Genomic DNA, 121,896 nt, shown 5'->3' on the forward strand with positions numbered 1-121,896 from the left:
GTCCTCTAAAATGAGGGAGAGTGGTGATGAAAAAAGTCACAATAGCTGAATAAAAATGAATAGAGAATAGAATCAACCTGATTTAAGTGATTATTGAGATACAAAGATTCAGTGTGGAGATGAGTGAGCCTAAGGAGCCCCCTTATAGTGGAATCTCAGTGTGAAACAGAACAGTAAAGTGTCTTATTATCCCAATGAAGTATTCAATGTCATTATCTTCGACTCCAAGTTAAATCCCAGTCTAGATGCAACATGGCTGAGTTACATTATTACAGCTATGATGGCTCAAGAAGGAATGAATAGTGTCGTTTTCATGGAGGAGTATTGTTAGAGATTTACACATTGTCACATTTACTGGGGCTGAACTTGCTGCTTATGAACTCATGAGTCTCTTTTCTCAGGGCAGCAGTTCTCTACCTTTTTAGCTGAAATTGCCAGTAAAATCTGTTAAAACCACCGCTGTCATACAACAGCGTGCATTTTCTATTTTTGAATTGCAGTGGGTTAACTCACTTTAGTTGCCTTTATCTTTCCTCATGTCCTGTCCTCTCTTTGCTGTCAACTTTTTAATAAAGTCATAATGTCCCACAAAGATATTGGAAAGATATGGGAATAGGGTACAAGCTAATGATGAATGCATATTGCTGTTAAGATACAGAATAAACTCAATGTACCTCCAAACACCTGTATATCAATCAATTAATCAATCAGACTTTATTGATATAGCAATTTCCATAACGTTAAATGTAGCACAAAGTGCTTCACATAATAAAAGCAAGCAAGAACAAGGCATAGCAAAACCAGAAATAAACCACCACACACACACACACACACACACACACACACACACACACACACACACACACACACACACACACACACAAATTTACATTAAAATGAGGACACAATTATATAAACAACTAAAATTATGCAATAAATAGGCTAAATAAACAAAAAGACTAAATGGTTAAAATAGATAAATAAAAGAATATAATATAATAAAACCTATAAATAAAATTTAGCCAAAAGCCAGGCTGAAAAGGGTAGTCTTTAGTTTGCTTTTAAAAATGTTCACACTCACAGCTGCTCTCAGTTCTTCAGGAAGGCCGTTCCACAGGCGTGGACCGTAATAATAAAAAGCTGCTTCACCATGTGTTTTATTTGTAAAAGACCTCTGTCTGAAGACCTTAGAGATCTGGATGGCTCATAAGTTAAAAGCAAATCTGATAAATAAGTAGGACTAAGTGTTATGTCTCGTCAAATTTGTTAATATCTTGTCTTGTGTCATGTGTTAGTCCTTTATGTTTTTAACTGTCATGCACTTCCTGTTTTATTTTGTACTCACCTTTTCCCTCTTGTTTCAGATCCTGACTTCCTCCCTTTGTGTGCCTTCCCTCCGCTGTGATTGTCAACCCCGCCCCTGATTGGTTCATCCTGTGTCCCCTTACCTCATGTTCAAATAGTCCTTGTCTCCCTTGTCTTGTGTCAGTTCGTTTTGTCCTGTCAGCGTCACTGTCATGCAGCCCGAGAAGCCTTGTTTCATTCTGTCCTCCAAGTGAGCGTTTTTTGTTCCCCTTTATCATCCTCCTTGAGAGCGTTTTTTGTTTAATAAATTCCCTTCGAGTTAAGCGTTTGAGTCCTCCTTCCTGTCTGAGGTCGTTACACTAAGACCATTAAAAGCTTTAAAAAACAGTAAAAGAATCTTAAAATCAAAGATATAGTATAGGTCTCCCCTCCTACAGAACTTTTTCATATCTAACTCAAAGAAACATTATCGAGACAGCAAATAGAAAGCCTTTAACTTTATTTTAAATATATGAAATATTAGGGTGTTATTTTTTTCACTATAAAATGCAGTTGTGTGTATTTAATATTGTTAATTTGTTATGTGTTTGGATGGTTTGTTGTGTAATTACTTTAAAATATAGATTCATTTATAAAGATTTTAAGTACAAGGTACCTCCAGGCTGTAATATTGTGTCAACAACTTTCATACAGAATCCGAGGTAGAAGAAATATCATTTACAAGGTTTACACCAATATGAGGAAGATGAAAAAAGGAATTTTTCTGTTTTTACAGAGCCGTCTTCTCATCCAAACTCAATTCTTCCCAATAATGACGAAGTTCATATTATCATGACAGCAGTATCATATTCAACAAATGAGCATCACTCAGCCAGTTCATCGTTGTACTGACGCAAACAGGAGGGGGAGAAAAACAATAATGTTTCCGAGCTCTAAATTGTGTTTGCTGATAGCGCTACTGCTTGGCTGGCTGTTGATGGATATTACTTTCCGTGCTGTTCCCCAGGCCGTTGTGTGAGCAGTGCTTTTTTGAAATGAGCAACTGTGTGATGATGCTTCTCTTAAACTAGTTCAGCATGGCATCATTCATCATCTGCGGCACTGCCAGCGGGGAGCAGCAACATCCCCATGTCTGCCAGTCACAATGGGGTTACAGGAAGAATCGTTGTCTGCAACCTCACAATGCTGCGCTTTGCACTGGGCCACTGAGACAGCACTACTGTACCTTCACATTTCACAACTAAAACAACTGAACCACAGTGGTAGTTATTTTAGAAGCTATTTTAGAAGTACCACCACACTGCATCTATCCTATATTAACACCAAAAGATTTGCCACAGAATTTTCTCTGGAGGCTGGAGAGCAGTGCGACAGCAATGTATCATCTAATGCAGAAACTGGGACTTGCCCGGATCTTGGTTTTTTGGTATACTTATTTTATAGATTTCTGAGTCCATATTGAATTTTGCCCAAGTCTATATAATCAAATGTCAAGCTTTTGCATAATTCTTTTCCCTCATTTACACCTGCTGTCTGTCAATTTGTTAATGCTCCAGTTTCAGACTGTGCTTACTTTGCAGCTCTTTTTCTGCAGTACATCTAAAATGCACACCTGTCAACACTCTCTCTCTCTCTCTCTCTCTCTCTCTCTCTCTCTCTCTCTCTCTCTCTCTCTCTCTCTCTCTCTCTCTCTCTGTGTGTGTGTGTGTGTGTGTGTGTGTGTGTGTGTGTGTGTGTGTGTGTGTGTGTGTGTGTGTGTGTGTGTGTGTGTGTGTGTGTGTGTGTGTGTGTGTGTGTGTGTGTGTGTCTGGGCAGAGGAGATTGTTTGCATAGGGAGTAAACATATAGAAGCTAATTCAAGGCTGACTTTGGATCTGCTGCTTTTGGGAAACATTAGGTTGCATTCAAACCAAATTTTCCAATGTGGGAAAAACAGAAGTCCACCATTTATTCAAATGAGTATAGTGTGTTTAGCTTGTGGGAGCTGAAAAAAATGCATGGCCATAGGGGAAGAAGTTGAACCAGAATCAACTTTTGGCGAAATGCAACCTGTCTTCACGCTGTGGTGGCCAATCATGTAAGCCAGCGATTAGATCCAAAGATGTCCACAAGAAAAAGAACCTTGTTTATCCTGTAACCCTGCCTTGAGGGAGTACAAAGACATTTCTCTTCATTTGATAATTTTAAAAGTAAAACTGGACTTTGTTGTCTTCGCATTTTTCATTGTTTCTCTTCTAAATCAATCATTGATTTGTTTTTGTTTTTAACATTTAGTCTGTAACATAATGCATTTTGTTTGTTGCAAGGAATAAGACTAATTGCTAGCACAGTCATAAGATTCTCTGATTATGGTGTTTAGGCTATAGCTCAGTGTCTTTGGTCATTAGTCAAGTCACAGTTAATCATGATGCTTTAAGTTCTTTCACTAATTGTAATACATGTCTGACTCCACCCTGCTGTGTGTTGGGTGAATTCCTATTTACTCATTCATTGCCTTGTAAGACCAACTTGAGAATTTTTTTTACTGCATTTTTATGGTTTATGGTTTTCATACTGCATACAGTATGAGTGTATTTTTTTGGGCAGTCATTTAACATAAAACAATTCACACTGGCCAGGAACACCTAGTCCCTTCCCACCCTTCATCCTTTCCCCTGCATGGGACATACACATAGACAGTATAAAACATAATGAATATAGCCACAATGACGTCAACCATTGGTTTGTGGACTCCCATTTTGGAGCCTCAAGTTCAGTATTTTGACTATTGCCATCTTGCCATCTTTTTGGAGCCAAATGTGACCATATTTGGACGAGAAGGTTGAGCTGACACTAATGCTAACTGCTTGGCTGGTGCATACGAAAAAAAACATTTCTAGTTTCTGGGTTTGTGTCTGCATTGTGCGGCCCGTGAGTGGCCACTGGGAAATATTGGCTGCATGGTTGAGCGGCTCTTGTGACACATCCATGATTTACAGTCTATGATTAACTGTGATCATGCTAATGCTGATTTTCATTAGAGAAAAACAGGCTTAAATAAAAATGTACTTACCAGACTGATTAGCCAACTGCTTAGAGGATCCTCTAGTACAACCAAATGACAAGACTGGACAAGAACAAGACTTTTTAGGCAACCATAATGTTACAGTTAACTTTCATGCACGCACTAAAATAGTGACAGCCACACGTATAATCCTATTCTAATCTGGGGTTATGATATGTAGCAGCAACTTGTCAATCACAACCTATCCATTCCCTAAAGCATATCCCGCTTTATCGTCAATTTTACTCTAAATGGAACCATAATTTACAGTGAACATCACGCTGCATTGAAGAGGAATTGAAACCAGTGACTGACACCCTAAGCTCACTAGGAAAGTATGAAGTAGGGTCTTTCTCTTATAGACTTCTATCAATCTATCGTACTTCTTTTTTTGCAATCCGTGAAGGTTTAAGGCACTTCCAGCTTCAAGTTTCAGACCCGGAGCTACCTGCTTGGACATAAAGGAGAAACTACAGGGCTTAAAGTAATACATCTAATGATGGGTCAAGAGAGAAACTAAAAAATGGATTAGTCAGTAGTTAGTGGGAAGTTTTTCAAGGCCCCTACTCAATTTTCCCACAAACCAACAATGGAAGGAGCAGCTGCATTTATTGTTACAGCTAATAGTTCATGAAACATAATGTTCAAAGGGGTGTTGAGCCAGTGTTTTAGTTTGGAAGTTTGGGGAGATATCCAGCAAAAACTGCATTTGTATATATTCAGCACCAGTTGTAAATTTCTTTAGATAAAAGCCAACAACATCCTGTCTAAAGGTCTGCATGCAGCACACAGCCACTTAATATTGTTAGCGCACACTTCTCTTCTCCTTCAGATGGCATTGGTCAGCAGGAAACATTTGATCAGAGGGTGTAAGTGGTCTTCAGCATGTCGATCCATTAAACTCATAACGAAAATGTCCTTTTATCAGATGCACAGTAAAAACTATATATCTCAGAATGGAGCAAAGCCATCAGAATCTGCCTGTAAAAACAGTTTTACAGCTAAATTTATGTGAACAGTCTTCTGTGCAGAATGTAATTAATCTTGGTAAAAATGTAGAATACTGTGTTTTGTAAATGAATGTGCTCCAGAGTTTTACTTGCTGTGGATGTGATTTGAATTTTAACTAAGACAACACAAAACTAGTTGTTGAACATTGATTCTTGTGGGCTGATGCAGTCTTAACCCCAGGTCTCAAAGCTTATTTGAAATAAAAATTATAATTGAAATAAAAGTTATTTTCTCATTCACTCTGGGAAAATTCCCCCTCAAAATACACATTAAAAAAATACAAGCAATTAGTTCATATTTTGTAATATTCAGTGTAATTGAAAAAACATACTGCAGAGTCATAGGTTACTCATTTAAAACTTTCATATATTTTTTCATTTAAAACTGTTTTATTTCATATTTCATTTCACTTTACTGCTGCTTCAAATTTGATTACATCCAATCTGAAGTTCAATTGCATATGAGAGCCTGCATGTGACAGTTGTTCTATAAAGGAACAAACACATGTGCTCCATGTCCCCATAAATTACACAGAAAAAAAGGGACTAACGACTTTAATCAGTTGTAATCACCTCTTTGCATCATCAGTCCCAAAGATTATAGGTATAGCATCTTCCAGGAGCAGACATCACCAAGGGCTTCTCAAGTGAACTTCATAAAAAACACTAGTAACACAAAGAGCCATAAAACAACCGCAAACTACACACTCAACCAAACTTGTTCTAAAGCGAGTCTTAGCAAGGGGGTCTTGAGCTGTTTTTTAAAGGTATCCGCAGGTTTTTAGACCAGTGGGAGTGAGCTCCAAAGACTGGAATCTACAACCTCAGAGAGGCGATCAACTTTGATCGTCTTTAGGTCTGGAGAAAGATACACAAAACAAATCTCGGTGACCTGCTGGCAGAATACAGAGCTGTAGTAGCTCAGTGAAGTGAGAGGAAGACAGACCATGTCTCTCAATGATCTTCAAGTGATAACAAGGATGCTGAATTGATTTCTGAATTTGATGAGGCGCCAGTGTAAAGCGGCAATATGTAGGATCAAGTAAACCGAGCTGCAATTGTCCAGGCAGACTATTCGGTAACACTTTGTAATACAGGCCGTGTTTTACAGTGTAGCTTCCTGTTGTTTACCATTTAATTTGCCAAGACTTACAGTGTAACTTCCTTGTATGAATCCATACACATAAAATATGAATGTGCCAGCAACTAGTCTAAAATACTTATCGGTTTCTTCTGGCACTCTAGTGTAAGTAAATTAAACGAGACGAGGAACAAGAAAGTAAAAATTGGAGATTTGGGGTGTAACTTCCCAACATTTACCATGTAAACTTGTGTAACTTCCTCATAAGAATCAGTATATACATGGGTCAATGACGTATAAGGATTTAGAACAACTCAATTGTAGAATAATAAAAACAAGCATGTCTAATGCAGTAGTTCAAACATTCAGAATGTTGTGTACCTGAAGATCCATATTATACATTTGCAATTAAGTGATTTTAGTGGGGGTTTTCAAGATTAATTGGCACTGGCCTTAAAAAAAGTCATGTGGTGCGACCATGATTCATCTTGAAATAAATTAATTTACTTAACACGCTTCACATCTTTTTTTACAAGTTTTCAGTAATATAAAGTGTTTGGAAACAAAGTATTTGCATTTTGTTTTAAAGTTTTTGTAAATGATGATCTTTTATTTAGATAAGATATTTCAAGATGAATCAAGGTCGCACCACATGACTTTTTTTTAAGGCCAGTGCCAATTAATCTTGAAAAACACCCACTAAAATCACTTTTAAATTGTAATATGAATTTTCAGGTACCAGCACTCTGAATGTTTGAACAACTGCATTAGATATGCTTGTCTTTATTATTCTAAAATTGAGTTGTTGAAAATCCTTATACGTCATTGACCCACATATATGGATGAAGTGCAATAAAAACAAATGCTGGTTGCACTAATGCGTTTGCCCTTTGCTCATGGCTGTAGTAACAATCATTTTTTATGCATGTGAGTTTGGCAGGCAAGCTTCACCCACACTCTCGGGATTTATTATGTTTATGTCTTCTGCTTCATTGCATGAATTAGAAATAAGAACAAGTCGAGAAATGAGTCTATACTTCTGAACATTAGTTCCTAGCAGGCATGTTGGTCCAGCACTGCAGCAGTTCATAACAAGCAGGCTAGAGCAGAAGCAAAGCTTACCTCTCTTAAGTGCACAGCTATGGACGGCTAGTACACAGAACCAACAATGTATGTGCTGTTTTCCTGTTTTTACTGAATAATTTCTCAGTAAAAATAAATAATCACAGTAAACACTGTCAAACATTACAGGACCAATGTCCATCTGATGTTACAATAAAGGACCAAAGACTAGCTGTTTGGTTCGGGTACCTTTCATTTTCACAACACCATGCAACATGTCATTAACAACAGTCTGGACCTACATTTTGAACTATGAGAGAACATTAATGAATATAATTAAAAAGAACATGTTTTATTCATAACATACTAACCATATAAACTACTATTATGCAATATAAATATGCTATGTCAATTGTACTATATAAACACAATTTTCAGGAACGTTGTTCTAATGTTGTAAATCACCCCTTTAGCGTTTACCACAAATCCTTTGAGCTCCAACGCAACATATTTTAGGGATGTCCCTTTAGTGTAGGGGGGGCACTAAAGTTTTACCCTTTTGAAGCTATATCCAACTGCAATCACAATTATTCAAGTGTATAGTGAAGTCTCAAAACACGTGCACACACTTGTTACATAACAGCATTCATTACATTTCTCGACTTCTTATTCTAATTCATACAATGAGGCAGAAGACAAGCATAATAAATCCCTAGAGTGTAGGTGAAGCTTGCCTGCCAAACTCACATGCATAAAAAATGATCGTCACAACTGCCATGGGCAAAGGGCAAACGCATTAGATGGACCAGCATTTGCTTTTATTGCACTTCATCCATATATGTATATACTGATTCATACAAAGAAGTTATACTATAAGTTAAAGGGAAATTACATGGCAAATGACAGGAAGTCAGACTCTAAAACGTGGGCTGTTTTATAAATTGTTATCGATTATATTATTTATGAGCATGAATGACCATCTTCATATCAGTTAACTTAGTAATATCCCTCAAATGTGTTATTATTTTGCTGTAATCCATACTAAAGTTCCCTGCTGGTAATAAACATGATATTTTAGAACAGAGAGTAGTACTATAGGCAGTATGAAGGACGTGAGATTGATATTAAGCAGCACGGTAACATACGTATTCTGCTGGACTCCAACAGAGAGGGACCTCTGGCTCTCAACTCTTTGTTTAATCACCTCTCCAAGGGATACATAGCTTCACTGAGCCAGGTTAGCTGCAGGCATGACACATTTGTGTGCGCACACACACACACACACACACACACACACACACACACACAAACACACACACACACACACACACACACAAATGTCGGCAAAAAAACCTTTTGATTTGCACATTTTCCAATACCTATGCAGCCTGAGCGTTCCTGTTCTAAATGTTCTGTGCGCACTTATACAGATAGGATGGTTGAAGTATTTTACTCATACCATAAAATTAACCTAAACACAAATTAATGATTATTTCACCTGGTGATACAACTACAATTACTGGCTTTTCAAACCACCCTTAACAAGTTAAACTCTACCAGATTTTTTTGAAAATGGGTTCAGTTTTAGAAAAAACCTTATCCTCAACTTCCTGAATACAGTGCTATAAAACATTATGGTCTCAAGTAGTAACAAAGGACACTTATTCCATATCTTTGCATCATGCTATGATTCCAGGTACTTAGTTTGGATTTCTACTCATTGCTTCTTGTTTTGTTGTGAAAATGTGTCATTTTGCTGTCCACTTCAAGGTACTCAAAGATGCACCATTCATCTGCTGATGTTGCATTACTTATGGCACTGTTGGATGTTGATAAAAGTCATGAATGAAACACCTGTTATGATGCTCGTGATGCACTCCATATTCCTATTATGTCTGATTTGAATCACAGAGTTTGATTGCACACTTCAGCTCTGAAGATATTGCAGCAGTAAGCGGGATACACTCTATGGCACTTAAATGGCTGCCGATCACTGACTTTTAAACTGCAACTTTCTTTTTTTAAAGGACTGGTGTGTAGGATTTAGTGATATCTAGCAGTGAGGTTGCAACCATGGATGTAAAGAATTAGCCAGATGAAAACACACTGTGCACGCTTTTTGGGCCTCATGTGCCCATAGAGCATGCACACTAGAGACTTCCGCCAGCTGGGATAGCTAACTTCCAGCTAGCTTGAATAGAGGTAAAACAATTTAATCGTGCATTTCCTCTACAATTTCAAAACACATTAAATTGTGATAGTAAAAGAAGTGGTGGGTTGTGACACACACAAAACTGTATCCACAGTGTTACAGCCGATTTTGTGCCAGAAAAATATGCTTTTTCGTCTCTTGTCAGACCCGGAAGTTGTTATTCCCCATTTTGGCAACAATGTCATATTCATTTCAAAGTCTGGTTCTGTTCCCAGGGGGTTGATTGCAGTCAACTGCGAAACTGGCACAAAATGTGAAAGGCCCTCTCCAATGTTTGGTTTGTCCATTCTGGGCTACTGTAGAAACATGGTGTTGCACCATGGTGAGCTCTGTGAAAGAGGACCCATGCCCTTTGTAGATATAAAGAGGTCATTCTAGCGTAATGAAAACACAACAATACTCAATAGATTATTCACTAATTAAAACATACTTAGGAATATTACATATTTGAAGGACCTTTGAAGGAATGGGATTTTGGTATGAAATAAAAACAACTTTGCAAGTTGGTGGGTAATTTAATGTTTGAGTATGTGTGGGCTATCACACAAGGATGTGAATTTTCTGCATTTATCCAGAATTGTGGATTTTCTGACCTGAAAATGTGATTCACATGAATCATGCCGATCTTTTAAAAAGTATGTTTTTTGAGGTTTGGGGTTTGATCTTGAAGCGCTAACAGGTTGGTTAAAGCCAGGAGGATTTGCTAACCTGCTGAACACTAACACTGAAGCAATGTCAGCCGTTAGCCCAAGTTTTTAAATGTAATTCGGCAGTAAATAAGCAGCCATATGTGTATCACTGTGGATGGTGAAGCTGTTGAATGGATTTGTGGAGTGTGTTGTTGCAGCAGTGGCTGTTAGCAGTTAGCTCCATTTGTTAGCTACTGAAATGAAGCAGCAGCATGCACGCAGAGTGAGCAGCCACCAGACTTCACATCTATCGCTCCCAGCAGGACTCCACTTAGATCTTTACTGTCTAGAGAAGGTTTATGGTTTGTTTGCTGTTTGAAAGGCAGGTAGGAGGCTCAGTTATCTGTGAGTGTAGCTGTGTTGTAAGTAAACAGTCTGAACTCAGTGGAGTTTTCTCTGACAGAGCTGAAAGTCTAGCTTTCAAGCTGTTTGATGTCCCAGTGTTAATCACCGATACTGTGAGAGGACACGAGTTTAAAACTCCAGTCCAGACTAACAATGTGGCAGATTTAGACACAATTCAGACTGAGATAAAGTTATTTTTGTGCTTCTAAAGTGAGATTGATAAGTCAGAGTTTACAGTGAATCGATGGGTACACACATAGTTTATGTAGTTGTCTCAAATTACTTATTTATGGTCTCAACATTTGAGATTTTGAGCTTTTCAAATGATGCTCAGTAAGTGTGCGCTCATAAATCATCCTTTAAATCTGTCAAAAGCTCTGCTGGAGGAATGCAAGTTTGTAAATGTGTACGAATTATTTGTAACTAAATTACATATGAATGAAATTTTGTGCACGAATTATATCAGGAAGGAGGTTTCACAAATACTCTTAGTTGAGTAATCAATCAGTTGATTGACAGAAAATTATTTGGCAATTAGTTTGATTATCAAGTTATTTTCCAAGAAGAAATGCCTAAAGTTAGCAAATTTCAAGCCTCTCCAGTTTGTGGATTTCACGCATTTTTCTGTTTTTATATAATAACAGATTATTTGGGTTTTGCACAAAACATATTTTCTTGCTTTTTTATCCTCATGCCTGATCCTATCTACCCATAAATAATCACTTATAATTCATTAATTCTCCATTTTTATAATTCTGAGATAAATCAGCAGTTACATAGATTCAAATGATGTTCAGTGCGTCTTTATGCAACACACAGAGAACTTCTCAACAAAGGAGCAAAACCGAGGTTTGCTTGTATTTCCTTTTCAGTTCTTTGTTGTTTGAAAGTGTAAAATGTTTTTCACTTAATGACTTGCTGCATGTGAACAACGTGTGTTTTGCAGTCCTGTAGAGTATCAATGGGGTTATTATACAATGGGAATTTTTACATTACAGTTATGGTGTCCTTATTGTTTTCCCCTGACACATTCACGCTCATAACCAAACGGTGTGTTACTGTCCTATTACACAAGTTTAAAAATCACTTTGCCACACATTTAAATACATCAAGTCAGCATCATCAGGAAGTAAGTATCAAAAATTCAACTTTCTTGTGTTTCTTGTGTTTTCCTCAACAGCCTTGTTAGAGAAACTGAGTTAGACAGTCTCTACAGGTGGTGAGGCTGTTTGGGGATGATGAGCGATGGTGTGTCTTTGGGCCCATCTTTAATTCAAATGTCTCCCGCTTCTGTGTTGGAGACAAAACAAGAGACTTAAGATACAAGATTGATGCTCAAGTGGGAGGCGTGCACAACCAGTGTGAGTCACACAGCTGAGGCATCATGCAACAAAACATGCAGTAGATTTACAGTTAGTATGTCATGTCGTATCTATTCTAACTGGGCTGTCTGGTTCTGTTGTTTTATTCATAAATTACATCAGATGTTTCCTTTAGATGTGTTTTGATGTAATGAATTATTGCTGAAATATTAACAGGAAATGCAGCTGCAATTATTTTTTTGTAGTAGACTTTGAATATAGAATACACATGGCCGAATAAACCCAATAGAAGGCCATGGGGCAAAAATTAGCTTTGGTCCCCTGTCGATCCCCCCTCCTCTCAATCACTGTGCATCATGTCCCCTTCAAACTACATTCAAATACATGGCAGCTTAATTCAGAGCCCAAGAAATCAACATGTGTTCCTATGCTGGAATACTATGAGTTTGCTGTGTATCAGATACTTTGTTGTCATTTGATTAAAGCAAAATAATTTAAGAATATTTACCATATAAAAACTGATAAACCAAAATAGCATATGTCTTGAGCAGGGCTCCAGACTTTCAACACTGTCCCGAAAAACTATTTTAACAGCCCTGAAGTGAATGTAAACCGTCCCAAAATCAAAATGTTGCTTCTTTACTTTTATAAAGCAATCCGAGTTTGCTTGAGGTCCTCACATCACAAATTCTTTCAGTAATTGTAAATGTTCCCATGGTGAACTGTGCCTGTTCAAAACAGTTTCATATTTATGTAGCTTACTATACTGCCTGCTGCGGGCCCTGTTTTTGCTCCTGATAACCCACACAGTCTGGAAAGATTAGAGCAAGCTGAGTGCACCAATTTCTCCAGCAATCTATCCTGTGTAATTGTAGTAATAATTGTTATTAGTGTCTGTATATTTCTTAGTATTCCCCATTGTTAATTTACTTAGTTGTGAGTCAGTGATTTGTGCCTGACGAAAAATGAAGCTTTGCTCTCTACTGTGTTCACAAGTTAGAGAATGTAATTAATATTTTCCTCATTAATCTGTTATTAATCAAAGTGTTAATTTTTATGACCCAACTCGCCCGATCCGCAGATTAACCACAGCGCCTGCAGATATAACTGCAATCCATCATCACTGCTGTCCACATACAAACTATGTTTAATAAGTGTTACGGCTTAGATTATAAAAAAGACTAAATGTATGATTTAGTAGCTAATACACTCACACACAGCAGGGCAGCAATGTGTTTTGCTTAATCAGCACAACTTATTTGTGAGGTCCTGCTAGCAAGCTGTTTGTGACTGAGGGGATAGATGGACCGGGACCGCAGGAACATTTCAGGTCTTGCACGAGTAGCCAGCCAGTTACAGTTAATATAGCAACAGGATGAGAATACTTTCTCCATTGTAGTCAGTGCTGAGTTCAGTTTGTCATTTGCTAAGTGATATTTTAAAATAAATTTTAAAAATATTATATAGGATCCCATCCATCTCAGGGAAGATCTCTGTTCATCCCAAACACATTTTCTACCGTCCCTGGGGCAACTAGACACCTTTAGTCTGGAGCCCTGGTCTCAAGATTATAGTTTAGGAAACTCTTCCAAATCAGGGCCTCCAGATGAGATAATGATACAGGACCCACCTTAAGCCCTTTATCATTTCAGTTCTTTACTGGTGCATACTCAAAGCTACTAAAGGCTGAAATGTCAGCTACACCACGCACACACACGACCTTGCTGGTGTTACAGGAAGAGGAAGAAAATGTGTTTTCTTGAATTATTAGCTCATGCTCTTAAATTAGAAATTTGTGCTCTTGAATTACTACATTTTTATTATATTTTTTTTGTGCTGTGATCTTGTTAGCAAACTGAGTCTAATATTAACTGTTCTTTTATATCTGTTTGGGTCTCCACCTGCTCCTGAGGGAAATATCTGACTCTTTGAGCTTTTAAATGCTTCACTGTGTTCACCAGCTAACCACTAACTGTTTGTAATGTTGACATGGGATGTCAGACAGAACAAAACAGTGTTTAAAAGGGCAGAATCTAGTTCATTTACATTTCTCTGTCCAAAACAAAACTGCATTAAACCAAACAACTAATTTAGATTCAGGTCGTCCATGACCATTTATTCTTTATTGCATTATTAGTATGATACATAATGATATACTGTATGTTATGTGCATCTAAACGGCCAATTTAACTCAAAAGACTTTTATCTGCTGGAAGCAAGAATTTGCACAGTAAATCTAATGAAACTCCTGTCACTCGATAATGAGATATGCTGTGTGAAAAGTTAACATTTCTCCATCTGCATGTGTGGGCTCATTAGGAGGCCCAACTTTGAAACATGTCTTTGTAAACAGTATACAGTGGGGTTGCATCACCTATTCTGTAATTATTTATACTTTACATTTCTTGCATGCCAAAAAGCAGCACTTCTGGAGCTCTACCTATACAACAATGTATATTTGCATACCATCATCAGGCATCTCTCCTAACTTCACAGTCAAAACAATAGCATTCATTTCGAGGATAGAGAAATGTGTGAAGAGTAGTATGAATGAAGTAAGACTACAGGTGCTTGAATTAGCTGTACGTACCACAGCTCCCTGAGACAGCACACCTCAAAGAATCAAAGGCAAAGGAATCACGTAAGACACACAAATCAGAACAAAAGAGTTTTATCATTTGCCGCCAAACTGCCAGCATCACATCAGGAAATCACATATATTCACATACTGGCAGCCTCCTACGTGCCTTTTAAACTTTTTCAAAGCAAAGCGAGACGATTCCATTTAGAGATTTTGTAGAACAGAAAAAGGAGCAATCTACCATGTCTTCACCACCACGTATCCTCTGTTATTCTATATAACTCATTGCTGCTGCTGTTATCTAATCAGAGACTGGATTAAATAACTACTATGAAATTAACCAGTAATACATGTTCACAGGATTTCTGTTTACAAGCCAAACATGATGGACACAATAAACTGATTTTGTGATGTACAATACTTGGAAGTTTCAGAGGTGAAGCCTGAAAGAGGGAGAATCTGTGAAGTTGTGTCAAAATATGACATTTATATTTGTCCTCTTCATATCAGAAATATTCTGTTAATTGGATAAGTTGTACCTGTAATGGACACAATATACTGTAAAGAAAGCAATTATACAGAGTAATAATATACAGTTTGTTCCTATGTGAAGACAGCTGCCTGCAAGAAAGGCTGAAAATAACCTACAGGCTACATCTGCTGTTAAAGCGTCAAAGTGGGAACGATGTGTTGTATGGTACAGTATGAGTGCTGAAAACACTGACATTTTTAAATGTGTAAATGTCAAGATGGTATGTGTGATTGTGTGCGTGTGCTTCCTGCGGGTGATTTACACCGTCAGTGAGGATACGATGCATAGCTGTTAAAGGTGTGGTTAGGATATAGCCAGTGCTATAGTCAGAAATACCACAGTGTTTGCAAAATGTATATCTACTTCTGTGTGTATCCACCTCTTTTGTTTAGTTAAGCCACTCCATCCACGGCACACTTCCTTATCACATTCCATATGTTAGGATCTGATTATAACGGACAACAATTGCTGCCCCATATTTGGCTCTTTCCATCACAATTTAACGTCTGCCAAACTCATTTACTCCTGGCACCAGCGCTCCACATAGTTGCTTTGGAAAGAAAACTTGTGGTAGTTTTTCTGTTTAGTAAAAGTGAAGTAATTGATGCATTATATGCTAATCAGAAATAACAGTGTTGGTAGGATGATGTGGATGTTCACCCAGTTGGCATACCAAGCAGATGCAGATGAGTGAAAAGCTGTCTGTTTCCTGGGCAGACATTTGATGATGAATGCCAGGCGCAGCTCTGCTGATGGAAACGTCTGCTTCCTGCTCAGCAGACCAGCAAAGACACAGTCAATAGAATATTAAAATCATTATATCTGAGAATGAAAAAAAAGAAATAGAGAGTGTAGGAGGCAGGACGTGGCAGTGCGATAAACAGCTGTGATTGTTCAAAAGGAACCATTTCAGCCGACTGGAATTTCTCAGACGCTACTATGGTCAGCACTGATATTCCCAGTGCAGGTAAAATGTCTCTATTTGTAGTGTACAATGAAGCTTAACTGCTTTGACTGCATGTGCAACAGAAATAGATGATAACTGTGAGTGGCTATCATCCATTTCATTCTATATATACCTAGATAGATATATCACAGTAAATTGCATCACTTTTATTTTTTGCAGATGATTGCTTAAATGGTGAAAGTTAAAATGACTTTTCGCTTGTTTCTCTTTGTATCTATCGCCTATTTTCAACAGGCTGTTCCTAATGAGCATGACTGTACAGTATGAGGAAAAATACAGCAGTGCCACATGATATAGTGGCGATGATTTGGTATCCTGACAGTTGACAGGGAGAGAAAAGATATAAATGGAATAAAACTGAAGTGCAGTATGTTGAATTATTTAGTGCACGAGCTGTAGCAAAGATCTGCTCATTTAGGAAGATTAACAGATGTGGCAAATCACTCTGTTGTCAATCTTTTTTCAGTTTGCAGCTGAAGAATTATGAATAAATGGAGTTTCATATCTCCAACGGGAACTATTCTTTATGAGGGTCCTCTTTTCCTCTCTTCTCTGGACAGGACGTCTAAAAATAACAAAAGGATGCATTTGTTATCCTACAGCACTGGGGGCCATTGTGTTGCATTTTTCTCCCTGGCCTTATCTCACTCATTCAAATTCCGCCCCGACAGCAACCTCTGAATCGGTCTTTTCTTACAGTAGGAAACACATTTGTACAAGTTCTATGTAGAGCTGCAGATAATGAGAAAAATATGGCGCTGCTGGACAGGAGATAAGTGTGACCTACCACACACCAAGAGGCTACCAGCCATCGATTTTGTAGAATAGACAAATATCCTCGCCTCACAATGATGTATCTCTTTACTGTGCATTAAATGTTGTTCTACACTGCTGAGACTCCATTACATTCATGATAAGCTTTTGACTTAGTCCCACCTCACTTCTTATATAGACACTCTTTACAACCTGTCTACCAGAGGCACACAAAGACCCAATGAAGACACTTTCACAGAGACATTATTTTGCCACTAGCCACAGCTTCGCTTCATGGCCACATATACAGCATATTGTCGAGGGAGAATAAGGACCTCACTACCACCTCTTCTCTTCTCGCTCTCTCTTGCTCTTTCTCCCATCCCTCGCTCCATCTTCAAGCTGCTGTTTGGTAAGGAAGCCATGTGCTCAGAGATGCTGTTGTCTTGTTAAATGGTACAACTGAGGAGGAAATGAATAACAGCCAACCTTGATCATCATATGCCTCAGACAAGAAACTGAATCACTGGCAATTACTTGCCTCAAAGGCTATTCTCCTTTTATGCTGCTTTATTAGTTGGTGCTGTCGTGCCTTGTACAGCTTTACAATTTACCACAAATCACTCATTATGTGAGAAGCAACACCAATAGTCTACAGCCATGTTGGCAGCAGTCTAAGCTGTATTAACAACTGTACTTTTAGCTAAATGCTAACATCAGAATGCTAAAATGCTCAGTGACAATGCTAACATGCTACCGTTTAACTGGTTTAATGTTTTCTGTGTTCACACTCTGAGTTTAGCGTGTTAGCATGCTAACATTTGCTAAATAGCACTAAACAGAGTGCAGCCGAAGTTGACGGTAACGTCATTAATTTTGCAGGTTTTGGTTCATAAACGAAAGTATTTGACAAATACAGCACAGTCAAATGTTTAGACACACCTTCCCATTGTCTTGAATGAGAAAGTGTCCAAACTTTTGGTGCTGTACATTTTTAACAGATGATGGTGCTAGATGAGAAATTAAGGTTTAATCAGACTTATTAGAATTTATTGTCTAGGAGTTTTTCATAGCAAAACATGCAATAGTTGTTGAGATATCTCACTCTATCTGTACCACAGTGAACTGACCAACCGACAAACCCACACTGGCACCCCAAATTGTCCATTTGACTCAAAGCTGTTGCCTGTAAAACACTTTCTATTACAGCAGGACATGAGTTCAGTCGATCATTTTGCATTAAAATGTAAAGAGGAGGGATGTTTGACACTGTCAGCAAGTTCAAACACTTACTAAGCCACTAAATGAGACTACTGGAAAGCTTAGGTCTACTAGCTTTGGTGATGTGGGCATTAAGAGCAAACACAGAACTGTATTATTCTTGCTGGCCATTTTACTTGGATATGTTTTGGTTTCTGCCATCAGATTTTGGTGTCTCTGTTACAGAGATGTGGGCCTGTTGATTAAAGGGTACTTAAAACTCTCCTTTATGACTTAATTTAAAACTGCAATTAATCAAACAGGGTGATCTTTCTGACAAAAAAATGTCAGAGAGACACTGTGTCAAACACAGCGTCTAATTGAAGGAGACAACCACAGAGTAAAAACAGCCTTTTCACACTGTTCGACACAAGCAGCAAATTGGCTGGAAATTAAAACTAATGAGCAATTACCCTGCCACTGAACTTCTAAATGTCTGTTTTCTCAATGCTCTCTGACTGATTCCTAATTTCTACTTATTTAATCAATCTGAATAAATATGACACTTGTTTTTAGTGCATTAATCTCTCATTGTGTTCACTGTGAGTCACAGAGAAATGCACGTCTGCATTCTGTTGTGCATCCAAGAAAATAACTCCTAATCTCCCAGCTCCCCTTGAAAGACTGTGAATACAGTGTACACAGATAAACATATTTATCCAAAATCAAAACATCATAAATGCTTTATTTGCATGCAGCTTCTATTACAAACCTCCTGCCCATATTTCTGCCACATTAAAGCTATTTACCCTTTAGGAAGAGCCTAGTTGCACTCTGCTTGAACTGAAGGCTTGTTTCCGATTTAATCTTTTATCCCCTACCCTGCCTCTGCACATGAAAGACCGCTCAACACGGGACAGTAATGACTTAACAGAGTGTGTTCACAAAGAGAAATATCTAACAGTGTAATCAATTATTCACCCCCTCTCTCAGTCCTGGACAACTATGGTACATCAGAGAATGAGCATGTGTACTTTGCTTTGATGATTTAAGTCAATGCTGTAATCAATGTACGCTGGGGTAAATAAAAGGTTACAGTTGTTTTTTAATGAACTAAAGCATTGTGGTGTTAGCATTAACATTTTGAATCACAAGTTTATAAGTTAGCAGTCATTTTCTCTCCAACAGAGCTGAGCGTAATGTACAGTAACCTCAATTTTGGCTGTTTAAAGAAGCTGCATAAGGACTCATTTTTTTTAAACTACAAATAAATGAAATAAATTGACTTTCCACAGAACTCCATTTTCATAAATGTGAACAGATGTGAAAATGTGAGCATATGCACAAGAGTGTCCATGGAAACGAGATTCACCTGAGGTACTCTGCAGTCAGAAATATCTATATTTTTAAGAAGATCACTGTCACCACCTGCAGCTCAATACCTGTAATGACATCAATGATATGCCCAGAAATGACTACATTACCTTTCTTATCATCTTCATAGAAAATAGCCCAATGGATTGTGGCTCACTGAGCGACACAAAAAACTTGAAAAAGAGTTCTAGCTGGGTGCCCCTCTTCAGCACGGTAATGCGTGAGGTAACACAGGAAGGCAGGAAATCATACAAAGGTCTTTGTAAAGGAGTAAAAGCTAATCATGCTGCATGTCCTATTCATTTTATACTATCATTTGCCTTTCCTGCGTCGTGGTATTCAATCAGCGGTGTGTGCAGATAGTATTGAGGAGGCATGTGAGGCATCCTAACAGAATAAAGTGAAGCACTGTCTGCAATATTAATGGGGTAATTATGCAAATTAGATGCCAGCCTTCATCACTCACAAAACTGTGATGTTGTTATGCCACATAGACATGAGGCTCATTGTTCAGACCTCTCCTTTCTGCTGGTTCACTAATATCTCTCTAAATCTGATACATGTCTGTACGCTTGACTGAAAAGGTTGTGCTCACTTATCAAATCTTTCTATTCCTGCAGAAGTAATCTGCCTCATAATTCAGGGTGTCAGAGGAAAACTATTTTCTACTGACATCCTTTAATATCAAATACAATTCTGATGGTGCACAAAGTATTGACAAAGTTTAAGCAGGTTGGTCTCCTGTGCTGTTAAGGTCTAACATACATGGAGAATAGTTGTATTTATGTTAGTGTCATTCTTAAGACTCATTGTAACGGAAAAAAAGAAAAAAGAAAACTTTACCATGCCAGGATCTCAGCAGATATGACTCCTTGAGTTGCAGAGGCACAGAACTCAGCATTAGTTTTTCATGGATTAATGCTGCTCCCTAGTGTTAGAAAATGGGAACAAGGAGAAATTAAATGCAAGTCACTGTTCCAATTAGAGGCTCCCGATAATAATATAAAGTAATGCAAAACTCCAGTTGACCTTTCACAGGGAGGTCAAAGTGCAAGTCAGTTACAGATTACTCAAATATTAACAAGAGAACATAAAAATTGTAAATTTAAATGAAGTCATCTTGGGAAGGTGACTTTTTCTGATTCAAAGTTAGCTACAGAGCTGCAGAGGCATTTCTCTGTGGTGTTCAGCAGGGTGGGTGTTTGCCTTGCATGAATATAGCTCCTATCCTGCACACAGTTATGAGTACTAAAGTCACATAAGGTGAAAATTGTCTCTGATTTCACTGCTAGGATAAAAGCTAGTACGATTGCCGGAACTGAGGTCAAGAATTTGAGAACAGCTGCTCTCATTTTGTCATTTCCTGCTGTTCAATAGTAGAAAAAGTAGAAAAAGACATACATATAAACCATTTTTAAACATCATTATACAGATCAGGTTACTATAAAAACATGCTTCTCATTTTTCATGATTAATTTGGCCTTTAGATTAAACAATAAAAAAAATGATTAAACATAGCATTTCAATATTCAGTAAGCAGGAATGAAGACCCTTCCTTTTTAGGGTTAAACATTAAAATCTAACACACAAAAGAAGGCAGGCGATCAAACACTGATTTGGAAAATTTTCTAATCGCCACTATTATAGTACATCTGCTCATATTTCATTCTTTTCTGACACACTCGTTCATCACAGAGGACACGGCCTGGAAATGAGTTTTGACTGGATGCTGACTTCAGACAATCACTGCTCACTGTACTGTATGTGTTCATCTGCAGTTTTCCACTGCACTAAGCGCAGGGGATAGAAACGTTACCTAGGGAACCAGCCAGAGCGACGGACTGTACGTTCCTATTAGAAGACACCAATGATTACTGAGTGGAAATAACTGAGGGTCACAGGTGACGACGCTGCAGAACGTCTGACACCTTAAATATTCACCCAGATAATTCCCACCTCTCTCAGTCACATGTCAGAGCTTGCTGGTCATACTCTTCCTTTAGATAGCTTGTGTAAAATATGCATTTGGACAGTGATTGTGAGATTTCACATACTTTAATTGTTTGTTTGTTTGTTTGTTTTGACATTTTCTCAGTTTAGTAATCACTTGTAATGTAGAAAAATAACATTATAAACTATATATGATTTTTATGATATGCTACATTTTATCTGATTACAAGCAATGCTACATTCATGACTAGGAAAGCACAGAGCAATTTGTTCCACCACACAGAAATTTAGAGGGCTCTATCTCTTTTGTGTGTGTAAAAAAAGTCCAAAATAAAGCCCATTTTGACTTGTAGGTCAAAAGCTCAGAGAATTACAATGACTTTCTCCTGGTGTGAAGACTGTTCTTGCCCAGGCAGAGAGTTGCACTGCTGGGTGAAGCCTGTGACGACACGGTGCAGGAGCTGCATGAGGCCTGGTCTATCCTGTAGGAGATGGAGTTGTAAAAGACAGGGTTGCTGTGGCCACCTTCCTGGTCACAGTGAGATGAAGATGGACTATCGTCAATGTCCTGGTCACTGCACATGCAGGAGAGCAATGCTTTGAACCTGCTGGTTTCAGGGAGCTTGGGGTGCTCTTCCTGCTCGGATATAACAAGCCTGCGCTCCTCTACAGGAGAGGGGAGGAGGTTGATACAGCTAGTGCCCCCCTCCATGGGTAGGCTCAGGTTGCACCGGCTGCTGTGACCGTCCTCATCGTTTTTATATTCCACGTCCAAAGTTTCTGCCTCCCTGTCCTCCTGAGTGTCCTTAGGCTCTGTACTCTGCTCCTCTCCCTGTACTTCAGGCCTTCCATCAGGCTCCTCAGCACTAACAGTGAGGAACCTGAGGACAACCAGGTTAAGAAAAGCTCCAATGACTGTCAGCCCAACCAGGATGTACATGAAGCAGAAAGCCACATACGGGGGTCGCTTCTGGAGTGCATCTTTCTTCTGTAGGGCCACAAAATCCCCAAAGCCGATGGTGGTGAGCGTGATGAAGCAGAAGTAGTAGGAGTTGAAGAAGGTCCAGCCCTCAAAGTGAGAGAAGGCTGCAGCTCCGATACACAGTGTGCTCATGCAGGACAGCAGACCCACCAGGACCATGTTCCCCATGGACACATCTGTCTTCTGTAAGCCCAGGCCCTGCTTGGCTCTGCGGAGGAGGTAGTGGACGAAAGTGTTGATCCTCTCACCCAGGCTCTGGAACATGACCAGTGTCAGAGGAATGCCCATGACAGCGTAAAACATACAGAAGGCCTTGCCAGCGTCAGTGCGTGGAGCAGCGTGGCCATAACCTACAGAATCAGGTCACATAATGTAAAGGACTATTATTTTATGTCTATAGAGACTCTCAGTCAGCAAGATATACCACTGCTGTACACACTGCAAGGCTAGGATACTCACACGTCACCAAGTGAAGAACCAAGACAAGTCTCTTGCTCTGAGTTTTAAATTACTTTTATACTTATACTTATACAGAATTAATACAACTACATCCTTTTCTGTCTAATTTCACTGTTTATGTGGTTAAACTTCACCAAATATGCAGCTCTGCAGCTTTTTTATCCTCTTTTAATTTTTTTCTTCTGGTTTTCCAGCTGCTCATTTTCTCTATGGTGGAGCTGTTGTCATCAACTCACAAATGTAGCTGTTTCCAGAAAATGCTGTGATGGACCTGCTGTAAGGTACCTGCCCAGGACCATGCAGCACACATGCTACTGTAGCTTGTTAGAAACTAGCAGTTAAAGAATGTTTACTTTCCTCAGGAGTTGATCAAAGACTAGGAGAGGAAATACTGGACTCCACATAAATGGCAATGTTGTTCCGTGTCTACTGGAAATGAAAGCAGACAACTGGAGCCTAACACATTAGCAATAAAAGGTTTATGAGTTGTGGATTTTGTGGTGGTTGTTTGCAGCTAAGCTGGTTTTAATGTTGTTTTTTGCTCTCTAATGGCTATAAATTGATTTATGCAGCTTTAAAAAAATTGTAAGGTGGGTATGTTGGTAAACTACAGATAGACTGCACAGGTAGCTTTATTATAAAAAAAAAATTTGAAAATTCTGCTTGTAAATGATTAAAATCAGATGGAAAACATGAAACTGTTGATGGCAGAAACAGAACAAAGAATAAACCTAAATCAGTCTTTTCTCTTCACCCTCCAACCCTCCTTTGTTGTGATGCACTCATTACTTCTTGCTTGTGGTGGGTAATGTTGTTGCAGGCCATGCTGAGTCTGAGCTCAAATATATACAGTTAAAATGTCTAATGATTTTGATCCAGCATCTTGTATTGTGTTGCTGCTGCTGGGCCAAACACAATTGTTGTATTGGGTCAATTTTAGCCAAATATTACAAAAGACACGTCTGCTGCTGTTTTGTGTTCCCGCAAATTATGCAAGGTTATATGTAAAATAGAAAATATAAACATTTATGAGATACTCCACTCTAAATCTATCAGTTGATGAATGACTCATGTTCACAAGTGTGACAGGTTTGTGTATGAGGATTAAGATGGGAGCAGTGAAAAATGATGACAAACCTCACATAGATGGATATGAATGGGGAGCAATTAAGTGGATTATACTACATCACAAATTGGGAGATGTTTCTGGATTTTTAATCGTTTTTACCCAGAGTGAAAACTGGTCACTGTGGGAATTCTGTGTAAGTGTTGTGAATTTTTCTGGTCCTTCGTTGTAACTTTCTGCAGTACAACCTTACAGATGATGATGATTTACAATGGCAACATAGATTTGTGGTGGAGTATCTCTTTAAGTAATTACCAATAGTGGCAGTCATTAGGTGTTTATTGTTGCTATTTGGTGGTAACCTATTTCATTAAATGACAGTCACCAACGTCAGTCCTGCAGTAGCCTATATGTGTTCACAGTGTCTTACACTGTTCACAGCCTTGTGTGGCTTTACAGTTTTACCTGTTCCTCTCCTTTTTACCTAAGACAGAAAAACACACAACTGTTTTCCTTGTGTTTTTAGATAACAAGAGCCTTTGTGTAAAGTATCTACTTGCCAATTGTGGTGATAACAGTGATGGCAAAATAAAACGAGCCGGCGAACTTCCACTGTCTGCCTGCACGGTGCGGCTCCGACTGAAGGACCACTCTCTCAATCTCCCTGTAGTCATCCTCCGCGAAGCCGTACTTCATCTTCAGCTCCGTCAGTTTCTGCTCCAGCGTCTTTTTTCTTGAACTCTCACTTTCCGACTCTAGTGTGCCAAAGACGGCGGCTCCTATGAGCAGGTAGAAAACCATGGAGAGGATGAGTGAGAGGGTCCTGATGTTCTGCGTCTTCATCCTCAACTCCGGAGTGCGCGCGGAGCGCAGGGAGGGAGGGTGCTGCTGCTGCTCACAGGGACACACGCACAGGATACACGGGAGCATCCTCATGGGCTCCATTCATCTTGAGAGGGTTGATGTATTGAGGTCCCTTTGGTCTGCTAGGATTAAACCATAAACCTACATGGGTTGAAATTGTAGCCTGCTGTATGGAGCATGTCTACAAGTTATCTGAGCTCAGCTGGCAACACCATAGCTTTCCACAGGATATTAGTCTAGCCTCTTTAATGGTGCTAGCATGGCCTCATTTACAGCACCTTGAAAGTGTCTTTGTAAGTATCAGGTGTACTCAGTCACATGCATTCACTTTGAGTCATTAAAGCTCCCCTGACTCAAAAATGTGTTTTTCTGATTATTGCACATCACTTCATGCACTTCACTCTGCAGAATGATGTGTAGACTACTGTATATGCAGTTTGATACTAGACTCTGCTAAAGAAGGAAAGTTTATCTTTCCCATTTAAATCAGAGTTGCTTGAGAGACATTACCACTAGTTTGGAAGCAATCATGGTTCAATGTGCAACAGGTGTGACGTGGAAGCTGCACCTCCAGTGAAAATACACCGAGAATGGACTTTGGGGGATTTGTCTTAAAACTAAGGGGATTTGTTATATAATTATTTGCTGACGGCATACAGAAATATATTAAAAGAAATCATTTAGGGTTGGCCCTCATACTAAAACAAATCAATTAAACCGGTACAAACAGAAGTTGAGTGGTTTGTCATCATAGATTCAAATTGACCACGGGTTAGTTTTAATTTTTAGAGTGCTTTGTAAAGAGTCCCAGGTGCTGAGCATGGAAACAAAAAGCAGATCTTCCGAGCTCTGTATAAACTTGAGGGACTCGAAGGACTTGCAGTGAAAGCCATTCTTTAGACTGAGTATGAAGTGCTCCAGAGGACCAATCAAGCATAGATGTGATATAAGATGGTAGTTTCCAAATTAAGGCAATAAAGTAGATAAAAAAATACTTATGCATATCACGACCACCCAACTTTTTCATACAGGATGCAATGATGAGTGCTATAAACATCACCAGTAATAAACCTAAGGGCAGAATGATAAACAGCATCCAAGGGCTTAGAAGTAAAGGCAGAGGCATGCCTATAAATCACATCACCATAATCCATAACTGAGAGAAAAATAAGGTTCAATAATACCGTTCATACTAAACATAGAAAAGTTAGTTTTATTTCTATATTTCTTAAAAATATATTTTTGTTGTAATTGTTCACAGGATTGTCCAAATGAAATGTCTATGTGAATTTGTCATCTATCCAATTACCAATGTACTCTTTAACTCTCTCAATAATGGAACCTTGTGGAAATAGGTATTGTTACCTCTAGCTCTGAAGAATAACATAAATGTAGTCATATATGCAATCAAGACAAGTTTAAGATCAATAAGTGAAGCTTGGAGAACGTCAAATGGATATTGCAGGTTCTTCACAGCCAGCTGAGCAGAGTCTACAACACAATACAAGTTGTAATTCTGTGATCACTGATCATGTGTTTGGAGAGGTTTGGGATGCACATGTGTCTGTGTGTGTGTTGATGTCTGTAGCCACCACATAGATGCACATTAGAAAACAGCTGGCCTTTCCAGACTCTACTCTTTTGATTATTTTGCCCTGTGAAGCGTTCATGTGCGGAGTATTCACAATACGCTTGGCTACAGTATTACTCTGAGCGATGAAGCATTAGCCGGTGGCAGCACTGACCTTTATCAAGCACACTTAGTCGCTGAGTGATCCACCAAAGCCTTCATCATTAACTAAGTCCAACACACTGAATGAGTGAGAGAAACAGTAGAGATGATTTATGTGAGTGTATGTGTGCGTGTGTGTGTGTGTGTGTGTGTGTATCAGTGCAGCCACACAGAGGCCTCACTGAGGTTTTCAGTGGCATCTGTTGGGTTTTTACTCAGTGTCATGCTAATTGGGTTCACAGCAGAGCAACCAGAAAATAGGAAGACTGCCGTAGCTCCATGCTGCAAGTTATTTCAGTTTCATATCCTGCTTGAAGTTCCCATCTATTTCAGGAGGGCATTCCAATTTGTGGGGCCTATTCATGCACCAAACCAGGCCATAAAGAGCCTGAGATCTGTCATTAAAATCCACATTTATTGCCGCCATTCCATATAGAACATATGGCTATCTCTACGCTGTGTTTTTATCTTCCAGAGACAGCACAGGGCTGTATCCTGCTTTAGTAAGCACAAATGAAATCTATTGGCGAGCAGATGTTAACAGTGTAGCATGCAGACACGTCTTGATTTTCTCCACTGGCAGTAAGAGCAATTATCTCCTTTTGAAAGTCCCTGAGAGATAATAGCCTCGCAAGAGTCCACTCAATGAGAGCACACAGTGCTTACATCGATTTTATTCAGGATCAATTTGTCATGTAAATTCCACCTTGCATGTAGAAAACAATAACCTGCAGAAGAATTTTACAGAGTCACAAATAGACACATCACTTCAACAATATTGTGCAATCCCTCGGACAGACGAGTGATTTTTTTTAATAAGATCCCTGTGGTTTAACGACTGCATCCATGAAGTAATGCTGGTGTATTATCAGATGTACTGATCTCATATCTCTCTGTTCTACAGGATGGTTCATGCGTCCCTTTATCTTTCACAGGAAGACATTAAGAGCAGGATGTCCACTCACTGGAGTCAAGACACTCATCTGTCCAAGTGCCATCCTTGTAGAAAATGAGACAAGGAAAAATATTGCCACCATGATGCTATCTTTACAATGATAACAGCAGGTGACGGCAACAGATATAAAGCCAGTCGGTATAATGATCATATGGTACAGAGACACTGTGTATTTCTGTCATAACAATAAGATGGTGCCTCTTTTTAAAACCTGTTTAATACAAATCAAATGCTTTACATAAACCTGCAGGTATGTGTCTCTTTGGTGATGAGTCATCAGGGGGAAACAGGTTTGAACTTTTCAGCTGATGTGAACCGAGTCCTTTGAGCCTTATTAGCCAAAAGGGCAGGGACGTGGTCTTTAATTCCTCTGCAGTATCACTTTCAGGGAACGGTGCCTGGCACCTGGTCTGAGGACGAATGTGGCAACAGAAAAAAAGTGCTGCATTTTTTTCCATTATAAGGATGACCGTTTTCTCAAATGACAGCAAATTGCAGCTGACAGCAGTCTTTGTGTTTTGAATTTATAGTCATTGTGTCATTTTCTGTATAAAGATCACAGATTTAAAATAAAAATCGGCCTATTTTTTGGCACCAGTGTAGTTTCCTCCCTCGGGTTTGTTGAACCAACATTTTAGGATACCAAATAAAACTGACACAAAGGCAACAAATCAGAAAAAAAATGTATATATAAAATGTTGTCTTGTAGATGAATTATTTTGATATCAGTAGTCTTGGAATGTCAAGTTTCTATCTAACTTGGGAATTGTTGAATGGATGATGTGATTGAATAAAACCCTTTATCAAAAGAAACACAGTTCTGTGCTGACGTTTAGTAAAAACAAATATATATAATCACTAACCAAAAAGCACAGAAAACTCACATAACTGTTGCATATGTGAAGGAGAACACAGACTAGGATAGTACTCATCACTAAATACAATCAGGTTAACTAAAGTCATATTAACTTTTCATTGATTAAAACAGTTGGTTTACATGTATGCAAAAAATGATTTGAACAATAATAGTAATATTCATAGATTTCAGTTGGGATTTCTCTGACAGCGTTTTACTACTTGACAATACATTACACACTATGAAACATTAAGGCTTTAAAATACCCTTCATTGACTGGAGTGTGACCATGTGGACTAAAAATCTGGATATCTGGGCCACTGCTGCATCAATTTTAATCACTGACTTGTTCAATCACTGACTTTTGAGTGCTCAAATGAATGGAGTTGCAGTACTTAATTACTAGAGTACTTCTTTAACTTGTATGACATTTAAGAAGTTAATTCATAACTGTCTAAGTGACGAATTGAGTAATTAATTTGCACATTCATTTGAAATATTTCACAAATCCATTAATCATCAGGTTAGGGATCTGGATTTCGGTTTGTGTTAGGGGACTTAAATACTTTAAGGCTTGAATTATTTATAGTTCAAAAATTCCTCTCCTGTATTCAGGTATAAAATAGATTTGACCCCATTAAGGAGCATATAATAGATAAAGAATGGGTAAAAATCCCTATTTACAAATCAACATCATAGGTACCCCTTAATTTGTACCTTCAGAGGACCTAACAAATTCAAGTCTTCACTGGAAAGTGTGTAGTTAATTAATGTCTAAATTAATGGATTATAATATAGTAAGGTATTTTCAGTGGATTGGCTTAATTGGTTAATTTTTTAGCTTATTTGCCTTCACAAAATGTAGTTTGGGGAAAAAATAACCCTTATAATACAGTCATGGAGTAAATGGTTACTGTCATCACACAACACTGTTCAATTCTCTGGGAATTGAGGTCTAAAAACACACCTTTTTACAGCTTATCCCCATAGGTGTTGCCAAAGAGAAGAAAAAAACTATATCTTTGAGATTGTTACGCTACTGTAGCCTACATCAGCGGTTAAGGACCCCTAAACTGACATATATTAGAACACTGACCCCATATGATAATATTTGGTTCCAGGATCCCCCATCTGATTTTTTTAGATTTCTATTGCAGAAAGCGTATGACACCCATGACCAAAATAATTAATTAAGTTTGTAAAAGGACAGTTCCATTCTCTGATGGCTTTTAAAGTCTGAATGAGCAAAAGACATACATTCTGCCATTGTGTTAATTAGAGATTTAGGCTAATCATTGTTAAAAAAAAAATGATGAACCTTTTTGCTGGGGCCCCCTGAAGCCTCTGAGGCTCCCCGGACCCCATTTTGAAAAACCACTGGCCTACATAGGTGTTAAGAAATATTAATTCATTTTCAGATGGAATAAGATGAGCTCATGTCTGTGTTATGTTGATATGTTAAACTTTGGCAAAAATCCATAACCTTCATACAGTTAGCTACTCAAATCATACCCCAGCAACGTGAAGCAGTCTAACATGTGAGTTGCATAAAATGGGTGTTAGTTGTCTGCATAGTTTCGGTTTAGTGTAGTGAACTTAAGGAAGTGAAAGTGAAACTCTGACACATGACGGACAGATGAGGACTGTGTCCCTGCTGTGTTATCTCATTATAAGCGTTGGAACGACCATGGCTTGGTGTTTCCATCGTGCTTGCTCTTGGCTCGGTTGGTTGAAGTCGCAAATGGTTTTTATTTTTCGCAGTGTGGGAAATTATGCTCCAGTACTCGGATTTGCACTTTTAGCGATACGCTTCAGAGGTGGTCGCGGAGGCAAAGATGAGCCTGAGACAAGCGCTGAAAACAAACCTCTGGAGACAAGTTCCCCAGAGAAGCTCCAGGAGGTTTACTGTGACGATCTACCTAAGGCCGCCGCAGGGAGCGAGGTCTCCCACCAGGAGCCAGAAAGTAAAGAACATGAGGATGAGGAGTGTAACGGTGAAGAAGAGTATCGCGTGAAGACCACAGACGAGTTTTACTGTGACTACGATTCAACCTGGGAGACTGAGGAGAGTCAGGAGGGTTCATCCAAGAGGATCAACCGTCCAGCACCGTCCAGACATGTGAGTATACCATAAAGCAACATTCACAGCTCAGGCCTGAAGCACTGTGCTCTGCTGTGTGATTCATTTTGAGGCCTGCACCGTCATCATGTATCACTAGGGTGTGCCCTCCCATGAGTTTGAAGTGACATAATAGTTTATTTTTGCACGTTTATTGCTTTCCCTTCTATTGTCTCTCAATATCTTGGATAAATTATTAACATAGTTTCCGTTTGTTGTCTTTGAAACAGTACAAGTTCAACAGATTTAGAGATGCAGCAAGAGACATGCAGAACTACAGGCATGACTACCCTGTAAGTTATTCACCCCCCCCCCCCCCCCCCCCCCACACACACACACACACACACACACACACCCACACACACACACACACACACTGTACACACTGATACACAATCATCTCATGTTGTCTTCTATATTTCCCCCTCTCCAACAGAACACAGTACAAAGCTGGAGGAAGTCCGCACCTGTAAGAGAACATGTTGACTATTTGCATGGATTGTGTGGAATAACCTATATGACATAACATGTCTGTGCACACTTGTTATATTATGTTCATGCTTTTTTCTGTTGAGGAGGATGGCATGCCTAACTTGGAATTCTATCTGGGACGGAGGACCTCATCACCTGACGGTACTAACACACAGTACAAAGTACATGGGATTGCTAGTTGTACATTACTTTTTTCATTGTAAATATACATATTTAATCAAGGGTTACGATTAATCTTTACTCATCTGTGCTGCCCTCTTTATATCTATTCATATTTACTTTTGAACTGCATTTCTGTTTGTTAACAGGTGCCTTGATAAGCGATTTCCACAATCAGTGGTATGGACAATATGACACACTGGAGTTTGTACACACCTATATTCAGTGGTAAGTTACTGTGTAACTAGGTGTGACGTAGCATGTTCAGTTCCTGTTTGTGCAACCTCTAATTGTTTTTTTCTTTCAAAGGTTGTTCCCACTTGAAGAGCCAGGACTGAACTATGATGCCAAGACACTGACAAAGGCAGAAGTTATGGTAAACTGCTAAAAACTTCAAAACTTTCAAAAAGAAAGTGCTTCACATGTTCTCATAAAATCTTTTACTTTTTTTTTATCAGGAGTTCCGCCAAAACGCAATTGCAAAGAAAAATCTGCTGATGTCGTACAAGCTCATGTTGGACTTTTACGGTATCGAGATGTGTGATGAGGAAACAGGACAGGTCATGAGATCGGCGAACTGGAGAGACAGATTCCAAAACCTGAACAGGTGAACTATCTCAGAATATTAATAAAACATAAATTGATCATTCAAATTAACAAAAACCATCCAAGTCACCATTTCTTTGCCTTTTTTACTGATCGTCATCAACCAGTCACACCCACAACAACCTGCGCATCACCCGCATCCTGAAGTGCCTGGGGACCCTAGGGTTCCCTCACTATCAAGCCCCCCTGGTCCACTTCTTCCTGGAGGAGACTCTCATCCATGAAGAACTCGCAAGAGTCAAGGAGAGTGCCCTCAGCTACTTTATGTTTGCTGTCCGGGATAAGAAACAACGCAGGGAACTCATCAAGTTCGCTTATTTGAACTATGAGCATAGAGATGATTTTGTGTGGTGCCCAAAGAAAATACAGATGAAGTGGTCCAAGTTACTGAAGGAAAAGCATGGCAACAAAAAGGTTGACATGAATCTCTCTATTGGGAACAGAAAAGCTGAATGAAGATGAACCTCTGCATATCTGGTCACAATGAAGAAAGTCTCTAACTGGACTGTTACCATAGATATTTGCCTTACAAACTGGTAGAGGAGGTGACCCCAAAGCTTTATAGTTTTATGCAAGTTTGCCACATGAATGCAGTTCAAATACCTAGCTCTAAAGAGGATGTCAGAGAGGGTCGAAGTAGCAAAGACAGGGACAGTGATGATGAGTTTATCCAGTGACACAGAGGCAGATACACTCCAGGTCCTGCAGGTGATCAGAGCATCTTTGAAATGTACTTTGCCTCTATGGTTGGTTTCTGTACTCTATGCACCAAGTTGAATATAGTAATTATGTATGCAAATGTTTTTGTTTTAGTAATTACAGGTGTGATTTCAGGATTTTTTTCCATTGGTTGCCTTATTCTTGTACTCAGGCTTTCATATAATAATGTGCAGTCTTCTGAACTAAAGGAATGTTATACACAATGGCTATCATTTTAATACAAGTGTTTTTGCAGCACATGAAAATGGTTTTAAGAACTGCTCATCAGTTTGTGGTTGATAAACACTAAAAACTAAAAAACCACTGTCTAAAGCCTTTGACTATCTCATTCTTTGTGTTCACATCCTGTTTGGTTACCTACGCATCTTTTGTCCCTGCGTTTCTAAATCTTCCATTAATTCCTAACTGTAGTCTGAGTAACTAATATTTTTGCAGTGGTAAGGTTGAAACTAAGGCCTGGTCACTCTTAAGAAGGAAAGCAGATTTCTGTTTGATAGTTCTTCAACTGCCTCTTGGAATAATCTGAAGGTCTGTTTGTACTTATGTTTCTTACAAATAAAAAAAAAAAGTGTGATTTGGTTACCCTGACATTTATAGTTATTGTGCCTTTACCTCACCAGGTCTCTGGTCTTCTTGTAGTATCTCACAGATGTAAAGCTACATACATCTTGTAAGGTTGAAATACATGTTCTGTACTAACATAATGTGGAAATTAACTGCAATTTTAAAAAGTCCTATAATGACAAAAATCTGTAAAAAACTACAACAGCCTTCACTGGCATTGATCTACGTGGCTTAAATTTAGATATGATACATTTCACATTGCGTTGAGATCAACACTTAATTCGTAATACATGCCAAAACAATTTTGTGTATCTACAATAACAGACACAAACACAAATATCAACAAACAGGTTTAATTGGTTGAGCTGAAACAGATTCAGGACATGTCATGAACAACCACTGATGGGGTGTACTATACTGTAGATAAATGGAGACTTTTAGTTCAAAGATGCTGAACATTTTAACACCTTGTACTGTGCAGTGACCACAGTTCTAAGCAGTGTCGCCTCAACTTTCACATTATCCATCTCAGATACGTATATGGCTTTAATTTTCTGTACTTAGAAAAGTATTAAAAACATCAGTATATACACAAATACATTCATATTTACATATTGCAAATGGTGTGTTAATCAGTTACATTATTGTTTTCTAACTTAGATGGCCGTCAGGTTCGTTTTTTTCAAATGTGATAAAACAAATTTAGAAACCTTTGAGTGACAAAGAGAATACAAACATTGTCAAACTTTTTTTTCCCCAGAAAGAACACAACTGTGGAAATTTAGTGAAATACTGCTCCTCTACATTAACAGTGATGATTTTAAGTGGTGAAAGATTAAAGTGTCTCTCATAACTGTGTGGAGTGTCCATGAGACAGAGACTAGGACATGTTTTTGTCTTTTTCTGAAGTTTTATCGCTCTCCTTGTGTGTGTCATGTTTACTGTCCTTTTTCTCCTCTCGCTTTTCTCGGCTTCTGCTCCTTTCGCGACGATCCCTGTCTTTGTCCCTATCCCTGTCCCTATCCCTGTCCCTCTCCCTGTCTTTATCCCTGTCTCTGTCCCTCTCCCTGTCCCTGTCCCTGTCTTTATCTCTGTCCCTGCCCCTGTCTTTCCCGCGGTCCTTGTCGCGATCTCGTTCTCTGCTTCGGGACCTGTCCCGCCTCCTGTCTCGCTCACGTTCTCGCTCGCGGTTTTTTCCTCTGTCCCGATCGTGGTCCCTCCTATCAGAATCTCTGTCCCTGGTTCTGTCCCTTTCCCTTTCCCTTTCTCTGTCTCTGTCTCTGTCCCGGTCTCTCCTCCTGTCTGTGTCTTGATCCCGGTGTCGCTCTCCCTCCGTCTCCCTGTGCCTCTCACCCTCCCTCCCTCTGCTGCGGTCTGGTTCTCTGTTGCGTTCTTGATCCCGGTCCCTCTCTCTACTTCTGTCCCACTCTCGCTCTCTGCTCCATCGCTTGCCCTGGCCCCTGTCCCATGATGGCCTGCCAGGGTGGGGAACTTCCCGCTCTCTTTCCCTCCTGCGGTCCTCGGACAGCTCCCTCGGTCTGTCTTCAGAGGACTGTGAGGGTCCGAGAGCAGGTTCTCTGTGTCCGCCTTCAAAACGACTGAAGCGATCTCCGCCGCGGGGCTCTGAGTCCTCTCGGGTGGTGCTGCTCCTCCGCCTCATTTCAGGAGAGTGGCGGCGCCAGTGGTCGTCCCTGTGCAGATCTGGACTGTGGCCTCCCATACGACTGGGAGGACCTATGGGAGCCTCTGTGGGAGTTGGCAGCAGGGGCCCGCTGTGGCGAACAGGTCTAGCCTCATCTGAGTGCCTATCAAAGCGGTACCGCTCTGATCCACCAAAAGGTTGAGATGGGTGCGCTCGATTCTCCTGAGGGGGACCTCGGTGCTCATCAAAAGGTCCGCGATGTGGTGGTGAGGAGTGTGGTCTGGAGTCCCCATACTGGTTATGTGGATTAAAGTGTTGTCCGCTCAACTCCCCACTAGGAGCTCTTCTGTCGTCATACTGGTTAGGTGGAGGTCCCCTGTAAGCTGGACCTGGCGGAAGGCCCGGATTGTCTTTATACATATGGAGATGGTTTGGATTCTGATGTTGGTCCACATTTAGCTTGAAAGAGTTTGTGTCTTTGTTATACGGTTCTACAGGGCCTCGAGGTTGCTCCACTATCGGGGGTTGGGTCCCCATTGGAGGTTGGGTTCCATGGTCACCGTACTGAGATGGTGGGGGACCCCTGGGCCCTGGGAAGTGGGACGGAGGAGGGAGCCTATTATCAAAATGTCCAGGAGGTGGCCCTGTAAAAGGTGGAAGAGGCCCTCTGTTTCCAGGGAAGTTAAATGGTGGTGGCAGACCAGCGAATCTTGGTGGAGGCAAACTGTTCTGTCCTTCAAAATTAGGAGGTGGGGGAAGGCCTGGAGGTGGGCCTTGTTGTCCAATGTGCTGAGGGGGGATGGAGGGATCAAATATTTGAGGAGGAGGAGGACCTCTCTGGCCCATTGGTGCGAAGGGTGGTGGTGGTGGTCCTCTGGGTGGCATAATATTCTGAGGAAGTGGTCCAGGAGGCAGCTGCTGCTGTGGGGGCGGCTTACTGCCTGGCCACTGGTTCTGATATGGAGGGTATCCTGCCGGAGGTGGGGCATATTGCTGGTTGCTGTCAGCTTGCATGGGTGGAGGACCACGTACAGGGGGAGCAACATGGATGGGTGGAGGTCCCTGCATAGGAGGGGGGCCTGACATTGGAGGAAGTCCTTGCATGGGTGGAGGCATAGACATTGGTGGAGGCCTCATCATCAGGTTCTGCCCCTGCATCGGATGGGACGGGGGGAAGTTGGAGGGTGGGGGAATGTCAGCGGCAGGTCTGTACTCACTGTTCAAGCCTGATGCTGACATGTGATGCGACATGTGATGGGACTGAGTGTCACCCATCGTCATGCTCTGAGTGAGGACTGGGATCGTGGAAGTTATTGCGGAGGTGTCTGCAGGCTCATTATAATAGCTTGAAGTTGTCGTATCTTGGCTATTCTCCTCATACTCTGAATCATCACCAGCTTTTAAAATACTGGCAGCATTTGGCCAAATACTGTACTTGTCCGTCTCTATTTCAGTCTTGATTGGCTCAGCCTCCTCAGTTTTCACTTCCATCTCATCCATGTAGTTGACCTCCATATCAGGTTCCACCTCCTCTCCTAATAAAGGAATTGACACCTCTGCCTTGTCGGACTCCATGAAGGGTAGCGTCTCAATTTTGACTTCCTCTACAGGCAGTGAGGCCTCTGGGGCTTGTGAGGAGTCAGGGAGTTCAACTACATTAGGCAATGTTGGCTCTTGAGCCACTGGCTGTGAAGGAGGAGTAGAATCTGCCAACAGAGCAGATGTCTCATCTCCCTCCTCGGGTTCGTCAGTCGGTTTCCTGCTGGCTGCAGCCTGGCGAGGATCCCTGCTCTGTCGGGGGTCTCTCTTCTGGTTGATCAAGGGAGTGACCGATGAAGACTTTACCAGCTCTTCTACCTTTTTGCCAAGTTGCAGCAGCTGGCTATTGGCCAAAAGAGATTTTGTGGGTTGAGTTAAGAGCGTGTCTGCAAGAGTCAGTGAGGCCCCGGCTGTGCCTGTGGACGATGTTTGCTGTTCTCCTGGTTTCTGGAATGCCTGATCCCCGATCTGTTTAAGGCTCTCCAGGATCTTTTGAGGATTAGTTACACAGTCACTAGCTTTACTTTGACTTGGTGCTACAGTCTTTACATCATCAAAAATAGAGTCATCCTCTGGGTCATATGCCACATCATCACCTTCACTTGTTTCAGGCGGCTTAGAGATCTCAGGTTTGCTTATTACCTCAACAGGCTTTTTAGGCACACTGTAGCCTCTACTGGGGTCATACTCTTCTTCTGGGTCATATGGTCGGTCATCTTCATCCTCGTCTATCGGTTTCTCTTTAGAAATCTGTGCAAACTGCTGAACAATAGGGTCTAGCATTGTGGCAGTTGGGACGGAGAGTTCCCCACCCTGATCAGATGGAGAGTTGGAAGCTTCCGAGTCATGCTTTTTCTTCCCAAAAAGAGTGTTGAGGATGGTCTGAAGAGGAGTGGCGGTTGCTGCGGAGGAAGCAACAGAGCTGGATGAAGATGGTGAGTCTTTGCCAGTGGATGTGGCAGGCGCTTTAACAGAGGACAAAAGGGAAAGGACAGAGGAGGCGGTGGCAGTGCTGCTTGTGGTCTCAGAGGAACTGGGTGGAGGTGATCCCGGAGGAGTTGTGCTGAAGGGAATTTCCAGATTCTGCCGCATGCTTCTTTCAGCTTTGACAGAGGCAGATGGCTTCGGAACACAAGTGTCATCGGCATCTTTGGTTTGAGTCTTGGACCGTTTCTCCTCGGTTTCCAGCGGAGCACCGGAACGCTTCCTGTCTTTCTGGCAGATCAGCAGCCCCAGGAGGAGGTTGGGACGAGCTGGTTCAAGCCCTGTACGATGTACAAAACAAAAATCTTTGTAAAACACTTGCATGTGAACTATCGTAAAATTTTACAAAATAAGTCTGCCATTCTGTCTATAAAGCTACTAAAACAAAACTAATTGAGGTACGAGCATTTCTGGCTTACAACACACTGCAATAAAGACACAAATGAACCAGGTGAAATGAGAGCTTCCAAACATTTTCGATGATTCATACTCAAAGAACCAGTAGCATATTAAATTTTATCACATATAAAACCAAAGTGCTCTCAACTCTAGAGCACATAATTTCAAATGACTAATTATGATGTAGTAATATGAGTTGTTGTTAAACCCATTGGTAATTTAAATTAATCAAGGTTAAAAAAAACATGCTGTCATTAGTAAATAATTGCCAGCTACAGAGAAACATTTGTTGACTGTAGGCTTGTGTTGGCAATTAAAAAGATTTGTAGATGTTCTGCCAGATTTAACCAAACAATAAAATAAAACCACTCTCAATCTTTGACTGACTGCAGCTGTAAAACTGGCAAGAAAGACTGCAACAGATGGTAAACTATAACATTCTTTTTATTGATCCAGTTAGGTGCATAAATTAAGTTGTATTGAAATTCTGATTTTTAATCATTACAAGCTTGTTCAAAGAAACATCTGAACAATTCAAGGTGTAATTAGATTTATTTTTAATCTACTCAATTAATGAGGGAAAACCCTGAGTATTTATGTAGGAGTTGATCAATTGGTGTTTGAGACCCTACAAGATGGCCTCCTACACTCTATTTACTTACCACAGCTGCAATTGCTTTGTGGTTGCTGTTAACAGTGTTGTACAATCACTGATTGCAAAACTGAAATAAAGCGCTGATTATTCAGTTAGGAACACATGTTTAAGAAGATTTTTGGTTATCCCAGTGGTGCAGCATGTTACCATATGAACACCAGCGTGGTAAAAAATGACTCAACTTCACAGCAATTTATTGATTACACAAACGTTCAATGTTCATGTATGAGTCAAGTCTTAAAAAACAACAGGCTGAGACTGGACTCAATTGGCACCAACCTGCGATGCAAACTTCTTTTATTAGAAATGTGTCATACAAAGTCAGATACACAGCAGAGAAGACAGCAGCTGTTACATGCACAGAGGTGTTTTCCAGGGCAGACTTAGCAAGGAGTGTGAGTGCCCCCTACAGTTCAAACCCATGAATGAAAAAAAGCTCTCATTTCAACCTGAGTTCAATATACTCACCACATGTACGAAGACAATAAAAAAACAACACAACTAAACAGGAAAACATGACCATGTATACAATTAAGTCACCACAGAAGTATATTTGTATATCCCTTTGTAAATGCTTACCTGGCCCATCAAACGGTAAGAGTTTGGAGGGTAATGGGTCCTTTGAGCTCAGTGGGATGAGATAGAGGTCTTTGATCCGTCGGTTGTTGTTAGCCACCACACCAAATCGTTTCCTGCTGCTAAAGTAAGAGAAGAGAGAAACATATGCCACCTCCTCTTCCTCTGTAGCTGGGTGGAAACGGATCAGACACAGCTCCTACAAACAGAGTCAAGTGAGAGCGAAAAACCAGTGTGTAAGTGATGCAAAGCCTTTAAATAAAAAATGTAAAACACTTTCTTCTTCTTTTCTATGACCAAACAAACCTTGGAGAGGGAGGTTTTCAGCTTCCCTACATAGTCCCACACTGTGTTTGGTGATATCCGTCCTCCAACATGAATGGTGTCTGGCAAATCCTGCACAACATAGATAAAACCCAAGATACCCAAGAGTTTTGCATTAATTGATCAGTGTTTTCTATGACATGAGTCTGAAAAAGCAACAAACTACTGGGCCAGAAAGTGAATCTTAATAGGAAATATTACCAACCTCCTTGAGGTGCTCAAAAGATCCTGACACCAGGTAAGCTTTGGTCACAAACTTAGCCACCGACTGCATGTTGATAAAGCCTTTCCATATCTTCTCTTGACCGTGGAGGAAAATTGCCGTCTCACCCTCAGGAGGAGGCTCAGATGTGCTGTAAAATCAAAACCATCGTCCTTTCAGAGAGGTTTGCAAAAACGCATCCAGGTATTTCCTAAGATGACTTGCTAAAAATATCAAGCATGTTGCTTCTATTTCAAAAGCAACGTCTACTTTTGTACTTAAATATAACAGCCTTGTCATATCTTATTCTCCATTATTCCTGTTAAAAAATAGCAACATAGACATAATAGCAATTTGAAAAAAAAGCATATCGGCTATACGCTAATGTTAACACACCAAGAATTTTAGGTCTGAGTTAATTAAAAGAACCTTGATGAGATTGAGCACCTTGTTTTAGCGGATTTGGACACAGCCACTGCAGGTGGCGGAGCTGGGGGCATCGGCAGAGGTGCCTTGTGACCGACCTCCACTGGAACAGTAACAGAAGCTGTGTGTGTCTCTGCTGCGTTGTTCATGGGTTTTTCTGGAGCAGTGTAGGTGACGGCTACACTGGCGCTGTGCCTGGCCATGCGCGGGTCTCTGCGGGTGATGCTGACGGAGGAGACAGTAGGAGCGATGGGTGCTGGGACCTGGGCTGGAGGTACCATAATCTTGGAGTCTTCCTGGTAAAGCTGCTGCTGGGATTCTGGGACAGTTGCCTCCATGTTGGACTGGTAGGACGTTGGTTGTTGGTAGCCCATAGTTTCTTGGTGATGGTAGACTGTGGCAATCTGTGGTTGGCCGACAGGAGAGACGTCCGCTGACCTGGATGAATGTAGCTCTTGTCTGGGTGGGTTAATCTCAGGCTTCTTGGACAGTTTGGCTTTCTTTGCTGCTGGCTCATCTTCCATCTTCTGACCTACATGGCAAGATAAATAAATAAAAAATAAAAGTTAAAAAAAAAGTAAATCAGTTGTCTGTTGTAGAACAAATTATTCACTGGATGAATATTGCCCTGGCATTCTAAGTCAGCCTCTCATTTACCTGTGCATATTTTACAGTTGAGGTCAAACAGATGGGTCCTGTGCTCTGCAGTGGTGTCTTTGAGCATGGTACTGAAGATATCTGGCATTCCAACGCTCCCCTCAACAGCAGATGGCTGAGCAGTTACAGAGGGAGTGGAGCCAGATTCATCTAGGTCCTGTGGACACGGAAAAGATCTCAAATGAACAGGAACAGATAATAAAGTAACACCCATAATTATGGATGATGATGTGCACTGCTGTGTTTAGCACAAGGTAGGTGCAAGTAGGTTTAATGCCTACTGAAAGATAAAGCATCAGAAAGCAAGAACAACAGGACAGTTTGGGGGGGTTAACTAATCTTGGCTACTGTCTATATTCAACTAAATGTTAGTTTGTGCAGTAAGAATCTCATGCAAAAGTGAAAGGAAAGTATGAAAGCTTTAGAAAGACAGCATGCCACCACTTACTGCAGCAGAAGTCATGCGAGCAGAGGAAGTGGTGGCAGAGATACATACATCTGCATCAGATGTTGGTGGAGCATCCTCCATATCCAAGCTATGTGAGCCAGAGTCATGCCTATTGCCAAGTTTTGACTGTCCTGAGTGGGATCTTGCACCAGGAGAATGGGCCTATGGGAGAAAACCATATAAACTGTTGAAACTTAATTTAATCTACACATCATTACACTGTAGTTGAAGGAAAGTTAGTTTTACCTCAGAGGGGTCAGGCTTCCTCCACTCTGATATCTCCTTGGAAAGCAACTCTTCAGCACTGAGTCTGACTAGTCTGAAGGGGCTGACTTCACCACCTACCACCCTGTAGAACAAGCCCTGAGACAAACATAGCACAGATATTTAACTTCTAAACTTGAGGGGAATCAAATAAAACCATACACACATGATGCTTTCAACACAAAAACTACATTACTTGTTATTAAATGAATACCTTTCCATACATACACACATAATTTCATGTTTGTGTGGACTCACTTTGTTTTTAGGGTCCTTGAGGTTGAACATGAGGGACCTGTACTTGTTCTTGTACTTGCTGTCAGTGCTAAGGCACAGGTTAAACATCTCCTTCTCAATGGCAACTGCCAGCCTTCCCACCTCACTCTCAGTCATCTTCAGATCATCACTGTCGCTCACCCTGAAGGTAAGAAAATATTAATACAGATATTTGTTGTTTAACCAACAATTTACTCCAAGTAAATATTTTTGTGAGACACTCACCTCTTATAGAGGATGTCTGTAAGCGAGCGGCGGATGTTCTGTCTCATCTGGTTGTTGGGGGGTGGTGGCATGGGGGTGACAGGGGGTGCTGATGAAGCTGGATGTGGAGGCCTGGAGGAGGAAGAGTGGCTGGAGCTCCCTGAAGAAACTGGAGATGATGGGACTCTGGAGGATGATGAGGACTGACTGTGGGATGGAGTGTCCTTTTGTTGGGGCTGCTTCTTGGGAATGGTGAAGTTTGACTTGGTGACCCTCAGTGCTCCAGTGACATGGATGGGACCCGGAGGGAAAGAAGACTGGGCGTGGGCGGTCTTTGCTTGTTTCTTGGACTTTGCTGCAGTTTTACTTGGGGGTGTTGCAGGTTTCTTGGAAGCCTTCGAGTTGGTGGACTGAGGAGAAGGTTTCTTGCCCTTTGGGGAACCCTTGCCCCCTTTAGTGGACAGGGACTTCTTGTTTCCTTTCACTGGCGTCGCAGACACAGAGGAAGACTTCTCGGGAGGCACGGCTGGTTCCCTCTCTTTGTGTTCTTTCTCATTCTGCTTCTCTTCTTTGGGAGGGGCTGGAAATCAAGCACAAGATCAAACAATTTAAAATATGCCATCATGCAATATGTAGTGTGTGACAGTATTTAACTAACACTGTAGATAACCATCATTTTTGGGTATAATTCAGAGGCTACAAAAGCTGCTGGAGATTACAATCATTTGTTTCACAGCTGATAAAACTCAAATCATTCAAATGTTAAACATAGTAAAACTTGAAACCTTCAACAAACTGAAAATAAATGACATTCACATGGTTATGTGAGCACACATTGGAATAAACAGTAAAAAATAACACAAAGTTGACCACTGGGGAGATAAACAAATAGTCCCTCTTTATTTGTGGCAGTGGGAGCAGATACAGTGTGCTGTTAATGCAGTAAAAAAGTATTTTCTTCCCAATTTGGTGGTGGTGATCTTCAAAAAGAATAACACAGATCCATGTAGATTTAATGGAGTTGATCCTCTTGAATCTTGTTTAAATTCTTACTATAAACTTGCAATCAGCAGTTGCTCCAGAGAAAGGACTACCACTATCAGGTTCTGTCACTTGAGCATCTACCAGTTATTCACATGCTCAGGTGTTTACTCCACCTATATCACTGCCTACTAGAAGCATAAATGATCCATAACACTGCATACACAGAATAAAAGACAAACATTTGAAATTTAAAATATAAAGCTGATAACTTACTCAGCAATAAAACTGTAAATCTTTCATTCATATCATGAGCTTAGCTACCAACACTAATCACCATCTGGTGCCCATAGATGCATGCACTCAGCCCACACAAGACCTGGATATAAGCCTCATTGTTAGGTCACTTGCATGAATTCTGAAGGTACACGAATACATTTCTATGTAAAAGTCAATGTGTAACTACATTAATTTCGCGATGCACTTCATACATTTGTCTTCAAACCAATCTGCAGATACTGCTTCAATCATTATGCCAATGATTTAAGATGCTTAATAAGTCCACTCAAAATTAAAGCCACAAGAAATTAAAGCAGAGCGACAGGATTAATACCCAAAGCAATCAAAATCAGTTTTATCAGCAAAATATTGGCCATAATGCCTCATGTTATATTACACTATCATTACTGATCCAACCTGTTGCATGTACTCGATATCAACACTCAGCATATAATCAATAAATGCCTTGCAGTACCTTCAACATCCTATAAGTGAAAAAACTGAAAATGTCCACATTGCATTGCAACAAGTTCCGCTCAACATATATCATCAGGTGCAAATTGTGTGAAGAGCAGCACTCAGCCCTGGTTTTCATGTCCCATCTTCTGTTGTGGCCTTTCTGAACTTCACTGCTGGATCTTCTCCTGGTCTGGTCTCTCACTGTGCCGTGGGCCAAAAGGTTTCTTCTTCTCCAACTGGTCATCTGAGGGATCTTGAGCTTCACGTCTCCACAGTGTGTGTAGAATTATCAGTTGCAAATGCTTGTTTGAGCTGAACTGGACAGGATATCCTACAGCAAGCCAACACTGCTCACATAATCAATCGAGGCATCCAAAATACTGTCACATCACCTTTTTATTTTCAAGCCAGTTTCCCAGGAGTACTGATGCATTATATTCAATATGAATTAAAACTTTTAAAAAGATCAGCCTGTTACCCCAAAGATTAAGGGTAAAAAAAAAAAAAAACCCAAACACATGGTTGTGCTCAACAGGTTCATGCCTAGTATTATCAGCTCAATATGAGCTACGTTAGTTTCACAGATCCACATAAACATGGGGGGAATCTGAAACACCTACCTGCTGGAGAAAGGGACCTTTGTGAGATCAACAGCTGATGATGAACCCAGGTAGTGGATAGACTTGTACAGTCAAATAAAGCAGGTAGTTTAAACTACCCTCCACACATAAATCTATATATATCTCATGGTAAAGCAGCATAATCTGCTGAGAGCACCACGTTTAAGATTACTGCCCTCTTTCCATTCCACATTCTTCTTTTAAGTTTTCATCAACAGTCCTGCATTTCAAATATGAGGTATACAAAAAAAAAGGTACTCCAGTGATTCAGTATTGCACTATCAAAACATTTGGGGACAAAATGTATGAAACATAGGCTGAAATATTTCTGAGTTTCAGTCCAAAGTCAAAAATTCATCTTTCATTTTCCTGCCTGTAGTTTGTAAAACAGAATTTAGTCTCCAGTCCTAAGTGGATGTGACCCTGATGACAAGAGCAGGATTACTTTCTCAGACTCTGAGACCTTCAGAGCTGCAGGAGCTATTATACAACTGACAGCACAGGCTTAACAGCACTCCTGTGTTAACTGATCTCGATGTATAAAATCTCTGGAGTGCCCCTTCAAAAATAAATCTGTTCAGGATTATTTAATACTTACCTGAAAGCCACATTTACCACTTACCTTTTCAACAGCTGCCAATATTTCATTGAGTAACAAAACCTTTACATTATCAAAATTACAACACTTTGCAAATCATTTTAAAAGTCTAGTGTACAGATGAGTTCATCTCCAGAGCACTCATGTTTCTCCCCAAATGTATGGATCATTTCTAGATTATGCTAGCATGACAGGAACCACATTAATAAAATGAAAACCCACAACGTGGTTTCAACAACATCCCAAAACCTTCTAAAAGATACATACACTTTTTGTTTAACACTGTTGGTGATATGGGTGTAGTCTTTTCTGGTGTTACTGCAATGTAATTATGGTCGCTGGACCAGGATGCAGTGGCCGGCGGGGGTGGGTGTTCCTCAGCATGCTCATCTTCGTCATCCTCATCTGGATCAGGACTGTAGTCTTCGTCGCTCTCTGAATCCTCCCTGGTCTTCTTCTGTGTCTTCTTCCCACCAGCGGCAATCCTCTGGATGAACGGGAAGACACATTCAGGCAGTTCAGTAACATAACTGAGCACATATTGTTTGAGAAACATAATGAAAATATACAAGTGCTTGACTTTGGCCATGTTGCCTTAATATACAGACTCCCTTCATAACGGTCTACAAAATGCCAGGAAAAACTGCCTTCACTATACAAAATCACAGACCATCAGTCTTTAGTGCCTGCTGCCTGCTCTCAGTGTTCTTCCTTTAGGGTACATTTTACTGGTCTGGTCAGGTAAGTGAACCAAAAACTTAATTTGAGATGCTGCCTTCAGATATAATGTGTCATGAATCAAGTTCAATATAGTAAAGTAGTAGCTCTTCAAGTTTAAACCCCATAAAAGGTTGTTTCTCTAAAGCCAAATCCATAGCTGCACACTATTGTTGGCTACCTTCCACAGCCATTTACGGGTCAAGCGGACATAAATCTACAAGGTTTATAACTTGCTAAAGATCAAGAGAGGAGTATCTAACTTGACATAAGACTAACTGCTGTTGGAGAATTTTCATTGCTACAAGAACACAGCAAATAGCTCATGATTATTGACAGTAAATGTGATAACATTTTGTAATTATATAGGCCTTAACAATACTGACTTTATATTCATAAAAGTCTCAACATGTTCACAAAGGCCGTAAAATATTTCTTCACCACAATATATTCAATCAGTGACATAATAAATTAGACCACAAGGCAAAGTGATTCTGAATGCCTGAACACACGGCTCCACACTTTTAAATATTTAAATCACTTTTGTCCATGTCATCCCATGGTAGTGATGCCTCCATTGATCCTGTGAGCTGATTTATCAGGACACTCATTTTGATCTAATCAACTGCAACATAACCTGCTCGATACCATCATGATCTGACCCTCTTTAATGTTTTATATAACTGGACAACCTATGTTAAGACCTACTTATGGTTGATAACACTCTGCATTTGCTCTTTGAGACAGGCACTTAAAACATTTAGACTCTAAGATGTTAAACAGTAGCAGCTGCCAGTGACCATTTCAAGTAAATTGCACTTTCAAGTACTTCTTTTAAGAGTAAAAGTCTGCCTGAACCATTTTAATAAGGCCAAAGTTTAAATTCTTTTGACATTATTAAAATACAGAGAGTGCAGCCACAGTAAGGAAACTTGACACAATCAAAACAAATCTCTAAATGATATTTTTATACACACTTTAAAATCCCAATCTATGACTGTAATAAACACCAGGTTGAGCCACTATTAGGTGATGAATGTGTTTTGTCTAATGCTAAATCAACAGTGAAACTACATTTTCATCAAAGTCACACCAATGCAACTATTTATGTACGTATGTATACATGTATAAATAAGAGCATGTATATGTTATCATTAAATTCATTTAGAGACAAGGTAACCAAGTGATTCTTCAGTAGCCATAACTCACTCAAGGAATCCAAGTGACACAGTCCCAGCCAAGCTAACAATAAAGCAAAACATTCAGCAAACAAAAGAAAAACACACTTTGGGAAATAATTTCTCAAATGTGGTAAAGACAGGAGACAGAAGCCATATATCTACATAATAACAGATTGTATGGCAGTCATGCACAACTACTAAGAAGGTGCTTTCCACCCATGTTACTCATGTTATAGCTCATATCATGTCTGGCAAAGGTCATCATCTCAGGTGGCCAAAGTTACCTTTGGTGTAGACTTGGTTTTCTGAGCCTTGGGCTTCTCCTTCTGCTTGGGCTCTTTGACATCTGTGATGGACTTCATGGCGGCGGCAGCATGTCTCAGGATACAGTCGTTTCCACAGTACACAGAGTCCGGCTGGGCATTATTCTCACAGCCAGGCCCGATACATTTGGGAAGTGAAGACTCCACCTCAGCCTTCTGCCCCGTCTTCTCCTCCATCGTTGGTGTAGTGTTCACCTCTATGTTTGATGCCACCTTCTGCTCTGGGTCTGGTAGTGTTTTCTGCTCAGCCTTTTTTTCCACGGTCAGTGCTGCCTTCTGGTCTGCTTTCAGTTGGGCTGGCTGCTGTATGGACTGCTCCAAGTCAGTACACAAGACAATCAACAGCTAATAGTATGCAAAGTCATTTTGTATTGTCACATTACTATCTAATTAGTTTTAGTAGTGAACTCATACGGAATTAGTTTTTTTCAAACAACTTTAAAAACAACAACGCATTCAATTTCACGGTGTGGTGGGCTGCTTGATGCCATCGCCACCTTTTCAAGCATCTTTTTCTCCCTAATATATTTTTCATACTATAAGAACTTGAACCAAGTTGCTACTTTTTGGAACTGCTGTCTCTAAGCGTGCAAACTGAAAACACAGTAACACATGGAAGTTATGGGGCTCTGCACACTAATCACAGATTAGGAGATTCAAAATTAAAATCTAACATTTCACCCACATATTTAAACCCATTTGACAGTGACTGCAGTCAAATGAAATTTAACAAGCTTAATGCAACACCTATAAATAATTAAATATAGAATTTAACAGTTTAAATTGGCATTTAAGTATTGTAGCGTTGTACTTCAGACATGGATTCAACGGCTGTACTCACAAAAAACAGTTATTTAAAGCATTTAAGATCATTTGCATGGACCTACCGGCTGAAAGATCTTTATCTTCTTTTTCCCAGTCGGATTAATAGCTTTCTCTATCCTGCCTTTGATGCCTAGGTCTTCTGTTGCCTTCTCTTCGGTTCCAGCAGACGTGGAGGTAAGATGTACTGCTGCAGCTTGACTAGCTAAGGGACTGGACTCTGCTCCTCTGGCGTTGGTTTTGTCAGCAGCTAAAGAAGAAACAGTGGGAGCAAAAGTCTGAGGAGCAACATCAGCTTTGTGCTCTCCAATTCCTGTGCTGGTAGACAGGACAGATGTAGCAGGCCTGACCACCTGGTTCTTCTTGGCGGTGCAATTGGGGCAGATGTAGTCTTCCCCGTTTCTCTCCATCAGGCGCCCGCGGGCCTCTGTGATGCCCACACAGTCTCCGTGGAACCACTCCTCACAGCGGTCACAGCAGATCATGAACCTATAGTGAGCAAGGGACATTTGTAATGGTACTTTTCATAAAAGTAATGCTCAACAAAACTCTGGCTTTCCTCAATCTTTCAGGTGGCGCATTAATATGACAACACGGTGGACCGTAAGTGTAGCTACTAGTTTGACAGGAAGGAGGTGAGATTGAAGAGCCAATGCTAATATGTTATGCTTGAAATACATCATTTACATCAATAGACATAAAATGCAAACAGACGCTTCTCATTTGTTTGATAATGTTAGATGTGAAGTTAGGATTTGCTGTTGGCTTCATGAATCATTGTAAAAAAGACGAAAGAAAAAGGGAGCACATGAGAAAGAGTGGTGGTGGTTGTGCAAAGAGAGAAAGCAATGGTAGCAAGAACAAATAAATAAACATCAAACACACAACAGGTGATTTACTGTGCTGACAGATGTTCTAATTTTGTATCATTTTCTTCCTCTGCATTTCTCCTTTTCATTCATTCCAGTTCAGCTCCATCAGAGTGAACACACATTCTATTCACACACATATTATGTGCGTTCTCTCATTGTTCTATCTTAATGGATACATTTCTTCACATCTCACAGCATTGTTCCACTTCTTGACACAAGAGTTAATTATCAACGTCATCCACACTCATTGAAATATTACTATATATTGTAAACATATATATATGTTGTAATATATGTATTATGCATCTCTTTCCTTATGTAGAAACCCATATTTTTACATCATTCATTTACTGATACAATATGTGCCTAATTTCATATTTTGCATATCTGTGTAATATATCAATACATGATAAAACAACCAAATCTAATGGTAACGTCACTGTTACTGATAAAAATTAACAAATCAAAATTATGGAAGGGGGGGGGGGGGGGGGGGGGTGTTGGCTGATCGACCGGACCAGTCAAGGAGAAATGCTCTGTTGGACACTGAATACCCACCTAATGAAGCAACAATAGATGAAACATACCTTTTGTTGTGTTTCTGGCGACAGATGCAGTAAAGTGCATTGGGGTCATATCCTCCATCAGACTCAATGGATGATGAAGATGTGGAAGAAGAGTCATTCTCGTCATTCTCATCATCCTCTTCCTCCTCCTCTTCTTCCTCCTCCTCCTCCTCATCATCATCCTCCTCATCATCGGTGGCCTGGGGCTTGCGTGTCTTGCCGGGACCTTGTATCGCTATAACTTTATTGTCCCTCATGACAGGAGTGGTTCCCTTGTTGGCGGCAGCAGAGGCTTTAGGGGTAGTGTTCTTATTGGCCACCTTCTTTTTATTGATATATGTTCTTATTGGTCCACGCTTTACTAACATTGCAGGCTTTTCTGTGCTCTCCTCATCGCTCTCTTTTTCAGTCTCCTCTGTTTCCCCTTGGTCACTTATATCTCCATGCTCTTTCTTCTCGTCGCCAACCTCTTTCTTCTCAGAGTCCAGCTCGGGCTGAGGCTGTGCTGCATTAGTGCTGGCTACATCTTCAGGACCTAGATCGTCCTTTTCATCTTTTTTCTCCTGGTCTTCGTCTTGTAACTGGGGTTTCTTGGAAGAATCTCTGCTGTCCTCATTCTCAGAGCTTCCGTCGTCTCTGACCATCGCTCTGCCGCCGCCTCGGGTCTGTTTGCCACCTCGAGTTCTCCTCTGGGTCGGCCTTCTTGCTCCACTTCTCGTCCTCCTCTCTGGGGACTCGACCTTGTCTTCGGCCGCCTTTGCGTCAGCGTTGCCATCGAAGCTGGCCTCTGAAGCAGTTTCTGCGTCCGTTGGAGTTTGGGAAGGAGGATCTCCACTTTCCAGGCTGGGAGGGGCACTCTTTCTTGACCCTCTTTTGGCAGTGGAGAGGAATTCCTCTAGTTTGTCAGTACGTTTGGACTGCCTGCCACTGCGCCTTACAGGACAGCGGTTTTCAGGGCTATCTGTTGCTGCCTCCACTGGCATCTCTCTTTTTGCAACAGTGGACCGACGGAAACCCCAAGTTTTCTTGATTTCACTGTTAGCCTTTGTAGATTTATCTGGCTCCTCTAGTGTCTCTTTGGCGGCATTCTCGCTTTCAGTTTGACACTGCACGTTATCCCCTTCACCTGTGGACAGAAATGTCACAGAAGGCTTTGAGCAAAACAATCATGGCGTACAATCGCCAGAGTTCAACGCTGCAACATTTCTAAGAAACTACTGATTGGTTTATGATCCACTATGCATATAAAATTAATTGATTGAGGATTTCAGAAGGAATGCTGACTTGGATATGACCCTTACTTACAAGGACTATTGACACAAATTTAAATCATTCAAAGATTAGAGACCCTGACTCCACAACATGCCCACCCCTCATTGATAAGGGAATAGAAGCTCATCCGAGGTACCTTCAGAGCAGCTTTCCATACGGTCCTGGCTCTGCTCTGGCTCAGGAGCTAGAGAGAGCTCAGGGCTCACATTCTCCTCCATAGATGATGGAGTCAATCTCTACTTTCAAACTGAATGTCTACAGTTAAGAGAAGAGCACAAAAGAGCAGCTATGAGTCACTCTTTCAGTCTATAATGAATGATGACAAACACTGAAGGCTACCAGGTTATCATTTATTAGGCAGTGACTGGACTACTTTGTTATTTTAAATCATAGCTTTATTTTTAATTACATTGTCACTCAAAAGAAAAACACGCACAATGTTATTTCAACTCATTATGTATTTTAAATTGTCTATAATTTTCAATAACAGCTCTATAGAGGGTATGCACTGATATCACTTTCTCATCTCACTGAATAGCAAAGCAGCATCTGTTTGGCTGCTTTGTGTGGCAATAATGAGGAAAAACAAACAAATATCAAATGTGACAAACATGAAGGCCATCAGTATCAACAATCACCCATACAATTTCTTCAATGGTCAGTGGTCTCTGGGTATAGAGATCTGTCAGAAATCAGAGGTCAGAGTTTCCAGACACCTCTACATAAATGTATCAAGAAGCAGAAGAGTATTTTATATTTTGTTAGCCTGAAGCACATAAATACCTGCACCTACTATGCCCTACTTCACATTAGTAAGCCAGATCATAACCATAACATGTTTATAAAAATATTTAGATTTTTATTACATTTAATTCAGAAAGCAGTGAAGTATCACTTCACATCTCTTCCTTCTCTTTAGCATTCTGCCGTCTGTAAAAACATATGCTAGATTTTTTGTCATGTATCATTGATTGCATAACAGCTCTTAAAAATAATGGCATTGCTTTGCATGTTAAATAATTATGACAGATGCAAACTGTTGTATGATTGCCACTCATGGGGGAGTGACTGTGGCAAGGAGTGAATCACATCATGTGCATACCCTCTATTGTTCAATGCTGCAAATTAGGGTTGTCTGCAATGGTGAAGTTACCACCTTGACAACATTTAAGGCAGCATTTGCAAACTTAAAAACAAAGACACGGTTTGCTGTTCAAATATGTATTTTCAGGGAGAAAATTGGGAGCAGAATACCTTGTTTAGTAATTACAGGGAACAAGTCTAAAACTGAATATATTATGGCCTGCCTCGTAATTTAGAAATAGTTCATGTTGGTCATAAATCGTATAGACGATCATAGCTTAAAATTCTCCAAATAAAAAAAAAAATCTTAACTTAACAACATATTGTGAAAACTGTTAATGTCTGTACCTGTAGTTCAGCAGTGATGGGTGACAGAGTGCTTCCTCAAACAAAACAAAGGCTTCACAGCAGTAACCATCAGTCTTGGTGCAGCGTTTAAGGATCTGCCAGAGAGAAGAAAATGAGTTAAGATCAAGGCACCCCACACTTCCCAGAAAACCTAAGCTGCAACAACAGCATGGCCTCAATAACTCAGTTTAGATTAGAATTACATTAAAATGGACACAACATGAGGTTTAGTAATTGGAGTCTCTCTATCAATTTGAAATTACCCAAAGACTCAACTTTATATAATAAATAAACAAGACATCAAACACTGGTAAATGTTGACATAATGGCTTAAAAAATGTTCCACAGAACTAAATGTCACTGCAAAAAAGTGCAACTGCCCCACACACTAGTAGGACGTGTTGTGCATGAGGGGAATTATTTGCATTTTTCACAAGAATCAGATTGTTTTTAAACTTGATTTTAAAAGGTTGATACAATGCATACGATTATATTATAAATCCATAATCATTACATCTGCTTTGAAACACAACCCAAAACATCCAACCAGAAGTCTAACTGTGATTGAACAAGATTCCTCCAATAGTGTGCTGGTGGTCACGACACCGTGCCACGTGAATGAAGGGGAAGCTGTTGCCAAGAAAAGGTGGGAGGGGCCCGGGATGAACATCAAATTAAACACTTTCTGGACAAAGCGATTCAATCGACTTTGTAAGATGTATGCATATTCTGGCACATCGTCAACAACGATGCTACGTTAGATACTGATACTGTAACAGCGATATCCTGTAGTAACTGCAGCTCGACACCGAGAGGGAAGCAGCACACGGCCTTGACGCGCATGATGGAGCGACTCTAGGTTCCCAGACAGTATGATGCATACATTTGTTTATTACATTTATCACATGCAGATTGTCAAATGTGACCTTAATTGTGTGCAAGGTTTGCTAGTTTTGCTTTCGCTATGTTGGAGAGAGTACAAACACAAGCATGACATGAGACTACACCCCCTGCACGCCCGACCCAGTCAATGACGGCCGCAGAGCCAGCCCTCCGTCTAACCACTAGCTAACGTTAGTGTTAAAGCTAACACGAACCGTAAGCACCACACACTCCAAGTTATCAAGATAATGATTGGGGTCATTCTCGGTAACTCAAGGTATAATGTTGAGCAAGTCCATGCACGTTTAGACTACACTTCATCGTCTTATAAACAGACAACTGTACGTTTCGAAACGTGAACGCACACACGCCATTAGCCACCACGAGCATGGGTATGCTAACAGAAAACTCTACCTGTAGCTTAGATGTTAGCCATTAGAGTAACTTTTTAAATATAAAACACACAAGGACCAAGTCAGACATTTCTTCTGCAGCAAGACGTAACCAGCATGAGTGACATTAAATAACGTTAACATTCGTTTGACTGTAGCTGTTAGCTAAGTGTAAGTTAACGTCGTGTCCATCCTTGCCTCGGTTACCCGCACAACTGTTCAAACCCTGCAAGAGCAACTCTACGAAGATTCTACAACACACTAGTAAATGCTCAATTGTATTCCACCCACCTACACGCTAGAAATACCGTTGATATGCTCTCGCTCTTTCTTCGGTCAATCCTCCATTTTCCATTCCCGCTGGAGCTTACTGACTGCGGCAGATGGCTGACGGTTTACAGAGTGCGCTCTGTGAGTCTGCAGTGCCGCCACTGGCCAGGAGGAGAAACGCAACTATGTTCGTTTGACTTCGTTGACTACTGCATGTAGGCCAGTTTAAAGGGAGATTTCGACAGGTTTTATGTGGCTATACAATTAATGTTGATGGTAAGTGTAGCCAATTTAAGCGGTAAACTCCTCACTTCGCGCTGTATTGACCGAGAAAGCTTAGTTTTCCTGCTTGCAGAGTCATACTGTCCGTGCCTACATATACCAGGATGCATTGCACGCTCTACCCCCAAACCCTTCCGAAACCCGGCCAGCTAATGCAGGTGGGCGTTTCAAACGTGGCTCTGCATACAAACAGTTAGAAAGGCCTCTCTTAAATACTATATTCTTCAATCAAAAAAACAAATAAACAACATAAGTTGAATTAGGTTAGTTTTGTTGACAACTAACATGCCTTCTCGTTGTATGTTGCCTGGATGCGACAACTACAGAAAAACTATGAGGTAATAAGCATAAACTACCACCGATTACCAACAGGTGTTGAACAGTGCAAATAATGTCTCCAAATATGACAAGAACGCTGCGATATCAGCACTGGCCTATATGTATATGTTTTTACATTATATTCAGCTAGCTTGGAAACCCTTCCCCCACTGTCTTTTGTGGTTATCAGCATGTCAATCTGCCGCTGATGGTTGGAACATTGATCGAGGTGGTTTGCAGTAGGTTCCTGTTGTTACCTGATGCCTCCTCTACAAATGAATGGATGTACGGTTGTCTATCTATGCAATCTCCATGCAGCATTGTTCACCTGCCCATTACTTGCTGGGGGTTCTGTGGACATTAATACAGTATGCTCATTTGTCAATTAAAAGTTAGGGGGATTGGAGATCGGTGTCTCCTGCCACATATTGATTGCTATGTTATTTTACAGTATATGCTTTTTATTGTAAGTTGTCACTGTTGGTCAATCATTATTGAAGCCAGAGGTTTTAACATTTCAATTGTTTCTCTCAACATAATGATTATCCTTTTCTGCTCTCATCCCAAAGACATGACATGCCTGGGTATTCCTCTAAGTATTGTCCTACACTTTCCTATTGCATTTCTTATCTTTAACCTTCATCTTTCTTTCTTTTGGTTTCTTATACATCAATGAAGTCTCCGGCTCTTTCACCATGGAACCCAAGGGCTTTTAGCATGGACTGGAGGAGCCCCTGGATTTGGGGCTTGAGGTGGGTGCGATTACTACAGACCACATTCCATTCCTAAGAAAGATGATGAGGGAGGAGTAGGCTACTGACAATTCAAACATCAGTTTGATTTGTGGCATACCTCAAGAGGTATTTTGAAGTTCTTTTTTTTTAGAAACATTACTATAAATATTTATAGTGTTATTCATCTGTTATAGTTTGGAATGATAATAATAATAATTGAAAAGAGGAAGCTGCCACTAACAGCAAAGGTAGAAAATGCATATTTTGTTAGTATATTTTTATATATACTGAACAAAAATATAAACACAACACTTTTTTTTGGGGGGGGGGGGGGGGGGGTTAGCAGGGTTATGCAAATGGAGGTCACACCAGATACTGACTGGTTTTCTGTTTTTGTTCAGTGTAGTTACTATTAAGACGACAGTGTCAGTGTGAACATTACATTATCACCTATGTCCTTGTTTTCCTGAACACTTCACTCTAACCACTTTAAAGGAGGGTGATAAAAATAGGATATTGATATGAAATATTTTGTTTCCCTAAATATCTTATTTGTCATATGAAGTGCAAAGGAAGCTTGTTTACCGCCGAAAGGGTTAAGCAATAGGTTGTGAAAACAGATCAGGAACCTCAACACACAACTTCACAGCATGAAGACAGGACCCCACTGTTAAATCTATGTGGACACTACAAAACTGGCAGATGAAACTTTGAATATATATGGAAATGTTCCTGAATTTTTAACACTTTAATTAGGCACCTTTAAAGGCAATATCCTAAATATTGGAATTGGCTCACTTTCTTTGTACAGTTAATACAAAACTGCACTCATAAGTGTGTATTAAGGCTTTTATAAACCTCTTCTTAAATGTGGCACCCCTGTAACAGTTAAAACAGTGTTGACAAAATACAGTCTTAAATTTACACATACCAAAACAATCCAACATATGAACAAGTTCCTCTGACTTAACTATTGAATGAAACCTAAGTTGGCACTGTTTATGAGCACACCTTCAAACAGTAGAATAAACTTGAGTTTCAGAAAAGTTCTGTTTAAAACCTACTTACAGACTAAACCTACAGCTGAAATTAGGCTAATTGATTGCAAACTCTTCTGTAACTAATCAGAGCACAGTGTAACCATAGAAACAGCTTGTTTAAAATGTTTGTATTTGTTATTTTCTTTGTGGTATACAGCAGGCAACATTAAAATAACAAATAAATTAACATAGAATACAAAATAAGTAATTTACAGACATTTCTGTCAACAGTCCTCTAATCTAAAAGTGAGGTGGTCCATTAAAAGAGGTTACATTTTTGCAGTCTTGAACTGTTTTACTGTTGTCCTTTTACTGTGTACGTTTTTTTGACAGTCGGGCATGCTCTTATGAACTTTATACTGACAGCTCTCTATAGACTGCAAAGGAGTGCACATATATGCATTATACATTTTAAACTGCCCCCTCTAGTGGTTACTAACTATCCACTGTCAGTCTTGCTTCCACATTTAAAATGTTTTAAAGATCACTGTCCACAGGGGGCATTAGTGAGCCCTGAAAGGCAAACAAAAATATATAAATAATTTGGATTGCTCCCTGAACAGCCACTGGAACAGAACAACTGATATAGACATATTATCCATGTAGTGAAAAAACAATCTATACATTTACATTTTCAAGTCTGGTAAGCACAGTTATGACAGAGTGACAGCAACGTTATCAGTGCTCTTCTCCATGTCACAGTCTTTGTCTAATGGTGCAGAGACTGGCGTGTCTCTGAGTGTGTTTGGGCCACTGCTAGACTGCCCTAATGTTTTGTTTGGGGGATCTGTTGCCGATTCAACCTCAGGTTCTTGCTGTGGGGCTGTGGCTACAAATAGAACAAAAGTAATCAAATGTTAGTGGTACCGTGGTGGGTAATCATGCAGGTCAGCAAAGGATTAAGGACTTATAAACAGGGTTAAGAATTGCCTTGTATGTGTAAATGGCAATAACGTGTTGATGCTAGGAATCGCTGTTACCTGACTGAGTGCAGGACTTCATGTGTTCTGGCCAGTGGGCTTGTTGACACGGATAATCACAGTAGCTAGTGTTCCAGCAGCAGTAGAAGATGGCCTCTTTTCTGCAGTTGGCACACCACTGTTTCTTCTTTGTTTCATCCACTGCTTGCTGTTTCTCCAGCTCCATCTGTTTCTTCACCTCCGTCACCAACCTCTCTCTTTCCTGCTCCAGGCTTTGCCTCATCTCTGCCATTGTCAGCTCTAAATTGAAGTACACAAAGTGATCAAACGCAAGTAGAACTCATTACACTTCAAGTCTATATGCATAATATTTTGGTGATTCTTAAAGCTCTCACCAAGATTGTGCTTCATTTCTGACAATTCTTGTTGATGCAACCACTGTAATTTTTCTATTTCAATTCTCAGTCGTCTTATCTGAATGAAAAACACATCTTAGAGTAACTAAAGGGTCAAATGCAAATGGTCAAATGATCTGAATAGTACTCTAATATTCTGTGAAGGGATGAGAGCAAACACCTACCTCTGCTATTGTATTGCCTGAAGTACTTTTAGAAAGGTCATTGTAGATTTCGGTCATTGTACCTTTGATTGCATCCATTATCTAAAGGAGAGAAGACCATAATATTCTGATGTCTCATTCAAGAAAAACATATTTAATGTATGGATAAGATAAATATATAAACTAGCAACACATTTATTTCTAAAGTCCTGCAGGTCCTATGCAATGTGGCACGGGAAAAAAACTCTGTAGTTAAACTGAGATACACATCTATTTTCTTACTGTGTGTAAGTGAATAGAGCTTTGTATATTCTCCATGATTTTCAGAATCACTATCACCTTCATATGTACATAATACAAATATGTAAAACTTATAAACCTTTCTGAATTGCTCTCAGGGCTTGTTTTCATCTCAATATAATTATCCAGAAAACCAGTGATGATATCCACCAACAAGTGACCAGTTGAAATGGAACCTTACAAAAGACTAGTAAATTAAAAATTATACTAACTTTGTTGGTGTACTTGGCAATGTCTGCAGCAACATCTGCTGAGGCAGTGGGGATATACAGGTCTGTCGCCACCGGAGAAGAAGAAGAAGCAGCTGTGCCTAAACTTGATGCTGCTATGGCAACAGAAGCTGGACTACTGGACACCAGGGTGACAGCTGATGTGGATGTGCTGAGTGGAGTGTCTTTTTGTTGAACAGCTTTGATTTTAAAAAAAACAAAAAAACACTTAGTCAGAAACATCAATATGGTGAAATATTCAGCATGCCCATTTGCCACTGTGGATTATAAATTGATGACACTCCTGTTGATGATTAATTTATCATGTTTACTAAACATCTGTTCTCCCTCCCACATTTTCTTGTTATTATTACCTGAGGAAATGTTGACATATAAAGTTATACTTGAATTCTATCAAACTTGTGACCAAACCATGTTATCTACCTTTAACAGCCTGTCTGGTTTGATAGCGTGTGCTTTGTGAAGACTGCTGTGCTGAAGATGAGGATACTGATGTTGAGCTGTTTCCGGTTGCCTGTGTCTGGGCCAGCACCTGTGCCTGACCTTGCCTGGGCGATGAAGCCTGCATTTGCGTGGTCGCCGCAGGTTGCTGGTTCTGCTGTTGACGCTGTACTTTCTGCATGTGCCACTTCTGAGAGGAGGTCTGAAACTTGGCGCTGGGATTCCATACCACAGCTCTCTGCACCACTGGTACCGTCTCTCGGGGCAGCAGAGGGCGCTGTTTCTTCAAAGCTGGTGTGGTGGAAGCTGAGGAGGAAGAGGGTGGTGTTGCGGTGGCGCTGGACACAGTTGCGAGGCTGATGGTTGCAGGGGAGGGTGTAGTGAAGGAGACCATGGTGACAGGAATGGCCATAGGGGACTGTGAGGAAACACTGGAGGGTGTGGAGGGGGCGGTGCTGTTTTGAGATGGTAGCGTCGAAGGCGTCAGGGCTTTACCTGCAGGAAAAAAATTACATATGTCATTAACCTGTTCCACCTGAGCAAAGTTGCTGATGTTTAAATATTAAAAAGTTCATAAGATTAAAATGTTAAAAGTGGAAAGTCAATCTCACTTTCAGGTTTACCAGCAGATGACTCTTTGACTATGGCATTGTCTTTTCTGCTTCTCTTTCTGTCCTTGCCTCCCTGATCCTCTCCCAGGTCAATAACCAGCTCCCTCTCTGAGTCAGAGTCCTCCACTGGCACAGGCTGCTTTGCCTCACCTTTCATATGAGCCTTTTCTCGGGGGACAGGTGATGCTGGAGGTGCTTTGGTCTTCTCTGGACTCTCTTTTTCCAAATCTGTGCTTACTTTCTCTTTAACTGGAGTGTCTGATGTTGTTGTGCTGGCATCTCCTGCTGTGGACTCAGATGCCACAGGTGCATCAGGTTTGCCCTCTTTGTCTTGGCTTGGAGATGGTTGGTCTTTGACTCGACTTTTGGAAGGCTCCTTGTGGGCTTCCTCATTGGGTGCTGTGTCATGGCCATCCTTGGTCTTTTGCTCCTCATCACTGGCATACTCACTGTCACTAGAGTCAGATTTATCAGAGTCTTCTGAGTCACTGTGTTCCACACCTTTGTACACATCAACAGAGATCTCGTCGATACCTGCAAAGCAAAGGAAGAGGATGGATATCACACACAGCGTCAGTATGATATAGGAAGAAGCTAAGGAAGTAACTGGATTAAACTGATTCAATAGAAAAAAACATCATATTTAAGGACATATCTCCAAAATGTGTTTCATTATGCAACTTTTTTTTATTAGTGCACTGGCATTGCTGAATATCAACGACTTTGAGAAGGAATACTTCAGGAATTGCTAATTGTTTTTCGACACAAACTGCACTGACCCAGCTGTGCCTTGCAACTCTCAATGGTTTTATCCAGGTTTAGCTGGAAACGGCTCTTGATCTGTCTCTTTGGAGAGGTGAGGACTGGTGTGGCTCCCTGCTTCTGCTGCACCGTTTCACTAAGCTCCTTTAGGTCCATTTCTGCTTTACTCCGATCTGGAAGAAAACAACATATATGAATTTGTAACAGCAACAGTATTTAGACATTACATTAAATTTCACGTATACTACATAATCAGAATGAGAGATTCACCTAGATTGAGGTTCAGAATGCTTCCTGTCGGAGGTGTCTTCTCCTGCTTGGGGACGCCAGCAGCCTGGGAGTGGAATGGTTTAGGGCTGTCCAAGGAACTGCCAGCAGGACCAGGTCGAGGATGGGCAGGTGATGCTGAACAGAGATTATAGTTAAATGGGACCCAATAAGAGGAAAAGTCTTTCTTAAATGTCGATATGCTAAATTGGATCTGGTGGAATACCTGCACAGTCTATGGACTCTTCTGCCATACTGTACTGGCTGTTTGAAGCTTTCGTCTGGGACTTGTCTGCTGCCTCCTGTTCCCCATCTGAACCTGTATGGGCTGAGGAGTTGGTGCTCATGGGGGAGCGAGGCATATCACTGAGGGGGAGCCGCCGCCCTACCGTTGTCCCTCCCACCCCAGCCCCAGACAACATGGTCCTGGCCAGGGGGATCTTGGGTGATGCCGTCATATCAAAGCTCAGCTTGATCTTTTCCTGTTTCTCAGATTTGATGGGAGTGGATAAGGGGTTGGAGGGATCCTGCAGCATCTGGAAGTTGTTGTCTGGAGTGTAGGGTGTCCTGAAGGGGGCATAGTTAAAGACCCCAAACTTCTTCCTCATGTTCTCCACATAGACCTCCATCTCTTGCATGGCACTGTTGAAGATGCTTTTGGTCTTCTTCACAGAGAATGGAATCTCTTTGGACATGAGGTAGCAATTGTTTAAAGGGACCCAAGCCCTGAAGGATAAAGATTCACATCATAATGTGCCCTATGTTACAATGAAGCTTGAAAAGTGACTCCAAGCTCAAGTAACTGAAGCACAAAGGGCAGATACCTGTCATGCTGACCAAAGAAGCGAGCATCCACCTGTCCATCTTTGTCCCGCAGAGCTTTAGCAGGCCAGAAGGGGAATCCTTTCAGTTTGGCCCACACCAGAGGGTGCGGGTTACTCTGCAGACATACAGTAAAACACTGGAACTAAGTGCTTGTATTCCAGTGGTGTATGTTTGAATGGGTACACAATCTGAAAGAATCATCAACAGAAACCTCAAGTTACTCAGCTTACACATGGCTCACAGAACCAGTTGTCTCTCTTTTGGCAAGCAGACAGATAACACTCAGGACAAACTTCAATCTCGTTCATCTGCAAAAAGAGATTCAAAAATCAAATTTCTTAAAACCATTGATCAAAATCTAGCTCAAATATTAAAAATCCCTTCTAACCCAAACCACATACTGACCTCATGTTCACAGATTTTTACTATAACTTTAGCTGTAGCTGTGAGTTTGTGATTGCCTGAAAAAAGGACATAAAACTATGTTAAACAATTTAAAAACAAAGTAAACAAGGGGATAGATCCATATGATTGGTAATCATCTTTCAGTGGAATTTTATCAGGATGATGACATATTTTATCTAATAATTATGCAGAGCATTGTAATTAAATCTAAATTCTAATTAAAAACTGACAAAATATCAAATGAGTTAACAACACTGCAGGTATTCATCCAGATTATACTTCAGTGTGATTACCAGATGATGCAACATACCTCCATTATATATAATACAGTTGTGCAAAATCCACTTCGCATCTGCCAAGAAGGCCTCTGTGCAGCCATACATTTTCTTTTTGATATTCTGCAAAAAGAAAAGATGGTGCATGATTGACAACTGTTCAACGTCTTTAAATTGAAAACATCTAAATAATAATGTGTGACAGTTTGTGTTTTACCTTCTCAAGTGTGCAAAGATCCATTGGGTGAAAAATGTACTCTGCATAATCTGGATGTTGTTCAAGAGACACAGGTTTCTGGAAGGGCTCAGTCTATAAAATCGAGTAGACAGAAAAGAGAGTGAAGGTACCAGACCCTGGCAGAATTCACTGTACAACCTTCCCCTCTACCGCACATGAACATGCTACCACCATGCTACTAGTAAAAACTCTAAAAGCCGCTTCAAACAAAAGGTGGAAAACCAGTGGAGGAAGAAATCATGACGGGGTCTTGTTAGTGGTGTAATTGATTACCCAATTAAAAGTCTTTCTCTGCGTGGAAGCTGCATGGGGGGAGCGAGATGACAAGCGGGGATGATCCTGAAAGAGAGTGAGAGGGGCAGCTGTATCCTCACCACCAGCTAGCATGTTTACCTTCATGGTTTCCAGCCATGATAGGCCCATTATAGCACAATGACTGTGATTGTTAGTTCTGTTATAAGAGATTATTTGCACATGCAAATCAGTATTACATCATGCTGGACTTATATTTGTGGATAGCCAGCACTTCTGGGTGCAGATAAGGTCTGTCACGACTGATGAGAATAAGATGACCAGAAAAAAAGCGTGTATTTTGCTTGCATAGGCCATTATAACCAGAAACAGCAGAAATTAAAATAACAATAAACAGAGTAGCCATCTATAATTAAGCTACCTGCCCCAATACTACATAATCAGTTTGGTAGCATGAATTACCTAAAAAGACAGAGGGACCAGAATACTTACACCTGGTTGTTTCATCTTCTGAAGGGCAAACTTTAGTAGGTAAGACAGCTGTTCTATATTTAGCATCATCATGGCTTTGCTCTGAGTCTCTATACACTCGGCAACTGTTATTTTCTAAAAGACATCAAGAAGAAAAGAGTTGATACCCCATTATTGCACATAATTCATGAAGGCTCATGTTTTTGTCACTTATATCCAAACTTACTGAGAGGTCATCCATAACTGAACAAATATTACAAGAGGTTTTCACTACAGGCTTTGAATTATGGTAACACCCATACACTACACATTCCTGGGTGAGTACCTCACACTCCGGACAGAACCAGTCGCCGTCGGGCTCGGCTGGTAGTTTGAGGCACTTGGCATGGTACACCCTGGGGCAGAGCTCACAGCAGAGCACCTGGCCCTCGCGGTGGCACAGCCAGCAGTAGAAGTCATTCCTGCCGTCCTGCGGTACAACATCAACAGGGTCTGTCAGTGATGGCTGCTTCACATAGTAAAAGGGACCATGTCTTAGTTCTGACTGGAATGCAGGCAAAAGAAACACAAAGTTGGGGAAGGTCAAAATCAGGCAATCAGAGATTTAAGAAGCCACACAGGCATGCACAGATTCACCATGAAGACACACTGGAGTCACTGCCCAAAACACAGACTGCTGTGAGCACTGAAATGCCACAATCATTGAGATTTAAGTTTGAATTAACATCATATTTTTTCAAATTCTTTGTGACTGAAATCACCCCAAAAGCCAACTGTCAACATGTGACTGTCTCAGTCCTCTGATTTGAATCTGTGTTTTAGGTTACAGTAGCAACTAATCATTCACAAAGGTCAATCTAATGTGCCATGACTAATATACTAACAATCATTTACCTATTGTGCATTTGTAACCTGCTTAAAACACAAAGCAAGTAAAGCTTGCACATAATCACATAATTTCCCCAGCCTGCTGACACTTTTACTAAAATAGTTCAACTATAAAAAGCATTTTAAAATAATAATAATAAAAAAAGATACACAGATACCATCTTCTCATGACTGAATACTGTCATCTTGAGCAGACTATAAAACAACAGAAGGCCAATCTGAGGATCTGAATACTTTCATTGCTGTTAGTAGTGTCCAATAAGATTGAAATGTACATTAACAATGTTATTTCATACAACATGCCATTCTAAACATAGCACTGTAAAATAACTTAAATAATAATTTGATCTCGATGAACCAGACTAGTGGTGGAAATCACATGATAAATCATTTTAAATTATAAATACTATCAGAATATTTTGCCTCTAAATGAATCATTCATTCATTCATTGGCTCACTTATGAGGACCTCTCAGTTTTACACTTTTGCAGACAGCTGAGAGTAAATAATGTGTATCAGCATTCAAAAAGTCTCTGGATCATGAAAAGAGCATCATTCAAATGTCAAACAGTCAAAATCTGGCAAAAGTCTTACTAGATGACAGAAAAGGTTAAATGCCAGCAAAAGCAAATACAGCTGCCTCAGTATAACAAGATGTTATGTCATGATACTGTCAGTGTAGCAATATGGAAATGCATAACATATCATGATATACTGCAATATTGATTATTTGTCCCAGCCAAAGAGTAGACTGAAGAGTACTGGTGAAAGTTATGGAGGAAAGGGGAGAATTCAAGAGTAAAATTCACACTTACGTATGGAAATAAATACACAACATCTCATTTTTTAAGGAAAACACATTTATTTTAATTGAAATAACCTCAACTCCTCCTGCTCTAGTGGAGCCGGTCAATGACCAACAGATCAAACAGTGTTTGAACTGGGCGACTTTCAGATGTGATTGTGTGATTGTGTGTGTGTGTGTGTGTGTGTGTGTGTGTGTGTGTGTGTGTGTGTGTGTGTGTGTGTCTGTGTGTGTGTGTGTGTGTGTGTGTGTGTGTGTGTGTGTGTGTGTGTGTGGAGCAAAGTAATCTGCAGAAGAGCATTCATGCTCAGTGAAGCTATCCTGGATAAATTAAGGCTAATAAATATTGACAGAATATGAATTACTGTTCACCACAAAAGACATTTTTTCTTAGCACAAAAGATGTTTATTACATGTCTGTCACTGGAAGTATCGTCACAGTATTTGAAATGAATATTTTGGCATTTTTGTATATGAGCAAGACTGCATCAGTGCACCTACAATTCAAATTTCCGTAATATGAAGGGCTGAATGTGGCAGCTTGTGATGTTTTCATTATAATGCTGAATATTTCAGGTATAAAATAACTAGAATTTATTTGTTGTCTAGTTTAGGTCTGAATATCAAAAGACAATCAATTTGGTAATGATAGCAGGTTTGAATCCCATTTCTTGGTGGTGGGGTTGTTTACATTTGGATGACGGTTGTGCCTTGGTTGTTACCTGGTCTTTGCTGCTGCTAACAGCCCCCGGTTTCTTCTTCTTTTTCATTGGACAAGGGGAGGTTTCAGCAGAGGAGTGACCATTGGATGAGTGAGAGGGGCTTGGCATCTTTCGTTTTTGAGCCATCCGCTCTGTGTCTGAAACTGCAGATAAAGGTCAGAGATCACACAAACCAAGGAGGGCATACTGATAGCCTCCTTAAAGCATGAGAAAATACCAAATATGACACAGCTGAGTTTCCCTGCAATTACAGTTGGGTGAAACCAGTAAAGATGGTGAGATGCTACACCATTTAAAACAAAACAACGAAAAAACAACTTAGCATTATGTACAATAATGTGTGGCATTAGGTTATTTCATAGGTAAGCTTTGTTGACCTATATACAAACAGTATAAATAATATAGTATGTTCTTACCTTTGGATCGTGTTGAGATCTCCATTCCCTCTGTTGAAATGTCAGTCTTCCCCTCTTCCTCTGCCACACTGATACAGAAAAAAGACATTGTCAAAGATATGGAAGTCATACAGAGCATACAGCTGAGGAGTTCTCATACGCAACAATTATAAGGTTAAAATTGTTATTTAGAACAATGTGTTCTTTAGAGGTACAGTGCATTACAGTGAGTGGAACATGGTGACTGAATAGTTTCACACACTGACCCGTCGTTTCCTGTCAGCTATCTACTGCATTCTATCTAATAAAGGCAGACAGTTCCCAAAAAAAGACACAATGCAGTGTGTAATGAATATAAGACACACTATAGTGTGTAAATAACATTATGTCCTCGGTGCAAACATCATCACTGCTCAAGTTTAGTAACCTACCAAGCTAAACTGTCCTTGAAAACCAAATGAAAGATGAAAGATTCTTGATTTTATCCAGTTGAATCAGAGCTTTATATCACCAAACACAACTGCTTGGCTCAGAGGCCCAACATCAACAAGATCAAAATAATCTTAGTGACCTCCATTTGTCAGCTACATTAGTTGATGTAGAAATCACATTTTCAGTTGTACAACTGCAAGTTTGTTATAAACTACCTTACCTACCAGTTAATGCGTTTCCCTTCAACCTACCACAGTGGACTTATTCTAGACAACAAAGGTCAAATGTGCCCACAGACTGTCTGTTTAGACAATTATAATTCTGACTAGATTTTACGACACTGATTTGAGAACAGAAGTATTATAAAATTTACCATGTTCATGTTGATGCGTCAGATTAAATGTGAGATTAAATTAATATTCAAATCTTAACTTCTATAGCAATGTACTATGCTAAAAACATATGTTTCAGAAGTTTATACTAATATGAATATTTAAGACAGGAAATTAAGTTAACGCCAGTCATAGGTTAACAAAATGTGTCTAATCAACCACTGATTTCCCTTTGTTTGGTTTGGTATAATACTGAAAAATGGCTTATGAATTCTGCTTCCACCAACACTTTGTACATTTAGCAAAAACATGTCTTTTTAATAATGCCCTGCAGAGGTTTACCTGATTTTAAATCAACCCATAAAAACAATTACTATGAAACAAACTAATGCACAGCTGAACACTGTAAGATACATATCTTGGGGCTTCTTCGGAACTTTCAAGACACATCACAACTGAAAATAACGACATTGTAACCATTATATCACACAAAACACCTTAAAGACACATAAAAAAGAATGTTGAGCTTTTCTTCTTCCTCTAAAAGATAAACATGTCTAAAACTCAGTTAAAGCAAATATTAAACATTAAAGGAGCGATTGCAGCTAAATGTGTATTCTCCAATTATAAATAGCAGTCACCTTTCTCCACTGACCACAGATCTATAAATAGTAAACACGAAAACACAAAGAAGCATCATCTACAGCATCTGAAACTTCTGACATCCAACAAGTAAAAACCATGTAAACAGACTGCTATTAGTTATATTCAATGATCAAGTGAAGTATCAACAGACAGAACATCATAATGATTGCACAATAATAGCCCCGGTTCTGTTAAGAAACATTTCCTTGAAACGCAATCCACAGTCTGCTGTGATTCACCTCATTATCAAAATCTGCCCAACAGGTTTTTTCTCAGCATCAACATGATTCACCTTGGTGTGCAGGCGCCCTGTTGTCGATCCTATTATTGCTTCCATTCTCTCTGACGGCACAACAGATGCACCGGCCTCACCATTCAGATGGCTTCAATTTGGCCAATAATTATGTCACTTATTCCTGCAGAAAGCCCTATTTGAATTTTACATGTGAAAAAATACACTGAAAACAAAAATACTGCTTCAGTTTCAATGATCTTGTTCACCAACCCCCACACCCCTCCTCCTCCTCCTCCTCCTCCTCCTCCATCATCACTACAGATACATGAAATGACGGGCAGGAACACAGTACATCTGCAAAGGCAGACAGGAGTGCAGTGAAATGGCTTTACTGGCCTCCTCATCTAACCTGTCTGGACAGCCTCAGACAGTCTACCCCAGCAACATCCTGTCCTGTCCAGGTCAGGAATACAGCAACAAGAGACAAAGACAACGACAGTCACAGGGACAAGGAAGAAAACCAAACCCTCCTACCCTGACCAAAAACACATTACTAAATGAAAGCTCATAGAGAACACAATACAGCCTATTGTAACTTACTGATACAAGCCTTTCCACACCCACCACTGCCATAACATCCATGCTTCAATGTAGGAAATCAACAGCATACCTTTTTCCTTACTTACATACAGATTCTTCAGCCTATTCTTTAATCTTTTTTCAATTATTGAGGGCGTTGGGGGAAGAGGGAAACGATGGGTCCAGGTTTCCCAGAAGGCCTTCTCTCCCTGCTGCTCTCTCCTGCAATTGTCAATCTTTAACCTCAGCTGCGAGCTGCTGATTGGCTCGAGCACACACGGAGGTGGCTGATTGGGTGCTAAGCTCCGTGTGCCACACGGGCTCTCTTCTCCCCGCTTTCTTCAGCCACAGTGCTGCAATGCAGAGAGGACTGCTCCTCACTGGTTGCTAAAACCTTCTGAAAAACCAAGTCCCTCACTCCCCTGAAACCCCGTACAGGCATAAACTGGCCGTGGGCCTTTTATCAGACGTGAGAGATGCGGCTCTACAGGCTTGACAGTGAGCGGATCAGATTCCCTCCCTTGCTGTGCTCTCAGCCAGTGTATGTGTATGGCATCCATTTTGAAGAAGCTCTCCCTCTCCCTCTCTCTCTCTCTCTCTCTCTCTCTCTCTCTCTCTCTCTGACCGCTGCGCGTACCGCACACACAGCGAGCACACGCCGCACCAGTTGGATTCTGCTGTAACGGACCACATGCAGCTTATTATGTGCCCCAGCATGTTGATATTCAGCGCGGGCCCTAATAGTGAACACAAAAGAGAGGACTGAAAATGTCACAGGCCTTCCAGACAGCACGGAAGGCATACCCCCCCCTTCTCCCCCACCCCCATGCTTCTTAGGCTCTCTCATAATCAATATCTGCCTGGAGTCATACTGTAGGCAACAATAAGATGAATAAAGCTATACATTTTCCAATCTTTGTGTGTGACCAAACATGTTCATTTCATTTCATTAATATAGAACACAATAGCCTAAATGCAAATTATACATATGATTGAAACATACTGGTACAGATATATACATTTCCTACAAAACAGAACCATGTCTGAGACTGATGACATCATCTAGACAGATCCAAGGTCAGCTGATAGATGTGTTAGAGGCAGAGACCAAACTATATAGGCAATGATGGTGTAATGCAGATTAAAGTGTGCCTACAGCAATCCTAACACCAGAGTGGAATGAAGAGATTAGACACATTACCAAGCAACATTCACAAAACACTGACAGAGGGGGGGTGGTTTGCTGTTTCAGTCCATGCAGACTGCCTCTGAACCCTGGTCAAGCAACACTATGTGTGTCATTATATCCAGGCCATGGTTATATCTACAACAGATTCTTGTGTAATAAAAAATTAAACATCATGCATACAACCTGGAATATATCATATGCTCAAGAATACAATAACAATATTGATAAACTGGTAGAAATAGATGCCATCACTAACTAAACTGAACCATTTTCCCCTGACTCATGCACACAGAAAACCAACACCATTACATAGAAACAGAATTCAAATCAAACCTGGTCGACTTCAAACAGGTTTTCAAGCCTCTTTGGATGAGATGAGATTTTCCTATGCAATGCCTTTTTCAGAGGAAGTCCTTTCCTTCTTCTTTCCTTCTCTCTTACATACAAATACCCAGTGTGCTTGGAGCAGAGGGACAGAAAGGGGAAGCTCTCTAAAATGGCTGACACTCGGAAGCAGAGAGAACAACACTGGGAGGCAGTGCACACCATTAGGCTGAGGCAATTCCTCCAACTCTGTGATAAATAAGCTGTTATGGCACATTCAATCCGTAGATATTTGGTATTTTAGAAAAGGAGGCAAGAAGATTACAGTTATAGGCCTGCTAAAAGCATGTTTTATTCACCAATGAAAAAGGGGCATCATGGTGAGGTGAACTGTGTTTTGGGTGAAGTGTAGATAAATTAGGTAACTAGATAATTTACAGTCTGTACTTGGTTGTATTTTTTTTTTTTTGTCTGTCATACAATTAGCAACGGTGCCCTTTTCCTTTGCTCTCATGCCAGTTTGAGGCCTAAATTAAAGTTGCTGTGCTGTCAGTTTACCATCTGTTAATTCCTCTGGGGACTCCCCTTTGCACTGCTCCCTGTCTCTCCCATCCTGCCTGGTTCCCTCACCAGGCCTGCCATCTTGACAGCAGGCCAGGAGCAGCCACAACAACTCAGTCCTCTTCTGGTCTTGACAAAAAAGAAAGCAGGTTTTCTCAGTCAGTATACTCTGAATATACAATGACCTTACACTTGACCTATGGCCCCCAACCGTACGTGTTAGGACAGGCTGTCTGCTGTACTGTACCCATGCTAGGCTCTTCCTCCAAGCTCAAGTCCTGTGCTCTGGGGTGACAAAATACTCTTCCCCCTCCCCCAGTCTATCAGACAAACCTGTATTATTACTCAGGCATGGATCATACACAGTGGCTGATGCCTTACCTACAGAGTAGTATATGTGAAAGAATGAAAATAGGGCTTACCTCTGTGGATGCATGGCTAAAAAACTCTGTGTGATATGTCAATGCTTATTAAAACATGGAGGACAGCCCTGTCAGCCCTCACCCTGCTCAGAGCACAGCCACGGCTTTCCAAGCTGTCCGACTCACTGCTCTGATATAAGGCACACTGAGACTGGCTGCCCTTGCTGGTAAAATGTAAGGCGGCTGCTGATTGGCTGATGCATTTCCTGGCTGCTTGTCTTTTGTTCAGCACAGGCAGGCTGAAACGCAGTGCTCACAGCAAGAGGAGCTAGGCCCAGATCTAAATAATAAGCCACTGCACACATATCAGTTACCAAGAGGTCTGCATACAGCTGCTGTGGTTTCATAAAGCTACTACACAGAGGGTATTTGGTGCAGTTGTTGAGTGCAGTCAGCACATGTGCGTTAGTTCCCTCCTCAAAGTTAAACTTTGAAAAGATTAAAAACTGCTATATACATTTTAAAAATAGGTAAGCAGGGAATCGTTGACATGTACTCCATTGCTATCAAAGTTTAACAACAATGCTAAAAATGCAGACTAAATACAGTCATGTGATCTGCTGGCCTTTGAACGGGTGTGATTGCACGTTAACCATGTGGTTCCAGATAGGCCAAGATTATACTGTAAGGAACAATGACTTTTAGTTTCTCTTATGTGTTTTCTATAATGAGTATTTTCACAAGATTTACAATGACTTACGTGAAAATGTGTGGTCCCTCACAATTACTGCTGTAACAACTAGTCGATTGATACATTAATTTATCCAAATTAAATAATTAGGGACTATTTTGACAATTATCATTTCATTTCATTTTTCAAAGAAAAATAAACATTTTTCTGATTCCAGCTTCTCAAATGCGTTTCTTTGTCGTTTAGGACATTCAGTAAAATATAAATGTTTTATTAGACTGTTGGACCAAACATCACTTTGGATATCATACCATTATGCATGTAATTTTTTTTTTCATACAATTTATAATATGGCACTATATATAAAGAAGATAAAAGCACTGATAGGCTCATTGCTCGCAACTGGTGACTTAGTGAATGGAAAAGCTGTCTATTCAGCCATTACTGCAACATTCAATCGCAGTAATGGCTGTCCCTGTTTAAGTGGATATAAATCATTTTCTTGTAAATCCACAGCATCCAGTATAGTAAGCAGCATTACACCAAAATATGAGGCTGGATCGTTTAAGGGGGAAACAGATCATTGCCTCTCTGTAGGCAAACTTTACAGGCTGAAATTCAGTCTGTTCGTTTGTTTGGTTGTTTCAATATGTGGTTGCTGGCCATGATGCCACATGCACTCTTTTTGCAATGATTAATATCAGACTACAGGGAAGCACCTGTCTGAATTGTTGACTTCACTTTGGTCTATCTTCAAACTGGAAGAACAGCAGTGACCTCTAGTGGGAAAACTGTTTTGAGCACACCATATACTGGCTCAGATACTCTCAAACTTATTTATGTATTGGTACCAACAAGGAGTAAAGTAAGCAGCCCAGTTGAAAATGTTTTTTTCAAAGATCCCAACAGAAATATTTTGTTACCTTGATAACGTGTAGAACCACACATGAGCAGGCTATAGTACAGGTGGGAAGATAAGAGGCATACATCAATACAGTCATCATATATTCAGGTTTCTAGGTATAAAATAAACAACTCTTAACTCATCTATTGACTCCTGGACTGACCTATTATAGCACATACTGTATGTACCCTGTCACCTTGATTGCACACTCAGCAGGCTACATAGTGCAGCTTATTATATTCAGGCATAAGATGGACTACTACCTGCCGTCACAGTGTGGTAATTTGATCAACCACACATCTATTTTGAATTATGGCCCATGGGAGCACAATGTAAATTGACATGATAAATGTCTTAAAACTGGATTAGCCCACTATAGGCTACCAAATATTAATGCAAGTGTAACAATTAAACAATAAACTGATCATGTATAATGTATAGCAGCAAAGTCACACAATTAACTGCTGAATATGTGTTCACTTGAGACGAAATAAAGTTATCTGGTACATGGACTCAAACTAAGGTTTTATGAGATTGGAATTGTTTCCAACACATCCCTTGCAGGTTAATATTGGCTTCTATTTAACGTAAACTAGCCACCGAGATAATAAAATTAATGTGACCTTTAAGTTAGCTAGCGTTAATTAACTTATTAGCCGTGAGCTTGTGCCTAAGACACACTAACATAACTCAACAGAGAAGACATACAAAACACCTCGCCTGTCTACTTACCAGATATGTTAATGCTATTAAATTATTCAGGTGTCACTCGCATAAAACTGTAACTAGTGATATATAACAATTTATAAATGCTGTCACGTTTGTTGGTCACTGACCCGTGTGCTAGTATTTTTCTAGGATGGCCAAACCATGACCCTCCCTACCCTGTCTTTGATTGGCTTACCGTGATGTTCTTACCTTAAACTTGACCAATCTCACTCCTCGGTCTTAAATTGAACCAACCCAACCAACGAAGGCAACGAGAAGTAGCCAATCAGAGGCAGAGTAGGGCGGATCAAGACTTCGCTATTCTGGGGGGTGGCTACAGGTAACGAGCCCTGAATACCCCAAGATGGCGCCCTGAAGCTAACCATTCACTGCAGAGGCCAACTCCTTCAAAAGCCTTCAAGGCCTTGAATGTCAGTGTGGTTTTAAAATACTTCTTTCTTATATGTTTCCTTAGTTTGTACATTGTAGGGTAAAATAAGTCTCCCTGGTTATGTTTGCTTTAATGTATTTGAATTCATTTAGGCTACTTTGTCTACTTTTCACCAATTGTTGCCATGAGAAGTATCTGAACTTTCATTAAAAGGGTCTTATAAAGTGTTAACTTTCAGAAAACCTGTTACCAGCCAGTAAAAGTAATGTAAAGCAAAGTGCTGCTTGACATTTACACTCCTTGTATCTCTTTTGAATTGTTAATCATTGAGCCTTGTGGTTAACAGGGCCACAATGCTGAAAACTATTTCAGAAACATTATCTTTATGTTGCATGTTTTAAAGAAAAATGTCACATAGCTTTTCAGAACTGTTTATTAGTTAGGTTACACTCAAACTATGGATCAAACAGGTCACTGAAATACAGAATGTTAAAAATGAACGTTGCAGGTAGCCTACCGCTCACATTAAACCTGGTTGTGTTTGCATTGTGTTTCCTTACTTCAAATTATTCTAAATTAGATTTACCTTATTGAACTCTAAATTTCAGTAAATCTGTTCACAGTTTTAGACACATAATATCATGTAATCATGCAGTTTGTTTAGCTGCATGTTATTAAATGTGTGTGAGAATGTATGATGCCTGGAAATGAGATCTAAAAAATGTACTTTTTTCACTCTTTACTGTTCAACATGTTCAGTTATAATAGTGTTATAGCTGGTAATAGATTTGTGAGATCTTGGTCTTTTGAGGTTTCATTGGATCTGCATAGTGTTAAGAAGTTGGGGGAAGGGAATGGGTCTGGAGCAAAGAAAGGCATGCTGTTAGCTGTTTGCAGGTAAACCAATCTGAATACATTAATGATTATGGGGCTATCTCCTGTCCTTTCAAACTGTTATCTCCTGTCCTTTCAAAGTAGAGAGGCCGAATGGGGAGGGGGGATGGAATAAAGTATCTCACACTCACTGAGGGGGGAGGTCAGTTTTCCATGTTTTGTGGGGGATGGGGCACAAACAGAGGGCCACGGGGCCCCTCGTTGGGTCTCCGTGGAATGTAATTGAGGTTCCCTCACCCAGGCAGATATACAAACAGACCAAAAAGCACACACAACAAAAAAGCACAAAGCTTTTTACTTGAGGGGATTTTTTGTTTTACTTGTGGTGATTTGATCATGTAATGAATCATTAAAATTGCCAAACAAATCTGCATACACGTGGATTAATCTAAATGCAATCATGTGTGCTTCAAGTCACTCACAAGATGTTATTGTGAATAATTATGTAAACAACTTAATTCATATTTACTACTAACATGTCAGGAAATCACGTATGTCTTGCCAACAATACTTAAGTCTCAGTACATATTGTGAATGGATAATGGTAATGAACTTCATTGCCAAAATCAAAATCAGCATCATTGTTTTGAAACAACCTTTTCAAACAGTTTAGTTAAATAAACTGTATGTAGATTTCCACCATACCACTGGCTTTTTCCACCTTAAGGCTTCAGACTGAATTATGTCCAGACAGGAAAGAGTAAGTGCAGGGCTAATTACCCAGTACTTACAACTGCCTCTTCTTCACTCCCTCACCCCCCATCCTGCTGCTCTCCCTCCATCTTTGGCCTTCATTCCCTTCTCAGTAGTAAAATTTGAAGAGTAGTGTGCCTAAAGAGATCACCATTGAGACAGTTTTTTCATTGTGTGGAAACTCATTGCGCAGAACATATTGGCATATTTATATGTGACTTTATAAGTGCCAAGTGTTGTCTAATGGAGAATATAGAGCACATAAATCATCATTGGGAATTAATATTTGGAAGCTATATATTTAAATCTACTTCATTCAAATTAGGTTACACATCAGACTGTATCCAGTCAAATTGTCTGATCTTTCGTAATGTCACAGAGAAACAATATTAACCCTGCACTGCATCAGAAGTTGAAAAAAACACCTTATATTTCAATGCCCTATAGTGTTTTCTTGAATATTTAAAACAATATATTTATTGTAATTGTGAATATGTAAATATACTGGAAAACATAATAATGTGATACTCTACGGGTATAAGTCATTTGCATACAGCTGCTTTTCTCCCAGCCTATAAATACATTTTTAAATCTCTCCCCTAATAATATCAGTGACTCCTGTTCATATCACCTATGGGTATTGTGTACGTGTAGTTTATTTTCAGTACGTGTCGTTCACTCTAAATGCGGCTGGTGAGGGAAAACAACTACATTACCCAGAAAGCCTTTCGCTCAGCTACAAGCTGGCTCCCTCCGCTCTGGGAGTGTTTCCCATTTAAACAAACACGGTCGTGCCGAAGATGGCGGAGAGTTTGTAGAGGCGTTAAAGAAACTGCTCTACTCAATGAAAGCGTCGAAGCCGGTGAGTTTTCTGCAATTGGTTTATGATTCTGTTATAAGCAAGTTTTGAACAACGATGCTAGCGTGTGTTTGAAGGCGCAAATTTGTCACAGAGACAGTTGGTGTTGCTCCGCTTCCGAGGAGGCTGTGGTTTTTAAGCTGCCGTGATACAACGAGCCACCTTACCACTATCTATTTGTTAGGGAATGTTTGTTATGATATTATTTAGCTTTAACCGTGAATACGATGGTGATTCCTGATACACACGGCTCGATATCGTGCCATTTCTGTCGACCGTGGTGTTTGTTGGTGTTTTCATTATCCGCTAGCTGCAAACTTTACGAGATACAGGCTTTCTGATTCGCTGCTGTGCGATAGCCTCGCTGTTAATACTCAGCACTGCTTATGTGTGAAGTCGTTCGTGTTTCGGTAAAATAAATGTTAACTTTGTCGCGCCACTAGGCTGTGTTCATTGTCCACAACACAGCCGAAGAGCTTTGGGCACTATATTTTTGACCAGACAGTCCGACTTGCCCCACAGTGTCAGCTCAAACAGGACTGCAGGAAATGTCTGTGTCCACAGCCAGCTACAGCACAGTAGTTCAAACACAAAATGAAAATAAAAATGCTTTAATACTCGTTTTTTACGGTTGCCTAGCCTACGACATGAAGATAAAGGAGGATTAACTTAAATTCAGTGTATTTATGTTTTGTTTGTGGAATTTTTTTTTTTTTTTACTGTTTAACATACTGAACTTAATACAGCAGCACTTTTTTTTTAAAGTGTAACTCTTAAAACAAAATATCATAAATCGTACCTTTTTTAAAGGGAATAAACGTGTGTGTTTTTTTTTAGTCAAAGCTACAGATCATAATCATCCTTGTGTTCACCAGCACATCACTGACCCTCACTGCTGACAACCAAACTTGAACTGACTAGCTGAGCGTGGTTACTCTTGAGAATCCATCTGTTATGTATTCGCATGGCTATAGTGAGATTACATATCCCTGATTGTAATGGCGAATATAATGGCCCATCACACTATGATAAATGTTGGTTTTCAGTGCCAATAAATCATATTCAGCTGCATGTGTATGTGAGCTGGGAACGGACAGACTGGCAGAGGGAGATGGATGGGTTTCGGTGGAGGAGGAGGGGTATGAAAGCTCGCTGGGTTCAGGTAGAGTCCAGGTATGCTATCTCTGCGCAGGAAGAGCTTTATGCTGAGCACTCAGTCTTTGAGCTGGTAAGAGGACATTCTTGGAGAGCGTGCTCATGTGTAGTCAGACAGCGAGGAGGCAGGTTAGTCATTCCACTGAAACCGTTGAGGTCTAGGTGTGCTGTCACTGTCTTCGCTTGGGGCCATCCCTGCCAATACTTGCAGGCATTTGCAGTTTGTTGCTTATTTGCACAGGGGAGTCTCTGAAACATGTAGGTATTATCTATACATTGTAACAAAATTAAAGGAAAAGCCACCATGAAGTATCTCAAGCTGGGCTCAGACTTAATCTGTTTTAAAATCCTAATCAATTTTGAAGGAGAAACTTCACATATGTTCTTCTCTCTAAACTCAAACATGCACACACTACAAGATTTGAAAATAATGGCGCATCAGACACTACAGGATATTATTCAGATTATCGTGCCAGAGGGAGCAATGCACCACCTCATGTGATCTCACGTGACCTTGTGGGGAAGCAATTGTAAGCAAAATGCTTTGCAATGAGAAAAAAACAAAAGCACAAGGCTAATTGAGTCTGGGTGAAAAAATGGTCGGGGGGATGCGGTCAACACACACCGCTCCTCAGCGAGGTGGAGGTGGAGGTGAGATTTTAACTGTCAGTTTTAATATCTGTCAACAGTAGGATGCTAGCTAATGTTAGCCTCAAAAGCTAGAATGTTTAATGTTACTTGGCAACACCGTCACCCCTCTCTCTCACTGGCTATTGTGATTAGATTTAACTCCTAAATATCAAACATGTTTCAATGACATGTTTAATCAAAGTGTAAGGGTAAGTCTGTTAGGAGTTCTGGAGGGTTAAGATTGGATCAAGTGAAAAGGGATAAATTGGCCCAAAACTCATGTAGACTCTGCCCATTTTGAGCGCGGTGTTGAGCCACCAGAACAGCTTAAGTGCGCCGTATTATTGATTCTACAGTCTTTGAACTCTACTGGAGGATGAACACCATTCTTCCAAAGGATGTTTTGATGATGGTGGTGGAGAGTGATGTTTAACACGTCAGTCCAAAATCTCCCATAGGTGTTCAATCAGGTTGAGATGAGGTGACTGTGAAGGCCACAGCAAATGATTCACATCATTTTCATACTCAACAAACCATTCAGTGACCCCTCGATGGGGGAATTGACTTCCTGGAAGAGACCCCTCCCATCAGGATAGAAATGCTTCATCATAGGATAAAGGTGATCACTCAGAACAACTTTGTTTTGATATGTAGGGACTCTTCGCTCTAAGGGGACACGTGGACCTAAAACATGCAAGCAAAATGCTCCCACGGCATACTAGAGCCCATGGATGCCCTCACTGAAGGGGTCAACTATTTAGATGTGTACTGTTCTGTATGCCACACATCCACTTGCCCACTTGTTGAGAAAAAGGTGAAAGATATAACTTTTTTTCAAACATCTCTGCAGACCAGTATGTGTTTTTTGCACCACTGAGCTCTCAAATGAGCATTCAATGTTTAATGAGGGGTTTATGCTAGGGCTGGGCGATAAAACAATAGACATATATCTTGCGATAGACACGTAATCAATATCAATAAAAAATATGTTCGGTAAAAAGTTCCATAATTTCACTGAACTACATTGGAAGAAACCACCAAAGAGAAAAAAAGGCGAAGCAAGCTTGGTTGCATGAACAAACTCACCCTGGTAACCTAGCAACGTATAACTGTAAAGATAACGATGTGAGCGTCCACACTTATGAACTATAACGTCCTACGAACAGCCGCGTCAAGCACACGCTGCACACTCCAGCTGTGTCGGCAGCTAATGAAAATAGACCCATTAATACTCTATGTTGTGCGGAAAAATGATTGTGTGTTGATCAGAAGTATTTCAGACACTAGTTGCTGTGATGTTTCAGTATTTACAGACCAAACTAATGTTGAAGCGCGATGTGCAGTAGTCTATTTGCGCACAGTGACAGCTCTGATGAAGAGTTTTTGGGAGCACACAGCTACACACTGTATTAAATATGTAAAGTTACTGTGTTCTTTTAAAAGGTTTAATTGAAACTCAGCCTAACCCGAACACAGTCTGAGTTAATATACTGGTCCAGTTCAGTTAAATCATTACCGGACCATTAACCCTTAACCCCACACACTGTTTCAGGTGTAATATGTGTGTTTTAATTGTGTTTCTAATAAAAGTAAATTGAGAAAGTTTCGGAGTATAAACACATGTGTTTATAAATGAATAACTACTGGTGCATTTAAATGAACCAGTCTTTAATAGAAAAGCATTTTTCCCAGCATGACACCCCCCAAAATGGACTTATACACCGTTTTTACAGTATGTGTACATTTATTTATTTGAGTGTTTTTCATGGTTGTGCTGACCTTTTATTTCCCTGTTTGCCTTGATTGATAACAGGTGATTAAAATTCAGAGGAAGGTTAGGTTTACAATAAAAGTGCTGAAATTGAATATTTTTCCCCTGGTCCTTATTTTAAATAGGTCATTAAAAAAAAAATCAATATTATCGATATCGACTGATATGATACACTTTTATCATGATACAGTTTTCAGCCATATCGCCCAGCCCTAGTTTATGCACAGCCACCCTGCTATAATACCACTCTCTATGTAATCGTTGATGGACTGGTCTTGCTGACAGTCTGATCACGTCCTGCGTGGACATTCTCAGTCACCTGATGCTCTCCTGTTTTTCCTGACATATCGCACTAATGCACAAACATCATGGTCATCAAACGTGTGTTGTTGACCACAGTTACTCACCTTATTTACTGATGTCTTCTAAATGCAGATGTCACTTTGGTCACTGTTCTTATTGAAACAGCAGCCAGTTGACTAGTATTTGTGACCGAAGCTCCTGCCATCTGTGCTCCAACAATCAACCCTCTTTTAAACTCACTTAGATCTTTTTTCCATCTTGATACAAAATCAAGATCAGCTGGGTCTGCTCAACATTTTTATACCACAGAGCCACAGAACATGATTGGATGATAATTGCTTAATTGTTCCAGGCAGTGCACCTGTTTGAAAGCATCTGCATTCGTTATCTTTTCTCCACTCATTTAATTTGCCACCTGTCTGTACCTGCATGATATTGCTAGATTGTTGCCCGCTGATAAACATTTTTGCTTAATATAAACTTGTGCAGGCCGATCATTAAAAAGGCTGTAATATCTCAGTAATGTGGCCATTTGAATGACTGAGAAATGAACAAGTGAGAATGGTGCCACTGGCAGTCGTCCACCGTCAGATGAGCCAACTTGTCTTTATTTTGAGTCTGATGGAATGCCATTACTCAAGCCCACGTATGTGGTATTTTTGTAAGTGGTAGAATGACCACTGTGGGAACCTGTCCAACGAACTGCTTCTGCTCATATTCTTGGCAAATGGAGCCGCCTGTCCCCCCCATTCTCCGTCCCTTTATCTACCACTCTCTTTCTCCCCTCACACAGGGTGTCAGGCTGCGTTAACAATGAATCAATCTTTGGGGGGGATTCTTTGACTGCAGATGGGGTGAAGAAGTGACTGGGATGCATGGCTTTCGCTCTTTGTCTGTCGGCCCCTGCGCTCTCAATAATTCATTAACTTATCACTTTTTCTCATGGGACTGGGAGAAGTCCCTCTGCGGTGGCACATTCTGTGGTTACATGAGGTCACCAGATTGATGCTTGAATTTTAGTTGCTGAAAATGAGCTAATACTGATATATGTCCCCTTTTTGATTTTTGTTTCATTATTTTAGTCTTGTCAACACCACAATAAAAATGTTAACAATTTTTTGGGATATAGTTACTAATTACACGTTTTGAACGAATAAATAATTGGGCTGATAATAAATCTATGTGAAAATAAACTAGATTATGGTTGTTTGAAGGCATTTTAACTATAGGGTTGGTTAATGTTGAGACTTTGTTGATTATGATTAGGCATATTGATTCCTGTTCTCCCACTGAGCTCTTACTCTTGCCCACTTTATATAGTTAAAACATACATATGTGTAACCAAAGTATAGATGGAAGGACAACAGGTTTACTGTACTATCCGGTGTCAATCTGAATTGAAATTAATGTTTCTTTGTTAATAAATTGTATTTGTGTTAATGTCTTAAATGCTTTAGGATGAACATTTTTCCTCTGGATGATCTCGGGTAAATATTTCTACTATATGGCCGCTTTAGCTTCTAAATACTGGCTGGAAAATGAGTGGACAGCTTGCCACTTTGTATGGCAGAGGCACTTTTTGATAACAGTCTCTAATCTGTCTTTGTCAAGCTGCATTTTTTGCATCACTGATGTCTGAATAGATGGCATTCTTTTGGACTTTCGTCACTCTGTGCGCTTTTCAGAGAGGCAGAGATAATAAGTTTCGTTTCGAGTAGCTGCCAATCAGTCATGTGGTACGTGTTACATTTAAGATTAATAGCTGTATAGATGAGCAGAGCTTCTGAGAGGACTCTCGATGTCAACACAGAGCCGAAAGGAAAGCCTGGTTGTTTCCCCCTAATTGAAACATGACTCCTTGGTCCTAGTAGCTTTTTGTCAGATAGCAGTACAGGGAGTGCTGGGTTAGTCAAGGAAAACAACAGAGTGGCTGTCTGTGACTCATACATCGCGCCAAGTACCTGTCATTCAGAAAACATGCATATTTAAACTTTCTGTAATCTGTGATAAATCAGAGATTCCAGTAATTTCAAGTCAGGTTAGATTATTCAGAATTTGTGCAGGATTATCTGAAACATCACTCTATAGCAGGTAGACTTTGACTTGTAATCGGAGGCTGTTTTATAACCAAGGTTTAAGAATACAAACATTTCCTGTGGTCACTTGAAGCTGTGTAAAACATCCTGTATAATCTCCCCCCCCCCCACATCTCAAGGTCTGCAGTGACAGTGATCTGTATTTGTGTGTGTGTGTGTGTGTGTGTGTGTGTGTGTGTGTGTGTGTGTGTGTGTGTGTGTGTGTGTGTGTGTGTGTGTGTGTGTGTGTGTGTGTGTGTGTGTGTGTGTGTGTGTGTGTGTGTTCAACAGGTAGGTTTGTTTTTTCTCTGTAAATATAGAAGACTCTGCTCAACAAGACAGGCGTGTTTCCACTGCTGAAATATTTACAGCTACTTCGCCCAAACGAGTGAGAGTATGAGACAAGAGCCGCTGAAACCCGATTGTTGTTCACTATTCAGTTTTTTTTTTTTTTTTAAGAAGCCAAACAGCCGGTCCCAAGTCAAGCGGCACAGTTTGCACCCTGCCTCTATTTGAAGTCACATCTCATTCATCCCCTTGGTCTCCTCTTCTTCAACTCTGAGGTAATACTCAAATGTTACTCTAGCCGAGCCATATGTGAGCCATGCACGCTTCTAAAAAGCCTAACAGGCAGCCTGAAGCAATCATTGCACCCAATTCCAGTTTATAACCAGCAAGGATTTGGAACAGTTCACCCTCTGTAGTCTTCGTTGATTGGACGAAGGCAAGAGTTTATTAGGGAAGGGGGTGCCAAGAGCTTTGTCCCCCCCTCCTCCTCCTCCTCCTCTCCTTGCCCTTCCTCTTTAACTTCAACTCCCCCTTTAACTTTCTCTCCCCCAGCTGAAGAATGCTCGTAAAACGGGTTCACCTGAACAAGCCAGTGGGAGGGTAGCTCCCCGGCCTAGTTTTGTTACCATTGTAAAATGTTAGCAAGACCTTGTTTGTGTTTTGTTTAGGGCCCCCTTTTATAAAAAAAAAAAACTGCCATGGGGGGAGAGACAGCAAGGGTGAAAAAAAGTTTGGTTTGTGAGATAACTGCTACCAGATGCTCTCTTTCTGTCTGTTAGGCAGCGTAAAAAGAGGGAGAGAGAAAGAGGCTCGAGAAGAGAGACTGTCATTTCTGGATGAACTTCTCAACTGCTGCATGGACACACTCCATCTACTTCCTGCCTGAAATGTTCCTGTCCTCATTAGTGTGGCTGGAATACTGATAAAAAAAAGGTATTGCAATATGATATAATGCCATTGAAAAACGGTGATCTGCCCCTTTTTTTTATTACCCTTTATTAGTACCGCTTCTTTAAGAATGACAGTGTTTTAATAAGAGCCGTGTCTCCTATGAGTTGTGTCGATTTGCGACAGCGGGGCAGTGTGTGTATGTGTATATGTGTGTATGTGTAGCGCTCTGCTTTCACTCCCTGCAGGCATAGTGGGCGTGCCAACCTTCTTTTTTTTCCCTCTCACATGCACGCCGCAGCTTTCATGGTGACTGAACGAGAGGCACGGCTCATGAGCGCTCTCACCGACCGTCCGCAGCTTGTTGACAAAGCAGGCGCACAGAGCGAATATCGCATTGTTTCGCTTATGTAGCTGAGAGTCAGGTCCAAGCCCACGCACACCACGAAGCCCATCTGTTAAAGATGTTTTAAACCCACCCAGATCAAGAGAGCCAGCATGTCCAACTCAGCAAAGCATCTCGCCAACCTGTTCTAGAAATTCAAAGAGCGGCAGTTTAGCAAATATAAGTCCATTACTTTTCCTTATGTTTTAGGTTTTTTTTCTGATGTATCATTTCAGTTTCTACAGGGAGATATTTAGGCAGGTATCAAACTCCTGATTTTGGTATTGTAACACTACTCCTCATGTATACTTTCATGCCTCGCACAGACAAAATAGTTAGTTTGCAGCCCAAACACCAAATGACTTCACCAGTAGTAGTTGGTTGCACTTATGTCCTTTCATTAACATAGTGTATCTCCTTCTCTCTGTACACATCCATGATCAAACAGTTTGATGATTATGTGGCACACTGGTTCAGTTTCTGGGCATCTCTGGATTGAGAGGCAGCCTGGGCTGGGGTGGTGCTCCAGGCTCCAGTTGTAAGAAGATATGCGCATGTATGTGACCACGCAAGCAGGGACACTGAGCGTCTCCCGTCTCTGAGTTCACCTGCAATTTAAAAAAAAAAAAAAAAAAAAAAAAAGCCCCTTTCATTTAAGGAAATTACCACAAGTTGCAGTCAGCGCGGAGACATTTGCTCACAGCACTGTGCGAGACAGCGTTTGTGATTTTCCACAAGTGCGATTTCTCCTTTTTATTGCAGCTTAAAGTTCAAAGGGGAGTCGAGCCATGAATGACAGAGTTCCACGCCATCGTTAAGGGCTCCAGACTTACTACAGCATGTCAACACTGGCAAGGCGTGTGTCAGATGATTTATTATTATCCTTCTTTGTACAACACTCGTACGTCTTAATTGGGCTGATTTTTTTATTATTTTTTTTTATTTATTTCTTTCCCCTCCTCTCCTTTCTGTATAAAGTGGAAAATGTTCCTTTCACCATTACAGCTCTTCACTCTGCCTGGTGACGTCACTCCTGTTTATGTGGCTTGTCGTTAAGGCAACACTCCAATCAAAAGGTTGCTGCTCCGGAGCTTACCGTCGTCCCCAGAACAGCCGAGCCAACATTTGCCTCCTGACATTGCCACATCACTTTGCACAAGTTTATATATCAAACAACACACACGCAGGAAATACTGAGAATTGCCCATTTGTCCAAACTAGTGTGTTGTACGGATACGTTTCTGCTTTTGGCCCCTGATCACCATGTTTCGACTAAAATAGTATTAAAGATCCCCGTTCAATTAGCAGCAATCTAACACTCTGATATTATCCTGTTCCATGCAGCCACCCTTTACATTGAACGAAGGCAAAACATCATTTAAAGCCTTTTTATGAGTGTGGTTTAAAGTAGAAATGGCAGAGTTTTGACTGTTGTGGGCCAGAGACACAGTCAGTGGGTCAGGGCAGCACGTATGTGTGTGTTGGCACAATGTGGGTGAAGTCAGGTTGTAAAATTTAGTAAGCCACAATAAATTTCCTTTTGACAGACGAGCAAGGATAGTAATCACAAATAGCGTAACGATACACAGGGTTCAGTTCGGTGCCAACTGTTTTTTAACAATGTTTGAATAAAAACAGACTTGCTCAAAGGTTCCTTATTAGCAAAAACGTGCAACAGGGTTGTCTTAAAGTTTTTGTAAAAAAAAAAATAAGATCAGTGCCTGTTGTGGTGCATGTTTCAGGATATAGCTCTCATGTAAAGTTGTTTTTTAATCTATATAATCATCAGTAAGGAGTCTATCATCATGGTCAAATTTCACACATTAGTTTGCATGTAGATAAGACACAATCTGATGAGGCCGCTGTAATCATTTTACCTTGGTAGATGCAGGTTTGGTGTAAATATGGAGTTTTCTTCCTCCTGCAGTAAAGATTTTAATTTCATGGATTCAGTTTAAATGAACCATTCGATGTGAAGTAATTTTACTACAGATACTCGATGGAAAATGCGTTCATAGTTCCAAGGCAATGCTACAGACGTGTGCTGACACGTTGCTGTGAAGCTTTTCTCAGCAATGGACAAGTCGAACAGGGGCCAGGCCTGACTTCTTCTGACTGGGAGAAGAGAGAGCTACAGTCAAGAGTTCTACAAATGCTGCACAGTTAGTGTACTTGTGTTGTAATTGAACATGATCCAGAGTTCATTTCACACACACACATACAGAGCGAGGATTTCCTGTGATTTCTGGTATAAAAAAAAAAGCCTTTTTATTCTGGTGAAAAGCTTAAAAACAAAAAAATGACATATGAGAAAGGGGCTTAGGCTTGATCACATGCAGCGTGGATGCATGTTCAGGTTCAATATAACACATTTTCACCCCAAATTTGAAGAATAGTGATGATAGTGACCATCTTAATTCTGCACAAAATAACTGTGATAAATGATCTCATTAGAAACAGCTGTAACATGCTGAGCTGCCAAAATGTTGACCGTAATGCAGCGTTATCAAGATTCTCAAAGCTTTTCAAGCAAAATCCAATAGAAATTGTCCTTCAAAGCCCAAGAACGACTCAGCAGGACTTTTTCATTCTGTTGCTGGTCGGGATGATCAAGATTATAGTGCCGCTTATCATTATTGATACTTATTGCTGGGTTTTGCTGTTTTTTCTCAATAAAACATGGAGACGCTAAAAGTTGCTTTTGGCAGAGAGAGTACACGTCTGTAAGGGTTTGTTTCAGCTTCACTGCAAATAAATGAAACCTTAATGAGAATATAGAAGAGCTATAGTCACTAGGATTCAAACAACAGCAGATACAAAACATTGACATGGCTCCAGACCGCCACCATTTAGGTGTGTTTTGTGACTATGTGGGGTCCCAACACCAACTGTGACACAGATTAACCTTGACCACACTGTTGGTCTACTGACAAGAGAACCTCAGATTTGAAGTTCAACACACACAGCTCACAGGCTCCATTATAGAGACTTAATTTTATGAATGAAACATGAGTACACTGGCTTTTTCTGTACGGTTGAGGGCTGAACATTTAATAAAAATTGTATTGAAATTGCAATATGCCCTATTGCAAAATTTCAAAAGGCAGAATGCACAATATTTGTTGAAAGTAAAATGTGTCTCAAAATACCATTTTCGATTAAATATTATTGTGCTGCAGATGTTCTGGCCTGCACACCATATTCTATAGACTTAAAACATCTGTGTTTAGTACAGATCCCTGCAAAAACACATTTTAATGTTTGTCAATCAAAATAAGATCAATTATGTAAAAATGATCATTCTTTGTGTGTATATATATATATATATATCGCAAAAATGCCATAGCAAATTTAATATCAACCAAAATATTCACAGTTAGCCTAGATATTTTATGAAAATCTGTCAGATTAGTTCTGTTGTGTTTGACAGTTACTTTCATTTCATGTCTGGCTGTGAGTCTGCGTGAATGCTGGAGCGTTGACCATTTTTTCTTGGTGTGTGTGGAAAAAAAACCCAAAAAACAATATGAGGGCAGTTTGAAGCAAAGACCGTGTCACGTGTCAGCTACATCAGCATGTGTGTCGTCCTTCGCCTGCTCCCTTACAGTGTCAGGGACTTGATTAGCAGTGCAGGCTTAATCACTCAGCAGATGGGAACAGAGTGCAGTGTCACCAAGACAAAAACAAACCCACAGTTGGATTATGCCTCAGTGTGTGTGTGTGTGTGTGTGTGTGTGTGTGTGTGTGTGTGTGTGTGTGTGTGTGTGTGTGTGTGTGTGTGTGTGTGTGTGTGTGTGTGTGTGTGTGTGTGTGTGTGTGTGTGTGTGTGTGTGTGTCCTGTCAGACTGAGCAACTATGAATTGGATTTAAATCCTGAACAGATTCCTGATTGTGGTGATACAAAATCCAGCAAAGCGCTTCCTTTCTTTTTTCCATTTTTTCCCTCATTTGCTTTATTTCAACACTTGGTCCTTGTGACCTCTGTATGCAGCTTTTTAAACACACTCCTCAGTGTTTCCTCTGTAATTGTTTTGTAGCAGCGTTGGCACGGAGTAATATTTTGTATTTGTTCCCTGTCTAGTCTATAGGTGGTTACAGCACTAATATTGTTCATATTTGGCTTCTTAATGACGATTTAAAAGGCTATTTCTACACACTAAGCCAAATGCGTGTTTATGTGTGGGTTTTTTGTTTGTTTGTTTTTCTTATCTAGATTTTAATGTTAAAGTCCTAATTTGATCTGTCTGAGGTGATAATGTTCTTACCATGGTGAATGAATATATAGTAAACCCTGCTATTATAGAGACCTTGTCAAATGTAAAATTTGTTCAATCCATCATTCTGTGTCATATTGCTCTGAGTGTAAAAAGATCCTCATATGATTCTCCAATTTTTAGGTAAATTGTGTTACTGTATTTTATTTTATTTTATAAACTCTGCCAAAGTTAAAACTTCATCACCCAGGGAGATTTAAAAAAAAAACTATTGATAGTCTTGTAAAACGCATCCCTGTGAGGATTTTATTTTTTAAAACCCAAACTTCTTCTTCAGCTCTCTGTTACCCCTCGTACCTCATTTCTGGAATCTTTTTCACCTAGGCTCTGTCAACACATGAAACTGGCCAGTTGAAAGAAAGGAAAGGGAGATGGGAGGGGGGGGCAGTTGTGAAACTGGCGTCAGACCATCTTTTGAGAGGAATTCTTAGCAGGGGTCAGAGTTCAGGCGCTGCAGTGTGGTGCTGTGATTGGCTGAGGAAAGGTGAAATGAAAACCACAGTAAACTTTTGACCCCGGCGCAGGAGCTCTGCAGGAACGCCCAGCCCCAGCTCTGGCGTGGTGGAACAGAGCCCGCTCTCTTCCTGTGTTTACTCCACCAATCCAACAGGGACGGAGAGGGAGGGAGAGAGGGAAGAAGGGAGGGAGGGAGGGGGAGGGAGCACAGAGAGGGAGGAGAGAAAGACACAAGAGCGAACGAACGAGCGAGCGAGAGGAGGGAGGAAGGGAAGAGGGAATCGTCAGTGCTGCGCTGCGGTCTGAAAATGAATATCTGCTTTTTTCCGGAGTGGCACAGTTGAAACGTGTACACAAACACACACACGCACAGCATCTGTAAAGCACAGCTGAAAGTAAGCACAGTCTTTCTGTATCGACATCAGGTCATTTAAAAATACTGCCAAAAGTAATTATAATGGTTGACATGCCTTCACACTGAATTATCTACGGCTTCACGAGATTCACATCCTCTCACTGTGTGTGTGTGTGTGTGTGTGTGTGTGTGTGTGTGTGTGTGTGTGTGTGTGTGTGTGTGTGTGTGTGTGTGTGTGTGTGTGTGTGTGTGTGTGTGTGTGTGTGTGTGTGTGTGTGTGTGTGTGTGTGTGTGTGTGTGTGTGTGTGTGTGTGTGTGTGTGTGAGTGTGTGTTTTATCGGAGCAAGCAGCATGGAGGCTGATCAGGCCCCAGCGCTCTGGCTCTCCAGATAAAAGGCTGTTTAGCTATTGATTAATGAACTAATTTCCATAATATTAGCCGTGTGCGATCACAGTAGCCCACATTTTGTTTGGTCACTGTGGTTCCCTTTTGAACGCCGCTGCGTCCTCATCCTTATCACCTCTCCTATATAAACCAACATGTCAAGCTTGTAGAAATTGAAGGGACTTGGTAGAGCGTTACAGTGGTGCTATTAGTTAACCAGTTGAATCGGTGACTGTGCGGGTCCTTTTCCGTTCCTTTCTGCTCTTTGTCCTTATTAATGATGGATAGTTGTAGGAGATGCATGGGTGATACACACACACACACACACACACACACACACACACACACACACATACACACACACACACACACACACATAGTGGAAACTGCCATCTCTTTGTTTCCACCTTCATTTATTTTCCCTGGTTTTTCTACACGTTGCAGTTTGTGTGAGAAAAATGGGGAGATGCACACACACACACAGCCCGCCTGAGCTCTGTGTGTTGTGAGCGCCGGGCGAGGGTGGGGGATGTTTTTTCTAGGGGAAAAAACACTCCTATGAAGGCAGTTTTCTTCTGCTTTGAAATACCTTCTCTCCCTCACCACCTTCATCTGTGGACTTCATGTACACTGTGAGTGTGAGGGAAGAGCAACCGGGACAAAAAGCCGTTATTGTGTTTTTATATCATTGAATGTTGTTAATGTAATGTGCACTTGTGAATTTCTTTTTATGGGGACATTTCTAATATAATGTACGCAGTGTGTTTTCTTGCAGTCAGCGTAAATGAGTTGCAGATGGGTTAAGAAAGGTTTAATTTATTGATAATTCAGCCCACATTTATTTTCAATTGCAAAATTTGTGTCTGACTTAGATTATTGGGTTTGGGAACTGTTTAAATATATATAGTGTAGCTGACGTCTTTAAACATTTGTGTTTTTTTTTTTCTCCCCCTTTTAAGGCTTCATTTGGTAAATCAAATTCAATGATAAAGTCTGAGGCTACATTTTCTTACTGAAGCTTTTCTGGAACACATCTCAAACTCCAATAAGCTTCTGTAAAGGTGCATTTTTGTCTGCTTTCCACACATTTGCGTCACTGCCACGGTTTTGAAAGGTGCGCTTTATTCCTCTGTGAACAGGTCTTTGTGCAACTTTAATATTAACTCCAAATTGGCGCGTTTTGTCACGCTTGTTGCAGCTTGTCTGTGTGAGTGACTTTCATAAACAGCAACGAAACAGATTTAGCTTTGTATTTGTTTTTATTTTTGACAGTGTCCGCTCACAACCCGGATCATGAGCACGCTTTGAATGGGCCTACACATCAAAAGGTATGCATAGGAATAAAGAAGTAGGGACATCTCGCTCCACCAGCAGCCACACTACAGACTAAAAAAAAATGACTTTGCTTCCAGTCTTTTTTTTTTTTTTTCTTTTTTTTTAAGACTTGCTGGAATTTCACAGCTGCCTCTGCACTTAAATGGAGGCTTTCTCTGAACAATTTACAGCTTCACTTTTTTTTCTTAAATCCGCACTTGTACACACATGCTTGACATATGTCCTCCTCATCCTGGTCCGTGCATCTCATTGTGTGGCAGCATTCTCCATCTTGCCATCAAACCCTCTGGCTCCAGTTTAGTCCCACTATGTTTCATTAAAATCATGTGTAATGTCAGCTCCAAAACAGCTAATAAGCAATATCCACCGACACACAGGGGTGCATTGGACTTAGTGAAAAAAGTTTGCCTCTGGAAGTTATCTTCCCTCGAAATTAGGTGGGGAATCCCCGAAACGTCGGGATGATAGATTGCCGCTTAACAAAGTGACATTCAGTTCTAAATTATATGAAGCAAGAGCGGTAATGTTTTCCCTCGCTCCCTTGTTTTTGCTGCTCTGTAGCAAGGGTCACTTTTGTGCCAGTCCATGCTTCCATTCACTCGAAGTACAGTTTATTACGGCAACTTTTTCTTTTAATATGATGGCCGTTTGATTTCAGCTTAATTCGATTCCTTGTCCTTGATCCCTTGCTGAGGAACAGAAGGGCGTCTTTTTGGTTCGTCAGTAGAGGGCTCACATAGTTGACGACATTAAGCAGGAACATTGCAGGAACATTTCTGTGTCCTTAAATCAATTTGTTTAACTTTTTTCTGTGAAGCTTTCTGTGAGTTGTCAAGTCATACGCAAACTCTCTTAGCTGCACAAGCTTGTCGTAAATCACTCGTTTTCATGAGAACAAATGCAACTGTTTCATGAAGTCAATGCTAGCATGCCTGGCTAACTACCTTACTGTTTACCCTACTTAACCTACTTTACTTCCAAGGACAAAGAGTAGCATAATATTACCATGTCACAGAATCTCATTTCCAAAATAGTCCAATGTACATTTGGTAAAATAGCATCAAGTGTCCCATGAGTGGAGACTTTCCTCTACAGACTTTGATGCAGAGCAGCATGCGAAGGCCGAAAGTTGAATTTTTGGGAAGCACTTCTCACCTGTACATTGCTACCAATTAAGTAACATTAGGTTGAATTAGATTAGTTATTGAGTAGCCAACAAATTCCACAAGGTGCACCTTTTTAACTAGACTGTCTGTTACACATCAAATCAGTTATATATGAGAGCTCACTTGTACCTCACATTACACTGTGGGTTTTTATGAGTGCCAGATTAGGCAAAAAACATTTCAGTTCTCCCAGTTTCACCTGACAGAACCTGTGCAAAGCTGATGAAATTCAGTGACATTAACGCTTAAATACTCAGCAATCCACCTTAGAATTGAACTTGTTTCCTTTTTAAATGAAGGGAAATTTACATTCATTCTTGTTTTCATCAGTGACTGCAAGTAGTCAGGGTGAAGTTTGACATTTGGATTCAGCAAAACCTGATTTTAAAAATGACCCATAAAGACAATGTAAAGTCTGGAGTTGGTGTGAGATCCAGTCGCACCAAACCCAGTGTATAGCTGGTTGTATGCTTGGCAGGAGGTGGAAAAGTCCTTTGAAGAAAAACAGGAAGTCATTCTGTCCTTTTGTTTCCTTTTTGCACTTGATGTCCTAAACTCTGGAGGACACCTTTTGTTGCTTTATTACCTCGCCTCTGTGGTGTGTCTGTTGTCTGTGTGCGTATGTGTTTTAATGATGCTAAATGCTTCTCGTAGCCTATATATCTGCCTTCGTTTTAAAAAGGACACAAAATAATATCTTTACAGTCATTTTCTTCTCAGTGTTGGAGCTGTTAAACTCCTTTTTCTTTGGGCACATGTGTGTTGGGTGTGTTTTTTTGTGGGGGCTGTAACTCTGTATGTGTGCCCCAGTTTGTCTGATCTTTGTTTTGGGTGGGTCAGTGTTTATTGTTGGGCCCACCAGTCATTAGTCTCTTTTACACATGTACCGCAACCCTGAACTTATCTAGACATTAGCCGGAGGAGCTGTATATGAGTCTGAATCAGTTGGACCTTAAACAGACTTTAACATACCAGCTCTCTAGTACAGTACGGTGTAATGTCCGATTGAGCATGTGTATGAATACAGCACATCATTGTCTGGAGTTTCTACCATGCAACTAGCATGAAATTGGAAGAATACAAACATCCAAAGAAGAAGAAAAATAAGGGTCGGTTACACGAAGACGCAGGCAAAAATGTCAAGCCGGAGATATTACAAAATTCAGGATCTTCTGTCATGTCCTACCTCCTACATACTCTACCTAGGTGCCATCCCTAACCCAAACTAAATGTATTTCCAGTAGGTGAGAACATGTGGAACATGTGAGAGAACTCCAAACAATGTACCTGATTCTCTGGACATTGTCCGTGTTCACATGAGAAAACGTCTATTGTCTCAGGGAGCTCAGATTGCAGGCTTTATTTATTTCAGGCTGAGCAGGAATGTCCTCCTTACTATTCTGGTCCCGACTGACTGACTGACACTTCTGCCGTTCTGGCCTTTAGTCAAGCTGCTATGTATCGAAATAATGTGGTTTTATAATACTGGCTGCAAGTCCATAAGGGTGGTCAGCTTTCTAGGTTTTACCTGGTAGGCACGCAGGAAAAAACCTGGCACAAGCAGAGAGTTTTGATCACAAAAAGACCACCGAGTCGTCATAGCCAGCCATTAGCTAACAATGGATGCCTTGAATGTTTGTATAACTCCCTAATCACTTACTAGTCTGCAGAGTTTGTGAAACGATTCAAATTAGATCACTCTCTGGCAGAACACGAAAAACCCAAGCTGCTCAACATGCTCCCATTATCTACTCAGTACAAACAGAGTTACCCAGTGGCTTTTAGGTGTCCAACGCTTGTGAGATAATCACACCACTGATAATGTTTAAATACTTGTTTTGTAACACATGATTGGTACGGGAGTGGTTGTAAAGCTGGCGGGTAGTTCTGATTTAAGATATGAATAAGGGAAACTCCTGACAGTCAATTGGCTTGGAGTACAAGAAATTGTCCCTCCACTGGCCACAATCACTTCTCAACAACCAAACTCACTGTGAAGGCTCGTTTACTCCCCACTTGAAAGAATTGCTACTGTTAATTTCAACTCACTGTAAAGTCCCTCCATACTTCAATATTTTACCAGAGAAACAAAAACCTTTGATCACACATAAAACCTACAAGTCCATTTATCTATATCTTATTAACTTAATAACAGTCGGGCTTTCAGTGCACAGCGCCAACCTCAAAACTTTCTGTGAGCAGTGTGATAATATTAACCATTTTACCGCATAGAGGTTGACTTCAGCTGCAAACCAGCAGCATTATAAATCTCACAAAAGGCTATTCTTTTTTTTAGGTCAATTATGTGTTCATGTTAAACAGAACTGATCTGTTACAACACTGACTTAATCTACTGGAGACTCATCTGCTGTAAATGTGCCACTTTTTAACCCTTTGCAGCAAGGTTGGTTGGAAAGCCTAATATACCAAACACTACACTGCACACTCAACAAACAGATACCAGCTAGCCTCGCAGCTATAGGTGTGTTTGCCCCTCTGCAAAGTATTTGAATACCAAAGACTGTTCCTTGTGCTCCAGCTAGATAAAACAGGTAGCATTACACACACACACACACACACACGCAGCTTTCTGTTTAATACTAAACTATTTGCACATTTCATTTGTTTCCACCTTTAAATTGCATTTGTTTTTATTGGTGACACTATTGAAACTGAGAACTTACAATTTTTGTTTGCCAGATTTTCTGTTTTAAAATAAGGATGTGAAATCAAACAAGTAACATTTAGTAAAGCACTAACGGGTGTCAAAGTCTGAACTTTTTCTTTTCTTTTTTTTAAATAACTCCCTAGCACTTCTTAGCTCAGTTTCTTGTGTCTTCCCCTCCCCCGCCCTGTCCCCACACCTCCTCCCCCTCTTTATTCTACTCAGTCTGCCCTGACTCCTCCTCCTCCTCCTCCAGTCCACATTCATGCAGTTGCTTACTTTTCCTGGTCAAAATTACATTTCGCTTCAAGTTTGTCGTGCGTGCCTGCTTTGTTTACTGTAACAGGTACAAATACACAAAAATAGAAAGCAGAGGAATAAACACAGTTTAACAAAGTGAACATGAGTAAGAATTGAGGATTTAAGGCTCTAAACCACTTAAACATGAGAAGAAGATGCTCCAAAAAACTTGACAGTTGTTTTCTTGCTGTGGTTTCAATGAAACTTTTTTGGTCTTGGTCAAAGTTGATTCAGAATTTTTAAACAGTGTTTGGACAGTTGACAGAAGGAGAGCGCTTTTCTCTCTTACTCTGTGTTAAATAATTCAGCTGCAGCATTAGCTCAGCAGAAGCCCCACGTTTAGGACTGATGTGATCAGTGATCTGTGGCGAAGGATCTCACATACACGCACACATACTCACACACTGGGTTGTAGGTAGCACACTGGTATACCGCCTGTGTGCAACTCATTGTGATCATAAGTGTGAGTCATAACCTATATTAATATGAATCATAATACATTTTCTTTCTGTTTCAGTATTTGAAACATTTATTAAATTGAAGTTTTCCATGAAATCAGTCATTTTTATTCAGTATGTCCTCAGTCGTACTGCCAGCAGTGCAGAAGTTTTTAGTTTTAATTTAATTAATACTAAAGTTGCACACTTTTGTAGCTGTATTGTGATGAATTTGTGTTGAGAGCAGTATAAGTATTATTAGATTTCATAAAGGAAAGAACATCCGATAGGCTTATCTGCGGCAGCGGGATGATGGTGCTAAAGGTCAGCGGTTTTGGGAGCAATTTGTACCCAAACACTGCAGATCGAGCCCTCCTAGTATTTGGGTCAGGAGCCTATGACTGGTCCCCTTGATGTGAAAATGTGGCTCAAAAAAATCTTCAGCAAGCTAAAAAGTTATTAAATGAGTGTAAACTAATTTGAAATCGCACAACTATACACAGACATCAGTCGCTTGTTCAAGAGCGATTCATTTCTGTTGCTTTGATGAAAGATTATCCAACTGCTATGAGGAGAGGACACAAAATCCCAGAGGCCCTTCTTTACTATGATTATGAATATGAAAGTGTTGTAAAGTACTGAAGGCTAGGGGAACTTTGACAGAATACTCACCAGCACATGCAAGTGTCTAAAAACTTCTCTGAAGGTAGTGAAAACATTGTATGTATCCCCTTTGACCAATCAGAGTCTCAGCTCAGTGCGAGCCACCGTATGAGTAACACGTGCAGGAATCTTCTGACTGTCTTGGTGCCTTTGTGCTGAGTTAGCTAAGCTCGTGATGGCCAGAAGCAATCATGCAAGGTGCGAGTAGAAACCAGAACGACAGGGAAGCAGCCTGATAAACAGAATATGTAAATAGGGTGGATGAGTGGCCACATTTCCAGGAAAGGGAAGTGATGACGCAGTGGAACAGGCTGAGGGAGGACGCAAACAGGATGCAATCTACTGTGGCTTCCTGTGCAATTTTAGAAATCAGTTTTTCCCATGAATTTTTGGCGAAAGCAAAACATACAAAAGAGCTCATGCTACTCTCATAGTAAAGTGCGAGAGTGATATTACATTGAGTAATTCTGAGACATCAGACATTCAGAGAGCATCACAGTTCATGACCTCTTTGTTCTCTCTTTCTGCTTTCAGGAGATGTTAAGACATTGAAGCGACAGTAGACCCTGAATGGAGCTTGACTGGGGCTTGTTCTGGCCAAGGTGAGCTTGTGGTGTATATGTAGAAAAACACACACACAGACACACACACCACAGGTGGGCAACCCATAAAAGGTTGAGAGCATTTTATTTTTAACTGTTTAACTATGAGATGTTGTATTTCTCACGCTGGCAGCTGCTGTGCAACTTATCATGTCCTGTCCCTGAGCAAGTTTCACATAGTCAAATGAAGCTGATTCAGATCAGTGGCATACTGCCAGGCCTGTTAAAACTCATCTGTGGTTTGGTGGGCTGCTGCTCATAATCTCTCACTCTGCACTAGAGGTGTTGTCTGCTCGGGTTTTCTTGTTTTCAGCTCGACAGAGTGAACTAATGGAGCCTACTATTGTGAACACAGAAAACATTGTGCGTTGCAGTGATCTCAATCCCCTTTTGTTAAAGTTATGTCTATAAGAAAGATCCAGAAGTTTTTGGAGACAATTGCATTTCCGTGTTAAAACCTGTTTACGTTCACTCAGGTTTTCAGCATCAGCCTCCTCATAACCAGAATAGAAACTGTTCTACCCTGCTACATATTCCCTGTTATCAGAAAGTATCCCGGCAGACCCCCAAGCTCTACTGTTTGTCCGTTTCAGGATGTGAGACTGGCTGAGGGCTGATGTCATCTTTCTCCACTGCTGCAGAGGTGAGCCTTAGGACAGAAACCAGGAAGGAAGGAAAGAAGGAAGGAAGAACGAGAGAAGGGAGTGCAGCGAGAGGCACAGACTCTCAGCAGGAGCAGGACAGGCAGATTTAGAGAGGGTTGCTGAAAGGTAGACAGACGAAAAGCATGCGATGCAGATTTATAGTGCCGAGTGCGCATCTGAGACCGCGCGCTCTTCTAGTAGTCGTAGTAGTGGTTGGTGGGTGACTGAGCTGCATGTCCTAGCCTGCAGTTTCGGAGCTAGAGTTGCATAATGGTTCCCATCCGTTCTACACTTTTCCACTCTGGAATGAGCTCACTCTTCTGTGTTTTAAGACCGCTTGTGTGTGTCAGCGTTCGTTCAAACTCTTACACACACACACACACACACACACACACACACACACACACACACACACACACACACGCAGACACAAATTGGAGGACAGCCTTGTAGTTGTACAGCAGCTTTGTGTGTGTTTCTGGGTGGGAATAGGAAAGAGCAGTGACCTTAGAGGCTGGCTACAGAAGGTTTCCTCCATGGTGAACTCTTAGGGGGTCAGACACAGGGCAATGCCAGAGCAAAAAAACAAGGGCAGGGTCCCCAGCCCAGAGCAGCTACACCCAGGGAGGGAGGGAGAGAAAGGGAGGGGTCTTTTTGAGGATGGTATTGGGTGGGGGGGGCAGTTAAAACCTATTGGAAGAAAGAACGGATATAACACAGTATCGAGAATGCAGGGGTAAAGGGAATGCGGAAGAGGGATAATTCTTACTAGTCCCTGGAATACAGTGTAGAGCCTCGCCTGGATTGTTTTCTAGGCTCCACAAGCTTGAGCAGTATGTGTTTTTTTTTTGCTCATGCAGTCCCAGGCAGTCAGACAAAGAGGCAGTCTGGTGAATATGCGCCTTGCTGGGACAGTACAGTAGCTGCTAGCGCTCCTCATCTCCTTTACAAACTGTGCCACGACATGCCTGAGCATGTAAGTGTACTGAAAAACGGTTTGTATACGCAGTGTGTACGTGTGTTACGGCTGCTAGCAAGAGTGGTATGGTTCGAGCGGGCAGGCTGGCTGAACGCAGGATGACCCATCTCCCCCAAGGCTCCAAATCACTACATCATCATCAGTCGCTCTTCACAGTGGAACAGATGAGATTTCACTCCCATCAAACACTAAGCAGGAACCAAGGCTGCTTTACTAACTGGATAGTTTTCCCTCATAAATCTGTAGGAATCTACAATCTACTCTTCCTCTAGATGTCACTTCATTTATAACCCCAACTGCTTGGGGGATTTAGTTGATTTTTTTTTTTCCATAACTTGACACTAAGCTTTTAAGGTTTGCCTCAATTTGGTGTAATTTTTGGCAGACAGCTGAGGGCACTTTCCAATCCACACTTATCCTTTAATTAGATTGCACTGCACACATATGAGCGTATAAAAACCACACTCTCAGTTCATTCCCGCTGATCATCTTGCACTGTTTGTATGTGTGTGTACATGTATATGTATATATGACATGTGGGCGTGTGGTTCCAGGTGCTGATATGCGCTGAAGATGAGTGGCGTAGGAGACAATTCGCTGGAGCCGCTGTGCCCCGACCGCAAACGTAAACTGTCCACCTGTGACACGCCGGGCTTAGGGTGAGTGCTGGAACTTGTGTTAAATGTAAATCAAATCTCAGTTCACTGTGTCTGCTGCTGTTTTTTGGGTGTGAATGTCAGCAAGTGCATGAGGTCACCTCCTTCTTGGCCTCACTTCACGTCAACACCCTTACACCCCCCCCCCCAATCCTCATCCCCACGCCCCCTGGTTCAAACGTGTGTCTGCTGCTAGCAACCATCTAAAGCATCTGAGCCCCGGCCGTATGGCCTGCATACGGAGGGGAGCATGTGGAGGTGAGGTTGTCATGGCAACATGTCTAATCCCCTTGGTGCCCCGGCAGGTGTGACAAGCGTCGGAGGGAACAGGAGAGCAAGTACATCGAGGAGCTGGCTGAGCTCATCTCTGCCAACCTCTCCAACATCGACAGCTTCAACGTCAAGCCTGACAAATGTGCCATCCTCAAGGAGACCGTCAGGCAGATCAGACAAATCAAAGAGCAAGGTACCACCTCTTTGCAAATTTACACACATACACTCCACATACAAGAGGATCTCATTTATCTTTCCCTTATTTGTATCTGGGGAGTAAACAGTGAATAAAGTTAGAGCAGATCTTGTCAAGTACCCTGCTGCAGGACAGATGATGCCAGTGATGAAGTGGTGCGTTTGGTTCATGGCCAGGGTGCCGCAGACCGACAGGCAGTTTGGCTGTTTGTATCGCTAGGGGTAAATGAACACCAGTAATTGAGACCAATCCTTGGTGGTCATGGCTCAAGGCTGTCAGTGACAGTGTGTATCTGTTAGTGCCAAACCCGCTTCGCTCTGGGAGACTAATGACACCGGTGACTCAGAAATCAGACCTTATAGAGAGTCGCTCCTATCCGTAGGCCATTTTCCAATCATTCTGCAGATTTGACATGATTGGATAGGCAAAGTAGGATATTTCCTTCCACCTGTTTTAGCTCGGTTGAGATTAGATCTGCAAGGTTAAGTGGGTAAGGAAGAGAGAGAGAGCAATCATATTGGAATCTACCCAGAGGGTCACAGCTGGCTACTGCTGGCCCCAGCGTTGTGCAGCCAGGTTGCCATAGTTACAGGATGGGAATGATGGAGGGCCTCTCTTTTATTCTTCTGTTTTCTGTCTGTTGTGCATTTATCACACCTTTCCCCTCCCCAGTTTACACATATATTCTTTTTATGCAATCCGTTTTATCAAGTGTCTGTCCATTTGTCTGTCACTGCCATGTCTAATCTGTTAGCTTGCACTGCTAGCTTGGTTTAAAATGGCATTAATTCCAGTGTCATACTATTTGTCGTCTTGCTTAGTGTCTCACACCACAGATAACCCTGCTATATAGAGTGGTATCTAACAAAGCCTCAGACACATGCTGATTTTAAAAATAGAAAGGCATGCTAACCATGCATCCATGACTCCTGCTGCCACCTGGTGACTAGAAGAAGTATTTTATTTCATTGTGTTAAAGAAGCAGCTCTCACAGCTAGATGGAAGTCACAGAATGGTCGCCTTGAAAATTAACTGTGGTCAAAAAATCACTGTTCATGTGCACTTAAAATTCTTGCATGTTTCCTTTTGAGAATAAGAGCTAGTTGAAACACATAATGGAAATAATTTGCAGTATGTAAAGAACTGAATAAAAAAATCTAGATGTATTGATAGCTGTTGTAAAATGACACTTTTCACGCTCTTCATCAGTAGTGTGTGATGTTCTTCATCTGTCCTCAGGAAAAAGCTCTTGCAGTGCTGACGATGTCCAGAAGGCAGATGTGTCCTCTACTGGTCAAGGGGTCATTGACAAGGACCATCTGGGACCTCTGCTCCTACAGGTCAGCTTGGGGACAATCACTCAGGGGCAAAAGACCAACACCCATTAGCTCCCTGTCCATATGCTGGATCATTCATTGCTTACATGTTGTTGATAGAAAAGTGTCAGGTGGTTTCCAGAAGGGCGAAATTGTAATCAAATAAGGTGTATATAATTTAGTTATTTGTATTGATATCTCTCTCTTAACTCAAGTCTCCATTTATCTGCTGGTTTTTAGGCCCTGGACGGGTTTCTGTTTGTGGTGAACCGAGAGGGCAGCATTGTATTTGTGTCAGATAATGTGACACAGTACCTGCAGTACAAGCAGGAGGAGCTGATTAACACCAGTGTGTACAACATCATCCACGATGAGGACAGGGAGGAGTTTCACAAGAATCTGCCTAAGTCCAACGGTGAGACATTGGTTCATAAATCCACCTAAATCTACTTTTAAACATGGTCACATACTCACACACACACACACACACACACACACACACACACACACACACACACACACACACACACACACACACACACACACACACACACACACACAGACACACACACACACCAAACACACACACACCACACACACCTGTCTAAAGAATGACTGAACATCTCCACATCATTTGTTTTTCTTTGTAGCACCAAATGGGCCATCGTGGGGTGGAGAGGCACCTCGGCAGAAGAGCCACACGTTCAACTGTCGTATGCTGGTGAACTTTGTCCATGGTCAAAGTCACGGGATGTCAGAAGAGAGGCCCGGGGTCCAGCGCTATGAGACCATGCAGTGTTTCGCCCTCACTCAGCCCCGGGCCATGATGGAGGAGGGAGAAGGTACAAGTCGTAGATAGCAGTTTTAAATGGATCTTTTTCACATCAGAAATATATAATCTATATATGAAGTCTTTAACACTGTCTTCAAATAAAGACTTAACATTGTGTTGTGTCTTTGCTCAGATTTGCAGTCATGTATGATCTGTGTGGCACGACGCATTACTGCAGTGGAGAGGACGGAGAGGTTTAGCACTCGCCATGAACTGTCTGGTAAGCTCCCACCTCCACCTAATAGATTCCACTATTTTCTAAGGGTGTATTAATTTTGCATACATGTAAAATGACCTTTAGAAAACATTTTAGGCCCAGTACTTCAGAAAGACCTTCCTCAAACAAGCTATGGTTATAAATGCTGTGTTATGTGGCATTGGTAGATACTGTTTACCTGTGCCTTTTTAAAAAGATAACAAACATAACTTTTCAACAACAACAAAAATTAATTCCAGCAGTACTTGTACTGAGGTCTACTATATACAGATATACATATATGACACAGACTGTATATTCTTTATACACTCATTATTTCCTGGTTTACATGAACACATCCCTTCATCACCACTAGCCATTTATCTGTATAATTCTAACTTTGCATCTTCTGTTGCAGGTAAACTTATTGAAATTGAACAGCAGGGCTCTCTTCACACCACTATGCGCCCCGGTTGGGAGGACCTGGTGAGGCGCTGCATGCAGATGTTCCTCAATCGAAGCGAGGGACAACCCTGGTCTTACAAACGCCATTATCAAGACGGTGTGTAGTTTTGTCTTCCTACATGCTAACCTTCCTTGTGACCTACATTTAGTGACGAGCATTTGACATATGCACATCTGACAAACATTGTCACAGACAGTGTCAAAAACATGATCCGTTATTATGGGTATCAGTGAGGCAGGTTTGAGCTTTGCCAAGAAGGCGTTGATCACAAAGGTCACAAGTCACACACAAGTTGCTTCATCTTAATCAGTGACACTTGTTCTCCTGTTTTTCCGCTCCAGCTTTCCATAATGGCCATGCAGAGACCCCGCTATACCGCTTCTCGCTCTCAGATGGCACCCCAGTCACAGCCCAGACCAGGAGTGACCTCTGCAGGAATCCCAACACCAATGAACCGCACTCTTTTCTCTCCACACACTTGCTTCAAAGGTGCAAATGCGTTCAACAGTTAAAACTAGGAGAATACTCTTAAAATTAAATGATCGACTCACTGCAATTTATATACTTAAACTTTGTTCTGTTCTTATTTTTATCTTTTTCTAGAGAGCAGAATGGTTATCGTGGCAACCAAGGTGGAGGCATAAGACCTCAAAGCATGGGTGTGAACAACCCCAACCAGCAGATGAACATGGGCCCGGGGGGGGGCATGGGCATGAACAGGGGCTACGGCATGCCTGAGCAGGGAAACATGGCACAAAGAGGCGTGCCTCCTTATGCTGGGGGTAACCGCATGAATCCAATGAACCAGATGAATCAAATGAACCCCATGCACCAGATGAACCAGATGAATCAAATGAATTCCATGCATCAGATGAACAACATGGGTCAAATGAATCAAATGAATTCCATGCATCCGATGAACTCCATGAACCAAATGGGGCCCATGAATCAGATGAATCAGATGGGCCACCATGGCATGCATCAACAGCAGCACCAGCACCAGCATCAGCAAATTGGTCAGTTCCACGGAGGTGGAGGTGGACCTGGAGGCGGAGGGTACGGGATGGGAATGACCAGTCCACCGCAGACAAGTCCGGGAATGAACGGCCCCCCGCACAATGTCGTGGGCTCACCCCGAGTCCGAGGAAGCCCTAAGATGGGTGCCAGCCCCTTCTCTCCAGGCGGTATGAACCAATTCTTATTAATTCCATGTAGAAAATCACAACGTCTTGAATTACATGTATTCTGATAATTGTTTTATTAACTTCATGAATTGCTCACATGCCTGTGGTTGTGTTCTTTGCAGGTATGAACTCTCCAATGAGCTCCAGTCACCCCGGTAATTCTGGAGGTGGAGGAGGAACCACCACCTTCTCCAGCAGCTCTTTGAATGCCCTCCAAGCCATCAGCGAGGGAGTGGGCAATCCAATGCCCTCCCCACTTACTTCTCCTCCTGCACACAAGCCCGACAGCTCACCAAGCATCAATTCCACCAACCCGGCAGCAGGAGGACCCTGTAAACCAGGCCTCCCAGCCCACTGTGACTCCAAGAGCCCAGGCAACTCACTGGGGCCTGGAGGAGAGCAGCAGCCTCAGCAACACCCACACACCCCCACCAGCGAGGGCCCTCCTGACAAGCCAGACAGCCAGGCCAGCAGAGAGGCGGGCCCGGCTGGGGGAGAATCCAACCGACGAGTCCCTGACAACAAGTCCCACAAAAAGCTTCTGCAGCTCCTCACCTCCCCTACGGATGAGCTGGTGCCACCTAATCACACACCAAGCTCCGGCCCCAGTTCCACGCCTGAGGCTAAAGATGGAACAGCAGGCGTCACCAGCCCCTCTTCATCGACGGGAGTGTCTTCCTCGACAGGTGGGAGTCACGGTGGCGTGTCCTCCTCCGGTGCTGCGGGACATTTTACAAGTCAGTCACTACAGGAGAAGCACAAAATCCTCCACAAACTCCTGCAGAACGGGAACACTCCCGACGAGGTGGCTCGGATCACAGCTGAGGCCACTGGGAAGAGCAACTTGGAGTCAGGGGGACCGGAGGCTGGGCCTGCAGCTGCTGGAGGGGTTAGGGGATCAGATACAAAGCAGGAGCAGCACAGCCCTAAGAAGGAGAAACCCCATGCACTCCTCCACTACCTCCTCAATAAAGACGACTCTAAAGAGGCTGGTGATATCAAGCCAAAGCTGGAGGAGATCGAGGCGAGGGGATCTCAGGGGGCAGGGGTCACCAGTTCTGAGTCCCACTCCATGGATGGCAAGGTCAAGTTGGAGCCATCTGATGAGGTTAGGGGTTTACCAACATAACGAAACATCTTCTTTTGTACACAAGTTGTTAGAGGTAGTTAAAAATACACCGCAGAACATTGTTTACTAATCATTGTTTTGTATCAATGTTTTAGACGGAGACCCTGGAGACTATTCTGGGTGTTCCCAGGAACAGCTCTGGCTTCTATCCTGAACCAGACTCCAGAGCAGGGAAGGAAGTGGGAAACAAACAGGGAAATATGCCTGACAGTTTACACGGTAAGTCAGTCAGTCTATTTAGGGCAATATCATCTTGTTACCATTCTCTGTTCTTCTACAATGTGCATTCTTAATCTTAGAACCTAAACCTACGTAAACTAACTTTGTCTGTTTCATGTGTTTCAGATGGGGAGAGAGGCCCCATGCCTCCAGCTCAGCGAAGCACCTATCAAAGAGCTTTGTCCATGGATGCCAAGCCAATGGGTGGAGAGGGAGCAGTGGGAGGCGGGCTAGCTGGGAGAAGGAACGTCCCCTGTCCCACACTGGTCAAACAGGAGAACGTGGATGTTCCAATCCGACCTGGGGGTGTACCCAATGGCTTTCCTGGAGGCATGGGTGTGTGTCCACCACGAGGCAATCCAACAAGTAACTTAACTACTTATTTATTAGCATGCACCAAGCTTCAACAGGCGTCAGTCAGCCTGACCTTTATGACAATGTGGGTCCCACTCAATAAATAGTTTAGAGATATTTGTTCCCACATTATTTTATTTTTTTAATTTTCAGTTAAACCTGTCTTTGAATGTACAGAGGCTTATGAGCCAGTATTTGTTATGTTGTTAAGCTTGATTATTAAACACTATTTATGGTCTTTGTGTTGATCAGGAGGCATGGGCAGAGGAATGGGAATGCCCCAGCGCCCTCCCATGGCAGGGCCAGGGGACTGGGGAATGCCAAGACCCAATGCTGGCCCTGTGGCTGGACCAGGCCACCCTGGTATGGGTCGCTCTGGCCCAATGGGGGGACCCATGATCAACCGCTCCAACAGTGTGCCTGCTAACACCAGGTCTATGCTGCAACAGCAGCTCATGGATATGGGTATGTCACATGTCTCAGTTGTAGATGCATGATTGCATGTGCTTGTGGTTAAATAATAAATATTATAATGTGTACATAATGTCAATTGCTAGTTAAATGCTAGTTAACACAGTTGCATTATTCGAAGAAGTAAAAATAACAAAAATGCATTTAGTCCTTCTGTTATCAAACATCTTTAATCCAAACCCCCTCAATGAATCAATCAAATCGTATAGTGATAACGTTTTTATAATTTTAATTAATTATTTTCATTAGCAGTTTATATTATATTAATATTATAATGTGGTTTAAATTATTTATTCAGACGTTACCAGAGCATATAGTGATTACTTAAAACTATGAGTTAGAAACAAGTCTTCATCCATACTTTAAATAGAGAAAATCGTGTCCTACATATTTTGTGAAGCTGTAACAGGTGAATGTTTGGTATTTTTACTTTAATAAGAGTTATGTGATAAATTGCAGTGAATATCACTCACAACCATTTCCAGTTATTTGATTGCTAATTTGATTAATTGTTTCTGCTCTGTTTTGATCTCATGCCACCTACTATCTCTTCTTTAGGTGCCAATGAAGGCAGTATGGGTATGAGCCCATTTGGTGGACATGGACCCCCACCTCAGTCCCCCTCTTGGGCAGAATCTGCCATGGTAATGGACAGACCAAGGACTAACACAAACAGGTAAATCTTTGCACTGGTCCCAACTGTCTGTATTTTCTCGGTTAGCCTAAGGCTGAATTCACAAGCTGACCTTAATAGTGTGATTGCAGTGAGCTTTTCTTCACTTCTTAGCTTTAATAATGTATGAAAGTAACAAACATGACCTAACATCTCTTGTGTCATTTGCGTGTTAGGGAGCAGTTTGGGCATCCCCTGGATGAGCTCCTAGGGCCCCTGACCAACAGTGATGGCCCGGGTGATGAACGGGCACTTCTGGACCAACTGGACTCTCTGCTCAACACAGCTGATGTCATTGCTCTGCAGGAGATAGACCGAGCCCTAGGCATCCCTGAAATTGTAGGCCAGGTACAGGACACCATCCTTGCTACAGCACACTCATTTTGTTAATGATCATGTATAAAGTCATTTTGCACAAAGACAAGTTCAGTTTGAAAATGGTAACACAGAGATTGTGTTGACACTCAAGGGAGCATTAAGGGTCCCAAATGAACTTCAGTGCCTGCCCAAAAATAACTCCATATTATAATTATAATATGATGTTTTAATGAAGTTCTATTATTGTAATTAGACAGTTGTAATGGCATGTGAATGTGACATCTTTGTACTTGAATGTTTACTTACAGAAAATATTGAGCACTAAGTTCATGTTCTGCCGGGGGTCTGTAAACCTGTGATACTTGTCGTTCTCATGCTGTTGTTTTGTGTCTGTATATGTTTCATGTCTTTGTACCAAGTGCACTTTCATGGAAAAACTGTTATCCATCTTTGTGTTGATACTGAACTTCTCTGTACTCCAGACCCACGGACCTGAGGGCCACCAGCAGGGTCAGGATCAAGGCCAGGGTCAGTGCCCGCCAACAGAGCCTTTCCCAGGGCCGGACTCCTCCATAGGCATGGACCAAAAACCCATGTATGGCCAAGGCTACCCTGGGCCTCCAGGGCCCCCCTCCATGGTCATGCAGCCTGGTTATGGTGGCAACACCATGCAGGGCCAGTCTCCTGCAGGCTTCAACCCTATGATGAATCAAATGGGCCAGACAGGGGGCTTCCCTGGCATGGCGGGCATGGGCAGCATGGGCAACCCCCGGGCAAACATAAGACCTCGCATGATGACTGCCACCAAGCCTCTCAGACTGCAGCTACAGCAGAGACTGCAAGGACAACAGGTGATCTAACACACACAGATAATGTTCATCCTAACGGCGACCTTCTATATCATTATGTTGATAATATAGCAGGCCAACTTGTTCTGAAGAGTGGGTGGCTTTTTGGATGCTAAGTTAACATTGAACATCAAAATGAACACGCTGTCTTTTTCTTCTCTCATCTGGCAGTTTATGAACCAGACCCGACAAGGCATCAAGATGGAAAACGCCCCTGGAGGAAACCCTGCTATGCGTCCAGGCATGCAACCTGGTATGCAGCCTGGCATGCAGCCTGCAGGCATGGGTGGTCAGGTGTGTAATCAGCACTTCCTCACATCCAAAGTAGTAGTGTGCATTCACTTGCCACTTAAATTATTTCCATCAAGTCACCAATTGTAAAAGAATTGAGGTCAAAGAATTGATGTTTGTCCGCAGTCTGGTTTCCTGAACGCCCAGATGATGGCTCAGAGGAGCAGGGAGATGATGACCATGCAGATGAGGAGGCAGCGGATGATGATGCTGATGCAACAGCAGCAGCAACAGCAGCAGCAAGCGCAGGGAGCAGCAGCAGGCTTCAGCCCCCCCCCAAATGTCACTGCACCAGGAGGCATGGACAGCACTATGGGAGGCCCCCCCATGAACCAGCCTGGACAGCAGGGCTTCAACTATGGAGGTAACTATGGTGAGTTGACTGAACCAGAGCTGGTTGTCTGTACCATTTCCTTCCTGGATTTGAAATTTTCACTCATGACTGCTCTCTTGTTGTTGCACTTGCAGGGATGAACCAGCAGGGGGACCCGACATTCATGGCTCCAGGTAGCAGCCCATCAGGAAACATGATGTCAGGGCGAATGGGGGTTCCTCCTCAGAGCAACATGATGCCAGGGATGCAAGGAAATCCACAGGGAGGGCCCATGTATGCATCAGGAGAAATGAAGGGCTGGCCACAGGGCGGAATGCCACGCAACAAGTAATCAAGCTTCCCTAGAGCTAATTTATTTAGATATACATTTTATTATTATTTAGTAGGGATGCTCGATATTGACTTTTCTGCCGATATCCGATATTCCGATATTCCCCAACTCTTAATTTCCGATACCGATATCACCCGATACCGATATTTGCAGGCTTTTTACACCAAAACTATTAGGTAACAACATAACATATCTCCTACTATTGAATTAACACATTATGCCTAATTTTATTGTGATGCCCCACTGGATGTATACATAAATGCAACATGGCTTTCCAAATGTAAACACTGTCTGTGCAAAATAAGAGAACAACTTCAATTTAAGTTATGGAAAAAAGTGCCAATATGACACTGCCATATTTATTATGCTGCTTTGCAGTAATTGCAAGTTACAAATGTACTATCCATAGGACACACTTGGAAATAGTTCCAAACCACAGACATAAGCCCCGTTTCTGGAGGCGGGACATTTTATAGGAACGTCCTCTCACTCGGTCCTCTCAGCTGTTGTGTCTCCAGCAGAGTAAGACCCACCGGACTCTGACGTCACAGAGGCGACTCGCCGAAAGCATAACAGAGAAAATGACAACAAGGAGGTAAACCTTGTTTCTGTTTGTGTGTTCGTGTACATGGCGGTGGACGCTATGAACTTGTTAGCAACGGTTAGAGACCCACGAGTCTAGCGTGTTGTTGTTGTTAAATGTCATCAAGCGCACGCCGGTAAACGTCCCATGCTGCATTCATGCAGGCTCGGAAATGCTGAAGCCTACAGAACAAATATCGGTTATAAAAACCCGATACCGATACTTCCCGATATTACATTTTTAAGTGAATATCGGCCGATAATATTGGGGGGGCAATAATATCGGACATCCCTATTATTTAGCAGTTATTTAAGTCAACATGTAATTATCATTATTTTAACACCATACTCAAAAGAGTCTTAATCCCTATTTTTGTTGGTCTTCCAGCGCATACCCTCAGCAACAGTTCCCCCAGCAGGCTAACCAGGGCCAGTTTGGACCCATGATGATGAACAACTCTATGGGCAGACCCGGGCCAGTCAGCGGAGCCGGTGCAGGCCAGTTGGGCCAAATGCCAGGACAGATGCAAGGACAGATACAAGGCCAGATGCAGGGCCAGATGCAAGGCCAGATGGGCATGAACCCCATGGGAATGGGCAGGATGCCAATGGGACCTGATCAGGTAGATAATACCTTGACACACAGAGGTTAAGTACTCTTACATGTGTTTCAGCTGATATTTGATAACACAGCTCATTGGGTTTTTTCTGTCTCTGCAGAAGTATTGCTGATAACCTGTAGCTGACAGCAGAATCTGGAGCAGTGTAGGCCCCGAGAAAAGCTGTACCCACACAAACACACACATACAGAGTTCTCCAGCACAACACACTGCTCATCCAGGAGGAAGTGGGCTACAAGGACAAACTTGCGGCGGGTTTCTTCTCCACCCGAACCCTCACATACTGTAACCCTCTTTAGGTGACGCGCAAACACAAACATGTCAGTGTGCTTGTGCTCGTTTGTGTGTGTTCACGTGAACGACCTGGAACTGTCGGGCAGTATTCAGCGTCACAGTCAGGCTGCAGAACGGGACTACGGTACAACTGGCTGTGGCTGCACTTTACCTGGAGGCTTCTGTATGGAAAAAAAGGATTGATGCAATATTTCCTCATCATTACAGCCTTACTAGAAATTCAATGCCTTTCACAACAATGGGTTTCTCTTTTCTTTTCTTATCCTTTGGATGCGCCTCATTCTTTAAAGTCATTGGAAGCTATAAGCACACAGTTTACTATGTTATGCAGATTGGAGCAATAACTCTTGCCTCTATGCTTTAGACTGTAACTGAGCATCGTAACCCCTGTTATAAGCAAATGAATGGTACTGCAGTATTAGATGTCTCAAATGTCCTCTGTGAATATGAATTGTAAATATTCTACAAATTATATCAAACATGCTTTTAAAAGGCCCATATTGCACAAAGTATGAGACCTGGTTGTATTTTTGTGTCCAGTAGGTCAATACTGATTTGGTTGATTTGCTTTTTTTCTTTTCTTTTCTTTTTTTAATGCCTTTGCAAATATTGCAAGTGTGTTTGGGTTTTCCTTCCCTTGTTTGCCATTTTCTGAATGCTGTATTTTTTTTATTTTTTTCCCCCCGAACAGTCATGTATTTCATGTTTTTAGCGAGGCACTTTTACTTGTGACATGGATCTGATGAGTTGAAGGTTTGAGCTTTCACACAAAGTTTTATGGCAAGGCGGCGGAAGCGACTTCTGTCAGGACAGTTGATTTACAGAAGATTATTTTATTGGTTTGTGTGTGAGGTGGGCTGTGTGTGTATGTGTGCGTGCGAGCATGTGTGTGTTTGTGTCTCGCTGCAGTACAATGAAGACACACACTCCTCAGTTCACCAACAGGCCTGGTCCTCACAGTGTTCTCCCGCTCCTCGCACCAACTCTGTCTGTCCAGTGTATTTTTTATTCACACCATCTTCTTTTGACTGTTATTCTCAACTCGCTAAATCTACCTTTTCAACATGCGCAATCCAAAGATATTTTTCCACATCTTTGTATAGTTTCTGAGGTTCTGGTGTACATTTTTTATGATATGCGTTATATTATTCTGACGGTAAATGGGTACATATCATGGATCTATAGAAGCATATGATGGTTATGTACTGTACACATAAAGGCCATGGGGCTACGTTGTTCAACAGTGACAAGCTACCAGTGCAGTGCGACAAGGACTGGAAACTAACAACCCCCCCCGCAGCAAGTTTTTACATCCAGGAAAAAAAAAGATAGCGAAGCATGTTTGCTGTGAGAGAAATACCAATGGAATGATATCCATTTCAAGACATATCAATATCTCTTCTATTCTCTTCAGGAAACAACTTCATTTTATGTCCAGATTTTGTTACTTCAGGAAAAAGGAACTTTGTAGAGTTTGAATGAAGTGCAAAAAGAGGCAAGAGATTGTTTGGTTGTTTTTTGTTTTTCTTTGTTTGGAGGTAAAATAAGCTGTCATTTTACAGGATGTATATTACAGATTTTTTCTGTTGATGTTGATATCAATGTAAATACAAATTTCTATTTAAACACTCTCGACTCTGGCTCTGTGATTATCAGCAAGTATACATCCATGAAATGTATTTGTTTCTGACTATGGTAATGGTAAATACAGTCAATATATTGCATTGATAAGATGAATTTAATCAAACAAAACAGATGAGGGCTGCTACTGTTGCCCTTCCCATTCCAGTCCAAACCTACTGTAGGGTAAAATGTTGGTGACAATTACTAACAATGAACAATGTTGTATCTGCTAAAAGGGTACTTGATTGTTGACTATTATTTGCTAAAGATGATCAAATCTGAAGGCATTATGTTAAACGAAGAGGTGTATGTGATTCTGCAACTACTGAGTGAATAAGTATAAGAAACCACAATATATGTGATTATATATACCACACTTTTATATTATTATTATTATTACTATAGAAAAAAAATGCAGTAAGAAAAGTAATTGGGTAATATTAAACTTAAAGAAATCTATGATAAACACTGCTCACACAGCTAACAGCAGCTGTGGGGAATAGTGGGTGGCACTGAGGGGAAAAAACAGAACTCAAGGCCAAGCTTACAGGCTCCTAGAGACCGAAACACCTGCAAGCATAGAAATGAATGGGGAGAATGGAGCAGCCACAAAAAGTGGCTGGGGGCATCTTTAGGACAGGTGCCAAGAAAATGAGATCATGTTGGGTTGGAAGAAGCGGATTGGTTGAAACTCACTCCACAGTGGGAGGGGGTGGAAACTTTTTGCAGGGGTCAGCAATATAGACAGTATAAAAGAGACCCCAGTTTTTAGTTCTTTGTGTCATTTATACATAGATTCTGTCTGTGTATGTTGGCTCCAGGTTTTGCTGTCAACAATAAAACTCTTAACTGCATTCAGCTGGACGACTCCTGGTGATTTTTGATTGAGTCTTTTTGGAACTTCAACATTTTTCGAACGACGAAATACTTAGAAATAATTAGAGACTACACTTCACACAGCCTATACTTTAAAGGATAATCCCACCGTTTTTTCAAGTCTACATTAAAGCAATACTAACATTCTCAAATGTTTATTGAAAAGGGTTGTTTTAATTGTTCCTTCTCCCCTTAATGATCGATCACCTCCTGTAGTAATCACTATGTAAGTTATGGAGACCAAAATTTGCAAAAATGCATTCTAAAGTTTAAGCAACATTAGTCATTTTTAGTATGAAAGTATCTTTGTGTTTCTTCAGACTATTTTCTTACTCAGAGGCAGCAGAAGAGTAATCACAATGTGGTAATAAGGTAGTAAAAAGACTAACTTTTGTAACTTTGGAAATACCAATTTGAGCTGATGCAAGACTCATATGAACTCCGCTCAACTTCAATGCATTTTTGCACAATACAAGTAATGTTGTTTTTTTTCCCCCATCACTTTACGATGAAACTGTTTTAAGAAGGGATTTTTGCAGCCAGAATAGACTAGAAGAAACAAACATAAAGCAAAGCAGTAACTATTTTGTAAGAATTGTTTTAAAATTTAAAAAAGAAAACAATGTGAACCTATTCTTTAAAGCCCCATTGAAGATGTGTTTTAAGACAAAAATACTCTGCTTTTAATAATGATTTGTGTCCAATGTTTTATTATGTCCTTACAGATATGTTTTGGTGCACTTTTGCATTTAACTGACAGTTGATAGTGCAAAGAAGGCAATGACAACAAGGTTCCTGGCCCGAGTCGAGATGTTGCAGTTATGTGGTAACAAAGATGCTTTGTGTCTCATGCTCTTTTCACAAAAACATAAATTACTCCATGAAAATCTTTAAAATGACATTTACTCCCTCATTGAAAAATACAGAATATACAAATATGGAAATTGTTTAATTTCAAAAGTTGAACTGCTGAACTCAAAATGCCTCCAACTTAAGGTCCATTCTCAGTGTATGAGCACTGAAGGCTTCAAGTTTCCCATCACTCTTGTGTAAACTGAATTCTGGACCACAATTGGTTTCAAAATAGACATGAATATATGATGCATGTACGTTCACGCTATAAAACTCAGGTTTAAGGTGAGCACAGAGAAACTTTGCTCAGCAGAAAAAAGTGAAAACATCCTTCTACTGTCAAACTCTGTATATACATCATTCTGCAGCATGAAGCTCAAACATACACAAACAATAACAAGATAACAAGCTAAACACATTTTAAAGTGGAAGGAAGTTTTTTTTTAAAAAGTCAGTAGTATTAATACTACAATATTTAAAATTTCATTTAAGTAAATGTACAAGTATTATCTAGAACATGTACACAGCATCAGTGTTATGTTACGATGTAGCCTACATTATTACATATTTGTGTAAGCAGCATGTTAATGCAGTAGATGGCCATGATTGAAATAACTTTAACTACTTCATATGGTTGCTATGGATAGTTTAATTTACACCAATGCATTATATTTTTTAAAAGATAACATTTTTTAAGCAAAATCTGCAACAAAAAAAGACCCCCCCCCCCCCCACTCCCTCCGAAATGTATGTAGGATGTTTTTAAACCATAATTTAAAAAGTCCAGATATAAAATTAAAAGGGATACAGAATATTACTCTACTACATTATTAGGAATAATCAGGCCATAATTAAACTTAAAAAGAAAAATGGAAATTGAAAAAGCAAATGAATTTTAAATGATCATTTGAAAATTTAAAGTGACAATGAAAAAAGTGAAATTTAAAATAATGTATCTTGATTCGCTTTTTATTTTGTATTCATTTTAACCCAAAATATGCTGTATAGAAATGAAGTGGGGAATAGCACGATAACATTGACTATTCTTAAGAACTGTATTTCCAGCAGGGAGAGCTGTTGTCTATTAAAAACACCAACATATCCATACCATGCACACAGTGAAACAGGCTGCATTAGACTGCAAGTCAAGGCAGGGTCACTAGAGGGCGCTGATTACAAGAAAGAGTTGGAAGCAGGGACATGGGGTTTGATTCATGTTTACAGGTTGACGGATTAAAATAAGAATAATCATAATAATTAAGAATGAAGCAAATCTAAAATCCACCACACAGACCTAATTGGATTTAATGGTAATAAAACACTGTGTACAGACTTATTATGGACGCCACAACAGCCTGGTCTTCACTCCTCCACAGCTCTACCATATTACATAAGAGGGATTTGCATCTACCATATAGATAATTATATGTGATTAGAAATTCACACAGTAAATACATTAAATCATTTATAAGGAGCATATCAAAGAAAACATTAAAGAATTATACATGTTAAACAAATCTATTGAGCTACTTACAGCTCAAGCAGTGTATGTTTCTAAAAAAAAAAAATCTTTAAAAAAAATGACGTGTATATATTAATAGCAGACTTATAACATACGAGAGTACTGTGGGAATCTGTACCCGCGAACGCGCCCCTCTGTCTCTCTCTCTCTCTGAGTGTTGGCGTGGTTCCCGGCCCATCTGCGGCCTGGCCCGTGGATTACTGTTTGTTAATGTTTCAATCAGCTGTGTGTTGAGGAATGTGGAGCTATTTAACCTGAACTTCCCCAGGTGTGCCGAGGCGCCGCTCAGTCTGGGCCCCGCCGCCCTCCCCTGCCCTTGGCACAAAGCTATCACACAAACACAATCACACACTGGCCACGCCGGGGCTGCAGCTGTGCGCATCGCACCGCAGGGAAATGAGAAAAACATTGCACATGGGAGACAGAATAAATCTTATAACGAATCGCCTAGCCAAAGCCATTTTAACCCCTGCAGTGCCGAGAGAGACTCAAAATGCTGATTTACACGAGAAAATATTGAAACACCATTTTTAAATGGATGTTTTATGAAGGGAAACTAACTTTTTTAAATGAATATATCCTTGTTTCTAATAATGCATCTTACATCACTTTATTTTTGGTGGCGAATTGTTACATAGACGTACAAAAAAAGTTTAATTATGTTGAATAAATATTGTTTAATTTATTTCATTGTATCTTCAGATGTCTCTCAGATTTTACCTCTTATTTGTCAAGACCTTTAGACTTGACGATTTAAAGTGAGACTTCCTCTTGTAATGTGATACGTTAATGACCCATACAGAGGCAAATTACCAATTTAACTGGCTATAAGCCATTATGTTGACCACCAGCTTTGGTTTTATGTTACCAGAGGCAACAGTGAATGACTTAACAGCTTCTCCTACGTGTAGCACTTTTTTCTGTTTCGTTTCTCTTTTTGTTTTACTGGCAAACTTTAAACTCCCCCAAGTGCTCAGCAGCAAGATAAGCTATTCAGATGAATGTGTCGGCCTGCGATGAATCACAGTGATAATAAGGCTTTAACAGCCAATAATAACCACCCATGTGTTATTTTTCACGTCTGCTATTGACTTTATAAAGAATTCAATACTGAATACCCCCCCCCCCCCCCCCCCCCCAGGTGTATGATGTAAAACTGCACTTTATATAAGCTTCTCTCTCTCTCACACACAAACACAGTGACAAAGATGTTTTCTTGTTCAAAAATAATTGTCTTGTTTTAATAAAAACACCAATAAGGTACATTGTAAGAAAACAATATTTTCACATAATGTGGCATTGTAATATACAATACAGTTTGTCGCTCAGGAATCTGAGAAATTTACTTTTTTTCTTTTACAAAATGTTGAATTCTCTATATGGTTTACAGAAGATACAAGAGCGTAACAGAAACATTAGCTTTCTTTAGAAACTCTACAAGCAGCAAGCGACGCTGGTTGCACTGAACTTTTCTTGGTCCCCCGGCTAACCCAGTCTATATCTGGACATCGCCGGTCTTCTTCTTCTCTCAGGGCCCTCTGATGAATCGAGAGCCTTGAGTGACAGATCCTCAGCGCCGGAGGATGTCCACGCAACGTTATTTTTCTAGCATTGGGAGTTTGAAACGTCCCTACACAGTTCAAGGTTTTGTCACTGATGTGGTCGAGAAGTCACATCAGGTAGCCTTGTTCGTTCTTTGCGGTGCTCGCTGTGGGATGATGGGGCGATGCTCCACGAGCTCTTAACGGCACATAATCCTATCGTCTGAGCATCCATTCTGTGGGGAGAGACAAAAGGGAGGTTGATTAGTACATTTGTATTGTAAGGCTATAAGGCAGTCACGAGCAAACAGCTGCGCAATTTGGAACTTTAACGCACGGACTAGTCAAACTTTCTAGCAATGGTGCAAGCGACTAAAGTACACATTGAATTGGACTATGAGACTGTGAGGAGTATATGTGACTAGATATTTACCTCAACTGCGATGCTGGCGAGCTCTGCGTTCAGGGTGGTCAGCGGTGTGCGCGGTACGTTGCTGGCGGAGTGCTGGCGGCTCTTCTCTGGTTCATCGAGCTCGACCTGCAGGTCCCAGATGTAGTCGATGACGTGCTGCAGGATCTCCACTTTGCTGGCTTTCTTGTTGGTGGGAAGGGTGGGCACAAGCTCCTTCAGCTTGCTGTAGCAGCTGTTCATGTCCTGAAGGAAGACGCTCATCTGCTCGTCCAGCAGCGGGATCTTGCATTTGGAGATGGTCAGGCTCTGATCGGCCAGACAGCGAACCACATCGTCGCTGCCGACCTTGCTCTTCAGGGCGCAGGTAGATCCGACAACCTTCATGTTGATTAATGTAGTTTCCAAAGTTGACGAGGGAAAAAAAAGGTAAAGTAGTTCGGCAATGAGGCTTCTCCTCCTCTTAGAGATGATAGCAATGCAATGTTGACAGTTTGCAACATCCACATGGGCAAACCTCCTCGGCTTTATAGCAGAGCAGGAGCTGGGGGCGTACCCGAGTTGTGCTGTTTGAAGGCGGTGAGCCAATCAGGCGGCTGCGCTTGTATTGATGGGTCGGTTCACAACCGCAATCTCAACCAATGACTGCGCTCACCTGGTTATCGGGATTTACAATCTGTTTGAGGGATGGCGTTACAAATGGAAACAAATGTGTGTCTTTTATGGGTAATATGTGGGAATCCAGCTGTCCATAGCTTGGGGACTCTGCAGGTGTAGATTGCCTGGGGACAGTAAAGGGGTGGTGAATGCCTGCGTATGTACGGTGAGAATGTGTGTGGGATGGGACAGGATGAATGGGATGAATGGCTAATGATAATTAGGCTACCACAGTGCCCTAGATTTGCCTCTCACTCAGATGTGGATGACAATAGTACAGTGGAGTAAGAGAATACATTACATAGAGTGGCCCAAAAATTCTGGGGGAAAAAAAGGTTTACTTTTATAAAAATTGAATTCGTTTAAGATGATGTTGCTTAGAGTAAAGTTTTCTGTTTGTAAACTGTGTAAAATGTGGTGACTAAACAGATTTATCGGAATATTAGTTCAGTAACATTGCTATTAAAGGGCAGATTGTTGAATGTTGCAGAAAATATGCTGAGCAGTCATTCCCACACCACTGCTCCCTGGAAAACATGTCTCCTTTTTAGAAACTCAAAGCTTTCTTTCTTCTCTCAAACTGCACTTTTCTGGAAGCACAGAGTCTCCTTTTCTTGCCTCTGTGCGGTGAAGAAGGCTCAGTGTGAGCAGCAGCTTCACGGATTCCTTCACATGTTTCTGCAGTGTGTGCTCAGCCTTGTGTGCACACTCAGATCGCATCGCTCTGTTCTGAATCTTCCCCCCAGATTGTCCAAACAAGCCCGAGCAGACTGGCAGGCGCCAGCGCGGTGACGTCACCCATTCATCCGAGCCTTGACGCCTGTCAGCCTGGCGCCGCTCGGGCGGTCTCCATGGAGACGTCAAACAAGAGAGCTCGCACTCCGAACTCCTCCATTCACCTGCGTGGCGCGAGGAGCCCTGAGAACAAACCAGCTCTGGAGCTTTGTCGTTCATTTATCACCTCAAGCAGCGGGATGAGATTACCGCCCAGCGCACCTGCAGAGCCGCCTCTCAGCCGGCTAACAGCATAATGTTGTTACCGTATTAACACAGAGTGACCGGTGCATTCCTTCACACAGCTTTCACTACTGTACCACTGTGATTCATATAAAACTTTTTTCTTTTTCTTTTTTTAAAAACATTTTTATTTGCAGGAATTCCGTTTATCCTCGTGAATAAAGACAGTTAGTTATGTCAAATAGTGCTGACTACATTATGCATCAAACTCATTTAGGTCAGACTTCAGGACTGGTTGTACCCATATTTTTTTATTTTCCATAATATTACAGCAAATTATTTTTGAGAGACTACAGTGCAAAGTATCTTCCTTATTTTTTTCTTTTACTATTTTCAACTATAATATTTCCCAGAACACTGATGTAACATAATACCAGTGGCAGAAGAAGTATTCAGACCCTTTAAGAAGGAGTGTCACCATATTTTTTTTTAAAGTTCCATTATTAGTACAAGTCCTACATTCAAATGCTTACTCAAGTGATGAAATACTTTTGGTCAGCAAAATGCCCTAACTTTAAAAATAAAAGTATTCATTATGCAGCTATTTCTCCTGTCAGTGTTATTGGATTATCATTCCCACTGCATTAAGCATGCTGCAGTCAGCCAATGTTTTTTCCCACTTTTCATACAATGCATTATATTTAATAAGATCTTACAGTAGTATTCTGTAAAATAACTAGTAAATATAACTGTCAAGTAAATGTAATAGTATTAAAAAGCACTAGGCTATCTGACATGCAATGAAGTGGAAGTTTAAAGTAGCTTAAAATAGAAATAATCAAACAAAGCACAAGTGTCTCAAATCAAGAGCATTACTTGAGTAAATGTTCTTAGTTGTATTTAACCACAGCATAATAGCCACATGTTATGCTTCTAAATTAATCTCATTTATTAGACTAGAATCAGCAATATATAATTGTTTTGATATGCATTCTTTTGCAAATAAAAGGTTTTGTTCAGCCTATTATTGCTAGTGTTGCTTGCACGGACAGATGCAACACTTTAATCAAGTTCTTAATTAATGCGCACAGTCTTGAAGGAACTTCACAAACAGCTTGTTCTCCTCTGGTTTCTTGTAGAAAGAAAAAAAAAGCTATTTAAAGAGCCACTGCTCATATCTACACAGATGTTAAACCAGACCAAAGATAACGTCAGTATTGCTTTCTTGTAACAAAGTTAACTACTTTCTTCTAGCTGTTGCAGTAGCCTGTAAAAACTTTTTTTCAAGAACTTTCTTTTTTTTCCCTTTTCTTTTTTTTTTGCCCTCTGTCCTAGGTCGCAGCTGACAGGGCGAAGGGAGGGCCGGGTGGGCAGAACAATGGGAGTGCGGTGCAGGGATTGTGGGAGAGAATCTAGGCTGGAGCCACAGTGTCTGGAGCGCCCCTCCACTCCCCTCATCCAGCTTTTGTTCAGCTGCAAAAGCTATCAGCACTTCCTACTGACACCAACAATAACTCCACACAGCTGGGCCCTTTTTAGCCTGTTTACAGCACATCAAGGCAAGGGGAGAGAGAAGACAGAGGGAAGAGGCAGAGGAGGGGAAAGAAAAGTGAAACATATTAGCTCCTGATTTTAACTGACAGAATGGCAATGCCCTCTCCCAGCCCCCCCACCCCCACCCTCTTCATCGCCGACACAGAATTCATTTCCCAGAGGACTCTTTATATGTGAACCTTATTATCACTCTATATTTTATTTCTATGACAGGCTACTGTTTGTGTCAGTGCTGTTGCAACATCATACATCCATCAAATAGCAGTAAGGCAACACTCTTCTTTTTTTTCTTTTTTTTCAGAACATTGTGTATCTTGGCTATATTTGTGCCAGCACATAAACTGTTTCCCAGTAGCGTTTTTCAGGATAAATTGTTCCATTTGGTGGAGGGGAAATGTATTAGCTAATACGCCCTCTTTATCGCAACAGCAAATAGATCTACAAAAGCACACTTACAGGAAGCCACCAGGGGAAAAGTTGGTGCAAGAATTCATTCAAAGGAAATAGGACATTCCAGCAATGCTTTCACACTTGTGCTGCTGTTATTATTGCTACGGGGACAATATGTATTACTCGTACTACTTCCTGAAACATGAAAGTGACCAAAACCACAATAGTAGCGGATGAGAGTATATGGTTTCTTAGACAGAGGATTTTACTTCAGTATGATTATTTAAATACACTGTTGAAAAGAAGTGGGAAGGAATTTGATTATGAGAGGAGAGCACCACATGTGAGTTTTCAACAATTTTTACTCACTCACTCACTCACTCACACACACACACACACACGCACACACACACACAGGCCATCTCCTCGCAGCTGTGGGATTAGTTTCCAGTTTCCAGTCAGGCTCTTCCTGTTTGCTTGATAATGATCACACCTGTGTGCAGGTGTGTGGAGAGGCTCATATGGGAATGGGAGGGGTGTGTGTGTGGTGTCAGATACAAAAACTTTTAACCACACCACAATGTCACATCTTTCCTCGGCTGAGTGATGATTGACTTGTGGCTCATCAGTCAGGTCCAACTAGAGGAAGTCTGTGCTGAATGTGAGAGTTTGTAATACTGTGTGTCACTGCTTTTGTGGGCGTGTGTTATGTATTTTTCTGCCTCCGTTCATCCAGTCGCTGGTGTGCCCCAGCGTGGCCTGGCACCTCCCTGGGCTAGCCAAGCCTCTGTAATGACTGAGGACCCGTGGTTGGGAGTCACTTCCTGTGGGAGTCCTGGTTCAGAGATGTGTCATCAGCAGTGCAGACCGGCTGGAGCCTCGCCGCCTGTTGGGTGTTTTTTTCCCCCTGTGTGCATGCAGCAGACTGGGTGGGTGGATGGATGCCCTTCCCTGAAAGCCAGGGGCAGGTTACAGGAACACTATCTCCATCTGATAGCTGGTGTGCGGCAAAGCTTCAGAGATCCTTGAAGCCCAACAGGTGTCCTCTGCTCTGCGTCCTTGGCTTGGGAGGATGGCTGGGCAGTTCGCTTTCCCTCAGCCTAACAGGGGCAGCTTGGTCTCTATCTCTATCTCTCACTTGTGTACATGTGTATGTGTGTGTGCATTCACCGGACCCAAAGCTTACCCCTCCTTTACACCCCTGTGGCCATCTCCCTCCGCCTGGTTCCCACACACACTATCAAAGCTCTTTAATGGCTTCTAATTAGCTCCCCATCTGCTGGTGACAGCGCACTGGTGGCATGCTAAAGCACCCATTGAGAGCATAGGCATTGTGCTCTGGAATACTTTCCACTCCAGTGGCAATTGCCTGGAGAGAGAGCTTTAGTTGGGGGTGCTGGGGGGTGCTGGGGTGGGGCTGGGTGAGAAGGAGGAGGAGGAGGAGGAGGGGATGCTGGGTAGTGTTCTCTACGGTCAGGGGCTTGGGGGAGGGCAGGGGTGGAGGGATACACAATGGGAGACAGTGTTACGGCTTGTTGCAAATCTAATAACGCCAAAGTCCCTTTTCCATCCGCTGGTCACCCCCCCCCCCCCCCCCCGCCACCGCCAGCAACTTTTTCACAACGCCACCTCTCCACCCCTCCCTCCACCTCTTTCCCTTTAGCAACAGTTTGCTGCTGACATCACATGGTGGATGGTCAAGTGAGTTAACACTGACTTCGCACTGAAGCCACGATGAAACTGGCAACACAACCTGATGAGGTTCTCCATTGTCCTAAAGAGCCCAATGGCTATAGCTCCCCTGAACAATAGATGCACCTCTATAGAAACTGTAAATGTAGCCTAATGAGGCCTCTTCATTAGCAGAACCTGTCTATGTGTGAATGCTGCCTGTTTGTCAGATCCTTTGCAGGACTTCCAGCAGTGCCCAGGTCTACTGGTAGCAGAAGGGGAGACCAGCTGTTCTCTGCTGGTAGCCAGAAGATGCCTATGGGGGACAGGCCTGATTGCTGCTGGCCAGCTGCCCCCTGCTGTAGGAGGGAGATGGAGAACAAACAAATAACTGCTGCCTCTGCTTCTGGGAAGTCATCAGATCAGCTCCAGTATCGTGGACAACAATAATGGAGCTAGTCAGACGAGTCTCTTTTTATTGACATTTATGAATTAATATGCATACTGGAATTTAGGTGACTTATCTAGAGTTAAGTAAGTCAAGTAAAATTATAGAAAGGTCAAAGGTCAACAACAGATTGCCCTGGTATTATTTATGTGGTTTGGTCAAACCACTAAGAGGATCAATCCAATTAAAAGCTTAAAAAAAACTGTTTGTAAAAATGTACTCTATATTTTTAAATACATATTGTTATCACACAGGAATATATTCCCTTGATTCAACTGAACTAATTTATTCAAGAAATGAACTTATTCTGGTGTTTTTGAGATTCCATGGCAACTGAATGCACCACTTTGAAATGACAAGACTCTATGTAAAGCCACGTATTTGTGTCTGTGTGTGTGTGAGACGAATGGTCTGTCACCTGACCTCTCTCTCCGTCCCACACACACACACACACACACACACACACACACACACACACACACACACACACACACATACACACAAACTCGCACATCCCCACAGCTGCACAGAGGCGTCCAGTCAGCACGGCCAGGGGACATGGGAGCCAAAGCCCAAAGATGGAGCATGGACAGTGGCAGCTGGGGAGCTGACAAAGCCCCATTCAGAGGGCCCAGGCCTGGGGACAATGGCTGGGCCAGGCTGAGCCCTCTCCTCCACTCTTCCACCCAAAGATTAATACTTCAGATGGGCTTCCCAGTGGCAGGCAGGGCTAAAAGGAGAGCCCTCCTGTTTGTCACTGGGCATTGTGCGAGTCGCCTGAGAACCAACCTCTTGGATGGGCTTGACAAATGAGAGCCGCCATTGACAGTGAACAGATTGGGCCTGCCACTTTTGTTTTGATTGTGGAGCGGGTATAATCAAGTTATTTGGGCCTCGGGGAGTTTTTGTTTCTCTCTCCTGATGCTCTTGACACTAAAGTCCCACCTTAACAGTCTCTGCTGGCTCAGCTGTGATCTGCTCAAATTTCTCTTCTCGTTTGTTGTTTCTATTTATCAAAGCTGTATAGAGGGCGCAACAGCAAGAGGAAGTTAATTTACTTGGGTGTGGGAATCTGGATATCTATTCATGTGCCCCACAGAAGCCAGTGCAGGTGCAACAGGTGTAGGTGTGTGTATTCTTGTCATACTCAATAGGGCTAAAGAGCAGAGTAATTGTAATGTTTTCTATGCAGATGTCCCCTGAACACCTGACCTAAATAATGTGTTAAAAGAAGCAGCAGCTCGGGTGTACACCCCC

The 121,896-nt window shown here is 41.2% G+C and overlaps 6 protein-coding genes across 23 annotated transcripts; 2 read left to right on the forward strand and 4 right to left on the reverse strand.

Moving 5' to 3' along the window:
• Positions 1-21,796: 21,796 nt before the first annotated feature.
• On the reverse strand, positions 21,797-24,776 carry LOC133977931 (potassium channel subfamily K member 9-like). Its single transcript, XM_062416231.1, has 3 exons — positions 24,494-24,776; positions 22,484-22,758; positions 21,797-22,147 (listed from the first exon to the last, which is right to left on the reverse strand). The coding sequence occupies exons 1-3, from the start codon at positions 24,774-24,776 to the stop codon at positions 21,797-21,799; spliced, it is 909 nt and encodes a 302-aa protein (XP_062272215.1).
• A 5,174-nt stretch (positions 24,777-29,950) lies between these two features.
• On the forward strand, positions 29,951-33,010 carry LOC133977525 (opioid growth factor receptor-like). 2 transcript variants are annotated; one of them, XM_062415708.1, is made up of 8 exons: positions 29,951-30,459; positions 30,690-30,752; positions 30,896-30,928; positions 31,035-31,092; positions 31,260-31,338; positions 31,420-31,486; positions 31,569-31,717; positions 31,824-33,010. In XM_062415708.1, the coding sequence occupies exons 1-8, from the start codon at positions 29,977-29,979 to the stop codon at positions 32,170-32,172; spliced, it is 1,281 nt and encodes a 426-aa protein (XP_062271692.1). In that variant the 5' UTR covers positions 29,951-29,976; the 3' UTR covers positions 32,173-33,010. The 2 variants fall into 2 exon arrangements, with proteins under 2 accessions (XP_062271692.1, XP_062271693.1); XM_062415709.1 differs by having other exon boundaries at positions 31,038-31,092.
• Positions 33,011-33,346: 336 nt separating this feature from the next.
• Positions 33,347-53,372, reverse strand: dido1 (death inducer-obliterator 1). Of its 2 annotated transcripts, none has more exons than XM_062415452.1 (17): positions 53,283-53,372; positions 51,718-51,812; positions 50,423-50,541; positions 49,036-50,140; positions 47,642-48,065; positions 46,716-47,066; positions 44,801-45,020; positions 41,618-42,176; positions 41,375-41,534; positions 41,099-41,215; positions 40,901-41,014; positions 40,405-40,561; positions 39,769-40,279; positions 39,325-39,472; positions 39,102-39,191; positions 38,799-38,994; positions 33,347-37,446 (listed from the first exon to the last, which is right to left on the reverse strand). In XM_062415452.1, the coding sequence occupies exons 3-17, from the start codon at positions 50,502-50,504 to the stop codon at positions 33,881-33,883; spliced, it is 7,800 nt and encodes a 2,599-aa protein (XP_062271436.1). In that variant the 5' UTR covers positions 50,505-50,541; positions 51,718-51,812; positions 53,283-53,372; the 3' UTR covers positions 33,347-33,880. The 2 variants fall into 2 exon arrangements, with proteins under 2 accessions (XP_062271436.1, XP_062271435.1); XM_062415451.1 differs by having other exon boundaries at positions 40,853-41,014.
• A 2,382-nt stretch (positions 53,373-55,754) lies between these two features.
• On the reverse strand, positions 55,755-72,127 carry zmynd8 (zinc finger, MYND-type containing 8). 10 transcript variants are annotated; one of them, XM_062416379.1, is made up of 21 exons: positions 71,988-72,044; positions 69,296-69,427; positions 65,023-65,090; positions 64,607-64,749; positions 62,517-62,735; positions 62,213-62,326; positions 61,448-61,540; positions 61,266-61,353; positions 60,956-61,011; positions 60,781-60,858; positions 60,550-60,665; positions 59,952-60,451; positions 59,729-59,863; positions 59,476-59,631; positions 58,697-59,230; positions 58,068-58,580; positions 57,627-57,823; positions 57,136-57,216; positions 56,951-57,029; positions 56,616-56,855; positions 55,755-56,464 (listed from the first exon to the last, which is right to left on the reverse strand). In XM_062416379.1, exons 3-21 carry the CDS (start codon positions 65,045-65,047, stop codon positions 56,289-56,291), a joined length of 3,543 nt encoding a protein of 1,180 aa, XP_062272363.1. In that variant the 5' UTR covers positions 65,048-65,090; positions 69,296-69,427; positions 71,988-72,044; the 3' UTR covers positions 55,755-56,288. The 10 variants fall into 10 exon arrangements, with proteins under 10 accessions (XP_062272363.1, XP_062272362.1, XP_062272364.1 ...); XM_062416378.1 differs by lacking the exon at positions 71,988-72,044 and adding an exon at positions 69,721-70,015; XM_062416380.1 differs by lacking the exon at positions 69,296-69,427 and having other exon boundaries at positions 71,988-72,127.
• A 2,602-nt stretch (positions 72,128-74,729) lies between these two features.
• On the forward strand, positions 74,730-109,779 carry ncoa3 (nuclear receptor coactivator 3). 7 transcript variants are annotated; one of them, XM_062416388.1, is made up of 24 exons: positions 74,730-74,803; positions 81,802-81,955; positions 94,866-94,933; positions 97,111-97,215; positions 97,518-97,678; positions 98,921-99,021; positions 99,238-99,412; positions 99,648-99,839; positions 99,963-100,049; positions 100,444-100,587; positions 100,833-100,980; positions 101,095-101,675; positions 101,798-102,783; positions 102,900-103,023; positions 103,150-103,389; positions 103,630-103,842; positions 104,407-104,524; positions 104,698-104,869; positions 105,322-105,690; positions 105,859-105,981; positions 106,105-106,351; positions 106,447-106,639; positions 107,614-107,848; positions 107,946-109,779. In XM_062416388.1, the coding sequence occupies exons 4-24, from the start codon at positions 97,130-97,132 to the stop codon at positions 107,955-107,957; spliced, it is 4,707 nt and encodes a 1,568-aa protein (XP_062272372.1). In that variant the 5' UTR covers positions 74,730-74,803; positions 81,802-81,955; positions 94,866-94,933; positions 97,111-97,129; the 3' UTR covers positions 107,958-109,779. The 7 variants fall into 7 exon arrangements, with proteins under 7 accessions (XP_062272372.1, XP_062272371.1, XP_062272370.1 ...); XM_062416386.1 differs by lacking the exon at positions 74,730-74,803 and adding an exon at positions 81,194-81,297; XM_062416392.1 differs by lacking the exon at positions 74,730-74,803 and adding an exon at positions 81,194-81,297 and having other exon boundaries at positions 106,105-106,342.
• A 4,442-nt stretch (positions 109,780-114,221) lies between these two features.
• On the reverse strand, positions 114,222-115,461 carry id1 (inhibitor of DNA binding 1, HLH protein). Its single transcript, XM_062415742.1, has 2 exons — positions 114,987-115,461; positions 114,222-114,789 (listed from the first exon to the last, which is right to left on the reverse strand). The coding sequence occupies exons 1-2, from the start codon at positions 115,347-115,349 to the stop codon at positions 114,754-114,756; spliced, it is 399 nt and encodes a 132-aa protein (XP_062271726.1). The 5' UTR covers positions 115,350-115,461; the 3' UTR covers positions 114,222-114,753.
• Positions 115,462-121,896: the final 6,435 nt, after the last annotated feature.

Source organism: Scomber scombrus, chromosome 3 (genome assembly GCF_963691925.1).
Source record: "Scomber scombrus chromosome 3, fScoSco1.1, whole genome shotgun sequence".
Classification (NCBI taxonomy): domain Eukaryota; kingdom Metazoa; phylum Chordata; class Actinopteri; order Scombriformes; family Scombridae; genus Scomber; species Scomber scombrus.

Bases quoted from the DNA above. Each gene is read 5' to 3' on its own strand.
- LOC133977931 (XM_062416231.1), bottom strand. From the start codon at position 24,776: ATGAAGACGCAGAACATCAGGACCCTCTCACTCATCCTCTCCATGGTT. The intron at 22,759-24,493 runs GCAAGTAGATAC...CTGATTCTGTAG, and splicing joins CACTGTTATCACCACAATTG to GTTATGGCCACGCTGCTCCA. The intron at 22,148-22,483 runs TTCAACTCCTAC...CGGTGCAACCTG, and splicing joins ACTTTGAGGGCTGGACCTTC to AGCCTACCCATGGAGGGGGG.
- LOC133977525 (XM_062415708.1), top strand. From the start codon at position 29,977: ATGAGGACTGTGTCCCTGCTGTGTTATCTCATTATAAGCGTTGGAACG. The intron at 30,753-30,895 runs GTAAGTTATTCA...CCTCTCCAACAG, and splicing joins ACTACAGGCATGACTACCCT to AACACAGTACAAAGCTGGAG. The intron at 31,339-31,419 runs GTAAGTTACTGT...TTTCTTTCAAAG, and splicing joins GTACACACCTATATTCAGTG to GTTGTTCCCACTTGAAGAGC.
- dido1 (XM_062415451.1), bottom strand. From the start codon at position 50,504: ATGGAGGAGAATGTGAGCCCTGAGCTCTCTCTAGCTCCTGAGCCAGAG. The intron at 41,216-41,374 runs GTGAGTCCACAC...TGTTTGTCTCAG, and splicing joins TCAAGGACCCTAAAAACAAA to GGCTTGTTCTACAGGGTGGT. The intron at 38,995-39,101 runs GTTTGTTTGGTC...CTCTGTTTGTAG, and splicing joins TGAAAACCTCCCTCTCCAAG to GAGCTGTGTCTGATCCGTTT.
- zmynd8 (XM_062416375.1), bottom strand. From the start codon at position 65,140: ATGCTCTGTATGACTTCCATATCTTTGACAATGTCTTTTTTCTGTATC. The intron at 60,859-60,955 runs GTCAGTATGTGG...CTCTTTTTGCAG, and splicing joins TAAAAATCTGTGAACATGAG to ATGAACGAGATTGAAGTTTG. The intron at 56,856-56,950 runs GTGAGAGCTTTA...ACTTCAATTTAG, and splicing joins AGAAATGAAGCACAATCTTG to AGCTGACAATGGCAGAGATG.
- ncoa3 (XM_062416388.1), top strand. From the start codon at position 97,130: ATGAGTGGCGTAGGAGACAATTCGCTGGAGCCGCTGTGCCCCGACCGC. The intron at 103,024-103,149 runs GTAAGTCAGTCA...CATGTGTTTCAG, and splicing joins TATGCCTGACAGTTTACACG to ATGGGGAGAGAGGCCCCATG. The intron at 103,390-103,629 runs GTAACTTAACTA...TGTGTTGATCAG, and splicing joins ACCACGAGGCAATCCAACAA to GAGGCATGGGCAGAGGAATG.
- id1 (XM_062415742.1), bottom strand. From the start codon at position 115,349: ATGAAGGTTGTCGGATCTACCTGCGCCCTGAAGAGCAAGGTCGGCAGC. The intron at 114,790-114,986 runs GTAAATATCTAG...CTCTCCCCACAG, and splicing joins TCGCCAGCATCGCAGTTGAG to AATGGATGCTCAGACGATAG.